Genomic DNA, 138,931 nt, shown 5'->3' on the forward strand with positions numbered 1-138,931 from the left:
CTGTGGTGGAAAATATAAAAGAAGGACTTTGATATTTCCCTTCTGTTAAAAAGGACTTTTCATGTCTTCGGGCACATGTGGTTTTATATATCACTGGAAAGCCGACAGCGCGCTGAATTTAGCGCACTGTCGGCTTTCCCCTTATGTGCCCTGGGGCAAAAGCAGACGGTGCAGTTACCGATAGCTCTTCACTGTCAAAAGGGCGTTCCTGACAGTCTAGCTGGCCGTTAGGAACACCCTTCCTAACAGTACTTGTCCATAGAAATACTGTAATTCAAATAATGTCTTAAACAGTCCATATACAGTACATTGGTTGTATATTGGTTGAACCCTTGGCCAACCATCTAATGTGTATGGGGTCCTCCAAACTCTCTTGTTACAACAGCTGTCGGGATCAGGCACTTGAATTTCGACTGATGCTTTTATTCATGGATCCAAGATGAATGCACATGTATTGTTGGACCAAGTCAAGCATGCATGGATAGCAAGAATTCGACTGTCCTTTTTCTCATGTTTATGACCAGCTAAATGTTATGTCACCTCCATAAAGCTCTAGTTAGTTTTGTATTTGCTTTTCTTGTTTATCTTGATATATTATGTGTCAACAGAAAAACACTTTCTAACGTCATCAGGGACATGGCCTCAGGCCAATAGATAGCACGATAATAATTCCTGTGATTGGGCAAGAATATCTTCGGTAGTTCTATTGTTTCATCATAGCTGTGTCCCTGGTAACACCGTCATTGCATAGTAATATAATCTTCTATCGGGTCTTGACCTGTACATGTGGTATCGTCTCTTGTAACTGATGTTATAATAAGAATACTGGAGTAATGGATGTGCAGTGATAGGAACCAACTACAGTATAGAACGGACAGTTAGCCCCAGGCAACCAGACTCCCCTGTACACTGAGGCAAAACAGCACTGAGCATCCAACGCCCTCCAAAACAGATCAGAACCAGGACCCAGAGGTCTTCTCCAGAGCTCTTGATGATGGAGATGGACTGGTAAATTCCGGGACCCAGAAACGAAACGCAGCCATCCAGAGGGCATCACACACACAGCACACCCCGAGTTACAGCAGGACCCAGAAACCTGACAACCACTCACCTAGATGGGTGAAGAAACAGATAAAGCTGGTCAGCAGAGCTGAGTGCAGTAACAGATGATTGCCAGGCGATGGCAGAAGCACTGCAGAGTAGTCGTACAAGCCGGGCTGGTAGTCAGGAGGTCACGAAGTCTCCAGGGATGAGAAAAGACATAGTCAAATACTGGTGGTAACGTAGTACAGAAGGATGAAGCAAATGGTTAATCAAACAAGGCAGGTCATACCCTGGAGATCACGAGGTACAGAGCCACAGGTCAAGGAGAGTGGTCTTCAGGCAAGCCTGGTCATACACTAGAGGTGAAGTGGTACAGAGTCGCAGGTCAGTGAGAGGAGGTCTAGAAGGCAAGCAGGTCATACACGGGAGGCAAATAGCAGATACACAGTAGGAGGCAGAAAACCATTTCAGGGGCAAACAGGAACACAGGGTGAGCTGATACCAAGGAATCTGAATAACCAGCAGCGAGCAGGAGCCAGAGTCAGGCCTAAATAGCCTCTGGCTCACTGCCTGACCCCCTGACCCTATAAGTCTGAGTTCCGGTCCCAGGAGGAGACCAGCAACCCCCGCAGACTATTGCGGAGGTTCCGGTCCTCCCCTGAAGGACCTGGAAGCGCTGGACATGGCGCAAATAGTGGAATGGGCCAGCAGCCTCTGTATATCTTGTTCAGTCACAACTGAAAATCCATGGCAAAGTTGATTATCATACTCTTATATAAAAATAAAAAAGGCACTCCCCCTTTCCTGATGCTGTATCTCCTGGTGTTCCGGTCTTCTTCCCAGACTGCTTGGCATGTCTTACAGACCACAGGTCACTGCAGGACCTGTGATTGGGTATCAGCAGTCACATAGGGCCATCAACATTATCCCTCTTTGATGATACAGTCTAGAACCCCAGAGTATAATTAATTCACTTTTGGGTTCATGGGTGTTCAAGACCTAAAAATTTGACTTCAGCTAAAGTTGGAATCTTTCATGCTGTATAGCCGTATTTACAGCTCATATAGCATCCATACAACATGTCATCTGTCATGCATCTGCATTATGGATCTTTATAAATGCTCAAACACTTAAGAGCAAACTTAGTTGAGTCTGGTTATGTCAGATTATGTTAGGGAAAAAAAGGTTAGGCATACCGAATTTAAGTCACAATACATATATCCCCCAGATTTCTGACCTATGTGTGGTCCAGTGCAGGTATTGAGTAGGCCTCAGCCCCTAGTGTAGGTCCTGGGCTCGTTACTGGGCCATAAAAGGCTGCAGAGCCTGGGAGTGAGAGGAAGTGCCTGGGTCTGTCCTGACACTGTGGGTCTGGTGGAGACTGTATTGCACTCTTTTTGTTGATTCGTGTAACTACTAGTAAGCTATCCATACAGTTAGTACTTATTGTTTAGTTAGTGCTCAGATGAGCAGGGTTTGTTGCTCATTTTTTGCCTAAAGTTAAGGCTGTATTTTATTTTGCTTATTTTTTGTGCCTGAAGTGAAGGTTTATTTATTTTGCTGTTTTTCTAAATAAACTTGTTTACACTAGATTTTGTGTCCCTATCTCTGATTGGTTGGGTCCACACCATTGTTGCTACCGAGCTATATTCCCCATAGGATCATTCATATAGTAATCACTCTCCATAGACTTTCATGAGCATTTTATATCAACAAAGAGGTAAGAATATAATATGCTGCAAAACATATTCTTTGTAAATCTTGTCCATTACATCAGAAATATGTCATCTGAATATTCGCAGCTCCATGAACATATATACCCACCTGTGCACATATGTGCATTTAAATGGGTAGAAGAGGGTCCACTAGTAACATTCATTCTCGGGGCCCACCGTGTAGCTCCATGCAAATATTACTTCCTACTCACTTGCGCATTCCTACACATCTTTTTCATCAGTAACTTGCCACCTGGTCCTTGCCTTGACTACTTTCCGAGGGGTTCCTGTCAATAGTTTAATTCTTGCCTTAAACTAGTGCCTTCTTAGCATTGGGAGCTAAGGATACATGCTGCCATAGGAAGATGCTGCAAGATGATTGGAGATTGGGGCCCCACAGCGACTTTGAGAAGATGGGGCTCAGGGAGGGAGCCTACTGGTCATCTCCTCCGCCTGATGTTTCTATGTAATTAATACCTGGGTAGTGAATATAATCTAGGCTGGTTGAGATGCTATACACTGACTATCTGAATGTAGTACAGAGAGTATGCCACTCATGCTGGTGTTGAGGGGCCCTTCATGGCTTAGGGGCTCTACCTTTACCCCTGTGTGCCAGTCTCAGAGTATAAGGGAATAAGACACTGCCTGACACCCTGGTAGTACTAGTGGCTTATCACTAGTACTACTGTTGGGAAAACCAACATACCCAATCCTTCTGTCCCTCAACACCTGCCATTGTAGGAATGTCAGGAGACACTAAACTGGCTTCATATTAGTCACCCACTATGTAAATGCAAATGTAACACAAATAAAACAAGATCACCATGAAAGAGGCCTAGGGCCAATATTATAGCAATACTTAATAGCAGATTTCCCAGGACCTTATTCAAGGTCATCCACCCAAACAGCATTCCATTCATTGGACGACATACATAGCAAAATGGAGTTGACTTGGAAATGCAACATTGGACTGGCACAGCCTGTACATAAAACTATACTATAATACACATATAGTATGATTATAGCAATGAGCCACTATTATAGAATCAATGATGAAAGCAGGCTCCTTACTTCCTTTATCAGATTCCTATTACAACATGGTGACGTCTTCTTTTGGATACCTGTAAATTAAGTCTATTTCTGGAAGATGGAGGATATATTAATAAGAGGCACTAATTATGGTGACCTAAAGCACATGCAATACACTATATATATTATGTATATACCGATAATCATTGATATACATAGCAGAGAGACAACCAGGGGCACAGAGTAAAATGCGCCCCACTTTGGTGTCAGGATTTTCTATGCAGGACAAAAGGGCCTGCTGTAAGTATTGTACTTCACCTATACCATTTTCATATCATAACCTTTGGACTAATTGCCTTAACCTTGTTTACTAATGTAGTCTTGGTATCCAATAGCAAAGTAGGTGAGATCAACTATGGCTGGGCCACATAACAAGGGTTGAATAACATCTACATGATAAATACTCCCATAAGCATTTTACATTTTATGAAGTCAGAGTGACTACCAGCTTTACAGAGCATACCACCCCTAGACAGCCTACCTATCCACATGCATATTGAACAAATGCATCACTTCTATGAGTAGTGCTCTCCACTTCTGGGTTTTCATGGGAGTGTTTTAGTCAATGTCCATGTAACCAATCTATATATGCTTCATCCATCCACAAAGACCTTATACTCTGTGTTCTACCACTCCCTTTTCTTATCTGACCACAGCATCAGTGAAGTTTTCATTGCTCATGCTGGACTTCACATTGACTAGCATGTACCCCATATAAGTCAACTGAATCCATGATAGTCTATGGATATAGCCAAACATCATAGGTAGACATCAACTATGAGAGACAAAATGAGAAAACAAATCCAGAAAAATCACATTGTCTGATTTGGAAAGAATTTATTTGCAATTTATGGTGGAAAATAAGTATTTGGTCAATAACAAAAGATCATCTCAATACTTTGTTATATATCCTTTGTTGGCAATGGCAGAGGTCAAACGTTTTCTGTAAGTCTTCACAAGGTTGGCACACACTGTTGCTGGTATGTTGGCCCATTCCTCCATGCAGGTCTCCTCTAGAGCAGTGATGTTTTGGGGCTGTCTGTTAGGACTGTGCGGCAGCTGCGGCTGAGGGGTCGGGTTGCAGCCCGTTCCTCTGCGGTAGCGTCTTGCCACTCCCTCCTTGTTGCCAGCAGTCCGGTTTAGCAGGGATTAAGCCCTTTTGCAGCCGGAGACAGTGGTCCGGCTGTGATTGACAGACGTGTCAGCCAATGACCTCTGCCTTGGGCAGCTGGGCCAACTGATTTGGACCGCCCTTCCTCTTTTTAAGGAGGCAGATCTCAGAGCCCGCTACCATAGTATCATTGCACAATTGCACTGCGTGTGCTCAGGTTTAAGTTAGCTTAGATAGAATTTGGTTAGGCAGAATTCTTAGATTGAGTTAGGAATTTATTATTGAAACTTCAGTTGCTAGCTATCTGTGGTGTGCCTCAGTTGGTCACTGAGTGCACACTATTTATTTGCAGTCTAGCACAGGAGTGCTGTCTAGACTGGTTTCCTTTGAGTGGCTGCTCTGAACTGCACTGGCTTCTGTGAAGCTAACAGAGCACACCCAGTTGGTGTAGTGGGCTGGCAGTGACTAACTGCCAGACCTTGTTCACTCCCGGATGTACCTGCGGTTCAGAGCCCAGTAGGTGTCCACAGGGTTTTTGTTATTAGGTTTTTTTTTTTTAAATAATCCCAGCTGACCGTAACACTGTCACTGGGCAACACGGACTTTTAACTCCCTCTAAAGGTTTTCTATAGGGTTGAGATCTGGAGACTGGCTAGGACCTTGAAATGCTTATGAAGCCGCTCCTTCGTTGCCCTGACGGTGTGCTTGGGATCATTGTCATGCTGAAAGACTCAGCCACTTTTCATCTTCAATTCCCTTGCTGATGGAAGGAGGTTTGTGCTCAAAATCTCATGAAACATGGCCCCATTCATGCCATTTTGTAAAATTTGTGATGCTTGGATCACTTTTTTATGAAATACTTTGGGAAGGTGAAACCACAAAAAACAAGAAATTGTTATATTTTGAATTTTTTAAAATACTTTTTTATAACGTGAAAGTTTTTCTTAATTTAGCATTTCTTAACTTCCCAACCTACCGGTTTTTACAGGTATGTAAATTAGTTCTCTGGCAGCGATGGGGGCGGGCCCCAGCGCTGAAGATGCGATGAGGGCGTCCCCACCGTTGCCTGAGAACAGGATCCTGCGCCACCTCTATCTTCTGCTGGATCCTCCCCTTGTTTCTTCGTCTTTCTTCGGTGGCTTCACCTCTGTCGGCTCTGACACTAGTAGAGCCGAATGCGCATGCGCGGCCATAGTTCCGAGGCTGCAATTGCATGCGCATTCGGCTCTACTAGTGTCAGAGCCGACAGAGGTGAAGCCGCCGAAGAAAGAAGGGGAGGATCCAGCAGAAGACAAAGGCGGCGCAGGATCCTGTTCTCGGGCAGCGGTGGGGACGTCCTCATCGCATCTTCAGCGCTGGGGCCCACCCCCATCGCTGCCAGAGAACTAATTTACATACCGGTAAAAACCGGTATTACTAAGGCTATTCCGACGTGTTAGCCACAGAAAAAAGGGTTTTAATGGTAGAATCCCTTTAAAAAGAAAGTTAAAGTAAAATAACACTCTCAAGGTAGGTTCAAACTAGCACTCGGGCTCCATTTTGGGATTCTGTTTCCCATTCCATTTGAAAATTGCAGAAAGAAAAGTCCTGCAAGCAGGACTTTTCTCTCCACATTTTTTGGGCGGAAACCTGAGGATCCCACAATAGTCTATGGGGTTTGTTGGTTTCCAGAGGTAACTGCTTTTTAAGTGGATTGGTTTTTCGTACCGAAAACCCGAATGCTAATGTGAACCTAGTGTCAGCTACTGTGGTCGCCTATGATCTTGGCATCTGAGAGGTTAAGTGCATGAGATCACAGACGCTACCACCTGGTCCTTGCTGCAAAAAACAAGAGACCCAACAGCTATGACACCCAACATCTGGTACATGTATGATGGGTGTTGGGAAGGGGTTAATGAATAAAATAATCGTAGAGCTAAAAGGAACGACTCTAATATTTCTTCCTTAATACTGAAGATGCTCCAAACTTGGGCTCAAAGGTTATCACATAATTTATGCATATACATAGACAACTACATGACCTAAATTCATATATCACTGCACCTTAATGTATATAAGAGAAATAATGACATATATGACTAACAACATTGCAGAACACTAAAGTCATCACCAACCTGGCATGAAATAGCCATTAACTAAAAGATGTTTATTTACCCAAGCAACACCTATGATGAACAAACAATGCTTCTGTTTTTCTAACAGGATTTTCCAGTGCTGGCTTTTTTAGTTTTTTTTTTACTTTAATAGGACTTTGATCTACAGGGGGTGGACAAAAAAATGGAAACACTTGACTTTTTGGCATCATAATGTTTGAATATGTTCAAATCAATCAAAACTTGACTTTTTTTTTTTTTTTCTATTGTGTAATTTGATACGTTTTCTTAAACTACCGGGTTTTTTTACCGAAATTTATGGAAATTTGTTACAACCTTCTAGAAATTGCAGACCTCTCAGACTTTCAGAGGCCAAATTGTTGCTGCTCAAATGGCAGGCGCTAGTGTAACAGAAAGTGCCCGAATGTTTGGCATTTCAAGAGGTAATGTCTCAAAAGTAATGACTACTTTTGAAAGAGAAGGGAAAACGTCCTCAGGCAAGCACAGGTCTGGTTGAAAGTCGAAGTTGTCTGAGAGAGAACGTCGGGCTCTAAAGCGAATTGTTAGAGCGGATCGTAAGACCGCAGCTCCTAAAATCATTGCAGAGCTCAATAGACACGTACAGAACCCAGTTTCCACAAAAACTGTTCGAAGGGAGCTTCACAGATATGGATTCCACGGAAGAGCTGCAATTAGAAAATCTCTGCTCTCAAAGACAATGTTTCAAAGCGTTTAGAGTGGTGTAGAAACCACCAGAAATGGTCCCTCGAGCGGTGGCAAAATGGGATTTTCTCTGACGGATCATCGTTTACCCCTTTTCTGACCTCTGGCCGTGTTTACGTTTGGAGACAGCCAAAATAATCATTTCATCCAGACTGCCGTCTCCCAACCGTCAAACATGCCGGGGGTTCAGTGATGATCTTCAGTGCTATTTCTTGGAAATCCGCCGGGCCAATGATTTCCCTTCATGGAAGAATTAACAGCCATCACTATTTAAGACTTTTGGCCGACCAAATTCATCCTATGGTTCAAGAACTGTTTCCAAAGGGGGATGCCATCTTTCAAGATGATAATGCACCAATCCATAGAGAAAGAATTGTTAAAGAACGGCACAAGGAACATTCTAATGAAGTTCAGCATCTCATCTGGCCACCACAATCACCAGACCTCAACATTATTGAGCATTTATGGTCAATTTTAGAGATTCAAGTAAGAAGTTGATCTCCACCACCATCGTCTCTGAAAGAACTGGAGGGTGCTTTAACTGAAGAATGGGCTAAAATTCCTTTGGAAACAATTCACAATTTGTATGAATCAATACCTCGGAGAATTGAGGCTGTATTTGCCGCAAAAGGTGGACCAACAACATATTAAAAGATATTTTGATGAATTTTCAAGGCGTTTCCATTTTTTTGTCCACCCTCTGTATATCCAGAAGATAGCACCCACATATTTAGTCTTATTGTACTCCTACCTTTTATTTTAATATCAAGAAAGGAATATTACAGTTTCAACACATGAAAGTTACATCTCATGCATCAGATCAAAGGTTATGTCTCTAAAACAGACCAATATTTGGTGTGACTGCCCTTTGTCTTTAGAGCAGCATCAGTTTTGAAGGACCTCGGTAGGAGGGTTGTTCCAAACATCTTAGAGAACTAAGCACAGATCAGAGAATGATGTTGATATCAGGGCTCCGCGGGGGCCGTATCATCACTTCCAGGACTCCTCCTCCAAAGAGTTGTCACACAAAATATTGATCTGATTTTACATTTTTTTCTTCATTCACTTATTTTGTTAATTGAAAAAAATAAACTATTATTACTTCAATTTTGGAAGCATTCTTAGGCTGGGTTCACATTTTTATTGGAGACTGTCGCAGAAATTGATGAAAATCGGTGGAGAGAAAACTGCTGCATGGAAGACACTTCTCTTCACCGCTTTCAGTTTTGCGTTTATAGTTAATAGGATCCGCCAGTGTCCATGTATGACTGCTGCTTCAGTTTGGTTACCCAGGCTGACACGAACGATGGGGAGCATGGTGCTTGTGTGAACCTAGCGTCACTCAGAATTTTTCCACACCTGCGTTAAACTTTTGCATAGCACTATATATATAATAGAAATTCTTTAGGTTAAATTAATGGACCAGAAATAACATTAGAACACTTCTATTTTTTAAAGCATTTTATCCACCCCATCAAAAACTTTTGCACAATCCTGTATATATTACATAAAAAAAAGATTGAAACCAGTGTCGGATATGAAGTAATCCACATAGAATGCTATGAGCAAAGTGATAATTATTTGGTTGAATACCCATTTTCTCACATCTGCCTATTTCACATGATCGAGCGATGTGTGGGCCTGGCACGGGGTGCTGTCTCTCTTCATAGAACAAATAAGATTAAGAGTCATAATGAAATCACTCAGAAATTGATGGCATGTGCAGCCAACTAATGACCCATCCATGTGAATTTATTCACAAGACTCCACCTTTAAGCCTCACTTGGGGAAACCTACTCCAAACTTAAGTGAATTAGATGAATGTTAGTCACTGTGCACCGCAAACCCGTATGTGTTACACACTATTACAGAAATATTTTGTACTAGGAACAATTATCTAACGTTAATTCATTTTGTGAGATCTGGTTCACATCCACATGGGGACCCCCAAACGGAAAACTGAACACATTGACAAGCAGTGTACAATGAAAGCACACAGACCCCATAGATTATAATGGGGACGGTGTGCTTTCTACACGATGTCCGCACGAATCATGCGGACAGGATAGTAGTTCATGAAGTACTTTTCTGTCCGCAAGTTCCGTGTCAACACAGCATGGAAAACACACGGACCCCATTATAGTCTATAGGATCCATGTACTTTCATTGTATACCACTTGTCAATGCGTTCGGTATTCCGTTTGGGGGTCCCCATGTGGACTCCCCGAACAGAATACCAAACGCAGATGTGAACCAGACCTCAGCTTGTACTTAGAGTAGAATCACCTGATTCCTTATTGTAATACAAATGGACATGGTTAGGATTTGCCCAGACCAACCAGATCATCTGATCCTGCTGTGCAATTCACAACCAGAAAGAAGACCAATAATCCTTCCTCTGATTCCTTAGATGTCTTAAGGCCGGGGCCCAATGTTTTACAGTCCCCACAAAGTGGATGGAATTCTAGCGAATCCCATCCCACATTGCAGAAAAATACACACAGTGGACACACTGCGATTTCCAAAAACACTGTGTTTTTGGAAATTGCAGAATGTCAATTATAACTACAGGAATACCAGCGGTTTCCCTATAGGTATAATGGAAGCAGAAAGTCTGTAGAGGAAAACTCTGTGAAAAGCGCTGTGGGAAAGAATACAATATCTTTGCTAAGTCTAAGTCTCACTAAAGTCTAAGAGGGGAGAAGTCATCCCCAGACAAAGGAAGGCTTGGTAAATATTGATGTGGATAGGGGATAGGGAAGGGAGGGGAGGGGGAAGAGTGATGGTGATGTTCTATTTCAGAAAAAAGAAGCCATTGAAGTCAATGGGAGGCTTTTTTTCAACTCTGAAATTCCACACCAAATTCCTCACCATTTTCCTCCGTGTGATTGGACGCTAAGGATCAGTGCACACAGAGTATTTTGGCACTGATTTTTGTATTTATGTCCAAATTCCTGGAAAAACTGGACAGGGGACGGCTTGCCGGTGGTCAGTTTTAAAACCCATTCATTTGAATGGGTTTTTAAAGCAAACCGCCATTGTCGATATGCAGCTTCTCCGCCTGGAAACCATTGTTTTTCCATGGAAACATAGTCGGACATACATGATTTTGTGTCTGTCCAAAAAAAGGTTTCACTGCGGAGAGGCTTCATACGGACACTGGCAATTTGCTTTAATAAAAGTCCATTCAAATGAATAGGTTTTAAAACTGACCACCGGCAAGCCATCCCCTATCCAGTTTCTCTGGGGATTAGTACGGAAACCTCTGGGCGGAGAGCGGCGCAAGTGTGAACTCTGCATAACCTGTAATAAACAGGTCAATGGTCAATCCAACCATTACCATTGTAGCCTAAAGCTTCTACTATTCCAGTATTGGCCATGTTTATCAAACACAGTATAGTCTTGTTTTATACTGAAATCTGAGAGACTTCTACTTCTAGACTTCAATAAAGGTTTTTCCATTACTTTCCAGATAACGCAGTTTAGAAGATACATGCGTGCAAGGTTCAGCAAGTGACATGGTTATGAAATCACAGGAATTTAGAGGAACTCTTATACAACAGTTATTAAGCTGGTTACACAAGTTTCACTAGTGCATTAAACTGGCAATGACTCCAGCTAACCCGTGTATCACATGGACACTTATGATCAGGAACTGTGCTCAATGGACTGAAAAGAAGTTCTAATCCGAAAATAACACCTAGGGAAACAGTCCAACACTGCCACCTAGAGTATCTAAGCTGGAATACACACACACACACACACACACACACACATTTATATATGTAGAATCTTCTGAAATCTGTGATTTATACCTAGAATATACAATTAGAAGAGCATCAGTCATTATATATAGAAATGAAATGTGGTCATATAGTGAGGCACCTATATACTAACACTAACTACACTAACACTATATAATGATATACAGTGTTGGCCAAAAGTATTGGCACCCCTGCAATTTTGTCAGATAATACAAATTTTCTTCCAGAAAATGATTGCAATCACAAATTCTTTGGTATTATCTTCATTTAATTTGTCTTCAATGGAAAACCACAAAAAGAATTGTCAAAAAGCCAAATTATTATTATTATTATTTATTTATATAGCACCATTAATTCCATGGTGCTTTACAAATTGGATATAATTCCACACCAAACATAAAAAAGGGGTGGACAGAAGTATTGGCACTGTTTGAAAAATCATGTGATGCTTCTCTAATGTGTGTAATTAACAGCACCTGTTACTTACCTGAGGCACCTAACAGGTGGTGGCAATAACTAAATCACACTTGCAGCCAGTTGAAATGGATTAAAGTTGACTCAACCTCTGTCCGGTGTCCTTGTGTGTACCACATTGAGCATGGAGAAAAGAAAGAAGACCAAAGAACTGTCTGAGGAATTGAGAAGCAAAATTGTGAGGAAGCATGAGCTATCTTAAGGCTACAAGTCCATCTCCAAAGACCTGAATGTTCCTGTGTCTACCGTGCGCAGTGTCATCAAGAAGTTTAAAGCCCATGGCACTGTGGCTAACCTCCCTAGATGTGGACGGAAAAGAAAAATTGACGAGAGATTTCAACGCAAGATTGTGCGGATGGTGGATAAAGAACCTCGACTAACATCGAAACGAGTTCAAGCTGCCCTGCAGTCCGAGGGTACAACAGTGTCACCCCTTATTATCTGTCAGTGTCTGAATGACAAGGGACTGTATGGTAGGATACCCAGGAAGACCCCACTTCTTACCCAGAGACATAAAAAAGCCAGGCTGGAGTTTGCCAAAACTTACCTGAGAAAGCCAAGAACGTTTTGGAAGAATGTTCTCTGGTCAGATGAGACAAAAGTAGAGCTTTTTGGGAAAAGGCATCAACATAGAGTTTACAGGAAAAAAAAGAAGCCTTCAAAGAAAAGAACACGGTCCCTACAGTCAAACATGGCGGAGGTTCCCTGATGTTTTGGGGTTGCTTTGCTGCCTCTGGCACTGGACTGCTTGACCGTGTGCATGGCATTATGAAGTTTGAAGACTACCAACACATTGTGCAGCATAATGTAGGGCCCAGTGTGAGAAAGCTGGGTCTCCCTCAGAGGTCATGGGTCTTCCAGCAGGACAATGACCCAAAACACACTTCAAAAAGCACTAGAAAATGGTTTGAGAAAAAGCACTGGAGACTTCTAAAGTGGCCAGCAATGAGTCCAGACCTGAATCCCATAGAACACCTGTGGAGAGATCTCTTGATGGCAGTTTGGAGAAGGCCCCCTTCACATCTCAGGGACCTGGAGCAGTTTGCCAAAGAAGAATGGTCTAAAATTCCAGCAGAGCCTTGTAAGAAACTCATTGATGGTTACCGGAAGCGGTTGTTCGCAGTTATTTTGTCTAAAGGTTGCGCTACCAAGTATTAGGCTGAGGGTGCTAATACTTTTGTCTGGCCCATTTTTGGAGTTTTGTATATAATGATCAATGATTTGACTTTTTTTTCATTCTCTTTTGTGGTTTTTCATTGCAAGCAAAATAAATGAAGATATTAATACCAAAGAATTTGTGCTTGCAATCATTTTCTGGAAGAAAACGAGTATTATCTGACAGAATTGCAGGGGTGCCAATACTTTTGGCCAACACTGTAAAGTGATAATTCATCTGAGAAACCCCCAATAGGGAGGAGACCAGCAGGTCAGAGAAGACTAGAGCCACGAGTTGTGCATGAACAGTGATGTCACAATGCATACAATGATGTCACAGTATAGGGGGATCATGTACACAGCGACATGAAATCTGTTCTAGTGAAACTTGTAGATTATCAGAGAAAAATACTTATTAGGGTGCGTTCACACGATATAAAATGGAGCGCAAGCTGGCACGTATACATGTGTCAGCATTTTGCGCGCTCAAAAGATCCCATTATTTCAATGGGAGTTACGAGCGTACACGCCGCGTTATTTAGCGCCCGTAATTTTGCGGGCGCAAAATTACATGGCGTGTACGCTCGTAACTCCCATTGAAATCAATGGGATCTTTTTGAGCGCACAAACTCTGACACGCCATATATGTGCCAGATCACGCTCCATTTTACATCGTGTGAACGCACCCTTATAGGCTGCATTCACACGGAGTAAACGCTGGCGTTTTTTGTGTGTTTTTTGCACATAGCGCCGCGTTTACGCCGCGTAGCGTCGCGTTAACGCCGCGTATACGCCGCGTTAACGCCGCGCTATTTAGCGGTGGCGTTGCCCGGCGTAAACGCGGCGCTATGTGCAAAAAACACACAAAAAACGCCAGCGTTTACTCCGTGTGAATGCAGCCTTATAGTCTGTTTTTCAATAGCATTTTTTGTGCTACTGTCCCATCTAGTGGACAGATCAGAAACAGCAACTGTGCTATGTTTTTTGATTATTGGATTACACATTGTGTTTTGGGTGTAAAGCAAACAGTAATCTCATGGAGGACTACATCTCATCACAAAAAAATTCCAAAATGTTTGGAGGTAAATTAAAAAGTCAAAAGTATATAGTACATGCTGTGAAAGATTAGGATATATACAGTCCTATGAAAAAGTTTGGGCACCCCTATTAATCTTAATCATTTTTAGTTCTAAATATTTTGGTATTTGCAACAGCCATTTCAGTTTGATATATCTAATAACTGATGGACACAGTAATATTTCAGGATTGAAATGAGGTTTATTGTACTAACAGAAAATGCGCAATATGCATTAAACCAAAATTTGACCGGTGCAAAAGTATGGGCACCTCAACAGAAAAGTGACATTAATATTTAGTAGATCCTCCTTTTGCAAAGATAACAGCCTCTAGTCGCTTCCTGTAGCTTTTAATCAGTTCCTGGATCCTGGATAAAGGTATTTTGGACAAACAATTCAAGTTCAGTTAAGTTAGATGGTCGCCGAGCATGGACAGCCCGCTTCAAATCATCCCACAGATGTTCAATGATATTCAGGTCTGGGGACTGGGATGGCCATTCCAGAACATTGTGATTGTTCCTCTGCATGAATGCCTGAGGATTTGGAGCGGTGTTTTGGATCATTGTCTTGCTGAAATATCCATCCCCGGCGTAACTTCAACTTCGTCACTGATTCTTGAACATTATTCTCAAGAATCTGCTGATACTGAGTGGAATCCATGTGACCCTCAACTTTAACAAGATTCCTGATGCCGGCATTGGCCACACAGCCCCAAAGCATGATGGAACCTCCACCAAATTTTACAGTGGGTAGCATGTGTTTTTCTTGGAATGCTGTTTCTTTTTGGACGCCATGCATAACGCCTTTTTTTATAATCAAACAACTCAATTTTTGTTTCCAAAATGAAGCTGCCTTGTCCAAATGTGCTTTTTCATACCTCAGGCAACTCTATTTGTGGCGTACGTGCAGAAACGGCTTCTTTCTCATCACTCTCCCATACAGCTTCTATTTGTGCAAAGTGCGCTGTATAGTTGACCGATGCACAGTGACACCATCTGCAGCAAGATGATGCTGCAGCTCTTTGGAGGTGGTCTGTGGATTGTCCTTGACTGTTCTCACCATTCTTCTTCTCTGCCTTTCTGATATTTTTCTTGGCCTGCCACTTCTGGGCTTAACAAGAACTGTCCCTGTGGTCTTCCATTTCCTTACTATGTTCCTCACAGTGGAAACTGACAGGTTAAATCTCTGAGACAACTTTTTGTATCCTTCCCCTGAACAACTATGTTGAACAATCTTTGTTTTCAGATCATTTGAGAGTTGTTTTGAGTAGCCCATGATGCCACTCTTCAGAGGAGATTCAAATAGGAGATCAACTTGCAATTGGCCACCTTAAATACCTTTTCTTATGATTGGATACATCTGGCTATGAAGTTCAAAGCTCACTGAGGTTACAAAACCAATTTTGTGCTTCAGTAAGTCAGTAAAAAGTAGTTAGGGGAATTCAAATCAATAAAATGATAAGGGTGCCCATACTTTTGCACCGGTCAAATTTTGGTTTAATGCATATTGCACATTTTCTGTTAGTACAATAAACCTCATTTCAATCCTGAAATATTACTGTGTCCATCAGTTATTAGATATATCAAACTGAAATGGCTGTTGCAAACACCAAAATATTTAGAACAAAAAATGATTAAGATTAATAGGGGTGCCCAAACTTTTTCATAGGACTGTAGGTGGGCGGATGTCCGCACTTCAATTGCTGGATCTACAGGATAGACCTATGGTCAGAAATATTCTCTTTGCACTAGAAAGACTATAGGATAATGTGCTTGTTATGCAAGAAGCTAATTTGTGTATGTATTACTGCTGAATCATATTGTGTGTGTGTGTGTATATAAATATATCCGTAGAGAATTTTTTGTGTATCCTATACTACTAATATTATAAATGTGAAAGTTTGTGTGTTTTAATGTTTGTGGGTTTGGATGTTCGTTCCTCAATCACGCCAAAACGACTGAACAGATTTGCATGAAATTTCACACATACCTGCAATGGCACCCAGATTACAACATAGGCCCACGATGAAGAAGGGGGTCTGTAGACGCAGGTGGGGGAAAGGGCCATGCGGAAATGGGCACGGGAGGCCAAGGGTACACCAGGGGGGGGAAAGGGATCTAGGTGAAAGAGGGATGGGGTGTGGGCGGAAAAGGGCAGAGGCGAGGGGGAGAAGGGGGGGTCGGGGGCAAGCGATAGGTGGCGGCCTGCAGGTGGACATTGCTCTTAGGGTTTGTTTGTTTGTTTCCGATTTGGGTGGCTTGGGTCGAAGATTTGTTTTAGGTTGAACAAGTTTGGTATGACCCATACCTTAAAATGACTTAAATCATAGTGTGGAACACTTTTAAGGCTCCTATGAACCTATCTATCCAATATCTAGCTCTCAAACACAGTCAAAGTTAAAGTTTCAAAGTGTGACATTGTTATACTATGGGGTCTTGACGTGCCCATGTGCCCACTGCTGGCCTAATCACGGGCCTCAGTAGTGACTTGGGAATATGACATCACTAGGGGAGCGCTGGTTGTTGTGACAAGGTGCAAAAGAAGTAAGGGAAGGTGAGTATGATTTTTTTTATCACCTCTCCTGGGACTCTATCTATTATTCTCTGGGGTATAATGTGGCCACATTTTAGTTCGCCTGAGACAAATCTCAATTTGTTAAGTTTTGTAAAAAAAACAACTAACAATTTGGAAGATTTGGGTCAAATCAATTCGCACATCTCTAGATTCAACAAGATAAATTCTAAACCTTACAATGAAACCTCTCCAAAAGGCCACCTCTTTGAGAAGAGCACCCCTTATCCAGACCACATTTCCTGTGGTATATCATTAGTTCTACCATATATCATACACACTGGCCATCTTCTTTGATGAGGCCACCCCTTTAGAAGATCACTTTTCAAAGAGATTTTGGGTGGTTTTCTCAAAGAGGTTTCACTGTATATTGTACAGACAATGTAAGACAATAACTTAGAGTAGAGTAAAAGTAGAGAGAGAGCAATATTCTACATGGTACCTGGGACCATAGTGATCTAGTTATGGCACCTAGAATTGGATCACAGTTTACAGCATGGTGGCTACAGCACTGTAGCTGTGTTGTGCTGGATCCTAGGTTTGAGTCAAGGACAACACCTGCGAGGAGTTTGTATGTTCTCCCTGTATTGCATCGGTTTCCTCCCACACTCTAAAGACATACCGATAGGAAATTTAGATTGTGAGCCCAATATGGGACCGTGTTTACAATATCTGTAAAGCGCTGCGGAATATGACGGCGCTATAATAAGTTAGAGAAATAAATACATAGTATTAATGTATGCTGCAAAAACCATTGGGTCACCAAGGACCAGGCACTTTACCACCAAGGAACCATGGCATTATGTGATATCAAATATTTGTGTAATGTCCTGCTACTGCTCATCCCATTCCCTTTAATAGTCCTTGCAGACCGAGATGGTATGGACAATTGCATATAAGGTAAAGAGTTTCCTCCCCCTTCATTCCTTCTATATATTACCAGAGCCAGCACACAGGGGGTCTATTAATGCGCCATCTTGTGGATGTTTTTGTGAACTACACCTGCCTATACTTGCCATTGTAATTTGAGTTGCCAATGTGAAGGTGTGTCCATTATGATCAGGTGACCTTCAGGACCAATCAAGCTCCCTTGACTGGCCTGGAGGAGGAGGAGTTACAGCCCCCTCTAGGGGGGTTGGGGACCTTTTGTCTGGGTCCTTTGTGTGGAGCTAGCTGTAGACACAGACATGTGGAGCTGAAAATGGCAGCCAAGTCTCAGGGCACTCCAAGCAGAGATGTCTTTTCCTCTGATCCTCCTCAAAGAGTGTTTCCCTCTGAAGCTCCAAGCTTACAAGCACTAAAGTTGACGGACCTGTTTTAGCCATACATCTGGGATTTCTACACGTATCTCTCTATTCAAGTAAGTCTTTGGGACAAATCTATATTTAAGAAGCCCATAGCTAGTCTGGCAGAATTTGAGGGTTTCCCGCTGCTGGCAAATTCTAGTTGCTCTTCTACATATGTGTACCCAGTTTGTTGCAGACTAACCCCCTGGATACAGGCCATCTTTACAAGTATATACAAGTTTAACTACCAAAGCAACTACTAATTAAACTATCCAAAGCATTCCTCCTCCAAGCTCCATCACCTGCTAACTGGACACTACCTACAAAGATCGCTGTATTGTATGTGAAGAATTACTCCATATGTACATTTGTATTACTTTGTCCTGCTAGTAAAAGAGCAACGACTACCCCGAGAAATGGTTGTCTGTTGTCATTGTCAGATATCACGTGGGGGTGGGTAGTCAGGAACATCAAAAAGGAAATTTTGTGCACATTTGGGACCCAGGGACCCCCTGAAATCCAGCCACATCTGATATATTACCCGTGATACCAGCCCTGGCCTTCCTGAGTGTTACATTTGCATAAGGCACACCTGTCCCCTTTTTTGTTTCTGGCTTTGACCATTGAAACAGACCTTGAAAATGGTTTCAATAAAGTTTCTATGATTTGTTTGTGTTCCTGGTGGGTTGTGCTTGTAAATGTCCCACAAACTGAAAATTCATGTATCTGTTAACTGATTCCTATATTTTTAATACAATTTATTAAAACAATCATATAATAAAGTTATAATAAAAGAAGTTAAAATTACACAACTCATCCGTTCAGCCACTCCATTTCGATAATGCCCAGTTCCACATCAGATTCTGTATCCTAGCCTCCAGCACTGATATCCTGACAAAGTCACTGTGTTAGGGTAGCAGATGCAGATCTGAGCCACAAGTGAGAACCAGTACTAGATATACTGATCAAAATGGTAACACAGCGCTGTATGTCCAACACCCCCAGGGCCATACCAACTCCAACCCCACAATGGTGGGGATGAACTTGGCTTTACTGCTGGGCAGAGCGGCACGGGTCGGGAAACACCAAACACACAGCACACCACAAATGACAGTAAACCAAACACTGAGATCTCTTACCAACCGATGTTTTCGGGTAGAGGTGCAGGTCCAAGGATCCAGAAGGCTGAGGCGGGTAGTCAGCAGAGAGTCAAATTGTAGTCGTACGGTCCGGGTTGTCAACAAGAGGATAACGCAGTACAGTGGGAATTCTATAGGGAATGTCAGGCAGGCCGAGTCAGTAACAGGAGAGGTAGAGCAGTACAAAATGGTGTTCAGGAAGCAGAGCTCTAGAGGCAAGCCGGGGTCATAAACAGGAGCAGGTACAGTACACAAATCAGAGGCAAAGGCAAGGTAAGAGGTCAAAGCAAGGGGTCGGAAACACAGGCAATCAGATACAGGAGGAACACTTACTACCAGGACACAAGGTGTAACTGAATAGCCAGTGGTGGTCCGTAGCCAGAGCCCTCCTTAAATAGGCTCCAGCCTGCTGCTAGGTTGAATCCGGAAGTCCCACATCCAGCTCAGGAGCAGACTGGCAACCCTTGCACATCACTGTTGAGGTTCCAGCCTGCCTCCTGAGACCCGGAAGCTGGGACTCGAGAGAGCAGCGAGGAGTGGGCCGACAGCCTCTGCACAGTGCTGTAGAGGCTCCTACTCCCAACACACTGGCATACTATCAAGGTCATGGGACCATCAGAGGTGACATCAGCTGTGGCCTCAGTGGTGTTGGCAGGCCACCATAGCTCCAGCAGCCACATGTCCATGTTGAAACATCATCTCTGGAGGTCATAGTTGGGAATTCCTTTTAATTGTATTATATAACTATACTGGACAACCAAAAGAAGGTGTGGTTTTTGATGAGCAGTGTTTATAAGTAAATCCATATAGACTACATCCATTAGTAAACATACCTTACTACCCGAGGAGCTTCTTGGCCCCAGTGTAGAAGCGAGATCAGGGCCCCATCTGCCATTACTTCTGAGTTTCTTTTTAGAAGGCATTGGGACGTATTGACCTCCTCAGACACCAGGGCCTTGGTGCAACTGCTTACTAGAGATAGCACTCCTGAGATCAGCAATAACATGTAATAAAGACTGTATCATGAAGATATAACATCTCTGCAAATAAATATATGCAACACTAATACCACAAAACCCTTGTAATCTCCTTAAAGTAATGCAATGAATAGTAATGATGCAATTCCTCATTGCTCCCATAAAGTATACTCCAGAGGTACCAGCCCTGCAATAAGAATTCTTGGGAAATGAAGGCGATTATTTTGCTGGAGTCAGATGTCAATGGCGGATAGCAGATTAGCATTCTCTTGCGGTAAACCAATTATTTGCATGAGAAGATTAGAGAGTTAAGGATGTCTGTATTTAACAAGAACTGAGGAAGACTTGATGGCACATTTTGTAGATTACTCACATCTATTCCTATCAGAGGTTTACTGCTTCTTTCTGCTCTGCTGGACCATAATCACATCATGTGTCATGTCTTCACATCTCTGCACTGTACAGATTCGCCAGTAATGAAGGTGTCTTTTATAGTACAATGGTCACTAAAGTGAGTGAGAACATCTAATATTCTGAATAGCGGGTCCTTAATATATGGAAGTAAACACATTAAGGCTAAGGCCGGGTTCACACGGGGTTTTTTGGTTTGGAACTTGAGGCGGAGGCCGCCTCAAGTTCCAGTCCGAAATACGGGTAGCTGCAACTGGATGCCGATGCAGTGCACTGGCATCTAGTCGCGCACTCTGCTCCGGATTAGGCCCAAATGAATGGGCTTAGTCGGGAGGAGGGAGTGTCTTCAGGTGGATTCACGAGGCGACGCAGCCTGAAGAATGAGCATGTCCATTCTTTTTTCTGGGAGCCGGAAAAAAGTACTGACCGGCTCGCATTGATTTCAATGGGAGCCGTCTTTTTGGTCAGGATTTTGAGGCGAATACGGCCTCAAAATCCTGACCAAAATACCATGTGTGAAATAACCAAAGGCCTCACGCAGCAAATTGCTGCAGAAGAGACAGTAACGGAAACACATCACAGTTTTTTTCAGCTGCGTTTTTCACAGAAAGTCCACAGAGTTTTTATCTGTGGACTTTCTGCTTCTATGATATCTATATAAAATACGCCAACGTTACCATAGATATAATTGATATGTTGCGATTTGCAAAAATGCTTGCATTTTTTAAATCAAATCGCTTCTTTTTTCTGCAGAGTGTGGATGGGATTAGCCAGAATCGCATCCACTTTGCAGTTACTGTAAAATGTGACATTTTTTTTTTTTTCTGTAATGTCGGGTCCAGGGCTTTTTACTCTAGTCAGATTATGTTTAAGGTCTACATTCAGTGTATATGTCAGGTAACATATTTGCCAAATGTAGACACCAATGTGTGTCCCTGTATACCATACAGTGGAGAGATTCTACATAAGCTTACATGCAACATTTTTCTTTTTTTTTTTGGTGGCCAATGATATTGTAAAGTGCAGCAGTTGAAAAAGATATAGGCATATGGGGCCAGAAAGATTGTCCATCAATTTTACAGGGGTGTAATAGTCAGATCATGTTACCCCCTATTCAAAGTGGGTTTTGACCACTGATCACACAAAGTCACCACTCCATTCATTTCAATGGGATAGCAAAAACACAATACTCAACTATCTCCAGTGGTCCCACTGAAATGAATGGAGTGGTGCACGCTGTCCATTCTACTGCTCCATCAAAATTGGTTAGGACTAGTGATAGTTGGGGGTCCATGCTGTTGGAGGTTCTTTTCTATTAACTGGGCTGACCACTTTGGACAGGATTTTTCCTTAGATGAGCTTGCCAATGAAAATCTGATCATGTAGGGTAAGTTCAAACGGGGTTTTTTGGTCAGGATTTTGAGGCTGTATCCGCCTCAAAATCCTGACCAATAAGACGGCTCCCATTGTAATCAATGGGAGCCAGTCAGTTCTTTTTCCAGGAGCCGTTTGTTCCGGCTTCCAGAAAAAGAAGCAACATGCTCATTCTTTCAGGCGGATTCGCCTCACGACATCCGCCTAAAGACATTCCCTCCTGACTAGGCCCATTCATTTGGGCCTAATCCGGAGTGCAGTGCGTGACTGGATGCCGATGCACTGCATTGGCATCCAGTTGCAGCTACCCGTATTTTGGAGGCCGCCTCAGGTTCCGGACCAAAGAACCCACCCTGAGCGTTTAGTTCCCCTTGAAATTACTGGTCTGCCAGTTTACAGGACTGGATGGGACCTCCACAGTGACAGACTCCCTTTGTTTCTGCACGCTAACCGCTGCTGTCAGACCCCACTAATTTATTATTCATGACCTATATAGTGGTGATATTTGCATTAAAGTTCCCCCAAACCTCATCCACATACATCCACTTAGAAGAAAGAGAATGTGATTAGAAATAACATGTATTTGAACAATTTGCTTTCAGTTAAGAATACTTACATAGAAATGTGTAACAGGAATTCTGCATTACAGGGCCTTTATATGAAAGAATAGTTTGTTTTTCACTTAGCATTCACTCGCACATAGATACATCCCTGACCTTTCTGGTTTCATTCTGGGATATGAATGAATGTAAAATCCGATTGTAAACCCCCTCACTGGTGGGCTGAAATGCGTGGCCGTAAGTCAACAAACATATTTATTGAATACCAAGGTTAGAAAACAATATTTAGTGTAAAAAGAAAAGGATATAGAAAGGACGTTTTTAACGTGACCCTATTACACTGTTGCTCCCATGTTACATACACGGAATTGTTGATGGTGGCTTGTGTAGGTGCTTGGACATTTTTTATTAGCGTAAAAGCCTTATTTTTACATTTGGTGCTGAGTCACCTTAAAGGAAATGACTGTGTAAATCAAGGTTTTATGCTAATTTTATTTTTAACCCTTAAAGACCACCATTGTTATGCTTTTTTTTTGCGGGGGTTTGATATTCATTATGTGGTATGAATTGCAGAATAAGGCCTGATTCACATCTGTGTTCGGTATTCCGTTTGGGGAGTCCTCATGGGGACCCCCTGAATGGAATACCAAACACATTGACAAGCGGTGAGCTTATGAAAGCACATGGACCCCATAGACTATAATGGGGTCCGTGTATTTTCCGCACAGTGTCCTCACGAATCATGCGGAGAGAAAAGTACTTCATGAACTCGTGCGGACACCACTCAGAAAATATACAGACTCCATTATAGTCTATGGGGTCCATGTGCTTTCATAAGCTGCCCGCATTCATTTGGGCCTAATCCGGAGCGGAATGCTGCAACGGGATGCTAGTGCACTGCACCAGCATCCCATCGCGGCTAGCCGCGACGCAATGTTCACACGCGGAATTCATGTAACTCCATGTGAACTAGCCCTTAGAATATACTGTCAACAGTAAACAGTAGGAAACTGCTTTCAAAGTAGGGCCCCTTACCCACTGGTATACTTTCTGACTTCTGTTGGCCAAGATACAGATATTTTGGTGCATAAATCCTGTTGAAAAACTTGTGTGGCCACACAAGACTAAGGCCCCTTGTAGACGACCATGTGCTAGGACAGTGTGCTGTCTGGGTTTTTCCAGGATAGCACAGTGACCCATTAGTTTCTATGGGCCTGTACACGACCGTGAATTACACAGTCACGTGTGTGGGCCAACAGTCTGGGCTGCAAAATATGGAACAGGTCTTACTCCTGTCCGATTTTGTGGTCACGCTTCCGTGACTCCTATTCAGGAAATGAAAGGGGCTGAGGAAGCATGGCTGGTGCACAGAGGCATATGGGTGACATCTGTGTAGCATTCTGGCTATCACTGGCAATGGCCAGTCTGACTTGATATTGTCTGAGGAAGTAATCAAGCTTTTATTGTACATAGATGTAAAGATGTCTCCTTCCATACTTTTTCTCATGGCACAATTACCCAGATTTAGTATTGAGCTTATGACTAGACACTGACATAAACATGACGCATCTTTGGCGCAACGTGGTGCATCTTGGCACAACTAGTTTGGTTTAAAGTTTTTTTTTTTTTTTTTAATTATTAGACATGTGAACGTGGCTTTTCAGAGAAAGGGTGTGACTTAAACAGGTTATTTGGTTTCTTTCTTTACCGAAGCGGAATCTGCATCAAAATCTGCTTGCAAAAATGACTCCCGTTGATTTCAAAGGTAATCCCTCGCTTTTTTTTCCCGCTAGCGATTTTTTTCAGCTAAAATGAAGCAACATGCCCTATCTTCCCACAGATTCCACGGCTGAGTCAGCCACGGTGTCTGCGGCTCAAGACTTCCTCCTGATTAGGCCCATTCTTTCGGGCCTAAATAGGAGCAGGATGCCGCGATGGGATGGCGATGCACTGCATCTGCATCCCGTTGCGGCTAGCCGCTCAGAGAAGTCACACAGTGGAAAAGGTTTTTGCCATGTGGTCATACCCAAAGACGCCGTAGAGAAGAGAGACGGAATGCATCGGGGGCTCATCCTGGAGGAAAATACTCTCCTGGGCTGAGGGGGTAGAGGAGAGCAATGGTAACAAGGAAAACTTGCGGAGGAAAGCATCAAGCTGGTTGCATTCCAGCCAAGAAAGCGGGATGTCGGGGGAGGACGCCTGTAGTTGACTGAGGGGAGGGAGCGACGATGACCCGGTCAGCTTAACCAGTTGAACATCATCGCTAGCTGACCAACAGAGGAACCAGCCAACAGATATGCCTGGTGGGAACATGGGGTTCATAAAGAGGGGGCTAATGGGACACAGAATCCAAGTCAGCGAGCCATTCCTGCAAACGTAGTCCCAAACAGATAGGAAATGCGATGAAAGGAGGACTCATTGAGGGATCTGCAGGTAGTGGGAGGGGATCCAAGGTAGAGAGGGAAGGTATTGAATATGACTCATGAGAAATTGGAGTTCTTAATCAAATTTGACCTTAGTTGAACATGAGATGACCCCTGTGTATGTATGTCTGGCTACCATCATACAGGCACTCAATATGGCAACATTTTGAGATAGTTTTGGAGTATTATAAAGACCAGTTGCTGAGCTGTACTAAGAACACCATATCTACTTCTCAAAAGACTATTGCAACAACAACAAAAGGTTATGGGTGGTAGAGTGACTCCTGTCAGGATTTCTAGCAGATTCTGCAATTTTACAGTGTGACACTGGGCACTAGTCATGGACTTTTACTTTCTGAACCCTCTAGTGGGTGATTTAGATTCTCCAATTTACTGTAATCTACTTTAGATTTAGTTTTATTACAATGGTAATCTTTACCGTTTGACTGCATTTAATGCCCAAAAAACTAGAAGCTTCTCATTCTGCTATCTGCTGCTGGTTAACCAGGGTCTCAAAGGGTACCTGAATCTTCAAGAAATATTTGAAAGGTCTTGCTGGGCAGTCTGTTATAATATGACTGTATAAGCCTTCATCAGAGGCGTAGTTAGTGGGGGGCATAAGGGGCGGTGGCCCCAGGCCCAGTGACACTTGGGGGCCATCACAGTACAAGTTAAGCATTAACTGTATCGACGTCTGTATGATACTGAAATGGTTAAAATGCCTAGTAGAGGAGAAAGCTTCTCTCGCTTTCTTCTGTAATAGAAAGTAGCCGGTAAGACACAAGCCACTACAAGCCTGTGGCCTACAACCCTGTGCAGCAGGGTTCATTGATTCTCCGGTGTAGCAGCGGTTCTCCGGTGTAGCAGTGCTGACCGTGCGCTCAGCTCGTCTGCATCTCCGGAATGGTCGACCTCAGCGCGCCGCCAGCACTGCTACATCTCGGCATAGGAATGCATTGACGAGCGTTGATTGGCCGAATGCCATACAAAGTACAGCATTTGGCCAATCAATGCTGGTTATGCTGGAGGAGGCGGAGTCTAAGATCGGTCCACAGCAGTCTCCATTCTGGTCCGATCTTAGACTCCGCCTCCTCACAGACGAGCCTCAGGCAGAACCAGCATTGATTGGCCGAATGCTGTACTCTGTATGGCATTCGGCTAATCAACGCTCGTCAATGCATTCCTATGGGAAAAAGTCAGCTTGCGCATATCGCAAGCTGACAAGGATTTCAATGTAACACAGTGACTTGGGCATGTTAGATGCCCCAGACATGCTTCCCCTGCTGTCCCAGTTGCATTCCAGTGTGTTGCATCATTTCCTGGGGTGTCATAGTGGACTTGGTGACTCTCCTGAGTCGAAGAGTGGGATCCCCTGAAACAAGCATTTTTTCCCCATAGACTATAATGGGGTTCGATATTCGTTTGAATAGTCGAATACTGAGGGGCTATTCGACACAAATATTGAATATTTTACTCTTCGCTCATCTCTAATATTTATGTAGAGGGAATCAGGGGCATAAGTTATACAAGGAAATGTAAGAGGGTATAACTAATAATAGGAGAATTGGTCAAACTCACAGGATTGTCCGCGATAACCCTTTTTTTAATATGAGGCCGGGGGTACATGAGGGTATTATTCATTTCCAGGGGGATTTTAGTTTACATATTTTATAGTTGGGGGTAGCAGCAACATTGAGACTTTGTGTAGGTGAGAACAATATGGGGCAGGTGCCTTGGACATTAAAGAACCAAAGATGTCTGTGCAGCAAACTTTACAGAGACAAGTCACAGCTGGAAGAAGTGGTCATGGTGGTCTAGATGGGTGAGACGAGAAATGTGAACGATCAGTCAGACGTCACCTGTAAGTTATAACATTGTTCTTCTACTGTATTTAACTAAATGGTCTTTAGAAACCTGTGTAGAGCTGGTATATACCACTATACGTTCATTGTATAATAATAATATCGATCAGTGGTGTAACTACCACCATAGCAGCAGAGGCAGCTGCCACAGGGCCCGGGACATTAGGGGCCTGGTGACAGCTACCCCTGCTCTTATCACAGACAAACTGCTGTAACTGCGATAAGAGCGGGGAAAGCTTGCAGGACCTTGTGTGACGTCAGCGTCACATGAATAGGTGGGCGTGTCTTTATAGCCAGTGCAGTCAGTCCTGGAAGAGCTGAAGAGAACGAGAGATTGCTGCTAGGTAATGAAGGGGAGGGGTTAATGTGAGATGCAGAATGGAGAATGTGTCTGTGTGTGAGTGTGTATGTATGTGTGGTGTGGAGGAGGGGAGAGGACAGTGTCCTGATATCTGTATATTAGGAGGAGGGGTAGGTCAGTGTCCTTATATCTGTGTATTAGGAGGAGGGGGAGGTCAGTGTCCTTATATCTGTGTATTAGGAGGAGGGGGAGGTCAGTGTCCTTATATCTGTGTATTAGGAGGAGGGGGAGGTCAATGTCAGTAGATGGATCAGTAATCTACACATTGTTTGTATTCAGACTTTGTATTCAGACTTGCCTGCAATTGCTGTGTCATGTGACATCCGTGCGTTATTAAAGATGGCCAACACAACCAAAGACTGCAGCAGAGCCGGAGACAGGTAAGTAACTTTTTTTTATGTCTGTATCTCCCCTCGGTCTCCGATTATTATACTCTGGGGTCTGAAAATACCCCAGAATATAATAATTGTTCATGGGTGTTCATTATGGGGCCTAATCCCGTGTGCAGGGGCCACAATGGGGTGTAATACTGGGTGCAGGGGCCACTGAGGGACATAATAAAGCGTGCAGGAATGCAGCGTGGGGGGGGGGGCTTTCGATCAAGGTCTTCGGTGTCAGTCAGGAATGGGGGGGGGGGGCATGTCAAAAGTTTACCACGGGGCCCCGACATTCCTAGTTACGCCACTGATATCGGTGTACCGATGGGGCCCACTTAGACATGTTCGTCGTCGTCCCCCTTATGCTAAACCCCTAGCTACAACTCTGACCTTCATACATAATATCTATCTGCCTATCTATTGTTTTGCATATTACACTCCAATACTTGATCTCACTAAGAGTGGTGGTGGAATACGCAAGAGTTGTACTATTGGTCCCAGCAGACGCCGTTAGACTGAGTTGACACATTCTTAGTTGATTTGTCTCTTGCTTTGATGGATTGTGTTAAAGATATGCATTTCCAAACACAACTTCATATGTCAACAAGGCCGTATACAAAATATTTGTTGAGATCTTGTATCTCTAGTACAGGAGCCATTGATATAGTTATATACATTTTAACTTGCACTGGGAGTGCGCACATTGGAAATTGTTCACACGTATCTTTTTTTTTTTTTGCATCTTTAATAAATGTTAAGTTTTATAGTTACACAAGACCTATTTAGAACTATATCCTTTCCACAAAAGAATCAATTTCCGTCATTCATCCACAACTCTACTAGTGTTCAGTGAGTGATAAATCCCAAAAGTTTTGCGTTTGAGTCTTTAGTATAGTGCTACAGTATCTACACTTACTGCTAGAGTTTGTAAACCTATTGACTACCTCAGTTTGCAGTATGTAATTGAGCCGTGTTGACTTTGTACAGGGGATTTGCAGAGATCCTGGGTGTCGGACCCCCGCAGATCTAATATTGATGGCCTATCCTAAGGATAGGTCATCATTACCAGAAACTGGGATAACCTGCTTCACCACTCTGTCATGTGTGCTCCTGCCACGGAAGCTGTATGTGCGATGTGATGATGTCACTTACATCACACCTGTATCTCACTGCTGAGAGAGCAGCAGGGGAGCGAGGAGAGGAGAGTATCAGTGTTTTTTATGTTTGTTTGTTACCAAGAGGAAGACTATAAACTAAGGGGGTCAGATGAGGGGGACATTAAACTGGGGGGCCAGATGAGGGGCACATTAAAAAGGGGGCAGGTGAGGGGGACAATAAAGTGAGGGGCCAGATGGGAGGGACATTGAACTGGGGGACCAGATGAGGGGGACATTAAACTGTGTGGCCAGATTAGGGGGGACATTAAATTTTGCTGGCCAAATGAGGGGGACATTAAACTATGGGGGAAGACAACTGGGGCATTAGACTGTTGGAACAGATGAGGCGGACAATAAACTGGGGGGACAGATGAGAGGGATATTAATTTGGGAGGTTATATGAAAGGGACATTAGACTGTGGGGCCAGATGAGGGGGAATATTAAACAGGGAGAGTCAGATAAGGGGGACATTACACTGAAGGTCAGATGGGGTGAAATTAAACTGGGGGGCCAAATGAGAGGGACATTAAACTGGGGGGCCAGATGGGGTGGGGGAATAAACTGTGTGAACAGACAGAGGGGAACATTAAACTAGGGGGACAGATGAGGAGGATAATAAACTGTGGGGACAGATGGAGGGAAAAATTAAACTGTGGAAGCACCAGTATGATGACTTTATAATGTGAAGGCAAATCATGTTAAGGTGACTGTAGGGGACTTATACTGTGTAGGGGAACAAAGACATATGGAAGGAAAAGGTTGAAGTCAAAAGTAGAAGTGGGTGACGCTAAATTTGCCACGGTGCGCAGCAAGCAGAAGCAGAATTGGTGACGGAATCGCTGAGCGGTCACCAAGTGCAGGTGTGAACCTATCCTTAGTCGGAAGAAAATCATATTAAAAATATACAGAATTTTATTATAAAATAAAATATTACCATATATGTCAAGCCACTTGTCTATTTTGTCAGTAGAAATTTTGTCACCCAGATTTTATACTGGCTACAAGAGGATATGGCTATCACAGTGATATTTTGTGGCATATTGCATTATTATTTCTATTATAATTTCTACTTTAGAATTTCTATTATTGTAAATATATTACTGTAGAAAATAATATTTTGCAACAAATCAAATTGTATCCCATCGTTTTAATTTCAGCAAAGCTGTAATAATGCTTTGCTAAATTATAGTCTTTGTATATAATTGTATAAATGCTCATTGCATTTCATTTTCATTTCAATAATTCACATATTCTTGTTCATGCTATTATTCATATGCAGTTCTAGCAATTGCTAGTGTTTTGTTGAAGCATGTGATTCAGTGCTCCCCCTCCTGGATTGTGGAGGATGGTACAGTCCTGCAGGCTGCTGGATGTTACTAGAATGTAAAGCCTCATTCCTGCTGGTCCAGAGCTGAGCTGAGGGTCCGGTGTTCAGAGAGAGCCCAGAGCAGCATCATGACCCAGGGAAAGGTAAGCGCTGCATCCCACTATCCCGGCTAACAAAGCCCTATACCTACACAGTGCATAGATCACTGATAGAATGTATTCAGCCTTCCATATATAGAACTGTATGCGTTACATAAGCCACTACATATCTGCTAATCCATAACATTCTGCCAAACTATAATTCATCTCTCTGCAGGATGAAGTTGCAAAACATCAGGTAATTCCATAGTAGTAAATATTGAAAATAATACAGCGACTGCTGCGAAAGGTAACTTAAGAGGCGCCAGATACATGAATTATTCAATATGTAGTCACTTCCAGAAGGTAAAACAAGCAGCTGGAGAGTGCAGCAATACTGCGTCACAAAAACTACTGAGCAGTCAAGTAGACAGACAGGGTACCCTGCTATTGTGGAGGCCTAAAATACACAGGAACAAGTGTTAACCCCTGAACTAGTTTATTAACCCTTATACTAAGTCCCATTTACACGAAACATGTTAAACTGAGTGTCGAGGAAGAAAATGATCTATCTATCTATCTATCTATCATCTATCTATCTATCTATCTATCTATCTATCTATCTATCTATCTAGGTATCCATCTATTATATCAATGTATTTGTCTGTCTATATATCTGTATGTTTGACTATCTACCTCTATCTATCCATCACATCTATTCATCCATGTAACCATCCATTACATCAATCTGTCTATCTATCTATCTATCTATCTATCTATCTATCTATCTATCTATCTATCTATCTATCTATGTGTATCTATTCATCAAAACTATCTATCTATCTATGTAATATCAATGTATTTGTCTGTTTATGTATCTGTATGTTTGGCTAGCTATCTCTATCTATCCATCACATCTATTTATCCATGTAACCATCCATTACATCAATCTGTCTGTCTATCTATCTATGTTCATCATAACTATCTATCTATCTATCTATCTATCTATCTATCTATCTATCTATCTATCGATTATATTAATATGACTTTGTATCTGTATGTCCCACTCTATCTATCTATCTATCTATCTATCTATCTATCTTTTTCTCTCTGTTTATATAACTATACCTATTATCTCATATCTATCTGTCTATTTTTTTCTTTCTGTTTACATATTCATCCTATCTATCTATCTATCTATCTATCTATCTATCTATCACATTAATCTATCTGACTATGTAGCTGTATGTCCCACTATCTTTCTATCTCTATCTATCTATCTATCTATCTATCTATCTATCTATCTATCTATCTATCTATCTATCTATCTATGTTTTTCTCTGTTTATATATCTACACCTATTATCTCATACCTATCTGTCTATTTCTCTATCCTTTTCTTTCTGTTTATATATTCATCCTATCTATCTATCTATCTATCTATCTATCTATCTATCTATCTATCTATCGATCTATCCATCCATCCATCCATCCATTCAACTGCCATCTCATATCTATCTATATCTAAATACCAGATATCTTGTCATAAACAATATCTCTTGTACAATGTCAAGTTTTACAATATGTCTAAAAAAAAGATACATTTTTGAGTCCTAGAGCAATGTGACACTAAAACATGAGAAAATGGGTCCTATCTAAAAATAAGTCATGAGTCACTGGGATGGGAGGGGGAAGATGGAGGGCTGATTAACCTAAATACAGGATTTTATGTGTACATCTGTAACGTTCTGCAATGTACTGTTTTACCCTGTGCGTAATGTATTAGAAATAGAGTACAATAAATGAGATTTATAGGAACCTGACACCTTGAAACTGCAGGTATCATGTTATAGAGCAGGAGGGGCTGGGCAGTATATATTGTTTTGGGGGAAGAACGTTCACTATTTTAGTTTTTAGCATCTTTGTATGTGCTTAGGAGTCCAGTGGATGGCCCTACCGTCCACTGGACTCCAAAGAAGAGCAGAGATTGTAGTCACTATGTTACAAGTTATACTGAATCTTTTCCCACAAAACCTATATATCAATCTGCTCAGCTCCTGGACTATATCTGTAAAATCTATTGATAGCTGTAAATATAGGACAAGAATACTATAAAAGGGGTTATCACATAGAATGAGCTTATGCTTCCAGAGGAGATTGTGATCAAATTGTTTTTTTGTCTATAGGGACAGCAACAATGGACATCTAGTATTATAAGGCAGTCATTTTGGTGAATGGTCATCCCTGTAAGGCTAGGTTCACATCTGCGTTGGAATCTCGGTACTCTGCCACACATTTTTCAGGTCCCCATGCGGACCTGAACGTTGGACAGACGAACGCTAGTGTGAAACTAGCGTAATATTGCACATGAATAGTCCAAGCTCATAAATTGCTTTTTCACTCTTTGTCCATTGAGAGGGAAGTTTGGAACGAGGACCCATCCTCTATAAATCTATAAGCCCTAACAGATTTATTATTAAAGCTACTATACTAATATTTAGAGATGAGCGAACACTAAAATGTTCGAGGTTCGAAATTCGATTCGAACAGCCGCTCAATGTTCGTGTGTTCGAACGGGTTTCGAACCCCATTATAGTCTATGGGGAACAGATACTCGTTAAGGGGGAAACCCAAATCCGTGTCTGGAGGGTCACCAAGTCCACTATGACACCCCAGGAAATGATGCCAACACCTCTGGAATGACACTGGGACAGCAGGGGAAGCATGTCTGGGGGCATCTAACACACCAAAGACCCTCTATTACCCCAACATCACAGCCTAACAACTACACACTTTACACACTCAATACCACCTCTCTGACAGTAGGAAAACACCTTGAAACATGTGTATTTGGCACTTGCAGTGAGGAGAGCTTGTCACCAGCAGTGAATTTGGCCCTTGTAGTAAGTTGAGGTTGGCACCAACATTTGTTTTGAAAATCAGGGTGGATTGAGCCTCTAACCAGCAGAGTTTGGGCAAATTCATGGTGGAGGGAGCCTCTAAACACCCCAGTTTGGGCAAATTCATGGTGGAGGGAGCCTCTAACCAGCCCAGTTTGGGCAAATTCATGGTGGAGGGAGCCTCTAAAAACCCCAGTTTGGGCAAATTCATGGTGGAGGGAGCCTCTAAAAACCCCAGTTTGGGCAAATTCATGGTGGAGGGAGCCTCTAACCAGCCCAGTGTGGGCAAATTCATGGTGGAGGGAGCCTCTAAAAAACCCAGTTTGGACCAATTCATGGTGGAGGGAGCCTCTAACCAGCCCAGTTTGGGCAAATTCATGGTGGAGGGAGCCTCTAAAAAACCCAGTTTGGACCAATTCATGGTGGAGGGAGCCTCTAACCAGCCCAGTTTGGGCAAATTCATGGTGGAGGGAGCCTCTAAAAAACCCAGTTTGGACCAATTCATGGTGGAGGGAGCCTCTAACCAGCCCAGTTTGGGCAAATTCATGGTGGAGGGAGCCTCTAAACAGCCCAGTTTGGGCAAATTCATGGTGGAGGGAGCCTCTAAACAGCCCAGTTTGGGCAAATTCATGGTGGAGGGAGCCTCTAACCAGCCCAGTTTGGACCAATTAATGGTGGAGGGAGCCTCTAACCAGCCCAGTTTGGGCAAATTCATGGTGGAGGGAGCCTCTAAACAGCCCAGTTTGGACCAATTCATGGTGGAGGGAGCCTCTAAAAAACCCAGTTTGGACCAATTCATGGTGGAGGAAGCCTCTAAACAGCCCAGTTTGGGCAAATTCATGGTGGAGGGAGCCTCTAACCAGCCCAGTTTGGACCAATTCATGGTGGAGGGAGCCTCTAACCAGCCCAGTTTGGGCAAATTCATGGTGGAGGGAGCCTCTAAACAGCCCAGTTTGGACCAATTCATGGTGGAGGGAGCCTCTAAAAAACCCAGTTTGGACCAATTCATGGTGGAGGGAGCCTCTAAACAGCCCAGTTTGGGCAAATTCATGGTGGAGGGAGCCTCTAACCAGCCCAGTTTGGACCAATTCATGGTGGAGGGAGCCTCTAACCAGCCCAGTTTGGGCAAATTCATGGTGGAGGGAGCCTCTAAACAGCCCAGTTTGGACCAATTCATGGTGGAGGGAGCCTCTAAAAAACCCAGTTTGGACCAATTCATGGTGGAGGGAGCCTCTAAACAGCCCAGTTTGGGCAAATTCATGGTGGAGGGAGCCTCTAACCAGCCCAGTTTGGACCAATTAATGGTGGAGGGAGCCTCTAAACAGCCAAGTTTGGACCAATTCATGGTGGAGGGAGCCTCTAAAAACCCCAGTTTGGACCAATTCATGGTGGAGGGAGCCTCTAACCAGCCCAGTTTGGGCAAATTCATGGTGGAGGGAGCCTCTAACCAGCCCAGTTTGGACCAATTAATGGTGGAGGGAGCCTCTAAACAGCCAAGTTTGGACCAATTCATGGTGGAGGGAGCCTCTAAAAACCCCAGTTTGGACCAATTCATGGTGGAGGGAGCCTCTAACCAGCCCAGTTTGGGCAAATTCATGGTGGAGGGAGCCTCTAAACAGCCCAGTTTGGGCACATTCATGGTGGAGGGAGCCTCTAACCAGCCCAGTTTGGACCAATTAATGGTGGAGGGAGCCGCTAAACAGCCCAGTTTGGACCAATTCATGGTGGAGGGAGCCTCTAACCAGCCCAGTTTGGACCAATTCATGGTGGAGGGAGCCTCTAACCAGCCCAGTTTGGGCAAATTCATGGTGGAGGGAGCCTCTAAACAGCCCAGTTTGGACCAATTCATGGTGGAGGGAGCCTCTAAAAAACCCAGTTTGGACCAATTCATGGTGGAGGGAGCCTCTAAACAGCCCAGTTTGGGCAAATTCATGGTGGAGGGAGCCTCTAACCAGCCCAGTTTGGACCAATTAATGGTGGAGGGAGCCTCTAAACAGCCAAGTTTGGACCAATTCATGGTGGAGGGAGCCTCTAAAAACCCCAGTTTGGACCAATTCATGGTGGAGGGAGCCTCTAACCAGCCCAGTTTGGGCAAATTCATGGTGGAGGGAGCCTCTAAACAGCCCAGTTTGGGCACATTCATGGTGGAGGGAGCCTCTAACCAGCCCAGTTTGGACCAATTAATGGTGGAGGGAGCCGCTAAACAGCCCAGTTTGGACCAATTCATGGTGGAGGGAGCCTCTAAAAACCCCAGTTTGGACCAATTCATGGTGGAGGGAGCCTCTAAAAAACCCAGTTTGGACCGATTCATGGTGGAGGGAGCCTCTAACCAGCCCAGTTTGGACCAATTAATGGTGGAGGGAGCCTCTAAACAGCCAAGTTTGGACCAATTCATGGTGGAGGGAGCCTCTAAAAACCCCAGTTTGGACCAATTCATGGTGGAGGGAGCCTCTAACCAGCCCAGTTTGGGCAAATTCATGGTGGAGGGAGCCTCTAAACAGCCCAGTTTGGGCACATTCATGGTGGAGGGAGCCTCTAACCAGCCCAGTTTGGACCAATTAATGGTGGAGGGAGCCGCTAAACAGCCCAATTTGGACCAATTCATGGTGGAGGGAGCCTCTAAAAACCCCAGTTTGGACCAATTCATGGTGGAGGGAGCCTCTAAAAAACCCAGTTTGGACCAATTCATGGTGGAGGGAGCCTCTAACCAGCCCAGTTTGGACCAATTAATGGTGGAGGGAGCCTCTAAACAGCCAAGTTTGGACCAATTCATGGTGGAGGGAGCCTCTAAACCCCCAGTTTGGACCAATTCATGGTGGAGGGAGCCTCTAACCAGCCCAGTTTGGGCAAATTCATGGTGGAGGGAGCCTCTAAACAGCCCAGTTTGGGCAAATTCATGGTGGAGGGAGCCTCTAACCAGCCCAGTTTGGACCAATTAATGGTGGAGGGAGCCTCTAAACAGCCAAGTTTGGACCAATTAATGGTGGAGGGAGCCGCTAAACAGCCCAGTTTGGACCAATTCATGGTGGAGGGAGCCTCTAAAAACCCCAGTTTGGACCAATTCATGGTGGAGGGAGCCTCTAAAAACCCCAGTTTGGACCAATTCATGGTGGAGGGAGCCTCTAAAAACCCCAGTTTGGACCAATTCATGGTGGAGGGAGCCTCTAACCAGCCCAGTTTGGGCAAATTCATGGTGGAGGGAGCCTCTAAAGAGCCCAGTTTGGGCACATTCATGGTGGAGGGAGCCTCTAACCAGCCCAGTTTGGACCAATTAATGGTGGAGGGAGCCGCTAAACAGCCCAGTTTGGACCAATTCATGGTGGAGGGAGCCTCTAAAAACCCCAGTTTGGACCAATTCATGGTGGAGGGAGCCTCTAAAAAACCCAGTTTGGACCGATTCATGGTGGAGGGAGCCTCTAACCAGCCCAGTTTGGACCAATTAATGGTGGAGGGAGCCTCTAAACAGCCAAGTTTGGACCAATTCATGGTGGAGGGAGCCTCTAAAAACCCCAGTTTGGACCAATTCATGGTGGAGGGAGCCTCTAACCAGCCCAGTTTGGGCAAATTCATGGTGGAGGGAGCCTCTAAACAGCCCAGTTTGGACCAATTCATGGTGGAGGGAGCCTCTAACCAGCCCAGTTTGGGCAAATTCATGGTGGAGGGAGCCTCTAAAAAACCCAGTTTGGACCAATTCATGGTGGAGGGAGCCTCTAACCAGCCCAGTTTGGGCAAATTCATGGTGGAGGGAGCCTCTAAACAGCCCAGTTTGGGCAAATTCATGGTGGAGGGAGCCTCTAACCAGCCCAGTTTGGACCAATTAATGGTGGAGGGAGCCGCTAAACAGCCCAGTTTGGGCAAATTCATGGTGGAGGGAGCCTCTAAACAGCCCAGTTTGGACCAATTCATGGTGGAGGGAGCCTCTAAAAAACCCAGTTTGGACCAATTCATGGTGGAGGGAGCCTCTAAACAGCCCAGTTTGGGCAAATTCATGGTGGAGGGAGCCTCTAACCAGCAGAGTTGTGGGAAAGCAGGGTGGAGGGAGCCTCTAACCAGCAGAGTTGGTGGAAATCAGGGTGGAGGGAGCCTCTAACCAGCAGAGTTGGGGGAAATCATGTTGGAGGGAGCCTAGTATTAGCAGAATTGTGCAACGCTTATGGTGGATGAGTATGAGGATGCGGAGGAATTGGAGAGGTTGAGTACAGACATGGAGTTTCATGTTGGGGTGCTTTACACAGGTGGGCACAAAAATGAAGGCTCTATCCAGTGGTGGTTCATTTTTATCAAAGTGAGCCGGTCGGCACTCTCAGCTGACAGACGGGTGCGCTTGTCAGTGATGATGCCACCGGCTGCACTGAACACCCTCTCAGATAGGACGCTGGCGGCAGGACAGGACAGCACCTCCAAGGCATATAGGGCAAGTTCAAGCCACAGGTCCAACTTCGACACCCAATACGTGTAGGGCGCAGAGGGGTCGGAGAGGACAGGGCTGTGGTCGGAAAGGTATTCCCGCAACATGCGCCTATACTTCTCACGCCTGGTGACACTAGGACCCTCCGTGGCGGCACTTTGGCGAGGGGGTGCCATCAAGGTGTCCCAGACCTTAGACAGTGTGCCCCTCGTTTGTGTGGACCGGTGAGAACTTGGTTGCCTACTGGAGGAACTGCCCTCCCTGCCGCCAACGTCACATGCTGGAAACATCTCCATCATATTCTGCACCAATTGCCTGTGGCAAGCATTGATGCGATTGGCCCTCCCCTCTACCGGAATAAAAGACGAGATGTTGTTTTTATACCGGGGGTCAAGGATAGCAAAGATCCAGTACTGGTTGTCCTCCATGATTTTGACAATACGCTTGTCGGTTGTAAAGCACCCCAACATGAACTCAGCCATGTCTGCCACAGTGTTAGTTGGCATGACTCCTCTGGCCCCACCGGAAAGTTCAATCTCCATTTCCTCCTCATCCTCCATGTCTACCCATCCGCGCTGCAACAATGGGACGATTCGAAGTTGCCCGGAAGCCTCCTGTATCACCATCACATCATCGGACAACTCTTCTTCCTCCTCCTCCTCCTCCTCCTCCTCCATTAAACGCAGTGAAGCGGACAGATGTGTGGACCTACTCTCCAGCTGTGACGGATCGGATGCTATCCCTAGCTCCTCTGTGTGATCTGAGTTATCCCTGATGTCAATCAGGGATTCTCTCAGAACACACAAGAGCGGGATTGTAAGGCTCACCATCGCATCCTCAGAGCTCACCCTCCTTGTGGACTCCTCAAAGACCCGTAGGATGTCACAAAGGTCTCTCATCCATGGCCACTCATGGATGTGAAACTGAGGCAGCTGACTTTGTGGCACCCTAGGGTTTTGTAGCTGGTATTCCATCAAAGGTCTCTGCTGCTCAACCACTCTATTCAACATCTGAAACGTTGAGTTCCAGCGTGTGGGGACGTCGCACAAAAGCCGGTGTTGTGGCACATGCAGGCGTTGCTGGAGAGATTTTAAGCTAGCAGCGGCTACTGTCGACTTGCGAAAGTGGGCGCACATGCGCCACACTTTCACCAGTAGCTCTGGAACATTGGGGTAGCTCTTTAGGAAACGTTGCACCACTAGGTTGAAGACGTGGGCCAGGCATGGAACATGTTGGAGTCCGGCAAGCTCCAGAGCTGCTACCAGGTTCCGGCCGTTATCACAAACGACCATGCCTGGGCCCAGGTGCAGCGGCTCAAACCATATTGCCGTCTCATCGAGGAGGGCATCCCTCACCTCGGAGGCAGTGTGCTGTCTGTCCCCCAAGCTGATCAGCTTCAGCACAGCCTGCTGACGTCTACCAACGCCAGTGCTGCAACGTTTCCAACTCGTAGCTGGGGTCAATCTAACAGCGGAGGAGGAGGCGGTGGCGGAGGAGGAGGCGGTGGCGGAGGAGGAGGCGATAGAGGAGGAGGAGGAGGGGGGTGTTCTTCTCGTGTCCCTGCCAGGAATGTTAGGCGGGGAGACGAGGTACACCGGGCCAGTTTGGGAAGCAGTTCCAGCCTCAACTACATTCACCCAGTGTGCCGTCAGTGAAATGTAGCGTCCCTGTCCGCATGCACTTGTCCACGCGTCGGTGGTCAAGTGGACCTTTGTGCAAAGCGCGGAACTAAGGGCCCGCCTGATGTTGAGTGACACGTGCTGGTGCAAGGCGGGGACGGCACACCGGGAGAAGTAGTGACGGCTAGGGACGGCATAGCGAGGTGCCGCAGTTGCCATCAGGTCCAGGAAGGCGGGAGTTTCAACAAGCCGGAACGCCAACATCTCCTGGGCCAGCAGTTTAGCGATGTTGGCGTTCAAGGCTTGCGCGTGTGGGTGGTTAGCAGTGTATTTCTGCCGCCGCTCCAATGTCTGAGAGATGGTGGGTTGTTGTAAAGAAACGCCTGATGGTGCCTTTGATGGTGCAGGAGAAGGAGATAAGACAGGACCAGGGGAGGATGAGGTAGAAGTCAACAAAGTGGCGGAGGCAGATGAAGTGGTGTCCTGGCTCGTCCTCTGGAGTGCATCGCCAGCACAGTCAGCAGTGGCAGTGGCAGAGGCAGTGGCAGAGGCAGTGGCAGTGGCGTGAACGGCAGGCGGCCTTTGTCCTGCCGTTGCTGCCTGCCACTGATTCCAGTGCTTGGATTCCAAATGACGGCGCATTGAAGTGGTGGACAGGTTGCTCTTCTCAGAGCCCCTAATCAATTTCGAGAGGCAAATTGTGCAGACAACACTATATCTGTCCTCGGCGCATTCCTTGAAAAAACTCCACACCTTCGAGAAACGTGCCCTCGAGGTGGGAGTTTTTCGGGGCTGGGTACGAACTGGAACATCTTGGGAGATTCCGGGTGTGGCCTGGCTTCGCCTAAGCTGCTGACCTCTGCCTCTGCCTCTAGCTACCCTTTTTGGTGCTGCACCTGCCTCAACATCCACACTACTTTCCCCGCTTGACATCCCCCCTGTCCAGGTCGGGTCAGTGTCCTCATCATCCACCACTTCCTCTTCCAACTCCTGTCTCATCTCCTCCTCCCGCACAATGCGCCGGTCAACTGGATGCCCTGACGGCAACTGCGTCACATCATCGTCGATGAGGGTGGGTTGCTGGTCATCCACCACCAAATCGAACGGAGATGGAGGAGACTCTAGTGTTTGAGCATCTGGACACAGATGCTCCTCTGTTAGGTTCGTGGAATCGTGACGTGGAGAGGCAGGTTGAGGGACAATGAAAGGAGCGGAGAACAGCTCTGGGGAGCAGGGACAGTTTGGGTTATTGTTCTGTAAAGCTTCGGAATTTTGGGAGGAAGGAAGACAAGACTGTTGGGTAATAGAAGGAGAGGAGGCAGAGTCTGACTGGCTGCTGGACAATGTGCTGTAAGCGTTCTCTGACAGCCATTGCAAGACCTGTTCCTGGTTCTCGGGCCTACTAAGGTTTGTACCCTGCAGTTTAGTTAATGTGGCAAGCAACCCTGGCACTGTGGAGTGGCGCAATGCTTGCTGCCCCACAGGAGTAGGCACGGGACGCCCTGTGGCTTCACTGCTACCTTGCTCCCCAGAACCATTCCCCCGACCTCGCCCACGGCCTCGTCCACGTCCCTTTCCGGGAGCCTTGCGCATTTTGAATTCCTAGTTAGAAATTGGCACTGTATACCAGTAGTAAAAATTGTGGGTGCACGTAACCCCAATATATTCTTTGAATTCCCAGTCAGACACTGGCACTATATGGCAGTAGCAAGAAATGAGGGTATTTGTATTCCCAATATATTCTTTGAATTCCCAGTCAGACAATGGCACTGTATACCAGTAGTAAAAATTGTGGGTGCACGTAACCCCAATATATTCTTTGAATTCCCAGTCAGACACTGGCACTATATGGCAGTAGCAAGAAATGAGGGTATTTGTATTCCCAATATATTCTTTGAATTCCCAGTCAGACAATGGCACTGTATACCAGTAGTAAAAATTGTGGGTGCACGTAACCCCAATATATTCTTTGAATTACCAGTCAGACACTGGCACTATATGGCAGTAGCAAGAAATGAGGGTATTTGTATTCCCAATATATTCTTTGAATTCCCAGTCAGACAATGGCACTGTATACCAGTAGTAAAAATTGTGGGTGCACGTAACCCCAATATATTCTTTGAATTCCCAGTCAGACACTGGCACTATATGGCAGTAGCAAGAAATGAGGGTATTTGTATTCCCAATATATTCTTTGAATTCCCAGTCAGACAATGGCACTGTATACCAGTAGTAAAAATTGTGGGTGCACGTAACCCCAATATATTCTTTGAATTACCAGTCAGAAACTGGCACTATATGGCAGTAGCAAGAAATGAGGGTATTTGTATTCCCAATATATTCTTTGAATTCCCAGTCAGACACTGGCACTATATGGCAGTAGCAAGAAATGAGGGTATTTGTATTCCCAATATATTCTTTGAATTCCCAGTCAGACAATGGCACTGTATACCAGTAGTAAAAATTGTGGGTGCACGTAACCCCAATATATTCTTTGAATTACCAGTCAGAAACTGGCACTATATGGCAGTAGCAAGAAATGAGGGTATTTATAACCCCAATATATTCTTTGAATTCCCAGTCAGACAATGGCACTGTATACCAGTAGTAAAAATTGTGGGTGCACGTAACCCCAATATATTCTTTGAATTCCCAGTCAGACACTGGCACTATATGGCAGTAGCAAGAAATGAGGGTATTTGTATTCCCAATATACTCTTTGAATTCCCAGTCAGACAATGGCACTGTATACCAGTAGTAAAAATTGTGGGTGCACGTAACCACAATATATTCTTTGAATTACCAGTCAGAAACTGGCACTATATGGCAGTAGCAAGAAATGAGGGTATTTATAACCCCAATATATTCTTTGAATTCCCAGTCAGACAATGGCACTGTATACCAGTAGTAAAAATTGTGGGTGCACGTAACCCCAATATATTCTTTGAATTCCCAGTCAGACACTGGCACTATATGGCAGTAGCAAGAAATGAGGGTATTTGTATTCCCAATATATTCTTTGAATTCCCAGTCAGACAATGGCACTGTATACCAGTAGTAAAAATTGTGGGTGCACGTAACCCCAATATATTCTTTGAATTACCAGTCAGAAACTGGCACTATATGGCAGTAGCAAGAAATGAGGGTATTTATAACCCCAATATATTCTTTGAATTCCCAGTCAGACAATGGCACTGTATACCAGTAGTAAAAATTGTGGGTGCACGTAACCCCAATATATTCTTTGAATTCCCAGTCAGACACTGGCACTATATGGCAGTAGCAAGAAATGAGGGTATTTGTATTCCCAATATATTCTTTGAATTCCCAGTCAGACAATGGCACTGTATACCAGTAGTAAAAATTGTGGGTGCACGTAACCCCAATATATTCTTTGAATTCCCAGTCAGACACTGGCACTATATGGCAGTAGCAAGAAATGAGGGTATTTGTATTCCCAATATATTCTTTGAATTCCCAGTCAGACAATGGCACTGTATACCAGTAGTAAAAATTGTGGGTGCACGTAACCCCAATATATTCTTTGAATTCCCAGTCAGACACTGGCACTATATGGCAGTAGCAAGAAATGAGGGTATTTGTATTCCCAATATATTCTTTGAATTCCCAGTCAGACAATGGCACTGTATACCAGTAGTAAAAATTGTGGGTGCACGTAACCCCAATATATTCTTTGAATTACCAGTCAGACACTGGCACTATATGGCAGTAGCAAGAAATGAGGGTATTTGTATTCCCAATATATTCTTTGAATTCCCAGTCAGACAATGGCACTGTATACCAGTAGTAAAAATTGTGGGTGTATATAGCCCCAATTCTATTGCTAGGGGACTTGCAGGGTATTTCTGGGGTGAAGGTGGGGGGGCACACCGTTGGAACGGGTATCGGGGTATATATCGGGTATACGGGAATACACTGACAGTGTATTCCATTCAGGATCCTGGGAAAGCTGGGTTGCGGCGATTGAGCCCGTCAGTGCCACGTTACACTGACAAGCTTCTCCCTGGAATTTAGCTCTTACAAGAGCTGTTGGTTGTCTTCTCCTTCCTATCCTAGCCTGTCCCTGCCTACCCAGAATCTAAGCCCTAGCTAGCTGGACGGAAACCTCCGTCCTCGGTGAATTGCAAGCTCAGAATGACGCGAACCTGGGCGGCGCTGTTCTTTTAAATTAGAGGTCACATGTTTTCGGCAGCCAATGGGTTTTGCCTACTTTTCTCAACGTCACCGGTGTCGTAGTTCCTGTCCCACCTACCCTGCGCTGTTATTGGAGCAAAAAAGGCGCCAGGGAAGGTGGGAGGGGAATCGAGTAATGGCGCACTTTACCACGCGGTGTTCGATTCGATTCGAACATGCCGAACAGCCTAATATCCGATCGAACATGAGTTCGATAGAACACTGTTCGCTCATCTCTACTAATATTCTCAAACCCAATAACCCTATTATGGATCACTAGGGCTGGGTGATTAAAGGGGTTCTCTGAGAATAGATCAAAAAATAAAAACATATTAAAAAATGTCAGGGAGCCTTCACATGGAGTAAACGCTCCGCTCATTCTGAATGTAAACTCGTTCAGAATGAGCGGCATTAAAATAGATCCCATTGATTTCTTTGGGTGCCGGCATACGCGCGTATCACATCGAAAGCATTAGGTAAAAAAGCCTCCCATTGATTTCAATCGGTAGCGCGTGTATGCCGGCACCCATAGAAATCTATGGGATCTATTTTAATGCCGCTCATTCTGAACGAGTTTACATTCAGAATGAGCGGAGCGTTTACTCCGTGTGAAGGTTCCCTTAGTGTATCAGCCCTGATACCTACCCTGCATTCTTTCAGTAAATTGGTTTTGGCTCTTGAGGTACGATTGTATAAAAAAATGACTGCCACTGCTCTACTCTATGTAAAACCTTCCCTGGCTGTTTCCTGCTGCTGGAGGAGAGAGCATGAAGTCAACCATTAACACTGTCAACTTCACAGGATTTCTAAAGAAATAACCATATCTGCACTAACACCAAAGGATGGTGGAGCTAAAAAAAGAGGTGTACTGCTCCACCATATCGCACTCCTGACTCCACCAGGCTCTTCCACCAACTCTGCCCTCTTTCCTCTAGCAGCAGGGAACCTGTCCAGGATGGGTTTACATACAGAAGAGCAAAGGTGCTGTGCTATTAGGAAAAAAAGTTTCAGTTTTTTTGCAACTTTTTCTCCCTTGTTAAATTCATAGTGCTACAAAAGTCTCAGAGTATCCTAAAGCACTTTGACAAACACTCTCATGTCAGATGATTATTTATGTAGCGATACACATGAGATGTGCGGCTGACAAATTGTAAACTCTATGGGGATAAAAAATAATAATGATCATCGTCCATCCCATATCATAGTGATACCTATGGCTTGTTTAGCACAAAAAAAAAAAACTGAGATGTGCTGACCAAATACACATATGTACCTAAGCTGTTTACTGAATGCCAGGGGTCACATCAAGCCTCACATGACCAATGCCATGTTTAGACCCATTAGATAAACCCCATGGATGCATTAAACACGACTTATCCATTGGATATACCATTCTATTGGGAAGATAAGGGTCAGCACGGATATAATTCATGTATACAAGCAGAATTTTAAATACAAGTATATTAGAAAATTGTACGATATTCTATTCTGTACAGAAATAAATAAAAAAACCAAAAATTTAAATATCCCATAAGTTAGGAAAATAATCAAGATATTTATTTTAAAGGGATTCTACCATTGAAATGAATTTTGGCGATCACACGTCGGAATAGCCTTTAGAAAGGCTATTCGTCTCTTGCCTTTAGATGTGGTCTCCGCTGCGCGGTTCCTTAGAAATACCGGTTTTTACCGGTATGCAAATTAGTTCTCTTGCAGCAATGGGGGCGGGCCCCAGGACTGAAAATGCGATGGGTGCGTCCCCACTTCTGCTCGAAAACACGCTTCAGCGACGCCTCTATCTTCGGCTGGATCCTTCCCTTCTTTTGTCGTCTTCCTTTGCGTCACCTTCGACACCTGCATAGTTGGCTCTGCCAGTGAGACACCAGCAGAGCTGAGTGCGCATGCCGGCCGGCAGCCATTTTTGGGAGGCCGCTCCTGTATTGAACTACAAGAGCAAGAGCGGCCTCTCAAAAATGGCCGCTGGCCGGCATGCGCACTCGGCTCTGCTGGTGACTCACTGGCAGAGCCAACTGCGCAGGTGTCGGAGGTGACGCAAAGATAGACGACGAAAGAAGGGGAGGATCCAGCTGAAGATAGAGGCGTTGCTGGAGCGTGTTTTCGAGCAGCAGTGGGGACGACCCCATCACATTTTCAGCGCTGGGGCCCGCCCCCATCGCATTTTCACCGCTGGGGCCCGCCCCCATCTCTGCGAGAGAACTAATTGATCGCATTAAAAAGCGGTGAGCAGTGAAACCACATAGAACCCATACACTATAATGGGGTCCATATGTTTTCATAATAATGATTATTCACAGCAATAAGGTCGCTCAGGATGGATGAGGTCAAAGGTTTTCTCAATGATGGATCAAACATTTTGCTTTTTGTACATTTTTAGGTCACAATTTTTTCCCTATATTTCTCTGAACAGTAGTAAAATGCTGAATTATTGGTTCACCTATAGGAGTCAGACTATATGAGTCTGATTTATAGCTTCGGCTTCTGGGGTTTCAGACCACGCTAGCCTAATACTGTGTTTCCTGTCATGAATTCTCAGCTTATAATGTGATCACAGAACTTTGGCTGAAATGACTCTTACATCTTGTTTTATCCCAAATCTGGTATCCATGGATATGACAGGCTGTGACTAACACCTTGGCCTCCAAGCGGAGGGGAGATGGTGACGTGCTTGCTGTGCCATATGACAATCACTCATCCTGTATTAAGACTACATAAATTGAGCAGTGAAATCAGCCGTGCATTTTGCTGTGAATCTGTAAGAATTCTGGGTGTCTTGTCATTTATAACACATATTTCATTTGCTGCATTGTCAAGATTAGGATAATGTACATTTATATACTCTAAATGTCCATATGAGGCCTGGTTCACATCTGCATTCAGTAAACCGTTCTGGGAGTCTGTATGGGGACCCCCCAAATGAACTACTGAATGCATTGACAAGCGTTGAGCAGTAAAAGCGCACAGACCCCATAGACTATAATGAGGTCTGTGTGTTTTCCGCGTGATGTCCTTATGAGTCATGCGGACAGGAAAGTAGATGAAGAAGTACTTTTCTGCATGTTACATGCGGACAGCGTGTACAAAGCACATGTACCCCATTATAGTCTATGGGGTCCGAGTACTTTCATAAGCTCACCACTTGCCAGTGCATTCGGTAGTTCATTCGGGAGGGTCCCCATGCAGACTCCCCGAACTGATTACCAAATCCAGATGTGAACCAGGCCCCATTAAGGCCCCACATAGCAAGCCAAAGCCAAAAAGTACAATGGAGAAGACCATGGCAGAAACACATCGCATTTTTTCCACATTGCTTTTCCTCTGCGGACTTTCTGCCTCTATTATATCTATACGGAAAATACCAGCATTTTGGTAGATATTATTGACATGCTGGATTTTTTCTGCAATGTCTGAATAAGATTAGCCAGAATCCCATCTACTTTGCAGGTCATGTAAAATGCCACGTTCTTTGCCGTAGCATTTTCAGAACATCGGGCCCCAGTTTAAAGGGGTTGTTCTATACAGTCTGATACTGTCAACAATAAATGGACCATGGCAGACTGTGCAATGTCAAGTTGTCAATTAATTCATATATTTCTAGTAGGAATGACAGAGGAACAGCACAATGTTCTAGAATATAATACATAGGAGAATATGCTCCAGAATATAATAAACCGAGAGAACTGACAGATCTTCTTTAAGTGGATGTACAATATTTTACAAGCTTTCTCACTGTAGTAATTGAAGAAATGCAGTGCCCAGGACTGATCGACCCTATCATAGGCTGGAGATAAAGGGACGTACTTGCAGAGGGTTAGCTGCTGCGATATCGGCGTCAGCACTCCAGCTGCCGTGTATAGTTCTGTAAACACCAATTTCACCAATTTTATCTATTTCTTGAAGGTCTCTGTCAATAACAAACCTCCAGAGAATGGAGGAGGTAATGCAGACGTGCAGTCCAATACCCTGGCTCCTTCTGCACCTCCTTCCTATGAGGAAGCAACAGCAGGAGATGGGAAGAAGGTTGGTTTTCTTAAAACATCTCCAACTGTGACCCCATATCCCAACTGGGCACATGATGACGCAGGTAAATCTACATCAGTGCACACTAAAATTCACCTGTTTTATTGGATTAGGGTGCATTTACACTACGTTTACGGCAGCTTATTCTGAACGTAAAACACGTTCAGAATAAGCGGCATATAAAGCATCTCCATTCATTTCTATGGGAGCCGGCATACGAGCGCTCCCGATAGAAATGAATGGAGCTGCTTTATACGCCGCTTATTCTGAACGTGTTTTACGTTCAGAATAAGCTGCCGTAAACGTAGTGTGAATGCACCCTTATTCTGTGTTTTTGCAGTTTTCCAGACTTTTTTCCTAATTATTTCTGTCAGGACAACTTTTGTTTTAGAAATGTTTTCTCCAGACAAGTTAATGTGAAGCAGCTGCTTTTGACCGTCTTTTTCTTTGTTGTTTATTGGCTTGCGTATAATTGGCCAATAGACTCTCCACAAATGGGGAACTTTGACAGCTCATTTTTGTGGACTGGCATATCAAGGACTAAGAAAGTATCAACATCCCAGTCCTCAATTCTTATTTTAACTAAAAGCAGATCTTAAAGGACATTTAGGCTGTCCTCCGACTCATATATATATATATGTGTATTGTGGCAGTATGGCCTGATCCTAGGGCCACCAAAAATATGCGCATACTTGAGGTGTTCCCTAGGACTCAATGTTGTAAGAACGCTGCTCCGCTGGCATTACCGCACAGTCAAGTTGTCTGTCTTTGGCTTGGTTCACACAGAGTCTTTTGCAGGTGGATGTTTGAGGCAGGATCTGTCTCTAAAAAACACCAAATTCTCCCGATTGATGTCTGCATTCAGGCAGATTATATCCTCTAGCATCATGACCTATCTTCACACAGATTCTGCCTTCTTGCCAAACCCATGAAACAAATGGGGGGTAAAAAATGTGCCAAAAACAGTGATGCAGTTTTTTCTGCCTCCCATTAATTTCAAAGGGCTTTGCAAAGCAGAAACTGCATGAAGATGGGTAATGACGCTATTTTTCACTCTCCCATTTAAAAATAAAAAATATTCTGGACAACCTCTAGGCGAAAGCTCCACATTGCGGAATGAAGACTTACAAAAGCCTTTTTCGCTCCATAATCCCCCAGTAGAGCAAAAAAGGCTTTTGTAAGTTTCCATACGCCTGTGAAGCTGATCTCTCCTTAAGGAGTGATAATATCCCCAGAGCCTGGTCTAGAAGTCTCTCATCTCTGCCAAATCAGTTTTCCCTACGCTGTGCTGAGGAGATCCAACCAGACCGAAACAGCGCTGTCCACAGCTGAGATATTGATTTGGCTAAATCCTGCATCACAGCATTAAGGTTTGTTGAAAAAGTCGGGTATGATGTTTAAGAGAGCTGCCCCTAGAGGGCAGAAAACTTTTCCTATTTACATCTTGGGAAACAGATTTGCATATTTATATATATATATATATACAGTCCTATGAAAAAGTTTGGGCACCCCTATTAATCTTAATCATTTTTAGTTCTAAATATTTTGATGTTTGCAACAGCCATTTCAGTTTGATATATCTAATAAGTGATGGACACAGTAATATTTCAGGATTGAAATGAGGTTTATTGTACTAACAGAAAATGTGCAATATGCATTAAACCAAAATTTGACTGGTGCAAAAGTATGGGCACCTCAACAGAAAAGTGACATTAATATTTAGTAGATCCTCCTTTGGCAAAGATAACAGCCTCTAGTCGCTTCCTGTAGCTTTTAATCAGTTCCTGGATCCTGGATGAAGGTATTTTGGACCATTCCTCTTTACAAAACAATTCAAGTTCAGTTAAGTTTGATGGTCGCCGAACATGGACAGCCGGCTTCAAATCATCCCACAGATGTTCAATGATATTCAGGTCTGGGGACTGGGATGGCCATTCCAGAACATTGTAATTGTTCCTCTGCATGAATGCCTGAGTCGATTTGGAGCAGTGTTTTGGATCATTGTCTTGCTGAAATATCCATCCCCGGCGTAACTTCAACTTCGCCACTGATTCTTGAACATTATTCTCAAGAATCTGCTGATACTGAGTGGAATCCATGCGACCCTCAACTTTAACAAGATTCCCGGTGCCGGCATTGGCCACACAGCCACAAAGCATGATGGAACCTCCACCAAATTTTACAGTGGGTAGCAAGTGTTTTTCTTGGAATGCTGTTTTTTTGGACGCCATGCATAATGCCTTTTTGTATGACCAAACAACTCAATCTTTGTTTCATCAGTCCACAGGACCTTCTTCCAAAATGAAGCTGGCTTGTCCAAATGTGCTTTTGCATACCTCAGGTGACTCTGTTTGTGACGTACGTGCAGAAACGGCTTCTTTCTCATCACTGTCCCATACAGCTTTTCCTTATGCAAAGTGCGCTGTATTGCTGACCGATGCACAGTGACACCATCTGCAGCAAGATGATGCTGCAGCTCTTTGGAGGTGGTCTGTGGATTGTCCTTGGCTGTTCTCACCATTCTTCTTCTCTGCCTTTCTGATATTTTTCTTGGCCTGCCACTTCTGGGCTTAACAAGAACTGTCCCTGTGGTCTTCCATTTCCTTACTATGGTCCTCACAGTGGAAACTGACAGGTTAAATCTCTGAGACAACTTTTTGTATCCTTCCCCTGAACAACTATGTTGAACAATCTTTGTTTTCAGATCATTTGAGAGCGGGCTGTCCGTGCTCGGCGACCATCAAACTTAACTGAACTTGAATTGTTTTGTAAAGAGGAATGGTCCAAAATACCTTCATCCAGGATCCAGGAACTGATTAAAAGCTACAGGAAGCGACTAGAGGCTGTTATCTTTGCAAAAGGAGGATCTACTAAATATTAATGTCACTTTTCTGCTGAGGTGCCCATACTTTTGCACCGGGCAAATTTTGGTTTAATGCATATTGCACATTTTCTGTTAGTACAATAAACCTCATTTCAATCCTGAAATATTACTGTGTCCATCAGTTATTAGATATATCAAACTGAAATGGCTGTTGCAAACACCAAAATATTTAGAACTAAAAATGATTAAGATTAATAGGGGTGCCCAAACTTTTTCATAGGACTGTATATATAATGTTACTGCACGTTTTTTTGGACGGACGCTAGTATGGTATACTAAGTTTTTGTGTCTGTCCAACAAAACAGATGGAAACAGATCCATTTTCTTAAACATCGATCTCTATGTAAACAAATGGCCATCCATTTGCGTCCGTTTTTTGCATTCATCGAACAAATGTTAAAAATGTGATCTGAATAGAGCCTTGCAGTACTGAGCCACATAGTGGCATCCATGGCACTTTATTAGACCATAGTGTACCTCCATATCACTCTGATTTTATATAGAGGTATATACACCTTAAATAAATGATGATGATATTGTACTGTAGACGTGTTCAACTACTCTTTTGATTTATATTCACCTTTACTCTCTGATTTGACTAAGCTATTTATTCATTTATTTATTTATATATGATATGATACGATATGATATTATATGTTATATTTCATATAATGGCACATTTTTTATTATCCCATGATATAACTATGTAATGTATTGGACCCTGACAATCCTGTTCTATGTTTTTATTTCAGTTTTTAGGTTGTTTTAAATCTAAATGTCCAGTGAGCGGACTGTATAATTGATGATATTGATGTGTATTTTCTATATTGTTGTTTGTGTGTGTGTATATGGACAGTATTTAGCATGTAGAAGGATTAGACTTGACTCTGGGCCTGGCATATGTGCTGGCATATGTGGGCAGTTCGATGCTTGGTCACTGCAGTACCATGGGGAGTAAACTGTCATCCTCTCCCACAGGCAGCAGTCCTGGCTACGGCAGTGGAGCCTATCCTGGGGACACCGAGATGCTGACCTCAATAAGCTGGGAGGACGACAGAGTTCGCCGGTCTTTTATTAGGAAGGTAGGTGGGTAGGGGCTAGAGCTATACAGTGTAAAGTACAGCGAAAATATATGAGAAATCAAAGTGGGGGAAGACAAAGCTGTACAAGGCTGAACACAGAGCCATTGTTCTTACAGAGGGAACGTGACAGTGGTGATATCATGGGACTGTGTCCGCTCTGTCAAATAATCTTTTTTTTTTTTTTATTTCTTCTTATCTTTCAGGTATATTCAATCCTTTCCTTACAGCTGCTGGTTACAGTGGCAATTGTGGCTCTTTTTACCTTCTGGTGAGTGTTACATGGCAGTGTTATTATGTGGATATTAAGAGGCTGAGTCTGCAATATAATAATGTATTACAGTAATCTGTAATAGTTGTAATTCCACGCTATGGCTTCACATTGATATCTAGTAATAGGGGAGTATTAGGACTCCATGGAAGCTCTTTTACATGGAGGGATTCAATCCTTTAATGTTTCTAATGGCTAAAACATCATGGTTTGCTCTTCTGGATACCATATTAAAGGGAAATTGTCCAGCTATTAGGGACCACTAAACAACCAGTATGCCGTTAAACAGCCGGGGGTTTAGGGTCCCAAACCTCTCTATCATAATGCTGTTTGCACCATTATCCTTAGGAATCCAAACCTCAAGATTCCTGGTGTTGGCTGAGATGAGTCTGCTTAGGTTGGGTTCACACGGGGTATTTTGCTCAGGATTTTGAGGCAGAATTGGCCTCAAAATCCTGACCAAAAAAACAGCTCCCATTGAAATCAATGGGAGCCAGTCAGAGAAAAACACTCCCGGAAAAAAGAAGCGACATGCTCATTCTTTAGGCGGATTTGCCTTGCAACATCCGCCTGAAGACAATCCTCTCCCTACTAGACCCATTCATTTGGGCCTAATCCGAAGCGGAGTGCTGCAACTGGATGCCAGTGCACTCCATCGACATCCAGTTGCAGCTAACCATATTTTGGACCAGAATCTGAGGCGGCCTCTGTGTCAAATTCTGGTCCAAAATACCCCCTGTGAACCCAGCCTTAGGGACTCTGGTGCATGCGCATTGTGAGGCTGAGGTCAGTGCACCCTGCTTCACTGCCAAAGTTTAGAGCATGCTCAGTGTAGCAGGGTACTATCCTCAGTGTAGCATCTTCAGGGTTGGGTTGCTAAAGATACATGCAGCAAAGGACGGTTTGAAACAGAGGTTTGGGATCCTAAACCACATTTGGGAAATGCTTGTAGTTTAGTAGTCCCAAATGGTATCGCTATACTCTACGATAACACAGAGGACTGGCCGTATAGCTGTATAGGTGAGGCATACACAGGTTTGAGATAGCCTCACAGATTGCCGTGAGATTTTACAGAGTTATCTACTTAGTGTAAGCAAAGCCTTGGTTTTATATTTTCTACTTTTATTGATAATTATAGCACTTCACAGACAATTCAAGAAATGTGTAGCAGATACGATGTGCAAAATGCACACTATTATACATATATAACACAATTGTATATGCTTATCTTACAGTGACCCAGTGAAGGAATATGTTCAAGCAAACCCTGGCTGGTACTGGGCTTCCTAGTGAGTATGAATGAGCATAAAACCACAGTTAGGTTATGTTCACACAGCAGAAAATGAACAGAAATTTCTCTTCATTTTCCATCGCCATATTCGGCTGCAGGACATCGTTATGTGATAAATTTCCTATGCTGATTAGGCCCGGATGAATGAACCTAAATGGCAGGGACTCCCAATCTGCAGAATCCGCGGCAAGATCAAGCATGGTGCTGATTTTTTTCAATGTCCTGCTGTGATCTCTGCCCCCCATTGAAAACAATGAGAGGCAGATTCGGAGTGGAAACCACCCCCAAATCTGTAGCAGATTCCTACGTGTGAGCATACCCTTATACTGATATGTTTATGGATTGAGTTTTGCTTATATATTCTAATAATATATGTTCTGTAAAGCATAAAGGAAACCTATTAGATAATTTGGGACTAAACCACCAGATTTCTGTAATGCTGCTGGGGTTTAAGGTCTTATACTTATGTGGTTTTAGAGGTTTAGTTCCTTCCTGGTTGACAAACCACAAAGTATCACTTGGCTCATCATTGTCATCACCAGTCCCCTCAAAATATGGAGTTCTACAGGGCTCTGTGTTATCCCCAATGCTGTTTGCAGTTTACCTGCTTGTATTAGGCATATTAATACAGAGTCATGGCCTGGACTGTCTCTGCTATGCAGATGACATCCAGCTATATACAGTATGTCCTTCAAGCCTGAAGTCAGTGACGCATCTCCAGCTATAAATTAATGCTAGCTGAACTACAAGGATGGATGAATGCCAGCTGGCTAATGCTGAACCTGGACAAAACTGAAGGTCTTCATGGCTGGAGGTCAGCTCTTAATGGCAACTTGTATATCCACCAGCTCTGTCCCTAGGAAACACAACCCTTCAAAGCTCAGAGTGTGTGCAAAGCTTGGATGTAGTTATTGATGGGAAACTGTCTCTCAGAAACAAGTTATTCTCCATTATCATTATCCTCCAAATCTTTGTATTTCCACCTGAGGAACACTGCAATAATCAAACACCTTATTCCAACAGAAGATCTCTCCACGCTGGTCCACGTCTTTATAACCTCACATCTAGACTACTGTAATGCCCTGTAGGTGTTCAGTTAGTCCACATTACTTTGTTCAGGTTAATAACCAAACAACCCTGACACGGTTCCATAACCCCCAACCTCCGCTCACTGCACTGGCTGCCTGTAAAATGGCGAATAACTTTTAAGGTCTACTTGATGACCTTCATATCCATTAACAACTTAGGCCTTGACCAGGATCCACCTTAAAGGGGCTGTATGAGCCTCACATATGCCTGAATAGCCTTTAAAAAGGCTATTCAGGCACTGCTACTCTTATTTTAACCCCCCCTCCCTGGTTTAAAATAATACCCTAAAAACGATTATTCAATTGATACTCACCGTGCATGCTGGGCGGTCCTGCACTGTCCGACGTCATCTTGCTATCACACCTTTCTCTTCTTTCTTCTTCCAGCGACGTCCTTCTGTCCTGGCTCTTCCCCGCCTTGATCTCCTGTTCTTCTGCCGGGTTGTGTTCAAATTCCGCGTGTGCGCAGTATCGCTCACTCCGGAGCGCTTCTGCGTACGCGCCAGCGCCATTTTTGTTGTAGTTCTAAGTACCCTTAAGTACCCTCTAAGTACCCTTAGAACTACGCGAGCGTACTGCGCATGCGCAGTATGCTCGTGAACTTCTTCATTCCGGAAGAAAAGAAGATGAAGTCGTGGAAGAGCGAGGACAGGAGGACGTCGCTGGAAGAAGAAAGAAGAGGAAGGTGTGACAGCAAGATGACGTCGGACAGTGCAGGACCGCCCAGTGTGCACGGTAAGTATCATTTGAATAATCGTTTTTAGGGTATCATTTTAAAATGGGGGGGGGGGGGGTTAAAATAAGATTAGCGGTGCTTGAATAGCTTTTTTAAAGTCTATTCACACATATGTAGGGCTCATACAGCATAATTTTGCTGATAGAGCCCCTTTAAATGATTTGGAGCCAGAGTCTTCTGCCATGCTGTCCCCTGTCTCTGGAATGTATTACCTTGGCAGTTCCCTGGACAATTTTAAATTAAGACTCAATACACATTTAAGAGTAAATAATACCCCCATTATACATAAAATACTGAAAAATACTGTTTAGTTAACCACCGGACTGTGCTTTGAGTCTATTGTGATAAAAGCACATTATAAATATTTGTTGTTGTGAATTACAACCATCCATCTGTATGTGGAAAACTGATGCTATAACTCACCAGGAGATGAGCCCTGGAGTGCATTGTTCCTGGTGAAGTTGAGGTTAGTACACTTTACTGTGCACCTTCTGCACATAGGATGCAGTGCATAGTGCCCTGCACATCAGACACATGCACAGTATGGTAAGGTGTACTGATCTTGGCTTCACCAGCTGCAACGCACATGTGCCATACGGGTGATTCCAACCCCTGGACTCTGCCACTGAGTTATAACTTCATTTTCTCCACAGATTTAGGACAGCTGCCTAATGGCATGCTGTTGGTTTTGTGGTCCCCAACCACCTCATAGGTTCCCACAACACTTTACTGTTATGTATTCTTTTTTAACAATTTCGTGTCAAATTCTACAATTCATATGGAGCACATACTTGCTTGAAAGTTCTGGTTGGCGCGGGAAAATGAGAACATTTTGATGCCTTGATACTGCCCAGAGAACTCAATACTTAGCACTTACATATCAGAGTATAACACCAGGCACACAAAGGATTTTCTAGTCGTTCCTGTAATGGACAATGGGGTTGTTTTTTTTCTGGGACTTTGGGACTCATTATTGGGTCAGAGCTTGAGCTCACCGGAGAATCCTCATGTAATATGGTGGCACAAATGGAACCTACTAATATCTCAAGTTGCAGTATATGATCTCTTCCTTCCTCCCAAAAATGTTACTACTTTTTTCCAGCCAAGTGGGCCTAGCTGAAATGTTCGTAGTAGATACCTTAAATATGTGACTACCGTTGCGAACCTGAACAAACTAATGCTACCAAGGCTCCATGATGTATGTTATGGCTCATGTTTCTTTACATTTGAGAAACCCTATTATCACTATTACTATTATTAATATTTACTGTGAAAATTGTCTATCCATCCATGAGCATAACCAGAAACAGAAATCATCTACACATTCATCAGTTTCTATAACTTTTGTCTATCTTGTTTGCAGTGCTGTTTTCTTCATAACATATCTGGTTCTTGCCTGCTGCACTGGACCAAGGTACGATCCTATCAACTGGCAGTATGGTAAGACTGGGACAAGGAATAATGCTAGGACTACATGGTCACTTTTTAGTTAAACATTGCTCAACAAAGATTACAGTCGCAGCAATCCCATATAGCAATGAATAGAGAGCCGATCACACAAGTGCCGCTCCCCTTAAATTCAGTTCTGACATAGTACATGGTAGTCTTACTCTTGTCATGTCTCATTTCTTCCAGGAGGTATTTCCCATGGAACCTGATTCTCCTCTGTGTCTTTGTAAGTATAGAGAATAATCATACACAGTATTCTGTTCACAAATACTGAAAACAACACAAGCAAATATTCAACCAAATTTTCATTTATCCTCCAGTTTTCCACGCCCCTCTATGGGTAGTCCATTGTTTGACAATCTTCCTTGTTGATTCAGTTTTCCTTTATTATAGGTTCACAATAACGTTTGGATTTCCTTACTTCGGGGCCGTTTAGGGACCCGAAAAACAAAAATCCTATCCGCTTAAAAAGAAGTTACCTGTGGAAACTCACAGACTCCATAGATTATAATGGGGTCCGCCTGGTTTCCACCCGAAATTGACAGAGAGAATAGTCCTGTTTACAGGATTTTTCTCTCCGCATATTTTGAGCAGAACGGGGGACAGATTCCCCAAACGCTAGTGTGACTGCAGCCTTACCTATTTCTTGGTATCCAGTCACCATATCTATATTTGATAGTGGTCAAGAACATATCTCTAGTGGTCTTAAATGACCAGAGACCAAAGTAGCCTTTGAAGTAGTCATTGAAGAACTTCAAAAAAGTCTTTGGTGGTGCAGGGGTAAAACATAGTATCGCTGGTGCTCAAAGCTAACTCAACTCTCCGAGAGGCAACAATCACTGTGTAAGGGTGCATGCACACTGAGTAACGCCGGGCGTGTATGAGAGCCGTACACGCCAGCATTACAGCAGACTGCCGAACACTTCCCATTCACTTCAATGGGAGCGCTCGTAACAGCGGCGTTTACGAGCGCTCCCATTGAAGTGAAAGGGAAGTGTTCGGCAGCCCTGCTGTAACGCCGGCGTGTACGGCTCTCATACACGCCCGGCGTTACGTAGTGTGCATGCACCCTAAATGTGCTCAGGCTTTTGTAAACTGGATGTAAACCTGATATAAGGAGCAGCAAGCAAAAAAAAGCCAAACAAATGGGGCACAAGGTTAGACTGCTGCACAAAATTTTGTACCTTTAGGAAAGAGATGCGGCTGCTACTATAGTTGGACATCCTAAAAGTGAAGACAGGGATGGTTTATTACTGTTCTTGCCTTCCTGAGCGCTATGTACACAGCTATGGGAGCCGCCATCATGTGGCTCCCTTCTAAACATTAGATAAGCCCTGGAATACAGTATTGATCAGCTGAAGTTACAGGAAAAATCATAAAAATGAAAGTTAAAAATGTCCTCCCGAAAAGTATATCATGACTAGAGATGAGCGAACAGTGAAATATTGGAGATTCGATATTCGTTTCGACTAGAGCCTCAATATTCGACTAATCGAATATCGAATCCCATTATAGTCTATGGGAAAAATGCTCATTTGAGAGGAAACTACTATTCAACTAAAGGAGAGTCACCAAGTCTGCGAGTAGCAGGAGGAGAGTGTTTAGGAGGAGCGCTGTGCAGTTAAAGCGCACGGACCCATTATAGTCTATGGTGTCCGTGCTCTTTAACTGCACAGCGCTTGCAGTTGTGCTAATAAAAAGTCAGCTCCCTCGTAACCGCAAGCTGCCAGCTTTCCCGACGAGCAAAGACGAGCCTGCGGCAAATCAACGCTGGTTCTGCAGCAGGCTTGTCCTTGCTAGTCAAGAGAGCTGGCAGCTTGCTGTTATGAGGCAGTTGACTTTTTTGTCATAGAAATACATTGACCAGCGCTGATTGGCCAGTGTAGAGCATTCGGCCAATCAACGCTGGTTCTGCTGGAGGTTCGTCTGTGAGGAGGCGGAGTCTAAAATTGGACCACAATGGAGACTGCTGTGGTCCGATCTTAGACTCCGTCTCCTCACAGACGAGCCTCCGGCAGAACCAGCGTTGATTGGCCAAATGCTGTATACTGGCCAATCAACGCTGGTCAATTCATTCCTATGAGAAAAAGTAAGCTCCCTTGTAACAGCAAGCTGCCAGCTCTCCCAACTAGCAAGGACGAGCCTGCTGCAGAACCAGCGTTGATTTGCCGAATGCTATACACTGTATAGCATTCGGCCAATCAATGCTGGTTCTGAATCGAATATTTCGCTAGTAGTATTCGATCGAGTACAAATATTTCGAATACCGTAGTATTCCATCAAATACCTACTCGATCGAATACTACTCGCTCATCTCTAATTATGACCTTATGGGAGGGCACAATGTGCAAAAAATAAAATACAAACAAAAAGTGAACATCCCCCGCTGTGATACCCCTATCACAGGTTCTAGCTCCGCCTCCAGCAACACAATCATTGTCACCAAAGTAAAAATGACCATAAGAGGGGGAAAACTATATATATATATATATATATATATATATATATATATATATATATATATATACAAATTTTAGTAGCACTATGCTATTAAAGAGAAAAACACAAAAAAATGTAGAAACAAGACATTTCCTCTCCCTTTTTTTGCTTACATGATCTCAGATATTAAAATAAAGAAAAGAAAAAAAGGAAAAATGAAAACATATAGATAAAACCCTATTTATCACTGAAAAAAGACAGAAATTTATTTGAATAACACAAAGGAAAAAATGTTATAGCTCTCAAAATCGCATGTACGACAAAACCCAAAAGAGGTGGAAGCAGTTGTGGTGTCCGAGTACTGCCATTCTGGTCCTATTACTTGTCCTCCTCTATAATTTTAAACACATGAAATCAGCCCGATCAGCTGATCTTTTCAGGATCTAGGTGCCAGACCCCACCAGATTGTGATTACCTATCCTGTGCATAAATCTTCAGTCCGAAAAAGGCAGGGGGAGCAGGATACACCTTTATGGACAATTGCATTTAGCTCCTGTACTGTGAAGAACTGAGAGAACAGTGCCGCCACGATATGACCGGTGTCTGGGGAGAGTACTCACTGTTGTTCTCAGTACTCACAGTTGTTCTCAACAACCTGGGAAAGAGAGTTGCACCCATGTGACTCACTTTTCCTTTATCCACAAGTTCTGCCTCCCAGTTCTACTTTCCCACAGCAGATTTTCTCCAGTTCTGTGGCAAAATCCATGATGAGTCTACAGCAAAATCTGCATGTAGTACATTAAGATTTGTGCAGATTTTCCATAGAATTCACCTTGTGCGAGGCAATGGGGAAATCAGCTGTAAAAGTCTACAGAATAATTTGACTTGCAGATTTTGAAAATTGGATGCAAAGTTTTGCAGCATGTGGACAGAGCCTAAAGCTGAGTACACACAGGGTTTTTTGGTCCGGAAACTGATGCGGAGGCTGCCTCAGTTTCCAGACCAAAAAACAGGTAGCTGCGACTGGATGCCCTGCACATGCAGTGCACCAGCATCCAGCTGCGCACTCTGCTCCGGATTAGGCCCAATGAATGGGCCTAGTTGGGAGGAGGGAGTGTCTTCAGGCGGATTCACTAAGCGAATCGGCCTGCAGAGTGAGCATGTCCGTTCTTTTTTCTTGGAGCTGGAACAAACGGCTCCCAGAAAAAAGAACTAACCGGGTCCCATTGATTTCAATGGGAGCCGTCTTTTTGGTCAGGATTCTGAAGAGGATACGGCCTCAAAATCCTGACCAAAATACTCTGTGTGAACTCAGCCTTAAGGTACCACATCATGACAGTATGGTAATATGCCCAAATAGCGCTGCCCTTTTCACATAGTTGGAGAGTAAGCTCATATAGCAGTGTCATCAGGTTTATTGGAGGCGAGCACTGGCCTGTATGTCCCACCATTTACCTATAGATATATACATGATGCAAACTTCAGATTTCATTGCTCAGAATTTTGTGTTTCTGTTTGCAGACTCTTTCCATGGCATATGTCACTGGGATGCTATCTAGGTAAGGATAATGGCTATTTACAAAGTTTCCATCAGGCATTGTACGGAGTCTATTGTCACTGCACATTCAGTCATAAAGAGGGATCACAAATTTGGGATTTCATGGATGGACCAGAGCGGAGATACATTTAGAGAGTGGTTTTCACTTTGGCAGCAGAGGTTAGTGTGTGCTAGTTTGTGTTCACACTGCTGACATAATTTCCATGATAAAAGAAACTTTGACAGTAGTGCCAGACCCATCACATCATTCTAATAGCACGTGGCAAACCCCAATGACGTATAAGGAGATCTGTTGTGTTGTCCACCATTTTGACAGGGATGGCACTTAGCCAGCTCAGCTTCTGTATCGGAGAAGGGGCGCAGTTTACTGCATAAGAAACCTTCCATCTGTTCTGGCTGCAGTGGAGACCAACCTTAAAAAAGCGCCCCCCTTACCAATCCCACCACTTTACAGGCAGTAAAGAACCAGAGATGTGTGCAGGTTATTTGTAGGCTTGGTGATATTGTAGTAGGGAACTTTGCACCAGTAATTCTCTAGTATTATTACTCTATTATTTTATGTTTTATTAAAGTTATAGAAAGTGAAATTTCTTAAAGGGAGTCTATTACTCAACATACTCAACTGTCAATACTGTATTAAGGAGCACATTACAGTGATAAACAACAAACCTTTGCTATATATGTCACTTTTGGAGATTTGGAGAAAAACAAATCTAAAGTCTTATACAAATGAGGCTGTGGGTGCCTTGTGGGCGGGCCTTCAGATCCCTGGAGCACTGCTGTTGTCGCTCAGACCCCTACCACCTCCTGTCTGTTCCACCCCTTGAAGTGGGAGTTGAACCTCCCATTGCTATTAAATCACTCATCCTAACTAAGCAGCAAAAGTGCTCCCATAGCGGAAGGCCCGCCCCCAGAGCACCAACTGCCTAATTTGCATAAGAATTCAACGTTGTCTTTCTCCAAATCTACAGATATTACATGACATTACAAAGGTATGTTATTTAACACTGTAATGTGATCTATAACATAGAGATAGTAACTGAATATGTCTAGGCGAAGTGATAGACTGCCTTTAACATTTCTGTAAGCAGATGTGTTCTTTTGAGGCCAACCTGCCTACTATATTTTTCCCATTGGCAGATGGCAGACTACCATAACTGGAAGCCAGAATTTAGGGCAACTGCATAGTTCAGATCAATAGGTTCACCTGTTGTTTCGTTGCTACTATATTATACTGAAGGTATTTTTCCCCGTTTTCCCAACCTTCTTTCTCCTCAGCTATTATAATACCAAGTCTGTGATCTTGTGTCTTGGAATTACTGCACTTGTCTGCCTTGCTGTGACTTTGTTCAGTTTCCAAACTAAGGTGAGAGATTATTTGCTACCGTAAATTTCTTGCTGTTAAATGGAAATCCATCTGTTTAACCCATTAGTGACCACCATTATGTGCTGTTAATGGACTTTAGGCTGAGGCCCTTTACAATTACACCATCTCTTACAATTCTGTGAATCTCATAAAAGTAACATATTACAGCTTTACATAGAGGTCTATGGAGAGGGGGGGACTGAGCAGCAGTTGAGTGAGTGACTCAGGCAGAGACTGAGGCTGCTGCAGCTAAACAGGAAGTTTCCATCTCACCACAAGTGTATTCATTCATATCAATATCGGTCTGTATTTCTGTATAATGTCCTATATCATTCTGCTGATGCTTACAGTGAGAGAGGAAGAGAGTTAGTTGAGCAGATTCTCCTCTACGTTCTGTGTGTAATGTACAATAGACATTATAGCAGATAATCTACACCTACCAACTAAGATAGAACAAAATTAGAAATCGAGTCTGCCGAGGGAAAAAGTGCAGAATGCAGGTCATGTAATGTCCAGTAATATTATTCCTCATGTACACAGACTGTAGTGCTGATTTATGGTGACTTTGCTGATGCTTCATGGAGTTTGTATATTTTCTTGTTTTTTTGCGGGTTTCCTCCCACGTTACAAAGTCGAACTGATAGGGAATTTAGATTGCAATCACTGCTTAGGACAGTGACTGATATATGTTAAATCAATCAATATATTGCAGATAATACAGTGGAGAAATGGTACGCCTATTTCATAAACAACTGATATCTTTCATCTCACAGGTGGACTTCACTTCTTGTCATGGCGTCCTCTTTACCCTGGTCATGGTCCTTCTATTCAGTGGACTTTTCCTTGTCATCTTAATTCCATTCCAATATGTAAGTAACCAGTAGAGATGAGCGAACACTAAAATGTTCGAGGTTCGAAATTCGATTCGAACAGCCGCTCAATGTTCGTGTGTTCGAACGGGTTTCGAACCCCATTATAGTCTATGGGGAACAGATACTCGTTAAGGGGGAAACCCAAATCCGTGTCTGGAGGGTCACCAAGTCCACTATGACACCCCAGGAAATGATGCCAACACCTCTGGAATGACACTGGGACAGCAGGGGAAGCATGTCTGGGGGCATCTAACACACCAAAGACCCTCTATTACCCCAACATCACAGCCTAACAACTACACACTTTACACACTCAATACCACCTCTCTGACAGTAGGAAAACACCTTGAAACATGTGTATTTGGCACTTGCAGTGAGGAGAGCTTGTCACCAGCAGTGAATTTGGCCCTTGTAGTAAGTTGAGGTTGGCACCAACATTTGTTTTGAAAATCAGGGTGGATTGAGCCTCTAACCAGCAGAGTTTGGGCAAATTCATGGTGGAGGGAGCCTCTAAAAAACCCAGTTTGGACCAATTCATGGTGGAGGGAGCCTCTAACCAGCCCAGTTTGGGCAAATTCATGGTGGAGGGAGCCTCTAAAAAACCCAGTTTGGACCAATTCATGGTGGAGGGAGCCTCTAACCAGCCCAGTTTGGGCAAATTCATGGTGGAGGGAGCCTCTAAACAGCCCAGTTTGGGCAAATTCATGGTGGAGGGAGCCTCTAAACAGCCCAGTTTGGGCAAATTCATGGTGGAGGGAGCCTCTAACCAGCCCAGTTTGGACCAATTAATGGTGGAGGGAGCCTCTAACCAGCCCAGTTTGGGCAAATTCATGGTGGAGGGAGCCTCTAACCAGCCCAGTTTGGACCAATTCATGGTGGAGGGAGCCTCTAACCAGCCCAGTTTGGGCAAATTCATGGTGGAGGGAGCCTCTAAACAGCCCAGTTTGGACCAATTCATGGTGGAGGGAGCCTCTAAAAAACCCAGTTTGGACCAATTCATGGTGGAGGGAGCCTCTAAACAGCCCAGTTTGGGCAAATTCATGGTGGAGGGAGCCTCTAACCAGCCCAGTTTGGACCAATTCATGGTGGAGGGAGCTTCTAAACAGCCAAGTTTTGGGAAATTCATGGTGGAGGGAGCCTCTAACCAGCCCAGTTTGGACCAATTCATGGTGGAGGGAGCCTCTAAACAGCCAAGTTTGGGCAAATTCATGGTGGAGGGAGCCTCTAAAAAACCCAGTTTGGACCAATTCATGGTGGAGGGAGCCTCTAACCAGCCCAGTTTGGACCAATTAATGGTGGAGGGAGCCTCTAAACAGCCAAGTTTGGACCAATTCATGGTGGAGGGAGCCTCTAAAAACCCCAGTTTGGACCAATTGATGGTGGAGGGAGCCTCTAACCAGCCCAGTTTGGGCAAATTCATGGTGGAGGGAGCCTCTAACCAGCCCAGTTTGGACCAATTAATGGTGGAGGGAGCCTCTAAACAGCCAAGTTTGGACCAATTCATGGTGGAGGGAGCCTCTAAAAACCCCAGTTTGGACCAATTCATGGTGGAGGGAGCCTCTAACCAGCCCAGTTTGGGCAAATTCATGGTGGAGGGAGCCTCTAAACAGCCCAGTTTGGGCACATTCATGGTGGAGGGAGCCTCTAACCAGCCCAGTTTGGACCAATTAATGGTGGAGGGAGCCGCTAAACAGCCCAGTTTGGACCAATTCATGGTGGAGGGAGCCTCTAAAAACCCCAGTTTGGACCAATTCATGGTGGAGGGAGCCTCTAAAAAACCCAGTTTGGACCGATTCATGGTGGAGGGAGCCTCTAACCAGCCCAGTTTGGACCAATTAATGGTGGAGGGAGCCTCTAAACAGCCAAGTTTGGACCAATTCATGGTGGAGGGAGCCTCTAAAAACCCCAGTTTGGACCAATTCATGGTGGAGGGAGCCTCTAACCAGCCCAGTTTGGGCAAATTCATGGTGGAGGGAGCCTCTAAACAGCCCAGTTTGGACCAATTCATGGTGGAGGGAGCCTCTAACCAGCCCAGTTTGGGCAAATTCATGGTGGAGGGAGCCTCTAAAAAACCCAGTTTGGACCAATTCATGGTGGAGGGAGCCTCTAACCAGCCCAGTTTGGGCAAATTCATGGTGGAGGGAGCCTCTAAACAGCCCAGTTTGGGCAAATTCATGGTGGAGGGAGCCTCTAAACAGCCCAGTTTGGGCAAATTCATGGTGGAGGGAGCCTCTAACCAGCCCAGTTTGGACCAATTAATGGTGGAGGGAGCCTCTAACCAGCCCAGTTTGGGCAAATTCATGGTGGAGGGAGCCTCTAAACAGCCCAGTTTGGACCAATTCATGGTGGAGGGAGCCTCTAAAAAACCCAGTTTGGACCAATTCATGGTGGAGGGAGCCTCTAAACAGCCCAGTTTGGGCAAATTCATGGTGGAGGGAGCCTCTAACCAGCCCAGTTTGGACCAATTCATGGTGGAGGGAGCCTCTAACCAGCCCAGTTTGGGCAAATTCATGGTGGAGGGAGCCTCTAAACAGCCCAGTTTGGACCAATTCATGGTGGAGGGAGCCTCTAAAAAACCCAGTTTGGACCAATTCATGGTGGAGGGAGCCTCTAAACAGCCCAGTTTGGGCAAATTCATGGTGGAGGGAGCCTCTAACCAGCCCAGTTTGGACCAATTCATGGTGGAGGGAGCCTCTAAACAGCCCAGTTTGGACCAATTCATGGTGGAGGGAGCCTCTAAACAGCCCAGTTTGGGCAAATTCATGGTGGAGGGAGCCTCTAACCAGCCCAGTTTGGACCAATTAATGGTGGAGGGAGCCTCTAAACAGCCCAGTTTGGACCAATTCATGGTGGAGGGAGCCTCTAAACAGCCCAGTTTGGGCAAATTCATGGTGGAGGGAGCCTCTAACCAGCCCAGTTTGGACCAATTAATGGTGGAGGGAGCCTCTAAACAGCCCAGTTTGGACCAATTAATGGTGGAGGGAGCCTCTAAACAGCCAAGTTTGGACCAATTCATGGTGGAGGGAGCCTCTAAAAACCCCAGTTTGGACCAATTCATGGTGGAGGGAGCCTCTAACCAGCCCAGTTTGGGCAAATTCATGGTGGAGGGAGCCTCTAACCAGCCCAGTTTGGACCAATTAATGGTGGAGGGAGCCTCTAAACAGCCAAGTTTGGACCAATTCATGGTGGAGGGAGCCTCTAAAAACCCCAGTTTGGACCAATTCATGGTGGAGGGAGCCTCTAACCAGCCCAGTTTGGGCAAATTCATGGTGGAGGGAGCCTCTAAACAGCCCAGTTTGGGCACATTCATGGTGGAGGGAGCCTCTAACCAGCCCAGTTTGGACCAATTAATGGTGGAGGGAGCCGCTAAACAGCCCAGTTTGGACCAATTCATGGTGGAGGGAGCCTCTAAAAACCCCAGTTTGGACCAATTCATGGTGGAGGGAGCCTCTAAAAAACCCAGTTTGGACCGATTCATGGTGGAGGGAGCCTCTAACCAGCCCAGTTTGGACCAATTAATGGTGGAGGGAGCCTCTAAACAGCCAAGTTTGGACCAATTCATGGTGGAGGGAGCCTCTAAAAACCCCAGTTTGGACCAATTCATGGTGGAGGGAGCCTCTAACCAGCCCAGTTTGGGCAAATTCATGGTGGAGGGAGCCTCTAAACAGCCCAGTTTGGGCACATTCATGGTGGAGGGAGCCTCTAACCAGCCCAGTTTGGACCAATTAATGGTGGAGGGAGCCGCTAAACAGCCCAATTTGGACCAATTCATGGTGGAGGGAGCCTCTAAAAACCCCAGTTTGGACCAATTCATGGTGGAGGGAGCCTCTAAAAAACCCAGTTTGGACCAATTCATGGTGGAGGGAGCCTCTAACCAGCCCAGTTTGGACCAATTAATGGTGGAGGGAGCCTCTAAACAGCCAAGTTTGGACCAATTCATGGTGGAGGGAGCCTCTAAACCCCCAGTTTGGACCAATTCATGGTGGAGGGAGCCTCTAACCAGCCCAGTTTGGGCAAATTCATGGTGGAGGGAGCCTCTAAACAGCCCAGTTTGGGCAAATTCATGGTGGAGGGAGCCTCTAACCAGCCCAGTTTGGACCAATTAATGGTGGAGGGAGCCTCTAAACAGCCAAGTTTGGACCAATTAATGGTGGAGGGAGCCGCTAAACAGCCCAGTTTGGACCAATTCATGGTGGAGGGAGCCTCTAAAAACCCCAGTTTGGACCAATTCATGGTGGAGGGAGCCTCTAAAAACCCCAGTTTGGACCAATTCATGGTGGAGGGAGCCTCTAAAAAACCCAGTTTGGACCAATTCATGGTGGAGGGAGCCTCTAACCAGCCCAGTTTGGGCAAATTCATGGTGGAGGGAGCCTCTAAACAGCCCAGTTTGGGCAAATTCATGGTGGAGGGAGCCTCTAAACAGCCCAGTTTGGGCAAATTCATGGTGGAGGGAGCCTCTAACCAGCCCAGTTTGGACCAATTAATGGTGGAGGGAGCCTCTAACCAGCCCAGTTTGGGCAAATTCATGGTGGAGGGAGCCTCTAAACAGCCCAGTTTGGACCAATTCATGGTGGAGGGAGCCTCTAAAAAACCCAGTTTGGACCAATTCATGGTGGAGGGAGCCTCTAAACAGCCCAGTTTGGGCAAATTCATGGTGGAGGGAGCCTCTAACCAGCCCAGTTTGGACCAATTCATGGTGGAGGGAGCCTCTAACCAGCCCAGTTTGGGCAAATTCATGGTGGAGGGAGCCTCTAAACAGCCCAGTTTGGACCAATTCATGGTGGAGGGAGCCTCTAAAAAACCCAGTTTGGACCAATTCATGGTGGAGGGAGCCTCTAAACAGCCCAGTTTGGGCAAATTCATGGTGGAGGGAGCCTCTAACCAGCCCAGTTTGGACCAATTCATGGTGGAGGGAGCCTCTAAACAGCCCAGTTTGGACCAATTCATGGTGGAGGGAGCCTCTAAACAGCCCAGTTTGGGCAAATTCATGGTGGAGGGAGCCTCTAACCAGCCCAGTTTGGACCAATTAATGGTGGAGGGAGCCTCTAAACAGCCCAGTTTGGACCAATTCATGGTGGAGGGAGCCTCTAAACAGCCCAGTTTGGACCAATTAATGGTGGAGGGAGCCTCTAAACAGCCCAGTTTGGACCAATTAATGGTGGAGGGAGCCTCTAAACAGCCAAGTTTGGACCAATTCATGGTGGAGGGAGCCTCTAAAAACCCCAGTTTGGACCAATTCATGGTGGAGGGAGCCTCTAACCAGCCCAGTTTGGGCAAATTCATGGTGGAGGGAGCCTCTAACCAGCCCAGTTTGGACCAATTAATGGTGGAGGGAGCCTCTAAACAGCCAAGTTTGGACCAATTCATGGTGGAGGGAGCCTCTAAAAACCCCAGTTTGGACCAATTCATGGTGGAGGGAGCCTCTAACCAGCCCAGTTTGGGCAAATTCATGGTGGAGGGAGCCTCTAAACAGCCCAGTTTGGGCACATTCATGGTGGAGGGAGCCTCTAACCAGCCCAGTTTGGACCAATTAATGGTGGAGGGAGCCGCTAAACAGCCCAGTTTGGACCAATTCATGGTGGAGGGAGCCTCTAAAAACCCCAGTTTGGACCAATTCATGGTGGAGGGAGCCTCTAAAAAACCCAGTTTGGACCGATTCATGGTGGAGGGAGCCTCTAACCAGCCCAGTTTGGACCAATTAATGGTGGAGGGAGCCTCTAAACAGCCAAGTTTGGACCAATTCATGGTGGAGGGAGCCTCTAAAAACCCCAGTTTGGACCAATTCATGGTGGAGGGAGCCTCTAACCAGCCCAGTTTGGGCAAATTCATGGTGGAGGGAGCCTCTAAACAGCCCAGTTTGGGCACATTCATGGTGGAGGGAGCCTCTAACCAGCCCAGTTTGGACCAATTAATGGTGGAGGGAGCCGCTAAACAGCCCAATTTGGACCAATTCATGGTGGAGGGAGCCTCTAAAAACCCCAGTTTGGACCAATTCATGGTGGAGGGAGCCTCTAAAAAACCCAGTTTGGACCAATTCATGGTGGAGGGAGCCTCTAACCAGCCCAGTTTGGACCAATTAATGGTGGAGGGAGCCTCTAAACAGCCAAGTTTGGACCAATTCATGGTGGAGGGAGCCTCTAAACCCCCAGTTTGGACCAATTCATGGTGGAGGGAGCCTCTAACCAGCCCAGTTTGGGCAAATTCATGGTGGAGGGAGCCTCTAAACAGCCCAGTTTGGACCAATTCATGGTGGAGGGAGCCTCTAAAAAACCCAGTTTGGACCAATTCATGGTGGAGGGAGCCTCTAAACAGCCCAGTTTGGGCAAATTCATGGTGGAGGGAGCCTCTAACCAGCCCAGTTTGGACCAATTCATGGTGGAGGGAGCCTCTAACCAGCCCAGTTTGGGCAAATTCATGGTGGAGGGAGCCTCTAAACAGCCCAGTTTGGACCAATTCATGGTGGAGGGAGCCTCTAAAAAACCCAGTTTGGACCAATTCATGGTGGAGGGAGCCTCTAAACAGCCCAGTTTGGGCAAATTCATGGTGGAGGGAGCCTCTAACCAGCCCAGTTTGGACCAATTCATGGTGGAGGGAGCCTCTAAACAGCCCAGTTTGGACCAATTCATGGTGGAGGGAGCCTCTAAACAGCCCAGTTTGGGCAAATTCATGGTGGAGGGAGCCTCTAACCAGCCCAGTTTGGACCAATTAATGGTGGAGGGAGCCTCTAAACAGCCCAGTTTGGACCAATTCATGGTGGAAGGAGCCTCTAAACAGCCCAGTTTGGGCAAATTCATGGTGGAGGGAGCCTCTAACCAGCCCAGTTTGGACCAATTAATGGTGGAGGGAGCCTCTAAACAGCCCAGTTTGGACCAATTAATGGTGGAGGGAGCCTCTAAACAGCCAAGTTTGGACCAATTCATGGTGGAGGGAGCCTCTAAAAACCCCAGTTTGGACCAATTCATGGTGGAGGGAGCCTCTAACCAGCCCAGTTTGGGCAAATTCATGGTGGAGGGAGCCTCTAACCAGCCCAGTTTGGACCAATTAATGGTGGAGGGAGCCTCTAAACAGCCAAGTTTGGACCAATTCATGGTGGAGGGAGCCTCTAAAAACCCCAGTTTGGACCAATTCATGGTGGAGGGAGCCTCTAACCAGCCCAGTTTGGGCAAATTCATGGTGGAGGGAGCCTCTAAACAGCCCAGTTTGGGCACATTCATGGTGGAGGGAGCCTCTAACCAGCCCAGTTTGGACCAATTAATGGTGGAGGGAGCCGCTAAACAGCCCAGTTTGGACCAATTCATGGTGGAGGGAGCCTCTAAAAACCCCAGTTTGGACCAATTCATGGTGGAGGGAGCCTCTAAAAAACCCAGTTTGGACCGATTCATGGTGGAGGGAGCCTCTAACCAGCCCAGTTTGGACCAATTAATGGTGGAGGGAGCCTCTAAACAGCCAAGTTTGGACCAATTCATGGTGGAGGGAGCCTCTAAAAACCCCAGTTTGGACCAATTCATGGTGGAGGGAGCCTCTAACCAGCCCAGTTTGGGCAAATTCATGGTGGAGGGAGCCTCTAAACAGCCCAGTTTGGGCACATTCATGGTGGAGGGAGCCTCTAACCAGCCCAGTTTGGACCAATTAATGGTGGAGGGAGCCGCTAAACAGCCCAATTTGGACCAATTCATGGTGGAGGGAGCCTCTAAAAACCCCAGTTTGGACCAATTCATGGTGGAGGGAGCCTCTAAAAAACCCAGTTTGGACCAATTCATGGTGGAGGGAGCCTCTAACCAGCCCAGTTTGGACCAATTAATGGTGGAGGGAGCCTCTAAACAGCCAAGTTTGGACCAATTCATGGTGGAGGGAGCCTCTAAACCCCCAGTTTGGACCAATTCATGGTGGAGGGAGCCTCTAACCAGCCCAGTTTGGGCAAATTCATGGTGGAGGGAGCCTCTAAACAGCCCAGTTTGGGCAAATTCATGGTGGAGGGAGCCTCTAACCAGCCCAGTTTGGACCAATTAATGGTGGAGGGAGCCTCTAAACAGCCAAGTTTGGACCAATTAATGGTGGAGGGAGCCGCTAAACAGCCCAGTTTGGACCAATTCATGGTGGAGGGAGCCTCTAAAAACCCCAGTTTGGACCAATTCATGGTGGAGGGAGCCTCTAAACAGCCCAGTTTGGACCAATTCATGGTGGAGGGAGCCTCTAAAAAACCCAGTTTGGACCAATTCATGGTGGAGGGAGCCTCTAAACAGCCCAGTTTGGGCAAATTCATGGTGGAGGGAGCCTCTAACCAGCCCAGTTTGGACCAATTCATGGTGGAGGGAGCCTCTAACCAGCCCAGTTTGGGCAAATTCATGGTGGAGGGAGCCTCTAAACAGCCCAGTTTGGACCAATTCATGGTGGAGGGAGCCTCTAAAAAACCCAGTTTGGACCAATTCATGGTGGAGGGAGCCTCTAAACAGCCCAGTTTGGGCAAATTCATGGTGGAGGGAGCCTCTAACCAGCCCAGTTTGGACCAATTCATGGTGGAGGGAGCCTCTAAACAGCCAAGTTTTGGGAAATTCATGGTGGAGGGAGCCTCTAACCAGCCCAGTTTGGACCAATTCATGGTGGAGGGAGCCTCTAAACAGCCCAGTTTGGGCAAATTCATGGTGGAGGGAGCCTCTAAAAAACCCAGTTTGGACCAATTCATGGTGGAGGGAGCCTCTAACCAGCCCAGTTTGGGCAAATTCATGGTGGAGGGAGCCTCTAAACAGCCCAGTTTGGGCAAATTCATGGTGGAGGGAGCCTCTAACCAGCCCAGTTTGGACCAATTAATGGTGGAGGGAGCCTCTAAACAGCCAAGTTTGGACCAATTAATGGTGGAGGGAGCCGCTAAACAGCCCAGTTTGGACCAATTCATGGTGGAGGGAGCCTCTAAAAACCCCAGTTTGGACCAATTCATGGTGGAGGGAGCCTCTAAACAGCCCAGTTTGGACCAATTCATGGTGGAGGGAGCCTCTAAACAGCCCAGTTTGGACCAATTCATGGTGGAGGGAGCCTCTAAACAGCCCAGTTTGGGCAAATTCATGGTGGAGGGAGCCTCTAACCAGCCCAGTTTGGACCAATTAATGGTGGAGGGAGCCTCTAACCAGCCCAGTTTGGGCAAATTCATGGTGGAGGGAGCCTCTAAACAGCCCAGTTTGGACCAATTCATGGTGGAGGGAGCCTCTAAAAAACCCAGTTTGGACCAATTCATGGTGGAGGGAGCCTCTAACCAGCCCAGTTTGGACCAATTCATGGTGGAGGGAGCCTCTAAACAGCCCAGTTTGGGCAAATTCATGGTGGAGGGAGCCTCTAAAAAACCCAGTTTGGACCAATTCATTGTGGAGGGAGCCTCTAACCAGCCCAGTTTGGACCAATTAATGGTGGAGGGAGCCTCTAAACAGCCAAGTTTGGACCAATTCATGGTGGAGGGAGCCTCTAAAAACCCCAGTTTGGACCAATTCATGGTGGAGGGAGCCTCTAACCAGCCCAGTTTGGGCAAATTCATGGTGGAGGGAGCCTCTAACCAGCCCAGTTTGGACCAATTAATGGTGGAGGGAGCCTCTAAACAGCCAAGTTTGGACCAATTCATGGTGGAGGGAGCCTCTAAAAACCCCAGTTTGGACCAATTCATGGTGGAGGGAGCCTTTAACCAGCCCAGTTTGGGCAAATTCATGGTGGAGGGAGCCTCTAAACAGCCCAGTTTGGGCACATTCATGGTGGAGGGAGCCTCTAACCAGCCCAGTTTGGACCAATTAATGGTGGAGGGAGCCGCTAAACAGCCCAGTTTGGACCAATTCATGGTGGAGGGAGCCTCTAAAAACCCCAGTTTGGACCAATTCATGGTGGAGGGAGCCTCTAAAAAACCCAGTTTGGACCGATTCATGGTGGAGGGAGCCTCTAACCAGCCCAGTTTGGACCAATTAATGGTGGAGGGAGCCTCTAAACAGCCAAGTTTGGACCAATTCATGGTGGAGGGAGCCTCTAAAAACCCCAGTTTGGACCAATTCATGGTGGAGGGAGCCTCTAACCAGCCCAGTTTGGGCAAATTCATGGTGGAGGGAGCCTCTAAACAGCCCAGTTTGGACCAATTCATGGTGGAGGGAGCCTCTAACCAGCCCAGTTTGGGCAAATTCATGGTGGAGGGAGCCTGTAAAAAACCCAGTTTGGACCAATTCATGGTGGAGGGAGCCTCTAACCAGCCCAGTTTGGGCAAATTCATGGTGGAGGGAGCCTCTAAACAGCCCAGTTTGGGCAAATTCATGGTGGAGGGAGCCTCTAAACAGCCCAGTTTGGGCAAATTCATGGTGGAGGGAGCCTCTAACCAGCCCAGTTTGGACCAATTAATGGTGGAGGGAGCCTCTAACCAGCCCAGTTTGGGCAAATTCATGGTGGAGGGAGCCTCTAAACAGCCCAGTTTGGACCAATTCATGGTGGAGGGAGCCTCTAAAAAACCCAGTTTGGACCAATTCATGGTGGAGGGAGCCTCTAAACAGCCCAGTTTGGGCAAATTCATGGTGGAGGGAGCCTCTAACCAGCCCAGTTTGGACCAATTCATGGTGGAGGGAGCCTCTAACCAGCCCAGTTTGGGCAAATTCATGGTGGAGGGAGCCTCTAAACAGCCCAGTTTGGACCAATTCATGGTGGAGGGAGCCTCTAAAAAACCCAGTTTGGACCAATTCATGGTGGAGGGAGCCTCTAAACAGCCCAGTTTGGGCAAATTCATGGTGGAGGGAGCCTCTAACCAGCCCAGTTTGGACCAATTCATGGTGGAGGGAGCCTCTAAACAGCCAAGTTTTGGGAAATTCATGGTGGAGGGAGCCTCTAACCAGCCCAGTTTGGACCAATTCATGGTGGAGGGAGCCTCTAAACAGCCCAGTTTGGGCAAATTCATGGTGGAGGGAGCCTCTAACCAGCCCAGTTTGGACCAATTAATGGTGGAGGGAGCCTCTAAACAGCCCAGTTTGGACCAATTAATGGTGGAGGGAGCCTCTAAACAGCCAAGTTTGGACCAATTCATGGTGGAGGGAGCCTCTAAAAACCCCAGTTTGGACCAATTCATGGTGGAGGGAGCCTCTAACCAGCCCAGTTTGGGCAAATTCATGGTGGAGGGAGCCTCTAACCATCCCAGTTTGGACCAATTAATGGTGGAGGGAGCCTCTAAACAGCCAAGTTTGGACCAATTCATGGTGGAGGGAGCCTCTAAAAACCCCAGTTTGGACCAATTCATGGTGGAGGGAGCCTCTAACCAGCCCAGTTTGGGCAAATTCATGGTGGAGGGAGCCTCTAAACAGCCCAGTTTGGGCACATTCATGGTGGAGGGAGCCTCTAACCAGCCCAGTTTGGACCAATTAATGGTGGAGGGAGCCGCTAAACAGCCCAGTTTGGACCAATTCATGGTGGAGGGAGCCTCTAAAAACCCCAGTTTGGACCAATTCATGGTGGAGGGAGCCTCTAAAAAACCCAGTTTGGACCGATTCATGGTGGAGGGAGCCTCTAACCAGCCCAGTTTGGACCAATTAATGGTGGAGGGAGCCTCTAAACAGCCAAGTTTGGACCAATTCATGGTGGAGGGAGCCTCTAAAAACCCCAGTTTGGACCAATTCATGGTGGAGGGAGCCTCTAACCAGCCCAGTTTGGGCAAATTCATGGTGGAGGGAGCCTCTAAACAGCCCAGTTTGGGCACATTCATGGTGGAGGGAGCCTCTAACCAGCCCAGTTTGGACCAATTAATGGTGGAGGGAGCCGCTAAACAGCCCAGTTTGGACCAATTCATGGTGGAGGGAGCCTCTAAAAACCCCAGTTTGGACCAATTCATGGTGGAGGGAGCCTCTAAAAAACCCAGTTTGGACCAATTCATGGTGGAGGGAGCCTCTAACCAGCCCAGTTTGGACCAATTAATGGTGGAGGGAGCCTCTAAACAGCCAAGTTTGGACCAATTCATGGTGGAGGGAGCCTCTAAAAACCCCAGTTTGGACCAATTCATGGTGGAGGGAGCCTCTAACCAGCCCAGTTTGGGCAAATTCATGGTGGAGGGAGCCTCTAAACAGCCCAGTTTGGGCAAATTCATGGTGGAGGGAGCCTCTAACCAGCCCAGTTTGGACCAATTAATGGTGGAGGGAGCCTCTAAACAGCCAAGTTTGGACCAATTAATGGTGGAGGGAGCCGCTAAACAGCCCAGTTTGGACCAATTCATGGTGGAGGGAGCCTCTAAAAACCCCAGTTTGGACCAATTCATGGTGGAGGGAGCCTCTAAACAGCCCAGTTTGGGCAAATTCATGGTGGAGGGAGCCTCTAACCAGCAGAGTTGGTGGAAATCAGGGTGGAGGGAGCCTCTAACCAGCAGAGTTGGGGGAAATCAGGGTGGAGGGAGCCTAGTATTAGCAGAATTGTGCAACGCTTATGGTGGATGAGTATGAGGATGCGGAGGAATTGGAGAGGTTGAGTACAGACATGGAGTTTCATGTTGGGGTGCTTTACACAGGTGGGCACAAAAATGACGGCTCTACCCAGTGGTGGTTCATTTTTATCAAAGTGAGCCGGTCGGCACTCTCAGCTGACAGACGGGTGCGCTTGTCAGTGATGATGCCACCGGCTGCACTGAACACCCTCTCAGATAGGACGCTGGCGGCAGGACAGGACAGCACCTCCAAGGCATATAGGGCAAGTTCAAGCCACAGGTCCAACTTCGACACCCAATACGTGTAGGGCGCAGAGGGGTCGGAGAGGACAGGGCTGTGGTCGGAAAGGTATTCCCGCAACATGCGCCTATACTTCTCACGCCTGGTGACACTAGGACCCTCCGTGGCGGCACTTTGGCGAGGGGGTGCCATCAAGGTGTCCCAGACCTTAGACAGTGTGCCCCTCGTTTGTGTGGACCGGTGAGAACTTGGTTGCCTACTGGAGGAACTGCCCTCCCTGCCGCCAACGTCACATGCTGGAAACATCTCCATCATATTCTGCACCAATTGCCTGTGGCAAGCATTGATGCGATTGGCCCTCCCCTCTACCGGAATAAAAGACGAGATGTTGTTTTTATACCGGGGGTCAAGGATAGCAAAGATCCAGTACTGGTTGTCCTCCATGATTTTGACAATACGCTTGTCGGTTGTAAAGCACCCCAACATGAACTCAGCCATGTCTGCCACAGTGTTAGTTGGCATGACTCCTCTGGCCCCACCGGAAAGTTCAATCTCCATTTCCTCCTCATCCTCCATGTCTACCCATCCGCGCTGCAACAATGGGACGATTCGAAGTTGCCCGGAAGCCTCCTGTATCACCATCACATCATCGGACAACTCTTCTTCCTCCTCCTCCTCCTCCTCCTCCATTAAACGCAGTGAAGCGGACAGATGTGTGGACCTACTCTCCAGCTGTGACGGATCGGATGCTATCCCTAACTCCTCTGTGTGATCTGAGTTATCCCTGATGTCAATCAGGGATTCTCTCAGAACACACAAGAGCGGGATTGTAAGGCTCACCATCGCATCCTCAGAGCTCACCCTCCTTGTGGACTCCTCAAAGACCCGTAGGATGTCACAAAGGTCTCTCATCCATGGCCACTCATGGATGTGAAACTGAGGCAGCTGACTTTGTGGCACCCTAGGGTTTTGTAGCTGGTATTCCATCAAAGGTCTCTGCTGCTCAACCACTCTATTCAACATCTGAAACGTTGAGTTCCAGCGTGTGGGGACGTCGCACAAAAGCCGGTGTTGTGGCACATGCAGGCGTTGCTGGAGAGATTTTAAGCTAGCAGCGGCTACTGTCGACTTGCGAAAGTGGGCGCACATGCGCCGCACTTTCACCAGTAGCTCTGGAACATTGGGGTAGCTCTTTAGGAAACGTTGCACCACTAGGTTGAAGACGTGGGCCAGGCATGGAACATGTTGGAGTCCGGCAAGCTCCAGAGCTGCTACCAGGTTCCGGCCGTTATCACAAACGACCATGCCTGGGCCCAGGTGCAGCGGCTCAAACCATATTGCCGTCTCATCGAGGAGGGCATCCCTCACCTCGGAGGCAGTGTGCTGTCTGTCCCCCAAGCTGATCAGCTTCAGCACAGCCTGCTGACGTCTACCAACACCAGTGCTGCAACGTTTCCAACTCGTAGCTGGGGTCAATCTAACAGCGGAGGAGGAGGCGGTGGCGGAGGAGGAGGCGGTGGCGGAGGAGGAGGCGGTAGAGGAGGAGGAGGAGGGGGGTGTTCTTCTCGTGTCCCTGCCAGGAATGTTAGGCGGGGAGACGAGGTACACCGGGCCAGTTTGGGAAGCAGTCCCAGCCTCAACTACATTCACCCAGTGTGCCGTCAGTGAAATGTAGCGTCCCTGTCCGCATGCACTTGTCCACGCGTCGGTGGTCAAGTGGACCTTTGTGCAAAGCGCGGAACTAAGGGCCCGCCTGATGTTGAGTGACACGTGCTGGTGCAAGGCGGGGACGGCACACCGGGAGAAGTAGTGACGGCTAGGGACGGCATAGCGAGGTGCCGCAGTTGCCATCAGGTCCAGGAAGGCGGGAGTTTCAACAAGCCGGAACGCCAACATCTCCTGGGCCAGCAATTTAGCGATGTTGGCGTTCAAGGCTTGCGCGTGTGGGTGGTTAGCAGTGTATTTCTGCCGCCGCTCCAATGTCTGAGAGATGGTGGGTTGTTGTAAAGAAACGCCTGATGGTGCCTTTGATGGTGCAGGAGAAGGAGATAAGACAGGACCAGGGGAGGATGAGGTAGAAGTCAACAAAGTGGCGGAGGCAGATGAAGTGGTGTCCTGGCTCGTCCTCTGGAGTGCATCGCCAGCACAGTCAGCAGTGGCAGTGGCAGAGGCAGAGGCAGTGGCAGAGGCAGTGGCAGTGGCGTGAACGGCAGGCGGCCTTTGTCCTGCCGTTGCTGCCTGCCACTGATTCCAGTGCTTGGATTCCAAATGACGGCGCATTGAAGTGGTGGACAGGTTGCTCTTCTCAGAGCCCCTAATCAATTTCGAGAGGCAAATTGTGCAGACAACACTATATCTGTCCTCGGCGCATTCCTTGAAAAAACTCCACACCTTCGAGAAACGTGCCCTCGAGGTGGGAGTTTTTCGGGGCTGGGTACGAACTGGAACATCTTGGGAGATTCCGGGTGTGGCCTGGCTTCGCCTAAGCTGCTGACCTCTGCCTCTGCCTCTAGCTACCCTTTTTGGTGCTGCACCTGCCTCAACATCCACACTACTTTCCCCGCTTGACATCCCCCCTGTCCAGGTCGGGTCAGTGTCCTCATCATCCACCACTTCCTCTTCCAACTCCTGTCTCATCTCCTCCTCCCGCACAATGCGCCGGTCAACTGGATGCCCTGACGGCAACTGCGTCACATCATCGTCGATGAGGGTGGGTTGCTGGTCATCCACCACCAAATCGAACGGAGATGGAGGAGACTCTAGTGTTTGAGCATCTGGACACAGATGCTCCTCTGTTAGGTTCGTGGAATCGTGACGTGGAGAGGCAGGTTGAGGGACAATGAAAGGAGCGGAGAACAGCTCTGGGGAGCAGGGACAGTTTGGGTTATTGTTCTGTAAAGCTTCGGAATTTTGGGAGGAAGGAAGACAAGACTGTTGGGTAATAGGAGGAGAGGAGGCAGAGTCTGACTGGCTGCTGGACAATGTGCTGTAAGCGTTCTCTGACAGCCATTGCAAGACCTGTTCCTGGTTCTCGGGCCTACTAAGGTTTGTACCCTGCAGTTTAGTTAATGTGGCAAGCAACCCTGGCACTGTGGAGTGGCGCAATGCTTGCTGCCCCACAGGAGTAGGCACGGGACGCCCTGTGGCTTCACTGCTACCTTGCTCCCCAGAACCATTCCCCCGACCTCGCCCACGGCCTCGTCCACGTCCCTTTCCGGGAGCCTTGCGCATTTTGAATTCCTAGTTAGAAATTGGCACTGTATACCAGTAGTAAAAATTGTGGGTGCACGTAACCCCAATATATTCTTTGAATTCCCAGTCAGACACTGGCACTATATGGCAGTAGCAAGAAATGAGGGTATTTGTATTCCCAATATATTCTTTGAATTCCCAGTCAGACAATGGCACTGTATACCAGTAGTAAAAATTGTGGGTGCACGTAACCCCAATATATTCTTTGAATTACCAGTCAGAAACTGGCACTATATGGCAGTAGCAAGAAATGAGGGTATTTATAACCCCAATATATTCTTTGAATTCCCAGTCAGACAATGGCACTGTATACCAGTAGTAAAAATTGTGGGTGCACGTAACCCCAATATATTCTTTGAATTACCAGTCAGAAACTGGCACTATATGGCAGTAGCAAGAAATGAGGGTATTTGTATCCCCAATATATTCTTTGAATTCCCAGTCAGACAATGGCACTGTATACCAGTAGTAAAAATTGTGGGTGCACGTAACCACAATATATTCTTTGAATTACCAGTCAGAAACTGGCACTATATGGCAGTAGCAAGAAATGAGGGTATTTGTATTCCCAATATATTCTTTGAATTCCCAGTCAGACAATGGCACTGTATACCAGTAGTAAAAATTGTGGGTGCACGTAACCCCAATATATTCTTTGAATTACCAGTCAGAAACTGGCACTATATGGCAGTAGCAAGAAATGAGGGTATTTGTATTCCCAATATATTCTTTGAATTCCCAGTCAGACAATGGCACTGTAAACCAGTAGTAAAAATTGTGGGTGCACGTAATCCCAATATATTCTTTGAATTCCCAGTCAGACACTGGCACTATATGGCAGTAGCAAGAAATGAGGGTATTTGTATTCCCAATATATTCTTTGAATTCCCAGTCAGACAATGGCACTGTATACCAGTAGTAAAAATTGTGGGTGCACGTAACCCCAATATATTCTTTGAATTACCAGTCAGAAACTGGCACTATATGGCAGTAGCAAGAAATGAGGGTATTTATAACCCCAATATATTCTTTGAATTCCCAGTCAGACAATGGCACTGTATACCAGTAGTAAAAATTGTGGGTGCACGTAACCCCAATATATTCTTTGAATTACCAGTCAGAAACTGGCACTATATGGCAGTAGCAAGAAATGAGGGTATTTGTATTCCCAATATATTCTTTGAATTCCCAGTCAGACAATGGCACTGTATACCAGTAGTAAAAATTGTGGGTGCACGTAACCACAATATATTCTTTGAATTACCAGTCAGAAACTGGCACTATATGGCAGTAGCAAGAAATGAGGGTATTTGTATTCCCAATATATTCTTTGAATTCCCAGTCAGACAATGGCACTGTATACCAGTAGTAAAAATTGTGGGTGCACGTAACCACAATATATTCTTTGAATTACCAGTCAGAAACTGGCACTATATGGCAGTAGCAAGAAATGAGGGTATTTGTATTCCCAATATATTCTTTGAATTCCCAGTCAGACAATGGCACTGTATACCAGTAGTAAAAATTGTGGGTGCACGTAACCCCAATATATTCTTTGAATTACCAGTCAGAAACTGGCACTATATGGCAGTAGCAAGAAATGAGGGTATTTATAACCCCAATATATTCTTTGAATTCCCAGTCAGACAATGGCACTGTATACCAGTAGTAAAAATTGTGGGTGCACGTAACCCCAATATATTCTTTGAATTCCCAGTCAGACACTGGCACTATATGGCAGTAGCAAGAAATGAGGGTATTTGTATTCCCAATATATTCTTTGAATTCCCAGTCAGACAATGGCACTGTATACCAGTAGTAAAAATTGTGGGTGCACGTAACCCCAATATATTCTTTGAATTACCAGTCAGAAACTGGCACTATATGGCAGTAGCAAGAAATGAGGGTATTTGTATCCCCAATATATTCTTTGAATTCCCAGTCAGACAATGGCACTGTATACCAGTAGTAAAAATTGTGGGTGCACGTAACCACAATATATTCTTTGAATTACCAGTCAGAAACTGGCACTATATGGCAGTAGCAAGAAATGAGGGTATTTGTATTCCCAATATATTCTTTGAATTCCCAGTCAGACAATGGCACTGTATACCAGTAGTAAAAATTGTGGGTGCACGTAACCCCAATATATTCTTTGAATTACCAGTCAGAAACTGGCACTATATGGCAGTAGCAAGAAATGAGGGTATTTGTATTCCCAATATATTCTTTGAATTCCCAGTCAGACAATGGCACTGTATACCAGTAGTAAAAATTGTGGGTGCACGTAATCCCAATATATTCTTTGAATTCCCAGTCAGACACTGGCACTATATGGCAGTAGCAAGAAATGAGGGTATTTGTATTCCCAATATATTCTTTGAATTCCCAGTCAGACAATGGCACTGTATACCAGTAGTAAAAATTGTGGGTGCACGTAACCCCAATATATTCTTTGAATTACCAGTCAGAAACTGGCACTATATGGCAGTAGCAAGAAATGAGGGTATTTGTATTCCCAATATATTCTTTGAATTCCCAGTCAGACAATGGCACTGTATACCAGTAGTAAAAATTGTGGGTGCACGTAACCACAATATATTCTTTGAATTACCAGTCAGAAACTGGCACTATATGGCAGTAGCAAGAAATGAGGGTATTTGTATTCCCAATATATTCTTTGAATTCCCAGTCAGACAATGGCACTGTATACCAGTAGTAAAAATTGTGGGTGCACGTAACCACAATATATTCTTTGAATTACCAGTCAGAAACTGGCACTATATGGCAGTAGCAAGAAATGAGGGTATTTGTATTCCCAATATATTCTTTGAATTCCCAGTCAGACAATGGCACTGTATACCAGTAGTAAAAATTGTGGGTGCACGTAACCCCAATATATTCTTTGAATTACCAGTCAGAAACTGGCACTATATGGCAGTAGCAAGAAATGAGGGTATTTATAACCCCAATATATTCTTTGAATTCCCAGTCAGACAATGGCACTGTATACCAGTAGTAAAAATTGTGGGTGCACGTAACCCCAATATATTCTTTGAATTCCCAGTCAGACACTGGCACTATATGGCAGTAGCAAGAAATGAGGGTATTTGTATTCCCAATATATTCTTTGAATTCCCAGTCAGACAATGGCACTGTATACCAGTAGTAAAAATTGTGGGTGCACGTAACCCCAATATATTCTTTGAATTCCCAGTCAGACACTGGCACTATATGGCAGTAGCAAGAAATGAGGGTATTTGTATTCCCAATATATTCTTTGAATTCCCAGTCAGACAATGGCACTGTATACCAGTAGTAAAAATTGTGGGTGCACGTAACCACAATATATTCTTTGAATTACCAGTCAGAAACTGGCACTATATGGCAGTAGCAAGAAATGAGGGTATTTGTATTCCCAATATATTCTTTGAATTCCCAGTCAGACAATGGCACTGTATACCAGTAGTAAAAATTGTGGGTGCACGTAATCCCAATATATTCTTTGAATTCCCAGTCAGACACTGGCACTATATGGCAGTAGCAAGAAATGAGGGTATTTGTATTCCCAATATATTCTTTGAATTCCCAGTCAGACAATGGCACTGTATACCAGTAGTAAAAATTGTGGGTGCACGTAACCCCAATATATTCTTTGAATTCCCAGTCAGACACTGGCACTATATGGCAGTAGCAAGAAATGAGGGTATTTGTATTCCCAATATATTCTTTGAATTCCCAGTCAGACAATGGCACTGTATACCAGTAGTAAAAATTGTGGGTGCACGTAACCACAATATATTCTTTGAATTCCCAGTCAGACACTGGCACTATATGGCAGTAGCAAGAAATGAGGGTATTTGTATTCCCAATATATTCTTTGAATTCCCAGTCAGACAATGGCACTGTATACCAGTAGTAAAAATTGTGGGTGCACGTAACCCCAATATATTCTTTGAATTACCAGTCAGAAACTGGCACTATATGGCAGTAGCAAGAAATGAGGGTATTTGTATTCCCAATATATTCTTTGAATTCCCAGTCAGACAATGGCACTGTATACCAGTAGTAAAAATTGTGGGTGCACGTAACCACAATATATTCTTTGAATTACCAGTCAGAAACTGGCACTATATGGCAGTAGCAAGAAATGAGGGTATTTGTATTCCCAATATATTCTTTGAATTCCCAGTCAGACAATGGCACTGTATACCAGTAGTAAAAATTGTGGGTGCACGTAACCCCAATATATTCTTTGAATTACCAGTCAGAAACTGGCACTATATGGCAGTAGCAAGAAATGAGGGTATTTATAACCCCAATATATTCTTTGAATTCCCAGTCAGACAATGGCACTGTATACCAGTAGTAAAAATTGTGGGTGTATATAGCCCCAATTCTATTGCTAGGGGACTTGCAGGGTATTTCTGGGGTGAAGGTGGGGGGGCACACCGTTGGAACGGGTATCGGGGTATATATCGGGTATACGGGAATACACTGACAGTGTATTCCATTCAGGATCCTGGGAAAGCTGGGTTGCGGCGATTGAGCCCGTCAGTGCCACGTTACACTGACAAGCTTCTCCCTGGAATTTAGCTCTTATAAGAGCTGTTGGTTGTCTTCTCCTTCCTATCCTAGCCTGTCCCTGCCTACCCAGAATCTAAGCCCTAGCTAGCTGGACGGAAACCTCCGTCCTCGGTGAATTGCAAGCTCAGAATGACGCGAACCTGGGCGGCGCTGTTCTTTTAAATTAGAGGTCACATGTTTTCGGCAGCCAATGGGTTTTGCCTACTTTTCTCAACGTCACCGGTGTCGTAGTTCCTGTCCCACCTACCCTGCGCTGTTATTGGAGCAAAAAAGGCGCCAGGGAAGGTGGGAGGGGAATCGAGTAATGGCGCACTTTACCACTCGGTGTTCGATTCGATTCGAACATGCCGAACAGCCTAATATCCGATCGAACATGAGTTCGATAGAACACTGTTCGCTCATCTCTAGTAACCAGCTTTTATATATATATATATATATATATATATATATATATATAAATCATAAGCTCATGTGCCCTTTAAATAATCTTTACTGAGCAGTAATTCTTTCCGTGATAATAGTCTACAAAATATTACTATACTTTTTGTGTTTCCAGGTCCCATGGCTTCATGCGATTTACGCAGCTCTTGGAGCCATAGTGTTTACCTTGGTAAGTGTGAACATTGCCTATGTATCTACATGCCGTATACTTTTATATTATTGGGTGTTTAGGTTAAAGTGGTTATCTGGAGTGTAATAAAGTTTACTGGTGCCGTCCCTGCACTGTTGCTTTGTTACTAATGTACATTGAGGTCTCTGGGTTTATTACATTGAGGTTTATTACGTCAGCATAGGGCAGGGGAAGAGGCCAAAACTCTTGTTCTATCCATCACATGACCAATTCCATTCTACAGAATAGAGCTGTGGGTCAAGTCTATGGGGAGTTGGTGATTTCACAGCACCAAAGTGACTGCAGGGGAGACTGAGGGACCAGAGTTTCCACCGCCCTCTGTAAATGTAGTGAACGAGGTTGCAGGGGACCAGGGTGTACATTAGTAATAAAGCTTACCCAGTGTAGACAATTCACTGGTAATCTTTACTACTCCATGGATAACCCATTTAATAGTGTAACCACTAGTAAGGATAGGTTCACATCTGCGTCAGAATCTCCGAAGAGATTTCGCCGAAAATCATCGGAGAGAAAAGTCTTTTTCTCTCCACTGGTTTTATAGTGAAACCACTGTAGAACCCTTTTCTCATTTTATTTTCTATTGAAAGTGATAAAAGGGTAAACCAAACGCAAGATCATATATCGGAATAGAAAGGGCTTCTTGGGGAATGTAACTTCTATAAACAAGGACAGATAAATCTGTTCATCTGAAGTTCTGGTTGGGGACACATAATGAGAAACACTCTACCACATTCTCAGATTTGCCTCCTTTAAAGGTCTAACTTGGAGCAAATAAGAGCACTTACCACCATCCCCGTGACCACTTGGAGGTGCTCGATTTTGTGAATGGAGCTCTGATACAAGCTTTGATGTCCATTCACAAAGAGAATGTGGCAAGTGTCTGCTGGATATTGATGTGGACTTAGAGCTTCATAGCACATATTCAGGGATATTACTGGCCTCCGGGACCATCACAGACTCCATCATATTTAACATAAAAAATAGTGCACTATGTGGTACTATGTTTTACACAAAATGACAGACAAAAGACATCAGTGGGGTCTGTCAGAGGCCATAGGTCTCCTTCTTGTGACAGATCCAACACTATGTGAGCTGAACTCTCTGCCGTCACTTGTTATTACCAGAGAAAGCTGTGACCACGACAGGAAAAATTTAGCATTTCATCCAAGCCAGGGCCTCAAAAGGAGTACTCCTCTTTGTTAACAACTCTCTGCTCTTAGACTCCATTCAGATGACCATGATGATGCAAATAGGGCCGGTTTTGCATTCTCATGAATTCCTCATAGACTTGAGTCTAGTAGGATCTGTGAAAATATGGAAAAATAGAACCTGTGAAATGGACCTTCAACAAAATTGGCCTCAATCACATGAATTGATTTTAATGCAGCCATGCAACGGAGTTAAACTTGTTTGTGTGAATAGAGCTTTAGTCAGTTCCTATACATAGAGGATTGGATTGTCATAATCCCTTTAAAAGGATTATGGATATAGGAATAATACCTGATCGGTGAGGGTCTGACCGCAGCACATTCAGCCAGGCCGATGGTGCACCACGCTCCTATTCACATAATGAGAGTGTCAGAGACAGCAGAAGCAAAGGGAGCGCCGTCCACCACCTGTCACATCCACATTCATCCTGACTGCATGTCTCATTCTCACGTCTTGGCATAACCCCCCCTTAAAAATCATTTTTAGATTTTACCATCATATATAGAAAATGATATAGCGCGCTACCTAAAAAATTCCAAAATGAGCAAACATGTTTAAGTTTCTTTCCTCTTCTCCATAGTTTTTGGCATTTGACACACAGATGTTGATGGGAAACCGACGGTACACGCTCAGCCCTGAAGAGTACATTTTTGGAGCGCTCAACATCTACCTGGACATCATCTATATCTTTTCATTCTTCCTCCAGTTGTTTGGCACAACCCAAGATTGAAGATTTCTAGTTAATAAATAACCATTCTAAAGAGGTGCCTGCTAAGAACTCATTCTGCCTGGCATAACAACATGGCACTACACCCTGAAGTCTGTTCACACTATAACATACAGGCACACACATACATGTAACCTAAATGCAGCTATCAGCCAGGCACATGCTTGTCGGAGACCTGAACACCACCATAAATATGTGAGATGGACTGCAAAGCAATTGAATTCATTGGAGAGGCTCAATGTAGATATTTGACTTATTAATACATCAGAAAATGAGTCCTGTTACATATTGGAAGTTACTATGACCATATTGACTGAACAATGTCCTAAAAGTTGTTGCTGCATAGTTAGAGCGGTTGTAAAAGACTACAAAAACATGACTGCTTTCTACCAGTTATAGCACCACAGTGGTCCATGGGTTGTATTTGGACTTGACTCTCAACCTTACAATTGTCCCATCATTAAATGTCACATTCCTTCTATAGATTATAAAAAGTTAACAGGTCTCAATTTACATGCTGATAAAAAATATCCAGTGAAGTATAAATGTTACTTATATAATATAGTGTCATCTGTTGTTCAAAGAATATAGCAATGTGCATGTCCACCTAATGAGCTGAATGCTGGTGGACGCACATGCTCAGTCACTGTCTCCACCGCCATGTCTCTAAGTAGTGATCCTCTGATCACAATTTCTATTGTTCACTTGCTTGCCGAGCAGGAGCAATCCTGTGCAGTAGCATGACCGTACAGCTAAAAAGACTTTCTCTGCATTGAAAGTGAGACTGTACTATATTGTTAGCTGCCAGAGGGGGAAGGAAACTGATTATATGCAAGAGTACAGAATATCAGCAGCATCAAGGGGACAGGGAACACATAAAATCAAAAAACATGAGTCATTTTTATGCTAGAAATATGAAAAACTACTTTCAAGAAAAAACTTTAGCCCCCTTCCCCAGCATTTTAGACCCTTTGATGTGAAAACGATTCACAGGAGAGCCCCTTTAAATGAATGCAGCGGTGTTGCAATAGCTAACACAGAATGCCATGCTAGTTTTGGTAGAAAACAGCCACATTATGCGATACAGCCCTTTAAACTGCTATTTAATGTCGCTTTCTAAGTCGATATTTAGTTAGTCATGTATTTCTTGTCATCGCCATTGACTATCACACCAGCACGATAACATGTGAAATAAGTATTGTGCATGATATCTATTTTTGTATCCCATCTGAGCTGTAGTTACAGTGAATTACTAGCTGACATGCAGATTGATACAATAAAGACTTATATTCTTCTGACTTTGTACGTTGTCCTGTGTCATTCTTGTCATGTCAACAAACGCTGCATAAAGGAACAGTACAGGCGATTGTGTTATATCTTATGGGGGGTTGCCTTTTTCTGCTCTTATCAGCACCCCCAGATTACATAACTCAAATTACACATGTCTATAGAAGTCTATGGAGAGGGTATGGGGGAGGAGTGAGCAGGAAAAGCCCAGGGTTAGACTGAATATGGAGCTGCATAGAAACATTCTATCACAACCAAAGTGCTTTATTCAGATCAGTATATGTCATTAATACTCTATGTATGGTCCCATGGTTGTTTCTGAATGAGAGATGGATAGTTGTAGAGCGGATTCTCCTCTACTTACTGCATGCAGTGTATGGCTACTACTGTGCACCTATTGATAAAAGTATTTTTTTATTTCCAAATATGGCATATTTCATAATAACCCCAAAGTGATCTATAAGAATCCTTTATGCTGAGGTCACATATTGCAGAAAAGCTGGTTTTTTGTTAGAGATTTTTCTGTGTGTTTTTTAGCCAAACACAGGAATAGCTACAAAAGGAATAGGAAATATAAACGTAGCGCTTATATGTCACCCTTCTGTTAAATCCAGTAGTGGTTTTGTCGCTCCTCCCCCAAAAAAGCAAAATCTGCAACAAAAAAAGCTGTTTCCACAGCGTGAGGTCTTAGTATAAGGTTAAGGCCCCATGTAGAAAAAAGTGCTGTGAGAAAAACCACGGTGGCAAAACATCACGGTTTTTCTTGCAGCGCTTTTCACAGAAAGTCCACAGACGTTTCCTCTGCATTCTGCTTCCAATATACCTATAGGGAAACTGCCGGGATTTCTGTAAGTACAATTGACATGCTGCAATATCCAAAAACGCAATTTTTTGATGAAGTTGCAGTGTGTCCGATGGGCGTATTTTACTGTGTAGAACCACTATCAGGGACTGTAACCACGGTATTTACGCCACATAGGGTCCCAGTCTAAAGGGTCCATTCACACGGAGGAAAATGGGAAGGAATTTGGTGTGGAATTTCAGTGCTGAAAAAAAAGCCTCCCATTGACTTCAATGGGTTCCTTTTTCTGCTGGCAGAAAAAGGAACCCATTCAGAAAAAGGAGCCCATTGAAGTCAATGGTAGGCTTTTTTTTCAGTGCTTAAATTCCACACCAAATTCCTTCCCATTTTCCTCCGTGTGAATGGACCCTTAGGCTGAGTTTTTTGGTGAGGGTTTTGGAAAGAAAAAAATCTGCTTCTGGAATTAGGAATTGGTTTTTTTGAAGCGCTTTTTGTAGTGTTTTTTTTTTTTTCCTCCAGCACAGTGTATGGACTTTGAAAAAACCGCTAGCAGTGTTTGTCAAAAAAATGTGACGTGGTTTTTCCGCCTCCCATTGTTTTTTTCAGGTGGAATCCGCCGAAGAAAGCTCAGCTCGCTTTTTTCTGCTAGTGGATTCCGCATCAAAATCCGGATGAAAAAACTCAGCCAAAAGGTGTTTTTCCATGTAGTAAAGTTTTCCCCTATCCATAAGACAGAGGGTAACTTGCAGACTGGTGGGGGTCCAAGTGCTCAGACCCCAGCTGATCAGGAAAGGGGGGAGTATTTGTCCCCTGTTTTGAACGGAGCAGTTAGTGGGCATGCACCGCTCCATTCATTTCAATGGGAGTGTTGGAGATGAAGTATAGCACTTGACTATTTCTGGAGCTCCCACTGAAATAAATGGAATGGGGCAACCTCTGCCCAACCAGCTGGCAAATCTCGTGGGCCCAGCAGAATGTTCCAGTGTCCACTGGGCCAGAAGTAATTTTATATGTGAGTGTGGCACTGTCCACAAGGGGCGTACTCACAACCAGTTTTTGTAGCATGCGTCGTTCTCATGGACCCTTCTACTTCCACTTTGGCAGGTATGTATTAGCTGTAGCATCACATGGATGTGCAGTATGGAAATAAACCAAAACCACCAACATTGCAGCGCTGGAGCAGTGAGAGATTTATCAGAGGAGGGGGTTTATTTATTCACAGTTCCCTATTACCATAATCCTGGACAACCCTTAGACGTTGTGCTTTATTACAGTTACTAGTGACAATATAAAACTTGGTGTGTGTGTGTGTGTGTAGACGTTGTGCTTTATTACAGTTACTAATGACAATATAAAACTTGGTGTGTGTGTGTGTGTGTGTGTGTGTGTGTGTAAAAGTCATCCTATGGGTGTACAAACATGGCTGCCACGGCACAGTTCACGTGCTGGGAATAGTAATATGGCCGCAAGCCGGAAGACTACAGTGCAGCAAGCAGAAGTGTTCCACCGGAAACAATCACGTGGACAAAATGGATAGTTCCGAGCCTGAGGACCGCCAAGACCCCGGGGCCGCTCAGTACGGAAACTTCCCCAATTACTACAGCTTTCATCCGCCTGAGACCCGCATAAGTCTGCTCCCCCCGGGGCTGCTGCTGGAGCTTCTACACAGACATGGCGGGCTGCAGGACACGGTGCTGGCGCTGGATGTGGGCTGTAATACAGGGGTGAGTGTGTGTGACGAGGGATTCAGGAGCACGTGGGGTGTCGTAAAGCAGCGTCTAAGTGTTGCTAAAGGAGCGCTCTGCATGTAAAGAGCCATAACCTAATGTGCTGCTCAGACTCCAGTCCGTGCTCCACCTCTGCACCTTCAGCTATTCCATTCCTAGTGATGTCTCTGTGGAGGGCAGTGATTGGCTGCTGTGGTCATGTGATGTGTTATTTCTATGGACTGAGTGTTATCTATCAGCAGGATTAGATATTATTACACCTCTCTGGTTACAAACTGCATCTCCCTCACTTGATGAAGGAACCACAGGGCACGCTCACGTACTCTTTGGCTCCAAGGAGCTGCAGCTGAAATAATCAATGTAGCCTTAAAGGGGTCTTCTAGATGAGTAAGCATTCGGCTGTCTTTGGATGTCCCCAACTGTGCGCTCTGTATAACCAGGCACTCTGGTCGTAATTAGATGCAAAACACCCCGATTCTTGAAATCAGCGAGGGGGCCGGTGCGGGACACCCACCGATCAGCAAGTTATTAGTGGTGTTTTGCAGTAAGGTTTCACATCTGATTGCCTGGAGGGGTAGTAGTGGGACTCCCAATAATCAAAGGAGGAGCTACTTCAGAGAAAAGTGTGTGCATGTCCGACTGAGGGAATCACAGAATGTGCCATACATACTTGAGCTGTGTGAGTCTGGAACTCGCACCTATCAGGGCAATGGAAGTCTAGTGATCCCTTTTGCCACTTCTAAGGCCTGGTTCACATCTACGTTTGGGATTCTGTTCGGGTAGTCTGATTGGGGACCCCCCTGAACAGTAACCTATATGCATTAAAAAGTGGTTAGCTAGGAAACTATACAGACCCTATAGAATATAATGGGGTTCATGTGGTTTACACACAAAACATGGCCATTATAGTCTATGGGGTCTATATGGTTTCTTAGGTAACCACTTTTTAATGCGTATGGGTTTCTGTTCTGGAGGTCCCCAAGCAGACTACCCGAACAGAATCCCAAACGCATATGTGAATCGGACCTAAGCTGTTGTGTTCTATATGCTTTGCACCAATGGCTTTAAAGGGGGAGAGCCAAATGCAAGCAAATTCACCCGACAGGATACCTGACCTAAACCCGATCATGATGTCAGTGCAGGATACTCAAACTTTATGGAGCTATCTGGGAGAACAATGTGTGATGGTGAGACCCCTCCTCTACTGGTTTGACCATGTCCCCTTTTTGTGTGAGGTGGACACCCAAATGTGAAGGTCATGTCCATTTTCAGGATGTGACTGGCAAATAAAGTGCTCATGTCAGATGTAAAATATTGGAGAGCCCACAGACACTGGACCCAGGAGATCTGCCTACTCTTGCAGGACCCAGGGAGGTCACACTTCTATATGGGAGCCTCCAACACATTTAGGGAGAGTTGGCTAGCTAGTTTATCTGACTGAAGCTTACTTCTGATGTCACAGTAATGGGCCCCCCTTGGTCGCCGGGACCCTATGTGGGTCCTCAGTACATGGACAATGACAACTGATGTGTCTATGGTTGGTAGGAAGTGAGACCTGTCTTGTAAAGGGGTCATATAGGATTAGAAAACATGGCTGCTCTCTCCTTCTTAGGACGTGACCTCATGTCCGTTGGTAACATGACAAAGTTACTGCTCAGTCCCATTAAAACAAATGAGACTGAGCTTCAGCATGACCATGTGACCAATGGACGTGATGCCATTTCCAGAAAAAAAGAAATCAGCCATGTTTTCTAATCCTGCACAACCCCTTTAACCGGTTAAAGTAGACCTTTCTTGGTTTGAGGCACAGGCGGTTTTATATACTGCTGGAAAGCCAACAGTGCGCTGAATTCAGCCCACTGTCGGCTTTCCCGATCTGTGCCCCGGGTAAAAAGCTATCGGTGCAGATACCGTAGCTCTACACAGTCAGTCAGGTACGTTCTTCTCCACAGCAGTGCCTATCGCGCTGTACAGTGTGAGCGGGGAGGAACGCCCCCTCCCTCCGCTCACAGTGCTTGTTCATAGACAAGTATTATCAGGAGGGGAGGGGGTGTTCCTCCCCGCTCACACTGTACAGCGCTATAGACGCTGCTGTGAGGAAGCGTGTTCCTCACAGACTGTCAGGAACGCCCTTCTGACTGTGAAGAGCTACAGTCATGGCACCGGTAGCTCTTCAGCTGGTGCACGGATCGTGAAAGCCAACAGTGCGCTGAATTCAGAGCACTGTCGACTTTCCAGCGGTATATAAAACCTCCTGTGCCCCAAACTATGAAAGGTCCTCTTTAACCCCTTCCCGACATGCGCCGTAATAGTACGGCGTGTGTCGGGTCTGTAACTATGGCGACCGCCCGGGAGCCGGGCGGCCGTCATAGCCGCCGGGTGTCTACTGCTTTAAGCAGTAGATCATACAGCAATTGGAGCTATGGTGTGCCAATCCAAGTGTCTGAAGGACACACACAGTTACACCAGATATTATTACATACGCAAAAGCACTGATGCCCAATATTAAAACATAACATTTATTTATTCCTATATAAAATACCTTGATCCCTTATAAAATATCCTTGTGTAAGGACAACAGATAGTCAAGCTTTCAGACTCAGCACATGAGTATTATTCTTTCCTCATCCATGTAGCAAAGCCCAACCGTCTATCAGATGTAATAAATAGAAACGGTCTTACCAGGTCTAGTCGCCGGCAGGAGTACTGTGGACAAAGGGTTAATTCAGGAATCCTCCCTATGCATATTCTCACAATGACCCTCAGTTCCCCGTAACTCCCGCCCTGACAAGGGCAGTCCACAGCTGTCCCTTACAGTTGCCTGGTATAATATAGTATATATACCTACGCGTTTCCTGGCACCGTATTGCGCCAATCATCAGGGGATTTTCAAAAACACTAAAGTATTCAAGTGCTATGCCTGCCCACAGTGGTGAGACTAGACTAACTTAGCTAGACAGTGCTAACTAGCATGACTACCAATGATGACTATGATAGCCATATAAAATTATAGCCATAGGAATAAATAAATGTTATGTTTTAATATTGGGCATCAGTGCTTTTGCGTATGCTTTAAGCAGTAGACAACCGGCTCTCATGCCTCCGATCGGTCCCCGGACCGATCGGAGGCATTAACCCCTCCGGCGCCGCTTTCCCGGCGGCGCATGGGCGCCGCCATTTTGGCAGGGATCGCCGGCTCCTGGAGCATGCTCCAGGGCCGACGTCAAGTTGCCATGACAGCCGGGAGCCTTGTTAAAGGCTCCCAGCCGGTCTGCAAATTCTCTCTTTTGCAGGCTGGTGTATACAGCCTGCAAAAGAGATGATGATTTTTTGCAATGCATTGCAATGCGTTAGCATTGTAATGCATTGCATTAGTGATCAGACCCCCTGGGGTTCAACACCCCTAGGGGGTCTAATAAATGCAAAAAAATAAAATAAAAAAGTAAAAAAAAAATATAAAAAAATATAAAAAGTATTAAAAGTTCAAATCACCACCCTTTCCCTAGAACAAATATAAAAGTAGTTAAAAACTGTGAAACATATACATGTTAGGTATCCCCGCGTCCGAAATCGCCTGCTCTAAAAATCTATAAAAATATTTTTCCTGTTCGGTAAACGCCGTAGCAGGAAAAATAGTCAAAAGTGCCAAACCGCCGTTTTTTCACTGTTTTAATTCTGATAAAAAATTTGAATAAAAAGTGATCAAAGCAATAACATTTCCCGAAAATGGTAGAACTAAAAAGTACACCCGGCCCCGCAAAAAAAGACGCCCTATGCATCCCCGTACACCTATGTATAAAAAAGTTACGGCCGTCGGAATATGGCGACTTTTAGAAAAAAAAAATTTTAACACCGTTTTGGAATTTTTTTTAGGGGTCAAAATGTAAATAAAACCATATAAATTTGGTATCCCTGGAACCGTACCGAAACACAGAATATAGGGGACATGTCATTTTGGCTGCACAGTGAACGCCGTAAAACCAAAGCCCGTAAGAAAGTCGCAGAAATGCCCTTTTTTCTTCAAATCCACCCCATTCTGAATTTTTTTCCTGCTTCCCAGTACATTATATAGAATAATTAATGGTGGCATCATGAAGAAAAATTTGTCCCGCAAAAATTAAGACCTCATATGACTCTGGGAGCGGAGAAATAAAAAAGTTATGGGGTTTAGAAGGAGGGGAGTCAAAAACGAAAAACGAAAATCAAAAAATGCCATCGGCGGGAAGGGGTTAAGTGTTGGAAATTGAATAATTAGTATTTCTTAAGGGGGTATTTCCATCTTGGCATTCATGGCTATACCCATACTCCTTAGGTTTTTGATGTATTTGTTACTTTTTATATTTTACAGGAGTTGAGTGTTGCTCTATACAACTATCTCATGCAAACAGAGGGAGGTCCAGAAATCTTGAAACATGTCTACTTCATGTGCTGTGACATTGACCCTGATCTGATCACTAGAGCTCAGACTGCAAACCCTTGCCCTGATGCCATCACATTCTCCACCCTAGACATCACTGATGCCTCCTCACTGGGCACCTTGCACAGTTTCTTGGACAGGTTTGGCCAGTCTTCCTTCCATATTGGCTTCTGCATGTCTATAACCATGTGGATCCACCTAAATCATGGTGACAATGGACTAGTAGAATTTCTTAATCGGCTAAAATCTTTGTGTGATTATGTACTTATTGAGCCACAGCCGTGGAAGTGCTACCGGTCAGCGGCCCGCCGACTACGCAAGCTGGGCAGACAGGACTTTGATCACTTCCATACTCTGTCCATCCGTGGAGACATGGCAAAGGAAATCACTAAGATCATGACCAAAGATGGCAGTACAGAACTCATTCACCGGTTTGGAAAAACAAGCTGGGACAGAAGTCTTCTTCTTTTTAAAGTCCAAAGACCCAAAAAACTTTCTGTCTAGTATTTTATGATTTAATATAACTTTATTCTCTATTTGTTTGGTGTTGCATTCCCTTCTGTTCTCTTTACTGTGTTGACCCTTCTTTGCAATGAGGTGCAATGGTTTGTCTGCCAAACTGCAATATTGTGACTAGTGTCATTTAAAGAGGACCTTCCATTTCCTCAGGCACATGCAGTTTATATACCACTAGAAAGGCGACAGTGCGCTGAATTCAGTGCACTGTCGGCTCTCCCGTTACGTGCCCCAGTTGAAGAGCTACTGGTGCATTTACCAAGAGCTCTTCACTGTCAGAAAGGCGTTCCTGACAGTCTAACTGGGAATGCCCTTCCTGACAGTGCTGTTCCATACTGTGAGGGGGCGTCCCTTACCACCCAGCCCCCCCGACAGTATTCGTCTTTAGACTAGTACTGGGGGGCGTTCTTCACCGCTCAGCGCCATGGCTGGGCAGTAAGAGACGCCCCCTCACAGTATAGCACTGCACACAATACTGTCAGGAGGGGCGTTCCCAGTTAGACTGTTGGCAACGCCCTCGGTAAATGCACAGATAGCTCTTCCACCAGGGCACATAACGGGAAAGCCAACAGCGCACTGAATTCAGCACTCTTGTCGGCTTGCTAGCAGTATATAACACAGCATGTGCCTGAAAATACGGAATGTCCTCTTTAAATGACACTAGACACAATACTGCAGACCCCACAAAGATCAGCTGTTCCAGCATCTTCCAAACACTGGAAGTTACTTCAGTGGACAGGGAGTGCGTGCAGGCAGCTCCTATACAAGTAATATATGCGGCACCTCAATTTCTCCTAAACAACTGCTATGCGGTAAATAGGAGCCATTTGCACACAATCTGCATCCACTGCTGTAACTTTCCGCATACCAAGAGGCCGTCAAAACAGCTGGTCTGTACATGGTCAAGGTGTCAAACCTTCGCAGATCACATACTAATGACCTATCCTGTCTATAGGTCATCACTATCAAAAATCCATCTTGGGCCAAACAACCTGGGAAAGCTGTCGGGGCAACTTAGGGCACTAAACTACCAATAGGTTCTTATAGACTAGGGAGTGTAGTGTCCCATATCGCCCTGTTATAAGGCTACCATGGCCACATTAAAAGTATAAAGGTTTTATACTATCCTAGAGATGAGTTTAATGAGTCTCATCGTACCCATCTTTGGTGCTGCTTGTGATGTTCTTCATGGAAGCCAAGGTGCACCCCTCTGGCTTTACTGAAGAACTGTGGAAGTATAAGGTAAGTTTAATGTGGTCGCATATTGCATTACAACAGAGGACAATTTGGGACACTAAACTGCCAGTCCATAAATTTTTACATCTTCTGTAAACAAGCCGATGTCAGGATAAGAATAAAAGCTTTGTAGTGCCTTGAATTTAGAAACAAATGCACAATGATCTCACCGTGTAGTGATGTTGGGCACAAAAAGGCACCATGTTCACTATGACAATACAGCATACGCTAGGTTCATATCTCCATCGGGCTCTCTGTCATTCAAATCCTCCAGGGCACCAAATGATGGACAGCCAGACCGCTGATTTAGCAGTTACACAAGGACTTCGAAGAACCCCATTGTGTCCTTTGTGTTGACATTTACGTACGCTAATATTCCATGGTTTCTGCGGATGTGAACTTGGTGTTATCGTGAGAAAAAAAACATAATAATATAGTTGTGAGGTAATGCACGTTCCTGGGATATTGCATACAGTAATGTTGCAGTACAGGCATAACACACACACAGTTGTGTTTTATAGTACTGGGATAAGATAAGATAATCCTTTAATAGTCCCACAATGGGGAAATTTCAGTGATACAGTTTCATAGATGGTACAGTAGTATATAACAAGAGAGGAAAAACACATACAAGCTCATGGCAGATAGAGAAATCCTAGGAATCATAGCAAATAACAAAGAAAGACACACAGACACACTGCAGGATCATTTAGTTCTCTGTTCGAAGTGATGTTAATAATACAGCCGAATGTGGTTGGAGGACATGAGGGAGGGGGGGGGGTCACAGCATGTAGATATAACAGGCCAAAAAAGTTTTTTTGCAGTGCAGTGACCCAGAGCGGCCACTGATAGTGAGTTAGGGCCCTTGTGCGCCTGTGGCCAGTAGCTTACTCCTGGGCACTGCTCCCCAGCACCTCTGTGGCACCCCTGTCAGTATTTAGGCAGATGTATCTCTTTTATATAGGTTCTGATGTACTTTGCATTATAAATGTATTGTTATGTACTGTCACTTTAAGTTTCCTGTGTCTGCTAAACATGTGAGTTGTGAGCACCAATCCCTATCCAGTCCTCTCCCTGGGAGGAGCTTCCTTCCTCTCAGGCCTGCAGTCTAGACCTAGAGTCTAGGTGAGGCAGACATACCTGCCACCAGCTCTTAGCTCCTGTGTAGGCCTCAAGCCTGAGGTCTAGGCCTACTTGTTTTCTCTGAAGTTGCAGTGACACTGCAAGTCTCAGCCGAGACCCCTGACAAGCTGAAATCCGGGTCTGGAAGATATAGCCCGCCGGTACAGCTGGGCTGAAGTGCCTGCACCCCTGAAATCAACTCCTGCACCTTCTACCTCTCTGGACAGAGCCCCGCGAGCTGCGGAAACTCTCCAAGGTCTCCTACCTCCCTAAAGTATTGTGCATACTGTTTGCCAGGAGGGGCAACTACTTCAAGGACCCTCCTGCCTTGCTAGTGGCCTTTCATCGGTCCCCGAGCCACTGCACCCCGACATCACCAAACGTGAGTCTTTATCCGTAACGAGCCAAGTTACGAAGCCGCAGTTATCGTTGTCTCCCACAAGGGCTGGCCTGTCCTATCATCTACCTTCCTACTGTATTTGTACACCTTCACATTGCTAATAGCAACCGTCCTCCCAACTACTGCTAAGGGACATAAGGATTGGTGATTGGTGCCTCACTTAACTCTTCAGTGCCTGTACTGGACTTTGTCACATTGCACTGTGAACCTGCTGCTGCAAAGCACTGTAAGACTGTCGGTTTCTTCAGTAAAGTTAACCTGTTCACCTTAACCCTGTGTGGTCGACTGTTATCCTGCACATCGCACCTGGGTGAATGGAAGAGTGGAAAGGGTTGTGGATAATCAGGGATACACCGGGACCCCACTCTGCCCAAACGTGACAACACTACATTGCCCGTTGCCCCTGGTTACCACAAGACCCCTTTTTCTGGCGTCACGAACAGGATTTGAACTTTGTGAAAATTGGGCCCCAATTTATTGCTGGACATTATACTCCATCTTCGCTACCCCTCCTGTGGACTACCAGCCATCTCAGAGTGAGTAACGAACTGTTGTGTATAAAGGGGTACTGTGCTTTTAAAACCGCCGCCATTGCTGTGTGGCCGGCGTGTCTGTGGACTGTATTGCCGCGGGCGCCAAAATCCTCAGGCTGCGCCAGAACCGCCCCCTGGATTGGTGCCAAAAGCCCCGGAGTGTCGCCGCCCCCTCCACAGACTGTGTACTTGCTTTCTGCTGACTCCTCCTCTTGTGGCCTCCGCTCCGGCCGCCCTCTTGCTGAAGCCCTGGGCTTCCCCTCTAGTGTTGGGAGGTGTGCCTTCATCTCAGCTCGCCACAGTGCACTCCTGGGAAAGGAGTGACGTCACGACCAGCCGCCGACGGCTTCGGAGCTCTGCCCAGCTACAGGGACCGCAACGGAGCGTCCACATCTGCCTCTGCAGCCGCGCAGTGAGTACGCCAGCAGCGCTGGCGAGAGGGTGAAAGCGTGAATTGGTTGACCACCCGGCGCAGTGCCGCAAGCACGAGAAAAATTTAAAGAGACAGTACCACATTATCCTACTATCATGTCTGACGCGGACAATGCTCAATTAAATGTTATTCCTGATGATGGACCAGCTGCTGCAGCTACCAGAGTGAACATTCTTCTGGGGGCTCCGCACCTACCCAGTTATCGGGGGGACCCCCACACTTTAACAGACTTTAAGGAACAAATACTCCGGGCTTTTCACTTGTTACCTTTATCCCCAGTGCAGCAGGTGAACGTACTGCTGGGCCAGCTGGAAGGAGTCGCCTTCCAAGAAGCTCGCTCCTGGCCCACAGCTGATAAAGACTCTGTTGAAAAGATCTTCACCCGGCTCAAGCGGGAATTTGAACCAAAATCTTCTACAGAGGTGAGACTGGGATTCTTCAATAGAAGACAACAACCAGGTGAGACATTGAGAGACTATGCCTTAGCCCTGCAAACTGCTTTCCGGGCTGTACAGCAAATTGATTCCATTAGTGCGGTTGAAGCTGATAAGATGCTCAAGGACAGATTTATTGAAGGCGTAGACTCCCGGCTAGTGCAAAGCCAACTCCGCATGCTAGCGGTGCAGAATCAGGACGTTTCATTTGCAGATTTCAAGTCGCTAGCCATCCAAGTCTTAGGGACCGAGTCACCTTACAGCCCCCTCCTGTACTCTCACCCTTCCAACTTAGAAAGTGGACCGGTTGTCGCACCTACACCTCTGTTACCTGCCGCTCCAGCTGTTCCTGCTGTTACTCAGGCTGCCCAAGTTTCTACACCTGATCTGGTGGCCTGTCTGAAAGATTGCATGGACAGAATAGTTGAAAGTGCTGTTAAAAGATTAGAGGGACTGACAGTGCCAGCCGCGCCTCCCTCCAGGGAGCCTTCCCTGTCCCGCTCTTCCTCACCTGAGCCACGACAGTACTATCCACGTCCCAGGCGTCCTCCACCTGACAGGCCACCACCTGCTAATAGAACTGTTTGCTCTTATTGTAAGAAATTTGGCCACCATCGCAACCAATGCTTTCAGTTAAACGGGATGCCCCCGAGGCAGAGGACCAACCCTCGGGAGGAATATACAGAGGTCCCTCCAAGGCGCCCAAATTCATTGCGCCCTGTCCGTACATCACTGTCCGAATCAATGGAGTCCCATTCGAGGCCCTTATAGACACTGGCTCTCAAGTCACTACCCTAAAGAAGTTTGCTTATGTTCAACACTGGGACCTCAGAGACCTATCCAAAGACATTGGCAGCCAAGGATTTGATCTCTTAGCAAGTAACGGTCAGCCTATTCCTCAAGTGGGTTATTGGGAACCCACCATCCAGATTGGCGACTGCCGTCTCCCTCAACAAGGTGTCATTGTCACAGGGGTAGAAGAAGAGGGCTCCGCTGCTTTAGTGCTAGGCATGAATGTCCTTAAGAACTGTTTTGATGAAATAATCAGTGCCTTGCACGTGTCTCTCTCCACTGCTTCTTCTTCCCACAGGAAAGCCATACAACACCATGTCAAGATGGGACTATCCGATTTTGTGTGGACTATAGAAAATTGAATGCTGTGACCCACAAAGATGCGTACCCTCTGCCACGTATAGAGGAATCCTTGACTGCACTGGGCTCTGCTGCTTACTTTTCCACTCTGGACTTGACAAGTGGCTACTGGCAGGTCCCCATGGCTCCGGAGGACCGCGAAAAGACTGCCTTTACTACTCCCATGGGCCTGTATGAGTTTAATAGCATGCCATTCGGGCTTTGCAACGCACCAGCCACCTTCCAGAGACTGATGGAGAGATGCTTAGGGCATGTGAACTTCCAACATGTGTTGCTCTACTTGGATGACGTCATCATCTATTCCAAGTGTTACAAAGACCATCTACACCACCTTGCTGAAGTGTTCCACGTGCTCACAGAGCACGGTCTCAAGATCAAACCCTCCAAGTGTCACCTCCTGAAACCTCGTGTCAATTACCTAGGCCATATCGTCAGCGCAGAAGGCGTATCACCTGACCCGGACAAAGTCTCCGCTGTCACGGATTGGAAGACACCCTCTACTGTCAAAGAAGTCAGAAGTTTTCTGGGTTTCGCTGGCTATTATCGCCGCTTCATCCCCCACTTCGCACAGATTGCTGAGCCTCTGACAGAACTGCTTCGGGGGTGCCCAAAAGAAAGTTACAACAGAAAGCTGCCAGTAGAGTGGTCCCAGAGACAAGAAACCGCCTTCCAGGCGCTGAAGGCCTTGCTCACCCAGCCTCCTATCCTAGCTTACCCAGACTACAGTCAACCCTTCCGGCTGTATACTGATGCTAGTTTCCAAGGACTTGGTGCTGTGCTGTCTCAGGTGCAAGACAACCGTGAAAGGGTGATCGGCTATGCCAGTCGAAGTCTCCGAGGAGCTGAGAAAAACGATAACAATTATAGCTCCTTCAAGCTCGAACTCCTGGCTCTTGTGTGGGCTATCACTGAAAAATTCAAGGACTATCTTGCTGCATCGTCCTTCGTAGTCTACACTGACAACAATCCCCTGGCGCACCTGAACACCGCACGGCTTGGTGCACTTGAACAAAGATGGGCTTCTAGGCTGGCAAACTACTCCTTCACTATAAAATATAGAAGCGGAAAGACGAACACAAACGCAGATGCCCTGTCACGACTCCAAAATGGAGAACAGTCTGCTGTCCCAGATGAATGGGAAGAAGTCGAGATGCCACCTTTCTATAACAGATTCGCCCAGCAAAACGTCATTACCGCTGCTGTAGAAGCAGAAACGTCACCATCTAACTCAATTGATCCTCTACAGGAACCTTCCAAGTGGCTGCTGTTGCAGCAAGAGAGCCGCAGCCTAGGTGAGATACACGACTACCTACTCACCGGAAGAACTCCTGTCCGCCTACGTCAATCTTGTCCAGACCTCGAACTCCTTCGTTTGTGGCGGCAAAGAAAGCGTCTCTTCCTCCAAAAGGGGCTGATCCTCCGAAACACCCTAGATCCAGTGTCCAACCAACGACTTCATCAAATTATTATCCCCAGGAGAGACGCCAACATGGTGCTGGATGCCTACCATGACCAGTCTGGTCACTTCGGGGTCTATAAGACCGAAGCTACAATCCGCCGCCGATTCTATTGGATTGGGATGAGATTCGACATCGAGAAGTGGTGCCAGGAGTGCACCGCCTGCAACTTGACCAAGGCAGGAAGAAGAGACCAGCGTGCACCACTTCACCCCATCCAGACTCAAAGGCCTAATGAACTTGTTGCCCTGGACCATGTAAAATTGGCCCCTACTAGGTCTGGCTACTCCTACGCTCTCACAATGGTAGACCACTTCTCCAAATGGACTGCAGTTGTCCCTGTCAAAGACCTTACCGCCCGCACAACAGCTGCTGTCTTCTACCATGAGTACGTGAAGCACTATGGCTGCCCGGAGAAAGTCCTGACAGATCGTGGTTCTGCCTTCGAATCCCAGCTGTTCCAGGAGTTATGCCAGTACCATGAGTGCAAGAAGTTGCGGACAACTGCCTACCATCCCCAAGGCAATGGGCTGTGCGAAAAGGTTAACCAGGTGTTCATCAACATGCTGCGCACTGCCTCAGTGGCGAAACAACAAGAGTGGCCTAATCTCCTTGCTGAGCTGGTGGAAATCTATAACAACACCATCCACTGTTCCACTGGCTTCACGCCCTTCTACCTGATGTTTGGGCGACAAGGACAACTCCCAAAAGACCGAGCTCTTGGGATACAGATACCCGACTCTACAAATCCCCTGCCAAGGGATGACTGGGTTACGGAACATCAGAGGAGAATAACAGAGGCACAAGAAATTGTTAATCTCCGAATGGAAGAAGCTCGCCGACGTCAGGAGGAAGATTTCAACCAGCGAGCGCATGCTGTTCCCCTCCAGATTGGAGACAAGGTCTGGCTGAAGAAGGAGCACCGTAGCCACAAGCTAGAACCTCTGTGGGAACCAGAACCATATATCCTCACAGCTGTGCCTTACCCTGATGTATGTGAGATCTTTAAAGAAGGAAGAGCTCCCCAAGTCGTTCACCGAAACCGGCTAAAGCCCTGTCACAGGGAAGAACTGTACATTGCACCGGTGCTGCCACCGAGTGAAGCTCCTATCAGGTACCCTCTTCCTGCTCCAGAGGTACCTCCTCCTCATCCTCCTTCTACCACCTTCAGAACTATCATTCCCATCAGTGAGCTGTGTCAGGAAACCCCTTTTCTCCTGACAGGGTACTACCCATCTGTTCTACAGCCTGCAGCCATGCCTCCAGCTGCACCAACCTTGCCGGCTACACAGCCACTTCTGCCTGCTGCAGAACCTCACGGACTTCCCCCTGCTGCGGAGATTGCTCTCAGGAGGTCTGAGAGAAGCACAAGAGGTGTGCCTCCTGCCCGCTACAAGGATTAAATTCTTTATCTCCTGCACGGACTCTAATGCATCTGAGCCTGCAAAGACTTGCCCTTGTTATGGACTGTTTCTTTGTTATGCAACGTTTAAGCTGTGTGCCTGGCTCTGCCATGAACGTCATACATCTACTTACCTTGCCCCCTTTTACATGGACTCTAAAGACTATGAGCCCCCTTGGATCGGCACTTTGATTTTTATGCTTTTATGTATTTTTCTATTGTTTACACATCTATGCCAATAGGTATATTTTTGATATTTAAAGATGTATACCTTGTTTGCACTACAACTGTTTACATGTATTGGAGTGCCTAACTTCTTCCTTCCTCAGGTTCTCTTAGGCCTAGCCTGCAGGACCCCTAGGGGCCTGATGGTTGCAGTAAATCCTGAGCCGAGGTGACCCAGAACCCCTGCCTTCTAGTTTGGGGACTAGACTGTCCACCAGTCGCCCTCGAGCCCTGCGCCGAGGCCGGCTTTTGTCAAAGCCCGGGGGTGTGCAGTGACCCAGAGCGGCCACTGATAGTGAGTTAGGGCCCTTGTGCGCCTGTGGCCAGTAGCTTACTCCTGGGCACTGCTCCCCAGCACCTCTGTGGCACCCCTGTCAGTATTTAGGCAGATGTATCTCTTTTATATAGGTTCTGATGTACTTTGCATTATAAATGTATTGTTATGTACTGTCACTTTAAGTTTCCTGTGTCTGCTAAACATGTGAGTTGTGAGCACCAATCCCTATCCAGTCCTCTCCCTGGGAGGAGCTTCCTTCCTCTCAGGCCTGCAGTCTAGACCTAGAGTCTAGGTGAGGCAGACATACCTGCCACCAGCTCTTAGCTCCTGTGTAGGCCTCAAGCCTGAGGTCTAGGCCTACTTGTTTTCTCTGAAGTTGCAGTGACACTGCAAGTCTCAGCCGAGACCCCTGACAAGCTGAAATCCGGGTCTGGAAGATATAGCCCACCGGTACAGCTGGGCTGAAGTGCCTGCACCCCTGAAATCAACTCCTGCACCTTCTACCTCTCCGGACAGAGCCCCGCGAGCTGCGGAAACTCTACAAGGTCTCCTACCTCCCTAAAGTATTGTGCATACTGTTTGCCAGGAGGGGCAACTACTTCAAGGACCCTCCTGCCTTGCTAGTGGCCTTTCATCGGTCCCCGAGCCACTGCACCCCGACATCACCAAACGTGAGTCTTTATCCGTAACGAGCCAAGTTACGAAGCCGCAGTTATCGTTGTCTCCCACAAGGGCCGGCCTGTCCTATCATCTACCTTCCTACTGTATTTGTACACCTTCACATTGCTAATAGCAACCGTCCTCCCAACTACTGCTAAGGGACATAAGGATTGGTGATTGGTGCCTCACTTAACTCTTCAGTGCCTGTACTGGACTTTGTCACATTGCACTGTGAACCTGCTGCTGCAAAGCACTGTAAGACTGTCGGTTTCTTCAGTAAAGTTAACCTGTTCACCTTAACCCTGTGTGGTCGACTGTTATCCTGCACATCGCACCTGGGTGAATGGAAGAGTGGAAAGGGTTGTGGATAATCAGGGATACACCGGGACCCCACTCTGCCCAAACGTGACAACACTACATTGCCCGTTGCCCCTGGTTACCACAGCAGAGGTGGGGGACATATGCAGCTATCATGATAACATGTGGCAGTTCCTTTGGTAGGTGGTGAGATCTCCTGCTCACAGCTGATGGTTCGGTATCTTGCATCAGCACTATTGTCCATTAACCACAAAAAAATGCCCCAAATATCCTTCATCACAAGCCCTCCTCCTCTTCCTTTCTTCTTACCACTGTGTTCTACTGCCCAGAGAGGTCTGAAGCCATCCAGGTAGACAGGGTGCTGATCTCTTGCCAAGCTTGCATAAACACATGGGGTAGGTGGGTGATGGTAGGTTCCCAGGCTGTAGCAGAGTCCCACGTGTTCACAGTAAAAGAAAGAAATACCAGTCAGCTGTAGGCATCTTCACACATCAGCAATAGACTCCAAAAATCATCTCCTTGAAAAGAAGAAGTCCACAATTCCATGTAGGTTTCTCCTCCATGCCACATGGTGTCCATGCTGTCCTTAGCTCCTGGGGGGATGGTAACAGGCACATGTGCACAGGAAAAACTCCAGGTCTTGAGTCATTGTCCATGATTAACAATAGAAACAAAAGGAACAAAATACTCCACAGGATCTTCCATTCGATTTATAGTTGCTAATTCATAGTGCTAGTTTGCTTGGTTACAGGATTCTTGAAGATACAAAGAAAAAGAGTGAAAAAGGAAAGATAAAGGTTGCTCCCAGCTTGGAGCACTGTATCAGGCAGCCACACACAAGGCGGCGCCAGGAAGGCAGCAATACACACAGTGATGTCACAGTACAGGGATAATAAACACAGTGAAGCCACAGTACAGGGATAATATACACAGTGATGTCACAGTACAGGGATAATATACACAGTGAAGTCACAGTACAGGGATAATATACACAGTGATGTCACAGTACAGGGATAATATACTCAATGGTGTTATGGTACATGATAGTGTATACAGTGATGTCACAGTAAAGGGATAATGCACACATTCATGTCACAGTAAAGGGCAGGGGCGTAACTACCGTAGAGGCAGTGGAGGCGGCTGCCACAGGGCCCGGGCCAGTAGGGAGCCCGGTGACAGCCGCTACCGCTGCGTTTTTTTTTAAATAGGCCATTACGGGCCCTATTCACTTGCCGATCCTGGCTGGGCCTGGATCGGTAAGTGACACCGCGGGCCCCACAAAGACTATCATAATACTCAGGGGTCTTTGCAGACCCCCGAGTATAATGATCGGCGGATCGGGAGAGGTAAGAAACATAAAAAACTGTTACCTACCTCTCCACGATCCTGCCAGGCCTCCGTCCTACTTTGTCTGACGTCTCTGACGTCACATGAACCCGGCATGCTTCCCGGGTCATGTGACGTCCGACGTCATTAAAGAAGGACGTGAGCGGCGGTCGACAGCCTAGGAGCCGGGGGACAGGTAAGCAACAGTGTTTTATTTTAATGTTTTTATTTCCCGGGTCTCTGATTATTATACTCTGGGGTCTGAAAAGACCCCAGAGTATAATAATTGTTTATGGGTGTCCACAGAGGGACATAATACTGTGTGCAGGGGCGACTATTGGGGTTAATACTGTGTGCAGGGGCCACTATGGGGGATAATACTGTGTGCAGGGGCGACTATTGGGGTTAATACTGTGTGCAGGGGCCACTATTGGGGATAATACTGTGTGCAGGGGCCACTATTGGGGTTAATACTGTGTGCAGGGGCCACTATTGGGGTTAATACTGTGTGTGCAGGGTCCACTATTGGGGATGATTCTGTGTGCAGGGGCCACTATGGGGGATAATACTGTGTGTAGGGGCCAGTAAAGGACATAATACTGTGTGCAGGCCTTACTAAGGGACATAATAGAGTGTGGAGGAGGGGGTCAGTCGAGGTCTTCGGTGTCAGTTGCGATGGGGGGGGGCATGTCAAAAGTTCGCCACGGGGCCCCGCCATTCCTAGTTACGCCACTGGTAAAGGGATAATGCATACATTCATGTCACAGTAAAGGGATAATATACTCAGTGGTGTCACGGTACAGGATAATGCATACAGTGATGTCACAGTAAAGGTATAATGCACACATTGAAAACAAGCCATTGCTGGACTAGTCCTATTTAAGTAGTGTATATATGAGATTCTGTAAGGCTGATCTGGGCACTGCTGACTAGTATAAAGGATACAGAGTGAATTTTAACTATTGAGGTGCAGCTGCAGTACCAATGAATGCACTAAGTAAGCAATCCATTGGATTGCAGCTGTCACAGAATGGTTAAATTCAATGAATAGAGCTACAAAAAGTTGCAAGACCTGGCCTCACTATGTATCTTATTAAACTGCAGTATATTTGTGTTCAGCCACTAGGTGGCAGTATTACCCCCTATATAAAGAACTAGTTTAGCAAGTTTTGCAGGTGCGGTTGGGCCATGCAAACAGGATTAAGGCTGATGTTCCTTTGCCAGCCATGGATTATGTTTCTGTTCCACACCTTTCTGTATCACCATGTCTAGTGCATATTTCTATTGCTTGAGTTACACTTACTGACCCATGGAATTATGAATGGGGAAAAAATTGAGTGCTCATGCTCGGATTATAATACTGTATGATATGCTTAACAATGAGCTGTAATACAGGGATACATTGTTGTTTAACATTATATTGAATGAAATGATAAGCGGGGTTGTAGAAGTGAAATCTGTTTCAAAATGTCATGCTTGGGGTGCAGAGGTGGCCTAAAGCCCTGTTTGCCACGTAAGATGTCACCAGTATTATAAATGGCATATATTAGGTGAGGGGCCGGTCACAGATTTTTACCTGGGGGCCAGGAGCTGGTGTAATAACTCCACAGATGTCAATGTCACCAGACCAGGATGAGTCTATATTGGTTATAGACTTTATACTGCGATGATCCATAACCGCACAGAATTCTTACAATTGCCCCATAGTTACTAAAATGCCCCTACCTACAATAATGGCCACAATGCCCCATGATAGACAGATGGCCACAATGGTACAGTCATTATTGGCACGGTCTGATGGAGCAAAGTGCTTGGTGTTAGCAGCCGGGGTGCAGCACTTCTCAATAACTAGTCATAAATATGTCATTTTGGTTGGCTTATTTCAAGGCATCGCCCCACAGAGCAATAACTATGTTGACCACATGAGGGCAGTAGTGCCCAAGTAATGACTCCCTCACACTATCATGTTCCAAGTCTCCAGGGTGCTGGGCATTGCCCACAATCTGAGAATAAAAGTTATGCAAGGAGGAGGATTTACGCGATGAGAAATATCTGAAGTATTTGGCACAAGAATGACTATTTCAGGTAAATCCAAGCCAAATGCACACTGAATTCTTTCTTGTTAATAGAAATAGATAAGCCTTGCAAATAAACTCATTTGGATATATTTGGCTCACCACAAGCCCTTCCTTGTTTTCTGGAGACTAGTAGTCGGGCAGAATGCAAATAAAATTTTGAGGTGACGGGTAAAGTTGGCGGTGTAGTAATTGCAGATGTCTATGGCGACGTGTTAATTGGATCACAAGGTTCTAGATGTAGATGTAGATTTTGTGCGCGGTCTGGTAACATACCCATATATGCTACGCTTACACCACAACTGCCCCTGTCCATAGGCCCTCATAGATGTTAGCCATAACAGCGGATCATGTGGTTAGATAAGGTTGACCTCCAGCAATCGCTGACCGCCATGCCTGTATCTTCAGCAGACAGACCCTTTTTACTTATTTAGGTTTGTTTGCACTTCTATGTAAAATCCTCCATCCCTACTCCATCCACATTTCCAGATAGTGGCCATTAAAGCACAGAATAGAGGATGCAGCAATCTTTGATGCAAGAAAGAGCCTCGTGCCAGTTGTGCTACATAATCACCCATGTACGGCAGGAATCTGGCATAGACGGGTTGGTAAATTCCCCTCAATCTATCTATGAGGGTCCAGTTTTATAGTACAGTGTGTAGTAACATTTTATTACTCCAATACCACCATCCAAATAGCCCCATATCCTATTCTGCAATGATGGGTTTTCTCTAGAAGGCATCCAAGACATGGTAGCAGGTTGGTGGTTGCTGTCATGCACATTACACCATCTGCCTAATAATATTTAAGTCTCGTTCATGCCAATAAAACGTCTCCGATCATCAAAGCATGGAGGCCAGAGGATCTCTGAAGATGTCCTGTGGTGTCTCCACTAAGACATTAACAGCAGATCCTCTAAAGGGGCTCTATCAGCAGATTTATGGGTTATGAGCTAAGGATATTCCTGAATAGCCTTTAAAAAGGCCATTCAGGTGCTGCTATTAGTGTGTAAAAAGATCCACCTCCCCCCCCCCGTTTCTTTTTAATTACCTTGGTAATCAATATGTAAATTAGCTGGATCGTGCACCCCTTCTGCACGCCCTCCGCTGCCTCCAAGCTCCCCCTCCTCCTGCTTATTCATGTCAGTTTCTATTAAAAGCTATTGAAAGCACGCACGTGAACAGTAATACTTCCTCCGGCGCGCTACTGCGCACGCTCCAGCGCTATTTTCCCATAGAGACCATTGCGAGCTGGAGCATATGCAGTAGCGCGCCGGAGGGAGCATTACTGTTCACTTGCATGCTTTCAATAGCTTTTAATAGAAACTGATGTGAATAAGCAGGAGGAGGGGGGGCTTGGAGGCAGCGGTGGGCGTGCAGAAGATATGATGCTAAGGGGTGCACGACACGCCCAACGTGCACGATCCAGCTAATTTACATATTGATTACAAAGGTAATTAAAAAAAAAAAAAAACCAGGGGGGTCTTTTCACACAAAATAGCAGCACCTGAATAGCCTTTTTAAAGGCTATTCAGGAATATCCTTAGCTCATAACCCATAAATCTGCTGATAGAGCCCCTTTAAGTCCTGCAAGTTGTGCGGTGCGACCTCCATGTATCAGACTTTTTTCCAACACATCACACAGTTGCTTGAAGGGATTAGGATCTGGGGAATGTGGAGACCAATTCAACACCTTAAAGCTGAGGCCACCTGTTACGGAAGCGCAGCTTTTTTTTTTTTTTTTTACAGATTTTGCTGCAGTTATTTGAACCAAAACAATGGAGTGGATTAAGCAGAAGGGAGACGTATAAGAACTTCCTATTTATGTCCTATTCCTTTTGTAGCCATTCTTGACTTTGGCTCAAAAAACGCAATAAAATCTGCAACAAAAAAAGCTGCGTTTCCGAAACGTGGGTCCTTAGTCTTAAGGGGTTGTTGGTGGCACACTAGTAAATTTGGGTTATTATTGCCCACAATCTTCATTAAACTGTTGATATCCTTTTCAGGTCACTTTTTGCCTTATTTTGATCTGTAAGACTGGGTTCACATGTGTGCCAGAGTTTCCTGAAGACTTTGCAGAAACCGCTGAAAATTAGAGGAGAGAACAGTCCTGCATGGAGGACTTATCTCTACATTACTTAGTTTTGCAATGGTAGACCCCATTATAGTCAATGGGGTCCACCGTGCTCAGTGTGTAACTGCTGACACAGCGGCCTGGCTCAGCCAGTGGACCAGAACAACAGAAATCACAACAATAGTGTGAACCTAATGCAAGACCTGGTGTTTATGCGGGACGTGCAAGGACAATTGAAAATCATCACCAGAACGTCAGCTGTTCCAGCCATAAATCCTATCTCCAGTTCTAACAATGTCTTCACACTTCACTTAGATAAACAGGCATATTGTCCTACCAAATGCATGAAAGAAGGACAGTTCTTTCCCTGAGGGTCGGGGGTTTATGGACAGATTTGCATACAAACATTTCGAGGACAGGACAAACAGGAACTTCATGGTACTTGTAAAGATACAAAAGGTGTAGGGAAAGACAGGAGGACACGGTGACAAATATAGCGCAGCAAACGAAAATGTGACAACTCAGTGGAATGTCAATGATTCTGTATATGAGGACTTCAATGTAATATTCTGTTATGTTTGCATCATCTTGTTTTCAAGCAGTTTCTGAATATTACTACATCCTTGTTACACTGAAGGAATAGTCACTATGAAAGCAAGCACCTACAAAAACCTAGACCTGCTATTATATGGTACTGTATGCCTTAAAGGGATTGTCCCATTAAGATAACCCCTGTCCTTGTGCCCTACTACAGCACGTTATACTACATTATGCTAAGTCCCTTGTAGCAGTCATGAACGGCCGTTCCCAGTGTACCAAGCTGATAGCCAGAAGATATGGAAGCCAGACCCTTGTTGTTTAGCAGGTCACCTTGGCTTTTATTGTTGATCAGGTTGCTACAACACAATTGTCGGTGTGCAGCCATCTTCTTTCATCCACTGCAGACCTGTGTCGGCTCTGACTAGCCACTCAGTTATTGATTCCCTCCATGCCTTGGTTCGCGCTCATTGCCAGTGATCTTCTCTTCCCCTATACCATACCTACAGGCCCTTTTTAAAGGGCCATTGCGTGCTAGAGGCTCTGCTCTCTGTCCCCATGACTTAGTGGCTGTGCAGCAAGGTCCATTTGGATCCTACTGTCCACTTCTATTATCGCCCTCGCTTGTATATTTCCCGTTTGCCGCTAGTCCTGACCTTTTCCTTACTACTGATGTGATCAAAATCCACCTGACCTGACTTCTGCACTCTTTTACCACCTTAGTCCCAAATTCTGGGGTTTTATGTCCAATTACACGACACTCATTTAAAGAGAGATGAATCCATGGATACTAACCTTAAGGGTCCTTGTAGGTCCATAACTCCTCACGAGGCGTAAGGGTGAAGAACTCACAATCCCTTAGGCTCCAGTTTAGGCCTACGTTAGCAGCCCAGTGGGTTTACATCAGTCCCTCTAGACTAGACTTTGCTTAGGTATTTTCACACAGAGGAATTTGGAGCTGATTTTGAGGTAGATTCTGCCTCAATTTCAGCTCCAAATTTCATCATGAATCTGCTTTCTATTGTTTTCAATGGGAGACATGATGGATGATTCGAAGTGTCCTGCTCAGTCTTTCTGTGGATTTTCTGACTCTGCAGGGTCCATAGGGCTGGAAAGTGGAATCTGCTATGGCTGACTGAAAGGCGCCCTATGATGTTATTATTTATAAGCGACACTCCAATTGCCATATTAGTTATTGGGGGAACTTTGCCAACCCTATAATTTATGGGGAGATTCTGCTGCTTCCAAAGTTTTGGGGCATTCTCCTGACATGCTTAGTTGGTGTGTTAGTGGGGCTTCTGCTGGTACATATGTTCAATATGTAGATGGTTTAGGTTGAATAGTGATGGAAGAGACTGAAATACACAAAGGAATAGGTTGCAATTGTTGATGATAAAGCCAAAACTGGAGTAAAGTAAAAGTGGGGCAGCTATTATTTAACATGAGTCCATTGTATCCGGATTTTCTGTGCAATTCCTATATATTACAGTGTAAGAAGGATGCAGCTAGTTTGCCTAGCACAGAAATAAGGAAACTCCTTTAGTAGATGCTTTGCCCTGTTTCAACACTCAGGTCCTGTCTGAGCAGGCTTAGCGCTCACGTATTCTTCACATTCCCTACACAGCCCATCAGACCTGCCTCGTCTTGCAGGGACACCCCAGACAATTACACACAAAGGTGCTGACACAGGTAGAAAGCAGCGTTGTGCTATGGGAGGGAGGACTCCGCCATCATGTCATTGTTCTAAAAATCCCAGGACTACACAGTGCATGGGAACAGGTCATACCAAGGAGATGGATATTTCATTCTATATGGTTCTCAGGGATATTAGAAATCCATAAAATATACATTAATGCAGTTAATGTTGCATCAAAGCACTTACGTGTTAAGGAATATTCTGGCAGATTGCTACAATGTACTGTATATGCACAATTCAGGCATTGGGTTTGTCATATTAAAGTCTAATTTAACCTATAACATCAGGGGCTAGTGGGTAAAGGCTTCTGGGCCCATATGCAAAAGCTCAGCTTGGGCTGCCCCTGCACACATTCTCCTTATAAACAGTATCCGCTTCCACCCATACATCCCTCCTTGACTGTATGCAGCTGACTGACTGCCTTTTTTGGCATTAAAAGGTTAATTTTCTACTTTCTAAAAGTAAAAGGCGGTGTATCATAAATCTTGTTCCCCTTCGCACTCCTGTGCACCATAGGGCAGGGGTAATAGATCTACAATGCACAGACTGCCAGCCATCAAAGGAAATCAAAGACGTTTAGCCAGTCTTGGTGTGGTGAGGGTGACCTGTGGAGCTCCATGGCTGCAACCACTGCTACCCCTATACTTTTGCTAGTGCACTGCATTGTAGAAACCTGCATAGTAGATGAGATTTTACTCATCCATATGCAGAGACTTATGCAGTGGGTTTACCATGCACAGGTTAAATGCACCTGCGGTAATTCCTGCAGGAATACTACGATGAAAACCACCCCGATAGGGACGGCAACTTTAATATAAACCCGCTACTGGATTTCAGTGAGTCATCCTGTGTGGATATACCTTATATGTTGCTTTTATGCCCCTTCTATGAAAAATAGTTAAACCTGCGAGAAGTGGAATTGACATTGCTAGGTGCCCGGGAGGTGGCATGAGGCACCCAAGCTGGTATTACTACTTTAATCTAGATTATGGGGATGACGTCCATCCTTAGGGAGAGACCACCTTTTCAGGTATGTGGAGACTTATACAGCCATAGTTGCTCCACTGCAAGGGAACATGGGAAGATTATACAAATCTGTCTCCCAAGATGTAAACAGGGAGACAGTGCCTCTGTTATGCCGCCCTCTATGGGAAGCACCCTGAACATCATGCCCAACTTTCCCAGAAGTCTTTACTGCATAATGCGGGGTTATAACCAAATCAATTTCTCAGCTACGAACGGCGCCTTCTTTTCTGTCTGGTTGGACATCATCAGCGCAGCCTAGAGAGAATTGATTTGGTAGAAGTGAGAGGCTGAGAGACCAGTTTATTTGCATATACTTCAATCTAGTAGTGCAAAAGAGTAACATCTGTATTATAGATACACTTGGTTGTAACTGTTAAGTAGGTGGATTGAGTATATGGACTTGTATGCTTCCTAGGTAACAATAAGTATCCTGTCTATCCTCCAAAATGGTGGTGGTTGCACCTCTTTGCCCCATTTTGATGCACAAATTGTTGCAAACATTCTGCAGACTTTGGCTGAATTCACATCTATAGTAAGAATTGCATTTTTCTGTTCTATCATAGGAGCAAAAACATTTAATTTAATCTGTGACAGACATGAACATTGCCTGATGGACCCCATTGACTTCCAAAGGTGTCCATCATTTCAAAAGTTACTCTTTTTTTCCTGGAAATATGATAAAATCTGCAATGGATCCTCCATCCCAGATGTGAACAGAGCCTAAGGTCTCATGCACATGGCCATATTATGACTCTGGACTATAATAACCAGAAGAGACAAAATAATTATGACATCATCCATTGGATTTATTACTGCTACGGGAGAATATTTCCATACAGATGGGACCTGCCTTGCAACCCCATGGAGCCCATATGACTTCCGCACAACTTTCTTGTAATGCAACCTAGGCAATCTACCTGTGTAAATACTGAACCTTGTGCAAAAACGAACTTTATGCATGTTTTCTTTCAGTCATATACATTTTTGCAACTAGTCTGGTGTGGTGTCATTGGGGTGCTTAGAATTACCTCCAGTATATAGCATAGACTAGAATAGCTATAAGTGATGCAAGCACTATAGAAGATCAATGAGACTATGCGTATTATTGTATGTGCCCCCTAACATGCATGTGTAGTATGGTTGTTATCTGTAGTATCCATGGAATGAAGCAGGTGGCTAACTGGTTTGGTCAGTAATATTAACCTGAGCCCCTGGCTATAAGTTGTGAAGGATCACAGTGATGGACAAGGATTGTCCGTGTGTACGGAAAAGAGTTTCTTGTTATGAATCCAAGGTAACAGCAGGAAAATAACTGCAGAATCTCAGGGTTATGACTCACACTTGTGCTGGTGGAGACTGGGAGACAGGTTTGTAGTCCAGTCTTGTGGGAACCTGTAAAGCATATTATGTGAATGGGATTCCAGACCAGTGTAGTCAATTCAGTGCTATGCCGTATCTTCTAACTCTAGCGTTGCCACCTTTTCCACCCAAAAATTACCGACCAGGTTATACCGGCGAAATGAGAGTGCGATTCTCAAGAAACACGAAAGTCTGAATATGATTCATTGTAAAAAAAAATGTTAATGATGGAATAAGCTTCACTTTATAACATAAGGGAGAAGTGAAGAGAGTCCCTCTCGATAGCAAATATGAAATCTTTTTGTTGCATGTAGTGACCAGATGTCGACCATGATGGACAATGCTGAGAACTGTAGTATTTAATTTGGGAACATTATAGTGAGAAACAATTTTATTAACGTTTTTCTTTTTTGGGTGAGAAGGAAAGATGAGTCTTTAAGAAAAATAACCAGTACTAATGTGTAGCTATCATTTCAGGTGAATTTTAGGAAAAACTGTTGTGTTTATTTGAGAAGTAAGACTACTTATGGGCATTATATGACTTGTATTCTGCTTCTGTGTTCTTGTTTCCCCCTCTGCATAATACATCTTGAACTTGCAGTTCTTTCTGAGCTGGTGAGTGGAGCTGTCATATACTGCACGCAGTTAGGGAGCATTCACATTACCGTCGGTGTCCGACATGTAGTGTCCGCTCCTAGTGTCCACTCAAAATCTGTCACGGACATTAGGAGCGGACACTAGCTGTGTCCGTGACAGCTGTCATTTATTTCAATGGGCATCGGGTGTGTTCTTTTGCACTCCGTGCCCGTCCTTTCCTGTCCGCAAGTGAAGATGTCCGACTTCTCAAGCGCACAGAAAAACCCTGGGTTCCTCTGTCCGCTTGAGAAGTCGGACATCTTCACTTGCGGACAGGAAAGGACGGGCACGGAGTGCAAAAGAACGCACCCGATGCCCATTGAAATAAATGACAGCTGTCACGGACACAGCTAGTGTCCGCTCCTAATGTCCGTGACAAATTTTGAGCGGACACTACATGTCGGACACCGACGGTAGTGTGAACGCCCCCTAAGTACAGGAGAATATCCCCTTTAACTGGCTCTCTCTTACTCAGAAACAGTTCCAGACCATGCAGGACACAAGATGCTACATGACCCTAGCCTAAGGCTCCTGGTTTGTTGCTAGATACTAAAACATGTTCACATTATGTGGACATTTATGCTCCTGTGTCTGTTGTTCTGTTCCATCCTGAGGACCAGAACAATGGACACTTAGACCACTAAAATAGTGACTATAAAGGAATCCATTGGGTGTCCATGCTTTTAAACTGCACTTGCAAGACTTTTTTGCCTGTCGATTATTGGTGGTCAATACAGTCTTCAAGCGGACACTCAGACACAGATGTAGAACCAGCCTTAGGCTAAGGCCCCATGTAGCGAGCCACAGCCAAAAAGCACTGCGGGAAAAACTACGGTGGCAACACATTGCAGTTTTTCCTGCTCCGCTTTTCATAGAAAGTCTGCAGTGCTTTTCTGTGGACTTTCTGCCTCTATTATATCTATACGGAAAACAACAGCATTTCTATAGGTATAATTGACAGGCGATTTATAAAAAATGTGACTGCTGTAGTCCATCTTCTATGACGTCAGATGTCACATGACCCGGGACGCAGGCCGGGGTTATGTGACGTCAGAGACGTTAGACGACTAGGCCTGAAGCCTTCCCGGATCGTTGAGAGGTAAGTAACAGTGTTTTTTATGTTTCTTACCTCTCCCGGGCCGCCGATCATCACTTTTCAGACCCCCGAGTATAATGATAGTGTTTGTGGGGCCCACGGCGTCACTCTGCCAAGATCGGTAAGTAAATAGGGCCCGTTACCGGCTGGAGTAACTCCAGCCGGTAACGGCCTATTAAAAAAAAAACCGCAGCAGTAGCGGCTATCGCTGGGCCCCCTAATGTCTCGTGCCCTGTGGCAGCTGCCTCTGCTGCTACGGCGGTAGTTACACCACTGCCCCCTCCTATTCTGTATAGATTCCCTAAACATGATTCTTGGCGTGTAGGGAAACTACATTCTAGGGATCACGTATGCATTAATAAGCATTTTCTTAAGCATCTTATTAACTGTAGATCATGGTTTAGATCCTGTATCTTAAGATGTAAGGCCGCCTGTATCATTTGGAGACATCTTCATTGTAGAGAGCTGCTCTCCAGAGCTACAGACCAGACATGTCTTCTCTTACTCCCACGCTTGCAGTCAGCAGCACTTTGATCATATTGGGCAGGTAGTACTTCCTTCTTTCAGCACCGACCGCGCCCTGTGCTCATCTTTCGCTCTTTCATCGGGCCTGATTCCCTCTGCTACAGCACACTGAGTCACCTGTGGGAGATTTACTAGAACAAACATTGTTTTAAAGGCATATCACCATTGAAGCCTTGTATTCCCTGTGGTATACAGAATTCAGCGTAAACGGGTATTCCCATGATAAACACATTTCAGAGGCGCTCAGTACACACATAATGTCCCCCCGAGCAGTCTGTACGGGTAACCTATACATTACACATAAATGTTTTCCTGCTGCAGCAGTGTCCTTACATATTAATGATGTTCATGTCCTGATTTAAAGGGGTTGTCTGGGATTATAAATACTGGTATATACTGCTGAGAGCAGTGACTGCAGTGGCCCATGGACATGACGACATTGCTGCAGCCACTAGGTAGCAAATGGCCGGCGAAGCACAGGAACGGTGCAGAGGATGCAAATAAATATGAATGCATTTATAAGTTCTAGTCCTCCCCTGTTGTCTGCATTAAAATTTAGAATCCTGTACAACCCATTTAAGGCTGAGGCCCACCGTTATGGAAACGCTGCTTTTTGGCCGAGCCCCACGGGTTGGAAAGGCTGCAATTTGCCTGTGGTGGAAACGGCGCTGGAAAAATCGCAGCTTTTTACAATGCGGGCAAAGTGGATGTGATTCTAGTGAATCCCAGGCCCACTTTGCAGTAAAAACCACCGTGCGGACATGTCGCGATTTCCAAAACCTGCGAACTTTCTGTTTAAAGCGCTGTGGGAAGAACCACTATGCGTTGCTGCCACGGTTTTTCCCGCAATGTTTTTTTTCTGCGGGTCGGCCCGTGGGGCCTTAGCCTTTATGTTGCAGATTTTGCTGCATTTTTTTGGAGCCAAAGCCGAAAGTGTCTAGAATAGGATTAGGAAATATATGGAATGCCCTTATACTTTTTCCTTCTTCTCAATCGGCTCCTGGCTATGGTTCAAAACACAAAAAACTAACTATAATGATAACCTATCCTTGTGATGGGTCATCAATATCAGATCAGCGGAGGTCCAACACCTGGCACCCCCCTAAACAACTGTTTTCAGCAGCCAATACAGTACAGACCCAGAAGCAGACAGTGCCGTTCTCTTTGTAGTGGCCATGCTGAGTTACTGCAACTTAGCTCCCATTGGAGAGAATAAGGAGTTACAGAAACAAGATGTCTCCATAAATTTCGTACACTTATGTGGGAGTGACGGACACAATATAAGACAGCTCACTCGGCCACCTCAAGAAAACGCCGGAGATGGGTATTGTTATCTCAACCATGAAAAGATGAGATGGGAACTCATCTCCTATATCCTGGGGCACAAAACCTGGTAACATGACACATAGCCAATCTTTGCTATGGGACCCCCTTTGCACTATGTATGCTGTTTATTAAAGAAAGCAGCCATATTTTTTAAATCTGATACAACCCCTTTAAATTGTGCCCAGATCTCTGGCAGCATCACCATTGTGCGATCATTGTCTTGATGCAATGGTGCCCACCACTGATGTGTGTATGACTGTACCCTGAAACATGTTGTGTGTTCTGCAGCTTATTGCACCAAGCATAACAAGTGACAAAGGAGCTGATGGCTCGGGGCGAGGGCGTGCTGACTGTAGTCATACATAGTTTTCTGCTCTGGGGAATGCTGTATGTCTGCATGTCTAGTTTATTTGTAGAAGTGGCATTTTTACAGCTGTGAATAGCAGGTTTAGAGTATTTGTGTGGATTTTATTCTGCAGCTGATATAACAGTGTGGTAAGATTTCAGATCCATCTGTTTTATGCGGGCAGTTTACACAATGCAGGATGGCAGCAGGGTCAGATCTCAGCCCTGTGGTGTGCCCAGTTACAGGTCTCACTTTTCCCCAAACTAGTAGTTGCAAGTCGACAAGGATCCGGAGCCAGATAGCCGTGACTTGAGGAAGAGTTATTTATCTGAATTTCGAGGTTAAATGTGGCTCCTAGTCTACATGACCGACTCCTGGATAAAGTTCACATCATGTTGCTAAAACCCAATGCAAATAATAGATTTTCCATTCAGAAGACTTGAAGAAGGACAACATTGGCATTGGGTGTCATAAGGCATGCCTCCGACCCTGCACACTTTGATCCCACCCATGTCTCTTTGTGCCCCCACACAGTGTAATGCCACTTTAGTGGCCACAACACAGTATCGTGCTCCCTTGTGGCCTGCACACAGTATAATGTCCCCATTATTGTAGCCTCTACAGTGTAACATCCACCTCATTATAACCCCACAATATAAAGTCCTCTCACAGTCACCCCACAATATAATGTCCCCCTCCATGTGTCTCCTACAGTATAATTGCCCCATCCATGTGTAGGTGACAGGGCATGTATGTGGCCACTGGTTCAGTGCGGGATCTCTTTTCGTCCCCAGCACTCACCACAGCTCCCGGTGAGGCCAGCTGCTGTCTTCTCCTCCTGCCTGGGACCAGGGGTGAACCTACCCTTTTCGCCGCCCGAGGCGAACGACAGAAAGCCGCCCCCCTCCGAGAGGAGGGGGCGGAGCGGGGCGTGGCTGAGCGAAGGGGGCGGGCGAACCGAGGGGGCAGGGCTTAGCACCGTTCGCAGGCAGAGAGCAGGCACGGAGAGTACTTGCTCTCTGCCTGAGCTTGAGGGGAGGCTGCTGGAGCAGCGCTGCTTCAGTGGCCTCCCCAATCCACCGCTCGGTGCTAAGCCAGTCCAGGACAGCTTGTCCTGGACTGGCTTAGGAAAGGAAAAATGCCGCCCTCCCTGGGGCCCTGACATAGCGCCGCCTGAAGCGGTCGCTTCAGGTCGCCTCATGGGAGGTGCGGCGCTGCCTGGGACCCCCAGCTTGACAGCAGACACGGCTATGGAAGGAGCCTTGAGTAGCACAGTCTATAAGACGAAGGCATTAGCGCACTCAACTCATTGGTTTCTAAGTAGAAGTAGGGACCTACCTCCCACCGCTCAGGACAGTGGGACAGCATCTGAAATTCAGGACTGTCCTGCTGAATCCAGGATGGTTGGGAGATTCATCTACAGTAAGATATCCAATTTTTCATCACATCTAAAACCGCTACGCATTTAGCAGAGCTGAGTATGTCATTCATCTCTTTCAGACCTGTGGTTTTTGTACTTATTGGTAGATTTACTTGTAGTCTGCAGGAAACCACAAATCATGATGTTATTATGTTAACTACATCTATATCTGGTACCTTCATCTCCGCTACACCTGTAGGGGCGGCACCAATGGATATCATATGACAATTATAATTGCCAAGTTATATCATCTGCTTTGGAAGAATTCTTGAGCCCTGCTAGTCAGCGTTAGGTATAGGTGCTGCAGATATCGCATACAGTTACAGGTTTTTAGATATACTGTAGGTATTTCTTGGGTAAGGTTCACATTATGGCAGGTACTTTTGTCCATATTTGATAGACATGACTTCCTTGCAGTCCAGCACTGTAATGTCACCACTCAGGATGAATTCACACGTAGATTTGTTTCAGAAATTTTAATAATGGTCCTATTTAAGACTAAGGCCCCACGTTGCGGAAATGCAAGAGATAAAAACTGTGTTTTCCTCTACTTTCTGCTGCGGAGATGATTTCTTGACACGGGAACCTGTGACCACTTTAATCTTTACACTAGGCCCCCTCTGTATGCTCCGCTGTGTAACCATACATGTTGATGTGCTTCAGTATTTGTGACTGTGGATGGTTTCCTAGATTGTAAAGTGCTGCAGATGATAGCGGTGTAATCGATGTAGGTCAGTATTCTTATCAGTCTTTATAGTGTCTAGTTAGTTGCTGTGGTTCTGTGTAAATGTACTACTAATCTGCTACCTTAGTTCATTGGCTTATATTGTTAGCCCTTAGACTGTATTAATCCTCCAAGGAATCTTTCACCCAGTTTCTTCCTGTAGGAGGTGTTGTTTGTTCACAAATGCAACTCACTGCAGAACTCGCCATCCCCGGCTTATCTCATAAAGTGCTACAAAGGGCTTTTCTCAGTTTTCTGAGAGGTTATTGTGCAATTTACTGGAAAAGTGTGTGATTTAGCTTTGGAAACAGTTTTAGATAAGGAATACTCTACCTTGTAGCAGGGGAGATCACACTAGTTTTAAGTGTCCAAAATGGAATCATTCCTGGGCTCTTGTACCTCTGGTGTATGGATCATCATGTTACTCCTCAAGTACATGAATATATATATATATATATATATATATATATATATATATATATATATATATATAAACTTAGTCACCTCTACAATGTTCTACTGGCTTTCTAGATTCATTTATTTAGTTTGTTTCTAATATATATTGTTTATAAACCTAAACAAACTTACAATCTATAGGTTTATCCCCTATAGGTGCCCTGCAGAGCTGAATATTTCTTTTGCCTGTTGATGATATTTAGCTCCTGTCGCTAGACTCACACCTGTGCCCAGGTTAACATTCTTTGGATCCACTTGGGGACTCAAAAAACGGGAACCCAAAAGCGGTTACCCCGCAGAAACCCTTATACCCCATAGACTATAATGGGGTCCACTGGGTTTCCACACGGTTTCTGCCCGAAATATGCAGAAAGAAAAGTCCTGCGGCCATTTTGGGACGGAATCCACGAATGGGCACCCAACACAGGTGCGAACGTAATATATAAAAAACATAATTAAAATGTACTTTATAGTTGTTCTTTATAACACACAGATAAGGTCCAAAGCGTCTGTATTAAGAACCAGGAATTTGCTGGCGAGACTTCTAGCCGACTCCTACAATGGGGAGAGGAGAAGAGTCGATATTGCTAAATAAATAATATTCTTAATTGCTAATATTGGCTGCTGTCCTCTGTAACACAACTGATTATTAAAATTACACACACCCCCTTCCCCCAACGTGTTTCACCAGAAAATCGGCTTCTACCAGGGATAGGTAACAATATTATCAATTAAGAATATTATTTATATAACTAGATGTGCTTTTCTCACCTCTCGCCATTGTAGGAGTCGGGTAGAAGTCTCGCCAGCAAATTCCTGGTTCTTAATCCAACGCTTTGGACCTTATCCGTGTTTTATAAATAACAACTTATAAAAGTTCCTTTCTAATTATGTTTGTAATACAGGAGATAGTAAAGGGTTAAATATTGCCAAGAGGGAAAAGGAATATTCATCTAAACCTAAACTCATAGACATTAGGGCAATTTATGGGAGACCCTTCAAGGCCGGGGCTCCACATTGCGAAAACACTGCGTTTTACAATACCTGCAAGGTGGATGGGGTTCTGACTAATCCCATCCACACATTGCAAAAAAGAAAATTTGCAGCAGAAAAGATATGTTTTCAAAAGCACACGCGTATATGAAAATTGCAGCATGTCAATGTGGAAACGCTGGCATTTCCTGTATAGGTATTACAGGGGGGCAGGAAATCTGTGGAGAAAAACACAATGAGAAATTAGAAGCATTTACGCTGCGTTTTTAGCTGCAGTTCACTATATGGGGCTTTGGCCTAATAGGGTGTGGTGGAATTTGGTCCGGAAAAAAAACGATTTAAGGAATTCAGAACCGTTTTTTGACATTGAGGTGGTTTTTAGAGCAGGTTTTGGAATTGTTTTTTGTAAACACCGCCTCAAAAATCGCCAGGCAGTGAATAGACCTTAAAAAAACTGCGTCGCGGTTTTTTGGCGCGTTTTTTGCCTTCCATTCACATGTATCGATTACCTGAGGCGGAGTCCGCCTCAAGAAAGGGCAGCTCGCTTCTTTTTTCCACTAGCAGAAATAAGACCACTAGCGGTCTACATAGACCTCTATTGTGAGGGGGCGGATTTTGAGGAGGATGTCCTGCTGCAAAAAAGTGCTGCAGGAAAAACCTCTGGTTTCCTTTGCGGCCTTTCTGTTACAATTATACCTATGGGGAAACTGCCAGCGTTTCCGTAGGTATAATTGACATGCTGCAATCTCCAAAACCGTGCCAGTTTTGGAAATCGCGGCGTGTCTGCATCATGGTTTTTACCGCAAAATGAGAATGGGATTCCCTAGAATCCAATGCACATTGCCCTGACTGTAAAATGGCACAATTTTTGCAGCGGCATTGACCCTGCAGGCAAATTGAGGCGTTTATGTCCCGTTGGTCCCTGGCCTTAGGCTACAACCCCACATTGCAGAAAAGCAGTTTTTTTTGTTGCAGATTTTGTTGCAATTTTTTGAGCCAACCCCTGTAGTGACTAGAAAAGGAATTGGAAATATCTAGGAAGTTCTTAGGCCGGGTTCACACGGAGTTACGTGCCGCGAGATTTGGCACGTAGACGCCGCGTGACCCTTTGCGTGCCGTACACGCTCCCATTCATTTCAATGGGAGCGGGGAGCGTATGTGCCGCGCTAGTTTGCGGCCGTGAATAAATGCACGGCCGCAAACTAGCGCGGCGCATACGCTCCCCGCTCCCATTGAAATGAATGGGAGCGTGTACGGCACGCAAAGGGTCACGCGGCGTCTACGTGCCAAATCTCGCGGCACGTAACTCCGTGTGAACCCGGCCTTATACTTCTCCCTTCTGCTCAATCCACTCCTGGGTTTGGCTCAAAAAAATGCAACAAAATCTGCAACAAAAAAGCTGCGTTTCCGCAACGTGGGGCCTTAGTCTTAGACCCTGATTTTAAGGCCCCCCACATAGCAGCAGCCAGCAAAAAAATATATGGGAAAAATCATGATGACAATGCATTACGGTTTTTCCAACAACACTTTCTGTTTCAATTATACCTATAGGGAAGCTGCTGGCATTTTCCAAAACTGCAACAATTTTATAAATTGTGTGATTGGAACTCGCTAGAATCCCTTCACTTTGCAGGGACTGTAAAACGCCATAGAAAAAAAAAACGCCACATGGGGACCCGGCCTTATATTCTTTTTTAGGGCACATTGTGTTTAAAAAACAGCCTAACTGGACCTCTGTAACTAGAACCAATACCTAGGGCATAGTGTATAGTTTTACTATAAGGAGAGAGAGAGAGAAGCTGATGCAAAGAGCAACTCTTGGGAAGTGTTCACACACATTATTTCATTTCTTCATGATTTCCTTTTCTTGGCCGGGTTGTCTTCTCATGCGTAATGCTTAATGTGTAAAGCAAGGACACCCCGGGTTCTCCAGAGGAAGAGTCTCTCCTCGTAGCTGCTCTACATAACCGTATATACTTATAGCGACATAAAGAGTTGATATTTGTACGTCTGCCCTAAATGGGAATAAAGCAGAGTAATCAGTCTATATTAGTACTAAAGTCCAACAACACACGTATGAATATGTGACTTTTGTCCAGGAGGTGGCGCACTGTCACATGAGTTATGTATGTTGGGGTGTGGTAGTCACTCTGGGTTGGCAGATTCTATGAAGTACGCCTTCTCTTAGGCATGTATCTGTCCACCTAGTCTCCCTTGCCTGGAGCCAGATGAATACATTACACTTGTCTTCTCCCTATTGGCTGTCAAGGGTCATCACCCAGCATGTTAGGCAGATATAGCAAGTTCCCAGTGTTACACCGAGCCTCGTACTTTGAAGCTCTGCTACGGAGGTGTGGCAGCCATGCCAGAGAGATGTGCTGCTTTGTGTTCTCATGCAGGTGGTATTACCTGGTAGCCAGAGAATGTGACTCATCGCTCACTCAGCAATACTTAGCAACCTCTCTGTTTACTGGATATACAGGGTCCTCCGAGCAACACTGGGGCATTGACGGCCATGTCTGCCCTCGTACAGTCTGCATAATGCAAGCACATCATATACTGTAAGAGCTACATTAAAGAGGAAAAGTGTTACCTTTTCTCCATTGTTAATATACGTCAGATGAATAGTAGTATCATTCATGGGCGGATTCAGGATACCGCGGCCCCCCCACAGTCTACAATAGACCTGACACTTATACGGATACAACACCATAGCTTAGATTCTGTTACAATAAAATGGCTCAATGAAAAACATTATCTAGCTGATGAACAAGTGTGTCACCTTATACCAGGTGTGAGAAGGTGCTGGAGTCCCACTATATGACCCCCAGGTTTCTGACTTATGTGTGGTCCAGTGCAAGTCTGGAATAGGCCTCAGCCCCAGGTGTGGGTCCTGTGCGCATTACTGGGCCATAAAAGCCTACAGAACCTGCATTTAAGGGCAGATCCAGGGGAGTGAGAGGAGACGCCTGGGTCTGTCCTGTTACCCTGAGTCCGGTGAGATTGTGTCATGCTTGTTGGTTTGTGTGGCAGTTAATAAGCCACACGTATAGTTAGTTTACTAATACTGTTTAGTTAGTTGCTCAGACGAGCAGGATTTTGTTTCTTATTGTTTTGCCTAGTTAAGGCTGTATTTTGTTTTGCTCATTTTTTGCCTGAAGTTAAGGTTTATTTATTTTCCTGTTTTTTCTAAATAAATCTGTTTCCTGCATATTTTGTGTCCCTGTCTTTGACTGGTTGGGTCCGCACCACTGCTTCTACTGAGCTAACTTCCCCACACAGGATACATACACACAAATAAATGAGAACTAGATAGATAGATAGATAGATAGATAGATAGATAGATAGATGGATAGATAGATAGATAGATAGTGTGAAGCATGGGATTTTTCAAAAAAACAATCGGACCTTGATTGATGAAAAGAATCCAAGGAGTTTATTTCAGGAAGTCCAGTTTAAAAAAAAAAAAAAAAATTCTTCAGAAAATCTCCATAATGTATACAACAAACACCTTGTACCTCAGGCTGCTGTAGTCTCACAAACAATTCATCATGTGAACTTCACCAACACACACACTCAGCTTTCTGGGAATTTGAATCATTTTATACCTTAGACATTTCCCATAATCCTCTGCAGTTTTCCCTATAAAACCCTGGAGTTGCTGCGGACTTGCCTCTTATAAGGTCAGGGCAGACACACCCAGTACAACTCCACTACTGCAGGTAAATATGCAAAAAAAAACACTTTATAAATCCATGTTAATGTGAACAGTTTCTTAGTGTTAATATATGGTTTCCAGATGGTAAGACAAGAAATAGTAGGAAAATAGAGCATTAGGTGGCCAGCCTAATGAGGAAAGAAAGGAATAAGAAGCAGGAATAGAACATTCACACAGAGATATTACCAGACCTGGGAACTCCTGGACCACCACTACGGTTACAAAGAAGAAATCACATGTGAACATAACACAAAACAGTTTACCTCTTCACAGATAGATAGATGATAGATAGATAGATAGATAGATAGATAGATAGATAGATGAAGAGATAGAAAATGAAAGAATAGATAGATAGATAGATAGATAGATAGATAGATTAATTAAAAGCCAATTTCATTATTTTAGGATTTGCGGGCTCAAATAATGAGATTAAAAGATGGATCCTTCTCATGCTCTACACAAGTAAAACATTATTCTGACCATATGAACCTAGATTCTTGCTTAGACTGATGGCCTGATCCAAAAATCAGGTGACGATCAGGAATTTAGTAGAACTATCAAGCCTATGAGATGCACTGAATGATAGGAAGGTATTGTAGGAAGCAGGGGCATAACTAGCAAAGACTGAACCCCATAGAAAACTGTTACTGGAGCCCACCATCCCCCACACGTATAGCATGCCTTTTTCTGGTGCCCAAACTGTATAGCACCCCTTTTACTGCCTCCAACACAGTATAAAGCCCCCTATACTGTCCCCCAAATAAATTAAAGCCCTATTTATTGGCCGCTAAATGATATAATGCCATTTTCCTGGTGTCCAAATGGTATAAAGCCCCTTTACTGATGCCCACATGGTATAAGGCTCCCTTTACTGGCCAGTACTGTAGATAATGATAAGAATGTAGTGGATGAGCAGGTTTACATGGCAGAACTTGTGCAGTAGAGTCCGCTGCAAATGTTCCAGCTCCCATTCATATTAATGGGAGGCAGATGCTTCATTTCCACTAACTGCAAAAAAAATTATCTAGTTGAAAAAAAAGAAGTGTCCTGCTAAAACTTTTGGTGGATTCCAATTGATGTCAATGGGAGTTGGAAATCTCAATGCCACTGGCAGGAAAATTTCTGCTGCACATTTTGTATAGTCCGAAATCTGCCATGTGAACTTACTTGATGTGATGGTATTGTAGATATAGGTAGATGGTGCTGTAGATAAAGTCCAGGGAGTAAGACAGTCTATCGCTTTACAACTCCCATATATTAAAACTATTACTTTTAAAGCTGTCTTTGTAACCTTTTACTGTTGTAATTCACAAACCATAAAGTTTTCACCCCAGAGCAATATTTCACTATATATCATTATAACATCCGCATTGATGCAGTGTATGGACACCATAGCAATGCAGACAACATAACTTGTATTTTTGTCTATGACTTCAGGCTGTTGACTACCTCTTTAGGTTTTCCATGTTAAGTACTAGGGCTGGATAAATATTGATGGATTCCCCTGGGCAAAGAAGTGGGTGGAACGGCACTGTCCGCTGGCTGCAGCAAAGAATGATAATGGATGATTTATTGCTAGCATTAGAGGTTCACTTTAATGGATATTAAGTGTTTGTCCATATGAGAAATACTTGCAGTGGATTAGGTGATGTGGACTTGCAGCCAACTAAATCATAGCCATGTACAGTAGTAGCAAAGGGGATCTGAATTACCAAACCAATACCGGGCTGACGAGATGCAATAACATCGAAACGGCTGTCCTCGGTTGAGAGACTATACCTGGTAATAATCCCAGCATCATTGCAAAACAAAGGCCTCTTGGAAGGTCGAGCATGATGTTAAAGGGAGCAGCCTTTATTGGGTTATTTCACTGGAATTCTGTCTTCCTAATTACATCAGGGAAGACAGGCTTGCACATTCCAGTGAGCGCCCTCACTATTGGTTTGCAACACTGAGGCACCTGACTTCCTAATTATATCATGGAAGGCAGATTTGCATATTTTTCGCATGGTTCCTTGCAAAGTGGAGTGCTAAAGGCTTAATAAGTCTCCACACACCTATATGCTGGTCTCTCCCCAAGGAGTGACGATATCCCCCAAACCAAAGAGCTAAGGTATCCTGTGCTCATTCCCTCCCTACATTGACAAGCCACTTCAGGCTTGCGGTTTACAAGACACTGAGAGCAGACAGCACATCTGCTCTCAGCATAGGCGCAGCGCGATGACATCATAGCCACTCCGCAGACGTGTGGACCCTGCACATAGAGCGCGGATCATGAAGAGGAGGCAGCGGAGGCTCCGTTCATCAGGATCCAGGTAGATGAGTATAAGTTTCTTTTTTTTTTGTATTTTTAGTGCAGTTGTGGTTTTTTTAATAGTATAAGGAGATGGTTAGGAGGGGGAAATATAAGGAAAGATTCATAGGGGGCTTTAGGACGATAGAGGGGTTAGTTATATAAGGGGGGCAATGTGAACAAAATGGGGGGGTTAGTAATATCAGGATTATTAAGGGGAGGATTTTTTTCCCCCTGAAATGGGGCAATTGGCATGAGCCTCATGGGTTTTTTTGCCTTCTTCCTGGATCAACACTGTAGGGATTGTAGGGTTATAGGTTGGACTTGATGGACTAATGTCTTTATCCAACCTCATCTACTATGTAACTATGTAACTATTTTGTGATTTCTTTAAATGTGATGGTATTATCTAATGTGACTATATCGGATACTGATCTGAGTACCAGTGGTTAATAACACTAAGTAGCCGACTTACTCTAGATTCACACTTGTGCTTTGCTTTACGTTTTTCAGATTTACTTGGGGACCCGAAAAAAGGAAACCCAATCTGCTTAAAAAGTGGTTACCCATGGAAGCCCATGTTCCGCATAAACTATAATGGAGTCGGCCTGGTTACCGCCTGAAAAAAGCAGAGAAAAGTTTTCAATCCGAATGGGGGATGGAGTCCCTGAATGGAGACTGAGCACTAGTGTGAACCAAGCCTGATATTATCCTATACTTGCTATTTCAGATATACTGAGTATAGATTGTGAGCCCTATATGGGGAAGTGACTGACAATGTCTGTAAAGTGCTGTGGAATATCACAGTGTTATACAAGTAAGCGACATACATTTCCGGATACCAATAAACATTAAAGGACAGACAAACAATGGCAGAGATTTATATAAGATGTAAATCAAGCAACATTGTTACATCTGGAAACCATTCACATTATATTAATTATTAAATATGATTATTTCTCATCTCACTATATAGTACAAGACGTCGAAGAATACCCTACACAGAAGAATCTGCCAACCTGCAGACTTCAGACATCCACTCTATTGCCGTACATGGAGCAATTTGTACACATCATGTACTTATTTGCTGCTTTACATTTTTGTATGACGCATGGATTGATACTGTCATTGTACATACAGTACATGTGACCTCCAGCAGATATATTTCAGTAGAGTTGCTTACAGCCATGGTGGAAACTATCCTGCACATATTAAATGACAAGGTGAAATACTTTGCCCCATTTTTACTTGTCAAAAAATGTCTAGAATATGAAGAAGTGGCCATGTCCAGGTTCAGCCCTCGGGGTCTGTAAGTAGACTTCAGATTGTCAGGGCCATATATAATACAAATAACAGGTTGTATGAGACACAGGAATAGCGTTACATCAATGCAAAGAACAAGCCTATTATATACCAGTAATTATAAAGGAAAATATGGCAGGAATGATCCTTTATTGTGTCCAAAGCATTTACAAAAATATTATTAGCATTTAGCAAATTAGTACAATATAGTATACAATAGTGCAATATACAGTTTATAAAGTACATGAATAGTATGAAGTAGAGATGAGCGAACACTAAAATGTTCGAGGTTCGAAATTCGAAATTCGAAACAGCTCAATGTTCGTGTGTTCGAATGGGTTTCGAACCCCATTATAGTCTATGGGGAACAGATACTCGTTAAGGGGGAAACCCAAATCCGTGTCTGGAGGGTCACCAAGTCAACTATGACACCCCAGGAAATGATGCCAACACCTCTGGAATGACACTGGGACAGCAGGGGAAGCATGTCTGGGGGCATCTAACACACCAAAGACCCTCTATTACCCCAACATCACAGCCTAACAACTACACACTTTACACACTCAATACCACCTCTCTGACAGTAGGAAAACACCTTGAAACATGTGTATTTGGCACTTGCAGTGAGGAGAGCTTGTCACCAGCAGTGAATTTGGCCCTTGTAGTAAGTTGAGGTTGGCACCAACATTTGTTTTGAAAATCAGGGTGGATTGAGCCTCTAACCAGCAGAGTTTGGGCAAATTCATGGTGGAGGGAGCCTCTAAACACCCCAGTTTGGGCAAATTCATGGTGGAGGGAGCCTCTAAAAACCCCAGTTTGGACCAATTCATGGTGGAGGGAGCCTCTAACCAGCCCAGTTTGGGCAAATTCATGGTGGAGGGAGCCTCTAAAAAACCCAGTTTGGACCAATTCATGGTGGAGGGAGCCTCTAACCAGCCCAGTTTGGGCAAATTCATGGTGGAGGGAACCTCTAAACAGCCCAGTTTGGGCAAATTCATGGTGGAGGGAGCCTCTAAACAGCCCAGTTTGGACCAATTCATGGTGGAGGGAGCCTCTAAAAAACCCAGTTTGGACCAATTCATGGTGGAGGGAGCCTCTAAACAGCCCAGTTTGGGCAAATTCATGGTGGAGGGAGCCTCTAACCAGCCCAGTTTGGACCAATTAATGGTGGAGGGAGCCTCTAAACAGCCAAGTTTTGGGAAATTCATGGTGGAGGGAGCCTCTAACCAGCCCAGTTTGGACCAATTCATGGTGGAGGGAGCCTCTAACCAGCCCAGTTTGGGCAAATTCATGGTGGAGGGAGCCTCTAAACAGCCCAGTTTGGACCAATTAATGGTGGAGGGAGCCTCTAACCAGCCCAGTTTGGACCAATTCATGGTGGAGGGAGCCTCTAACCAGCCCAGTTTGGGCAAATTCATGGTGGAGGGAGCCTCTAAAAAACCCAGCTTGGACCAATTCATGGTGGAGGGAGCCTCTAACCAGCCCAGTTTGGGCAAATTCATGGTGGAGGGAGCCTCTAAACAGCCCAGTTTGGGCAAATTCATGGTGGAGGGAGCCTCTAAACAGCCCAGTTTGGACCAATTCATGGTGGAGGGAGCCTCTAAAAAACCCAGTTTGGACCAATTCATGGTGGAGGGAGCCTCTAAACAGCCCAGTTTGGGCAAATTCATGGTGGAGGGAGCCTCTAACCAGCCCAGTTTGGACCAATTAATGGTGGAGGGAGCCTCTAACCAGCCCAGTTTGGGCAAATTCATGGTGGAGGGAGCCTCTAAACAGCCCAGTTTGGACCAATTAATGGTGGAGGGAGCCTCTAACCAGCCCAGTTTGGACCAATTCATGGTGGAGGGAGCCTCTAACCAGCCCAGTTTGGGCAAATTCATGGTGGAGGGAGCCTCTAAAAAACCCAGCTTGGACCAATTCATGGTGGAGGGAACCTCTAAACAGCCCAGTTTGGGCAAATTCATGGTGGAGGGAGCCTCTAACCAGCCCAGTTTGGACCAATTAATGGTGGAGGGAGCCTCTAACCAGCCCAGTTTGGGCAAATTCATGGTGGAGGGAGCCTCTAAACAGCCCAGTTTGGACCAATTAATGGTGGAGGGAGCCTCTAACCAGCCCAGTTTGGGCAAATTCATGGTGGAGGGAGCCTCTAAACAGCCCAGTTTGGACCAATTAATGGTGGAGGGAGCCTCTAAACAGCCAAGTTTTGGGAAATTCATGGTGGAGGGAGCCTCTAACCAGCCCAGTTTGGACCAATTCATGGTGGAGGGAGCCTCTAACCAGCCCAGTTTGGACCAATTCATGGTGGAGGGAGCCTCTAACCAGCCCAGTTTGGGCAAATTCATGGTGGAGGGAGCCTCTAAACAGCCCAGTTTGGACCAATTAATGGTGGAGGGAGCCTCTAACCAGCCCAGTTTGGACCAATTCATGGTGGAGGGAGCCTCTAACCAGCCCAGTTTGGGCAAATTCATGGTGGAGGGAGCCTCTAAACAGCCCAGTTTGGGCAAATTCATGGTGGAGGGAGCCTCTAACCAGCCCAGTTTGGACCAATTAATGGTGGAGGGAGCCTCTAAACAGCCAAGTTTTGGGAAATTCATGGTGGAGGGAACCTCTAACCAGCCCAGTTTGGACCAATTCATGGTGGAGGGAGCCTCTAACCAGCCCAGTTTGGACCAATTCATGGTGGAGGGAGCCTCTAACCAGCCCAGTTTGGGCAAATTCATGGTGGAGGGAGCCTCTAAACAGCCCAGTTTGGACCAATTAATGGTGGAGGGAGCCTCTAACCAGCCCAGTTTGGACCAATTCATGGTGGAGGGAGCCTCTAACCAGCCCAGTTTGGACCAATTCATGGTGGAGGGAGCCTCTAACCAGCCCAGTTTGGGCAAATTCATGGTGGAGGGAGCCTCTAAACAGCCCAGTTTGGGCAAATTCATGGTGGAGGGAGCCTCTAACCAGCCCAGTTTGGACCAATTAATGGTGGAGGGAGCCTCTAAACAGCCAAGTTTTGGGAAATTCATGGTGGAGGGAGCCTCTAACCAGCCCAGTTTGGACCAATTCATGGTGGAGGGAGCCTCTAACCAGCCCAGTTTGGACCAATTAATGGTGGAGGGAGCCTCTAAACAGCCAAGTTTTGGGAAATTCATGGTGGAGGGAGCCTCTAACCAGCCCAGTTTGGACCAATTCATGGTGGAGGGAGCCTCTAACCAGCCCAGTTTTGGGAAATTCATGGTGGAGGGAGCCTCTAACCAGCCCAGTTTGGACCAATTCATGGTGGAGGGAGCCTCTAACCAGCCCAGTTTGGACCAATTCATGGTGGAGGGAGCCTCTAACCAGCCCAGTTTGGGCAAATTCATGGTGGAGGGAGCCTCTAAACAGCCCAGTTTGGACCAATTAATGGTGGAGGGAGCCTCTAACCAGCCCAGTTTGGACCAATTCATGGTGGAGGGAGCCTCTAACCAGCCCAGTTTGGGCAAATTCATGGTGGAGGGAGCCTCTAAAAAACCCAGCTTGGACCAATTCATGGTGGAGGGAGCCTCTAACCAGCCCAGTTTGGGCAAATTCATGGTGGAGGGAGCCTCTAACCAGCCCAGTTTGGGCAAATTCATGGTGGAGGGAGCCTCTAAAAAACCCAGTTTGGACCAATTCATGGTGGAGGGAGCCTCTAACCAGCCCAGTTTGGACCAATTAATGGTGGAGGGAGCCTCTAAACAGCCAAGTTTGGACCAATTCATGGTGGAGGGAGCCTCTAAAAAACCCAGTTTGGACCAATTCATGGTGGAGGGAGCCTCTAACCAGCCCAGTTTGGACCAATTAATGGTGGAGGGAGCCGCTAAACAGCCCAGTTTGGACCAATTCATGGTGGAGGGAGCCTCTAACCAGCAGAGTTGGTGGAAATCAGGGTGGAGGGAGCCTCTAACCAGCAGAGTTGGGGGAAATCAGGGTGGAGGGAGCCTAGTATTAGCAGAATTGTGCAACGCTTATGGTGGATGAGTATGAGGATGCGGAGGAATTGGAGAGGTTGAGTACAGACATGGAGTTTCATGTTGGGGTGCTTTACACAGGTGGGCACAAAAATGACGGCTCTACCCAGTGGTGGTTCATTTTTATCAAAGTGAGCCGGTCGGCACTCTCAGCTGACAGACGGGTGCGCTTGTCAGTGATGATGCCACCGGCTGCACTGAACACCCTCTCAGATAGGACGCTGGCGGCAGGACAGGACAGCACCTCCAAGGCATATAGGGCAAGTTCAAGCCACAGGTCCAACTTAGACACCCAATACGTGTAGGGCGCAGAGGGGTCGGAGAGGACAGGGCTGTGGTCGGAAAGGTATTCCCGCAACATGCGCCTATACTTCTCACGCCTGGTGACACTAGGACCCTCCGTGGCGGCACTTTGGTGAGGGGGTGCCATCAAGGTGTCCCAGACCTTAGACAGTGTGCCCCTCGTTTGTGTGGACCGGTGAGAACTTGGTTGCCTACTGGAGGAACTGCCCTCCCTGCCGCCAACGTCACATGCTGGAAACATCTCCATCATATTCTGCACCAATTGCCTGTGGCAAGCATTGATGCGATTGGCCCTCCCCTCTACCGGAATAAAAGACGAGATGTTGTTTTTATACCGGGGGTCAAGGATAGCAAAGATCCAGTACTGGTTGTCCTCCATGATTTTGACAATACGCTTGTCGGTTGTAAAGCACCCCAACATGAACTCAGCCATGTCTGCCACAGTGTTAGTTGGCATGACTCCTCTGGCCCCACCGGAAAGTTCAATCTCCATTTCCTCCTCATCCTCCATGTCTACCCATCCGCGCTGCAACAATGGGACGATTCGAAGTTGCCCGGAAGCCTCCTGTATCACCATCACATCATCGGACAACTCTTCTTCCTCCTCCTCCTCCTCCTCCTCCTCCTCCATTAAACGCAGTGAAGCGGACAGATGTGTGGACCTACTCTCCAGCTGTGACGGATCGGATGCTATCCCTAACTCCTCTGTGTGATCTGAGTTATCCCTGATGTCAATCAGGGATTCTCTCAGAACACACAAGAGCGGGATTGTAAGGCTCACCATCGCATCCTCAGAGCTCACCCTCCTTGTGGACTCCTCAAAGACCCGTAGGATGTCACAAAGTACTCTCATCCATGGCCACTCATGGATGTGAAACTGAGGCAGCTGACTTTGTGGCACCCTAGGGTTTTGTAGCTGGTATTCCATCAAAGGTCTCTGCTGCTCAACCACTCTATTCAACATCTGAAACGTTGAGTTCCAGCGTGTGGGGACGTCGCACAAAAGCCGGTGTTGTGGCACATGCAGGCGTTGCTGGAGAGATTTTAAGCTAGCAGCGGCTACTGTCGACTTGCGAAAGTAGGCGCACATGCGCCGCACTTTCACCAGTAGCTCTGGAACATTGGGGTAGCTCTTTAGGAAACGTTGCACCACTAGGTTGAAGACGTGGGCCAGGCATGGAACATGTTGGAGTCCGGCAAGCTCCAGAGCTGCTACCAGGTTCCGGCCGTTATCACAAACGACCATGCCTGGGCCCAGGTGCAGCGGCTCAAACCATATTGCCGTCTCATCGAGGAGGGCATCCCTCACCTCGGAGGCAGTGTGCTGTCTGTCCCCCAAGCTGATCAGCTTCAGCACAGCCTGCTGACGTCTACCAACGCCAGTGCTGCAACGTTTCCAACTCGTAGCTGGGGTCAATCTAACAGCGGAGGAGGAGGCGGTGGCGGAGGAGGAGGCGGTGGCGGAGGAGGAGGCGGTAGAGGAGGAGGAGGAGGGGGGTGTTCTTCTCGTGTCCCTGCCAGGAATGTTAGGCGGGGAGACGAGGTACACCGGGCCAGTTTGGGAAGCAGTCCCAGCCTCAACTACATTCACCCAGTGTGCCGTCAGTGAAATGTAGCGTCCCTGTCCGCATGCACTTGTCCACGCGTCGGTGGTCAAGTGGACCTTTGTGCAAAGCGCGGAACTAAGGGCCCGCCTGATGTTGAGTGACACGTGCTGGTGCAAGGCGGGGACGGCACACCGGGAGAAGTAGTGACGGCTAGGGACGGCATAGCGAGGTGCCGCAGTTGCCATCAGGTCCAGGAAGGCGGGAGTTTCAACAAGCCGGAACGCCAACATCTCCTGGGCCAGCAGTTTAGCGATGTTGGCGTTCAAGGCTTGCGCGTGTGGGTGGTTAGCAGTGTATTTCTGCCGCCGCTCCAATGTCTGAGAGATGGTGGGTTGTTGTAAAGAAGCGCCTGATGGTGCCTTTGATGGTGCAGGAGAAGGAGATAAGACAGGAACAGGGGAGGATGAGGGAGAAGTCAACAAAGTGGCGGAGGCAGATGAAGTGGTGTCCTGGCTCGTCCTCTGGAGTGCATCGCCAGCACAGTCAGCAGTGGCAGTGGCAGAGGCAGAGGCAGTGGCAGAGGCAGTGGCAGTGGCGTGAACGGCAGGCGGCCTTTGTCCTGCCGTTGCTGCCTGCCACTGATTCCAGTGCTTGGCTTCCAAATGACGGCGCATTGAAGTGGTGGACAGGTTGCTCTTCTCAGAGCCCCTAATCAATTTCGAGAGGCAAATTGTGCAGACAACACTATATCTGTCCTCGGCGCATTCCTTGAAAAAACTCCACACCTTCGAGAAACGTGCCCTCGAGGTGGGAGTTTTTCGGGGCTGGGTACGAACTGGAACATCTTGGGAGATTCCGGGTGTGGCCTGGCTTCGCCTAAGCTGCTGACCTCTGCCTCTGCCTCTAGCTACCCTTTTTGGTGCTGCACCTGCCTCAACATCCACACTACTTTCCCCGCTTGACATCCCCCCTGTCCAGGTCGGGTCAGTGTCCTCATCATCCACCACTTCCTCTTCCAACTCCTGTCTCATCTCCTCCTCCCACACAATGCGCCGGTCAACTGGATGCCCTGACGGCAACTGCGTCACATCATCGTCGATGAGGGTGGGTTGCTGGTCATCCACCACCAAATCGAACGGAGATGGAGGAGACTCTAGTGTTTGAGCATGTGGACACAGATGCTCCTCTGTTAGGTTCGTGGAATCGTGACGTGGAGAGGCAGGTTGAGGGACAATGAAAGGAGCGGAGAACAGCTCTGGGGAGCAGGGACAGTTTGGGTTATTGTTCTGTAAAGCTTCAGAATTTTGGGAGGAAGGAAGACAAGACTGTTGGGTAATAGGAGGAGAGGAGGCAGAGTCTGACTGGCTGCTGGACAATGTGCTGTAAGCGTTCTCTGACAGCCATTGCAAGACCTGTTCCTGGTTCTCGGGCCTACTAAGGTTTGTACCCTGCAGTTTAGTTAATGTGGCAAGCAACCCTGGCACTGTGGAGTGGCGCAATGCTTGCTGCCCCACAGGAGTAGGCACGGGACGCCCTGTGGCTTCACTGCTACCTTGCTCCCCAGAACCATTCCCCCGACCTCGCCCACGGCCTCGTCCACGTCCCTTTCCGGGAGCCTTGCGCATTTTGAATTCCCAGTTAGAAATTGGCACTATATACCAGTAGCAAAAATTGTGGGTGCACGTAACCCCAATATATTCTTTGAATTCCCAGTCAGAAACTGGCACTATATGGCAGTAGCAAGAAATGAGGGTATTTGTATTCCCAATATATTCTTTGAATTCCCAGTCAGACAATGGCACTGTATACCAGTAGTAAAAATAGTGGGTGCACGTAACCCCAATATATTCTTTGAATTACCAGTCAGAAACTGGCACTATATGGCAGTAGCAAGAAATGAGGGTATTTATAACCCCAATATATTCTTTGAATTCCCAGTCAGACAATGGCACTGTATACCAGTAGTAAAAATTGTGGGTGCACGTAACCCCAATATATTCTTTGAATTACCAGTCAGAAACTGGCACTATATGGCAGTAGCAAGAAATGAGGGTATTTGTATTCCCAATATATTCTTTAAATTCCCAGTCAGACAATGGCACTGTATACCAGTAGTAAAAATTGTGGGTGCACGTAACCCCAATATATTCTTTGAATTACCAGTCAGAAACTGGCACTATATGGCAGTAGCAAGAAATGAGGGTATTTATAAACCCAATATATTCTTTGAATTCCCAGTCAGACAATGGCACTGTATACCAGTAGTAAAAATTGTGGGTGCACGTAACCCCAATATATTCTTTGAATTACCAGTCAGAAACTGGCACTATATGGCAGTAGCAAGAAATGAGGGTATTTGTATTCCCAATATATTCTTTGAATTCCCAGTCAGACAATGGCACTGTATACCAGTAGTAAAAATTGTGGGTGCACGTAACCCCAATATATTCTTTGAATTACCAGTCAGAAACTGGCACTATATGGCAGTAGCAAGAAATGAGGGTATTTATAACCCCAATATATTCTTTGAATTCCCAGTCAGACAATGGCACTGTATACCAGTAGTAAAAATTGTGGGTGCACGTAACCCCAATATATTCTTTGAATTACCAGTCAGAAACTGGCACTATATGGCAGTAGCAAGAAATGAGGGTATTTGTATTCCCAATATATTCTTTGAATTCCCAGTCAGACAATGGCACTGTATACCAGTAGTAAAAATTGTGGGTGCACGTAACCCCAATATATTCTTTGAATTACCAGTCAGAAACTGGCACTATATGGCAGTAGCAAGAAATGAGGGTATTTATAAACCCAATATATTCTTTGAATTCCCAGTCAGACAATGGCACTGTATACCAGTAGTAAAAATTGTGGGTGCACGTAACCCCAATATATTCTTTGAATTACCAGTCAGAAACTGGCACTATATGGCAGTAGCAAGAAATGAGGGTATTTGTATTCCCAATATATTCTTTGAATTCCCAGTCAGACAATGGCACTGTATACCAGTAGTAAAAATTGTGGGTGCACGTAACCCCAATATATTCTTTGAATTACCAGTCAGAAACTGGCACTATATGGCAGTAGCAAGAAATGAGGGTATTTGTATTCCCAATATATTCTTTGAATTCCCAGTCAGACAATGGCACTGTATACCAGTAGTAAAAATTGTGGGTGCACGTAACCCCAATATATTCTTTGAATTACCAGTCAGAAACTGGCACTATATGGCAGTAGCAAGAAATGAGGGTATTTATAACCCCAATATATTCTTTGAATTCCCAGTCAGACAATGGCACTGTATACCAGTAGTAAAAATTGTGGGTGCACGTAACCCCAATATATTCTTTGAATTCCCAGTCAGACAATGGCACTGTATACCAGTAGTAAAAATTGTGGGTGCACGTAACCCCAATATATTCTTTGAATTACCAGTCAGAAACTGGCACTATATGGCAGTAGAAAGAAATGAGGGTATTTATAACCCCAATATATTCTTTGAATTCCCAGTCAGACAATGGCACTGTATACCAGTAGTAAAAATAGTGGGTGTATATAGCCCCAATTCTATTGCTAGGGGACTTGCAGGGTATTTCTGGGGTGAAGGTGGGGGGGCACACCGTTGGAACGGGTATCGGGGGTATATATCGGGTATACGGGAATACACTGACAGTGTATTCCATTCAGGATCCTGGGAAAGCTGGGTTGCGGCGATTGAGCCCGTCAGTGCCACGTTACACTGACAAGCTTCTCCCTGGAATTTAGCTCTTACAAGAGCTGTTGTGGTTGTCTTCTCCTTCCTATCCTAGCCTGTCCCTGCCTACCCAGAATCTAAGCCCTAGCTAGCTGGACGGAAACCTCCGTCCTCGGTGAATTGCAAGCTCAGAATGACGCGAACCTGGGCGGCGCTGTTCTTTTAAATTAGAGGTCACATGTTTTCGGCAGCCAATGGGTTTTGCCTACTTTTTTCAACGTCACCGGTGTCGTAGTTCCTGTCCCACCTACCCTGCGCTGTTATTGGAGCAAAAAAGGCGCCAGGGAAGGTGGGAGGGGAATCGAGTAATGGCGCACTTTACCACGCGGTGTTCGATTCGATTCGAACATGCCGAACAGCCTAATATCCGATCGAACATGAGTTCGATAGAACACTGTTCGCTCATCTCTAGTATGAAGCATTTGTAATAAATATGCAAATCTATTCTCCAGGATGTAATTATGGGATATGGCAGAAGCGAAGCAGCATACTGGTATTTACCACTACACAGTTTGTATCACACTTGAGAAAGGGCAGGTGACCGAAACGCGTCGTGTTTAATAAACTGTTCAAGATCATACTTTGGTGTGCGCGCTTACTCCCTACCCCTCCACTCCTGTCG

General features: G+C 45.4%; 2 protein-coding genes across 2 annotated transcripts; both read left to right on the plus strand.

Moving 5' to 3' along the window:
• Positions 1 to 30,095: 30,095 nt before the first annotated feature.
• On the plus strand, positions 30,096 to 85,840 carry FAIM2 (Fas apoptotic inhibitory molecule 2). Its single transcript, XM_075265760.1, has 12 exons — positions 30,096 to 30,213; positions 47,186 to 47,369; positions 51,168 to 51,271; positions 51,475 to 51,539; positions 52,775 to 52,828; positions 56,018 to 56,068; positions 56,290 to 56,329; positions 60,064 to 60,101; positions 61,379 to 61,466; positions 62,240 to 62,335; positions 83,390 to 83,443; positions 85,254 to 85,840. The coding sequence occupies exons 1-12, from the start codon at positions 30,199 to 30,201 to the stop codon at positions 85,401 to 85,403; spliced, it is 939 nt and encodes a 312-aa protein (XP_075121861.1). The 5' UTR covers positions 30,096 to 30,198; the 3' UTR covers positions 85,404 to 85,840.
• A 3,175-nt stretch (positions 85,841 to 89,015) lies between these two features.
• BCDIN3D (BCDIN3 domain containing RNA methyltransferase) lies at positions 89,016 to 94,137 on the plus strand. Its single transcript, XM_075262894.1, has 2 exons — positions 89,016 to 89,213; positions 93,565 to 94,137. The coding sequence occupies exons 1-2, from the start codon at positions 89,019 to 89,021 to the stop codon at positions 94,135 to 94,137; spliced, it is 768 nt and encodes a 255-aa protein (XP_075118995.1). The 5' UTR covers positions 89,016 to 89,018.
• The last annotated feature ends 44,794 nt before the right edge of the window (positions 94,138 to 138,931 follow it).

This window comes from Leptodactylus fuscus, chromosome 2, assembly GCF_031893055.1.
Source record: "Leptodactylus fuscus isolate aLepFus1 chromosome 2, aLepFus1.hap2, whole genome shotgun sequence".
Classification (NCBI taxonomy): domain Eukaryota; kingdom Metazoa; phylum Chordata; class Amphibia; order Anura; family Leptodactylidae; genus Leptodactylus; species Leptodactylus fuscus.

What these genes read in the sequence shown, in the direction of transcription:
- FAIM2 (XM_075265760.1), top strand. An exon ending in TGATTCTCCTCTGTGTCTTT is followed by an intron (nt 56,330 to 60,063) that starts GTAAGTATAGAG and finishes TTCTGTTTGCAG; the next exon opens with ACTCTTTCCATGGCATATGT. An exon ending in GTCACTGGGATGCTATCTAG is followed by an intron (nt 60,102 to 61,378) that starts GTAAGGATAATG and finishes CTTTCTCCTCAG; the next exon opens with CTATTATAATACCAAGTCTG.
- BCDIN3D (XM_075262894.1), top strand. Translation starts at nt 89,019, where the DNA reads ATGGATAGTTCCGAGCCTGAGGACCGCCAAGACCCCGGGGCCGCTCAG. An exon ending in ATGTGGGCTGTAATACAGGG is followed by an intron (nt 89,214 to 93,564) that starts GTGAGTGTGTGT and finishes TATATTTTACAG; the next exon opens with GAGTTGAGTGTTGCTCTATA.